The sequence below is a fragment of the Nesoenas mayeri genome (assembly GCF_963082525.1).
Source record: "Nesoenas mayeri genome assembly, chromosome: 16".
In the NCBI taxonomy this organism is placed as follows: domain Eukaryota; kingdom Metazoa; phylum Chordata; class Aves; order Columbiformes; family Columbidae; genus Nesoenas; species Nesoenas mayeri.
The window spans coordinates 13,417,990-13,527,164 of record NC_137562.1 but is presented as its reverse complement, the minus strand read 5'-3'; the positions used below and the strand labels follow the sequence as shown (position 1 = coordinate 13,527,164).

Sequence of the window (109,175 nt, the reverse complement as noted above, 5' to 3'; positions counted from 1 at the left end):
GCCACATGGGGTTTGCAAGAGTGGACAGAGCTGTTTTCCATATAGCTGAATGCAGCACTTACAGGACCTGAGCAACAAGCAAGCCTAAACTCTGTGCTTGCTTTAGGAAGTTTGCAAGGTGTTATCCCCTTGCAGTGACAGCTCACCATCAAAAACTGCGCTGGTGGGTCCTGTTCTGCTCTTGTAAACTCGTTACTGCAGATTGCCATCAGGTTTGAAGCAGAACTTTTCCTGCAACGGGCTTCACTCCATAGGCTTTAAAACTGATGTTGCAATAAGGGGCCCTGGCAATAGAATTTTACTGCAATAAAATACTGACAAAGGTCTACATTGGGATAAGTAATTTAAAAAAACTTATTTGTACTATTTAAACTCTTAATTTGTTAAAACTGAAAAGACTTTTGCTGATCTCATTTTCCTATTGATTCTGTTTGTTTACTCTGTACGCTCAACACAGATTCTAGGGGCAGTATGCTTTTGCATTCCGATTTGTTCTGGATTTCCAGAACCACAGGGCTCCAGAGGGATGAGGAGGAAAGGTTTGCCGAACCAGAAATGCCATGAAAGCTTTTCTGATCTCCCTAGATGTTACAACACTTGTGTTAACCTGCAGTCTCTGGCTGATAAATAACAGTTAAATCATCGCTTTGGTAGGTGAAAGTTGCAGCAGGGCAGGATATTGGTTTTTGTCTCTTTTCCAGCTCTGATGCTGAAGTCGTCAGCAGTGATTAGCAGCTGCCAGAAGACTTCAGTGCCTCTATGTGTAAGGGAGTCCCATAGTGCCATGCAGTACTTAGCAAAGCCTCTCTGCTGAGTGTTGGTGTAGTTTGTGTCAGCTCTGACAATACCTGAGAAACAGCTGCTTGGTGTAACCCAGGGGTTTGGCATTGGCTCCTCAGCAAATTAAGGCTTTGCATACCTGGGGGAGGTGAAAGGAGAGAGCCCCAGAGATGCAGCTCTGAGGAACTGGCCACAGTTGAGTTAACAAGTTGTATCTAGAGAATAACTGTAAATCTTCAACCCTTTTTCTGCACAGAGGGGCTATTGCACACGTAACTGTTTGCCTGCATGAATGCATCTTCTCAGGTGGTTTAAATTCCAAACTCTGTAACCCACCACGGATTAAATCCAGCTCACGTAGTTGTGCTTTTCCAAGCAACAGCAAATGCAGCTTCCACCAGTCTTCCTTTTAGCTGGCAGCTGTCAAACATCAGCATTACGCTTCACTCCTCCTGTGAGAATCCTCCCAGCCTTTCCTTTTTTGTAGGCTATAAAAAGCTGACGTAGGCTGCTGGTGGGTGTTAAGTGCTTCCCTCTGCTCCCCGTCAAATCCAGCCCAGTGCTGGAGCTGGATGTTTTATGGAATGGGGCCCTGGGCTCCTCATTCTCAGCTCCTCGAGGCCACAGCCACGCCAGAAACACTGTTGGACTTGTAAGATCATTACCAGGCTGACAATTTACTCTTTTGAACCCTTTAAGATACTATTCTCTTCCTTGACCAGTTCTAATAACAGGTTAGAAAATGGTAGCAGTTCATCTGACTCTCTTAAAACCTCGGTTCAGTTAAAGGCAGGGGGTTTCTTTGTATGTTTTGAAACACTCAGAGAAATTGGGCTTCCTCCATTATTGAAACACATATGCTAAATATAAGACTAGAAAATACTTTTGTGCTTGATTTAACCTTGAGGGATTTTTAAAAGTAATTCTGTAGTAGGAATAAGATGATTTGGTAACTGGACACACTTTACTGCATCTGTGTGTGGTTAACAGCAAGACTTCTGGTTACCTTGAGAAAATGATTATGAGATAACACTGAGCCTGGATATTCCTGAATGGGGGAGATGATCTCTCAGGTTGTCTCTGTTCCTGTGGTTGTGGGGTTTGTCTCTCCACATCCATCCTATTGAGAATTCTGGATTCAGTGTAACAAATTCCGGTGCCGCTATCCACTAGGTTGTAAGTGGTGCAAAATTTGGTCCATTCCCTGTTCGGGGAAGGAGGAGCTGGGCCCTTTTCCTTCTCAGAGCAATTTTTTTGCTGTTGAGGGTATTGAATCCTACCTAACTGCAAGCAAATGAAAACATCATCATTGAACTGATAGTGGTGAGGAGCTTGAGGCTTGTTTTCACTGAGAGCTGTCCATATGTTAAAACTGTAGGAAGCCCATCCATTTTTAGACAAACAGCTTTTAGTCTGTCGGTATTTCACTCTGTTTATATGTAGAGTTCCAGGAACTCATCACTCTAGCTGTGATCTTGAGCAAAGCAACAATTGATTTACTATCAGGCAAAAAATATTACAGGTTGTAGATTCCGAAACATCCCCCTAATTAGACTTTACATTGTAATTGTAAAATTGGCTGTAATACAGCTCTTCTGGCTTGATCACTGTAAGCTAACATGCTCACTGAAGTCTAGTGGCATCTGATCAAGCGTAATACATTCTTATCAGACAAGACAGTCAGTAATGATAAATCTTCCAGGATATATTTCATAGCCATGCCAAGTATTTATCTACTGCTGGCTTTGGGTTGAAGTTGCATAGAGTGGGACTTGCAAAGGAGTGACCTGGAATGGATTCATCCTTATGTGTTGGTGACATCTGGGATATAATGGTCGCTGCCTGTGGGGCACTGGAAATACGCTCAGGGAAGAAGCCGGCAGTTCATGCTCCATGCAGAGTTGTTTGCTCTAGGATGAGCAATTCTGCAAAGTGGATATTTAACCTGCCTCTGGTAAAGTATTTTGTAGAGACAAACAGGCTTTCGGTGGAATAACAAATACATAGATACTCCTACATGTGCATTGTAGGAGCCTACCTCTAAGAATAGAGCTTTTTATTATAAAAGTTAGCAGTGTTACAACAATAGTGGCGTTTTTATATCTATGTGTTTGAAAGGCCATCCCCGTGGAAAGCTCTGAGGTACATAGCAGAAGGCACTTGGCTGTTTTGTTGTATCTTAATATTGCTAAAAAGCTGTAGAAACCAGAAATCATATTGTGACTGGCATATCAAGCACTTGGTTTATTAGAGGAAGATTTGGAGGGGTTTATGCTATGCTCAGTGTTTTTAGGCTCAGTAAATATCTATGTACAGATTGAAGGTCAGATTTGAGTCCTTCTTCTGTTACCAGTAATCCAGAGGTTGTAGTTGTTCATACAGACTACGTGAAGATTTGAGAATGTGGATGTCTTGACAGGTATTTTGTAGGCAGAGCTGCACATGAGAACAACCCTTCTGCTTGCAATATCTCCTTGTATGCTGAAGGCAGCCACTGGCTGGTTGATGAGAGCAGCTTTACTTTCCATGTTGAAGGAGAAGAGGTGTCTCTGCTTTACTGAGCTCAACCAAGAAAGTCCCAGCACCAAAATGTTAGATAAGGGCTCAAGTACCCCTGCTGGGATTTGACATCAGACCTGCATCTGTATTTCATGTCTCAAGTGATGTGATTTTTGCCCATTTAGTCTCACTTCTGTGGTGCTCCAGAATCCGTAAATCCTCCCAGTTTGGGGAAGAACTGACTCTAGCTGATGTGGATCTGTACCGTCTTGCAGGTGTGGTTGAATGACCACGAAGATGAGGGACTCCTGGTAGGGAAATAAGAGCACATCAAGGCAACAGCAATAACACGTCGGTGCAATACTCCGTGGAGGCTGTAAATTTGCTGGTTTATTGAGCGGGGTCTTACTTCATGGGGTTGAAAACACTTAGAAGCTCCCAAATGGCATTACAACTTCTGCTTAGTGTTCTTTTGCTTTATCCTTGGAGGTCTGTTTACTCAGATCTTCTCTGCTGAAACTAAATCAACAATAGCATGAAACAGGAATAACCCAGAAAGCAATAGCACTGGTCTCCAGGGAGCCACAGCTGAGCTGTTGTCCATCCGCTGGAACGTGTTCTCCCTGCATCTGGATATTTCTGTGCCTTATCGTACTTGCTAAAGGTAACTCGGTAACTAGTCCCTGGGAGGAAGGTTTGTGGCGACTACACGGTGCTGTTCTTTAACTTGGAGGCTATTTTGCAAGGGGATCACAGATCAGAGCATACCGGATTTTTTTTGTTCTTTCATCTTCTCTCGCGATTGCCAGTTCTCTCTTCCTAAATACACAGAAAGGAAACGCACAGTCTTCATTCTAAGTTAACAAACCATGTTAACTTACTTTATTAAAGCAGTTCTCTACAGGCAGAGCCCAGAAACATGCTTGTAGCAGCAAGGTCTAGCCTTTTCCTACAGAACACAGCTAGGATTTACATTTTTATTTTGTTTTGCCTGTGGCTGTACAACAGAATTTGTTGTCCCTGGCTGTTATTCAGCTACTCTGCTGTTTTCACCATGCCCAAACTGGTGATGGACTTCTCAGTGCCCCCGCAATTTGAGCACCACTGGGTTCTTCAGGCAACATCTGCTGTGGCACAATTACCACCCAGAATATTTTGCTATTTTGCAACTGTGGAAGCTGTAGGAGAGGAGACACTGCTCAAGATCCCTGTTCCCAAATCTACACCAATGCAATTATTAATGTCTCCACCCGCAGCTGGAGGGGAGACACGGGTTTTTAATTAGTGAAGATGCAGCCTTAGTATTGCCATCTCTACATATTCAGCCTCTAGACTGCAGTGTAAAATGGGCTATAGGAGCGTTGGTAACCCCGGTGTAGCTCAGTGTGACGGCTACGTGTACAGGATATTAACAAAAGATGGCAAGCCTTCTGCAATAATTCGTAATTCCATCGATCAGTAGTAAACGACGTACAAATAAAACTTGATGAAACGTATTTTATGTGGAAAAAAAAAATAATGTAAGAACTGTATATTGTATTAGCAGCTTTGTGTATAAAATGGCATTTTGGCAATCAGAGTCTAATATATTTAATTTTTTTTTAAAGGATATTTGATATTGTATGGAATTGACTTTATTGCTACTGTAAGTATGAAAAGATAGTTTCTTAACATGTTGAAACAATGCATAAAATCTTAAGTTGTATGTAAAACTCATGCCAAAAGGGTATGTCTGACAGTATTAGCACCTGACTCAATGTCTTTAATAGATTGAATTTTTTAATTTAAAAATTATATTAAATTTCTTTTAATAATACCAAAAATGCCACTGAGTTTGATTTAACTGGTTTACGTTTCGGGACTGCCTCATGTCTGTATCTGCTCCCCTGTAACCATCAGTACAGCTGGGAATTGTCCAGATAGGTGTAGCTTTTTATTTTGCAGCAGACAGCAGTAATTCCTGAGGGGGACAAGCCTTCCCTGGATTTTGTCATGTCTGAGGAGTTAGGCCCAGCCTTTGTGAATATATTTCGTTGAGAGGTTCCTCCTCAGAGGGGGCTGATTTGGGTGAAGGCAACAGCACCCTCACCCTCCCAGCCCTGGCGGGACAGGGTGGGTGACAGAACCGTGCGGGCTGAAGCCTCGGGCAGGGCTGGCCATGGGGCGCAGGTGTGTCGGCCCTTGAAGCCCCATGGAAAGGGTGCAGAGCGGGCGCCATGCAGAGGAGCTTTCCAGGCCGAGCACTGACGGCCCTGCGCGGCCTCCCGGCCCCAAGCAAGGCCGAGTCCCGCGTGTTCCCCGCGGCTGCCGCGGGCACGGCCTGAGGCTCCTGCGGGCGGCGGCGCCTCCTCGGCCGCAGCCAATCGCGAGGCGGGGCGGGACGCGGCTCCTCCAATGGCGGCGGCGCCTCCTCGGCCGCAGCCAATCGCGGGGCGGGGCGGGACGCGGCTCCTCCAGTGGCGGCGGTGCCTCCTCGGCCGCAGCCAATCGCGGGGCGGGGCGGGACGCGGCTCCTCCAGTGGCGGCGGCGGCGCGGGGCTGTTTGGATTCAAAGCGGCTATAAAGGCGCTGCCGAGCGCGGCCGCCCCGCTCCGCCGTGCCATGGCCAACCCGTCGCAGTGCCTGGAGGAGGGCGCCGGGCGCTGGCCGCCGCGCCCGCCCGGGCCCTACAGCGAGGCGCAGCGGCTGGCGCTGGAGGAGCTGGTGGCGGGCGGCCCCGAGGCGCTGCGGGCCTTCCTGCGGCGGGAGCAGCTGCCGCCGTTCCTCTCGGAGCCCGAGGTGCAGGCCATCGCGCGGGGCGCCCTGCCGCCCGCCGCGGGCCCGGAGCCGGCGGGCGAGCCCTCGCTCGGCGCCTCCCTGGACGCCTCGTCGCTCACCTATTTCCCCGAGCGCTCGGACCTGGAGCCGCCGGCGCTGGAGCTGGGCTGGCCGGGCTTCGCCAGCGGCGCGTTCCGCGGGCTGACGCGGGTCGAGGCGCATTTCCAGCCGGGCTGCGGGGACAGCCCGTACGGCTGCAAGGAGGCGGTGCGGCGGCAGATCCGCTCCGCTCGCCAGGTGAGTGCGGCGCGGGGGGGCGGGAGTGCGGGCTCTGCCCGTAGCGCCGCCCGAAAGCGCCCGGCCCGGGGCCCTTCTGCAGCGGGTCAGCGAACCGGAGCAAAAATCAGCAGAGTAATCACAGTATCACAGTATGTTTGGGATTGGAAGGGACCTCAAAAGATCATCTAGTCCAATCCCCCTGCTGGAGCTGGAACGCCCAGGTGAGGTCGCACAGGAACATGTCCAGGTGGGTCTTGAATGTCTCCAGACAAGGAGACTCCACAACCCCCCTGGGCAGCCTGTTCCAGTGTCTGTCACCCTTACTGAGAAGTTGTTTTTTCTCAAATTTAAGTGGAACCTCTTGTGTTCCAGCTTGATCCCATTACCCCTTGTCCTATCATTGTTTGCCACCGAGAAGAGCCTGGCTCCATCCTCGTGGCACTCACCCTTTATATATTTATAAACATTAATAAGGTCACCCCTCAGTCTCCTCTTCTCCAAACTAAAGAGCCCCAGCTCCCTCAGCCTTTCCTCATAAGGCAGGTGCTCCACTCCCTTCAGCATCTTTGTTGCCCTGTGCTGGACCCTCTCCAGCAGTTCCCTGTCCTGCTGGAACTGAGGGGCCCAGAACTGGACAAAATATTCCAGATGTGGTCTCACCAGGGCAGAGTAGAGGGGAAGGAGGACCTCTCTTGATCTTGATCTACTAACCACCCCCTTTCTAATACACGAATCAATGCGCATCTCCTTCAAGTGACTGTAAAACCCCTGTCGAGCAAAGAAAGCCAGGGTAGGAGGACAAGTGCATAAATGCATAGCGGCTGGTGCTCATGGAACAGTGTCTGTGCTGCAGCCAAGAGATCTCACACCCGGGTAACATTGCTCCAGGGGTCGATAGCTCCCTGTCCCCAGAGCCACACGCAGAGCCCCTGCTGCTCTTTGTGGCCAAACCACCCGCTGGTTTCAAGCTGCTCCTGCTCTATTCAAAGCAGGTTTCCTACTCTGGATTTCTTTGCTCTGCAAGCCAGATTCGCTTGCAGAAACCTCCTGCTGGCCTTCAGAGGACTTTCTTTGTGTCATATCTTTTCTTGTAAAATAATGATATCTCTCTGTGATTATATCTCTCTCTTTCACCTCTTTCTCCTTGTTAATCACCCCTAGATAACGTATAGATCTGCTCTCAGCCGGACTTCCCTCCTACAGTAGTGGATACTTTTGATGTGCTGTAGAATATGGTTTAAAAATCACACAGAGTAGTAACTTGTAACTGTTCTCCGTAACTCCTTATGTTACCTGAGTTTATAGCCTCCAACTGTAATCCCCATATGGGAACCACCCTTCTCGTTAGCAGCCACTCAATTGGCTTAGCTAAAATTTAAATGTGTAGCTTCCTCTTGGGATGGCCAGATGAAGCAACCCCTTGCTCTCTGCCTAACATGTTCGCACATGGCACACTCCGAATCAGCAGCTTTGTCCTTGCTCTATTCTGAACACAGAAGCTTGGGGGTGTGTGTGGATGACATGAACGATGGGCTTCTTGCCAGAACCTGTCACAGAGGAAGCTCTGGTTCTCAAAGGATCCTTATCAGGTAGATGAGATCGGTCTGGTGACTCAAGTAAACTCATGAGAACATCTGTTTCTCCAAAAACTTGTGGATGATGTTCTTGCTTGCAGCATCCTGTCAAATGCCATCCCTTGTACCAAGCCAACAGCCTGGCAAACTGTTCCTGCCATTGACCATGTGTGTACCTGATCTGGGATGCGTTTTTGTGGACATGGAGTGCAGAGAAATTTTGACACCCCCCCCATAATTTACTGAGTATTAGATGCTGTGTGATGCTGCTCAGTCATGTCTGAGTTCTTTGGGTTAATGTGAGGAACAGGAAAACAGATGCTGTAGAGCTGCTTCTCAGCTTATTCAAATGGTGTTAGCTTAAGTGACTAAAGGGGATGCTTGCTATCTTGCCTTCACCATCCTGAATGGATGAGGGTAAAGAAAAGGGTTTTCTGTCTCTCCTCTGAACATTACTCAAAATGAACAAAAGTACGGTTAAAATATATTTCTTTTTCAGATGCATATTCTGGGATTAGAACTCAAACGTGCTGCTAATCGAGTAGTCATTTGAAGGCACCAGTATTTCCAAGGGGCTTAGGGTAAATTGTTCTGTTTTCAGGGTTATTTGCTTACTCATCAGGTCTTGTCAAAAGCATCTGCTTTTTCTTTATCTCCCTTTGACACTTAGGGAAGTGATAGGGTGTGGAAAAGCACAAGCATGAACTAACTTTATCTAGAAATACCCAAAAGCCTGTGTGTGTTATACCTGAGAACTCATCCCTATGGCACCAGTCCCTTAAGGAGCGGGGCACAGGTGGGAATGCAGAACTCAGCCTGTTCTTGTGGGAAATGTTTACTCGGAGCACAGGCGATGCCACACACACAGCAGCTGTGTTGCACGCATATACACCTTGGGCATGCTGCAGCAACATATGGATGCCTTATGTGTCTGGTAAAGACACCTGCAGCAGTTGTGTAATCTAATGTTGGTCTAAAATAGAAGTCATGAAGCCAAATCCTTATGCCTTTGTGTCCCATGGGGATGTGTGGTCCTGGTTTTGAAGGGAGAGAGTTCTAGCACCGCAACAGTGTGTGATGTGGCCTGGAATTAGCTGAAGGGATCATTCATAAATGTAAGGCTGTTGTGCCCATTCAGAGAAAATCTTCCTATTTTAGGATTTGCCTTCTGTAAAGAATTGTTGAGCTGGGTGAGTGGAATGATTTCTTGTGAGGGTATGGGCTGGAAAGTCAGAACACAGCTAGTAAGAGTGTGGAAATAGCAAAAGATGTGGTCACAGAACTAATGTATCTCTTAGTAACTTATATAGGGACAGCATTGCCTTCCAATCACACAACCCAGGATTTGTGAGACATTAAGCTGCGACAGTGAGGAGGCCACTTGAGCTGATTCTCGTGCAGGCAGTGCTGATCTCCACTCCTGTGCTCCCAGCGTGCCAGATGGCTTCTCTGGATTCCCAGTTCTGTTGTGATAGCTTCCCTGTTACCAAAAGGCCAGATTATGGGTGATTACATAGGAAAGCGGGCTGTGAAAGTGTACAAAAAGCAGCAGCGGTGGTGAGGGGAAAAAACCTCTTCAGGCTGACACTTTGCACTCCAGGGCCTTGTGTAAAATAAGCCTCTTGAACAAGTGTTGTCAACTTTTTCTTTTTGCAGGTGATTGCCCTTGTGATGGATTCCTTCACAGATATTGATATCTTTGGTGACCTTCAGGAAGCCTATACCACCCGCAAAGTCCCTGTCTACATCCTTCTTGACCAGGACTTTGTACCCGATTTCTTGGAAATGTGTAAGAATTTGGGAGTTTGCCCTGAGCAGGAAAGTGTGAGTACTAACCATTGGCTTGGTGTGGGCTTTGTTTCTATTTTGGTGGTATGGTCTATGCTTATGGATGTCAAATACATCCTTCTATAAAACATCAAGCTCTCAAAAGTCTAAAGCATTCTGTCTGATACAAAAGGATATTTTCCGAAGTATTTCACAGCTCATGAAGCTCAAGGCTTGATATTGTGTGGCTTCAGTACAGCCTCTAATCCAGTGTATGAAACTGCCCACAAACTCAGCTGAAAACATGTAGAAAAGGCACATCTACTTCTGCCCTACGCTACCCACACATAGGAGCTACAGTCATGCCATGCAGCTCCCAGGTGTGCTGGGAGGGGTGCGCATTGTGATCCCTGTCCTGAAGCAGCAATTTTCAAGCATTGAATTTTGCAAGATCTAAGTATCTTTATTCTTTGGCTCAAGGAACTGCTTGCTAAGCTAAACAGAATCATGGGAAGCTTGAGGGTGGTATAGCTTTAGTAACCTCTCTTTTCACTAAGGTGTAGTTGCTTTCTTTTAAAAGGGTTTGGATAACGAGAGCCAGGTGGTTTGCTCAGTTCCTCTGAATATAAGTTGATATGACTGTTATGCTGTGGCTTGGACAGGCTTACGTTCACCACAGAGAGTTTCTCTGGATGGGGAAACACATCTAGCTTTGTGGGCAGTAATTAATTAGAACTGGCTGTTCTCTCCAGAGATTCCTCCTAATCTAACAGAACCTTAGCACTGTGTAACTAATAACATTCACAGGCCAACAAGGTAGGGAAGGGAAGTTCATTTCATTCCTGTCTTCCATAGTGTGCGTAGCAGCTTTTAGGTAGAATGGCTAATCAAAAGTTTTTGGAAGTTAACTTAAACCTGATGGTATTTTTTTTCCTCCTCTTTTCTGAAACAGCTGATGAGAGTTCGAACCCTCACAGGGAACACATATTACCTGAGGTCGGGTGCCAAAATTATCGGGAAGGTCCATGAGAAGTTCATGTTAATCGATGGCATTAGAGTGACAACAGGCTCCTACAGGCAAGTATTGGGGTCTGCTCATGCCTGATGAAGCTATAGAAAGGGGGAGTTTCTGCAAGAAGGTTGTAATAACTTTGCTGTTTGCCTGGTATTAATTAATTGCCAATGAAAGTGAACTAGCTGAGTCTAAGTGGGACTAACACAAAACTGAAAAGAGCTTGGGAGAACCGGTTTACACAACTTGGTGGTACCAAAGCACTTGGCCATGGCTAAATAGAGTTCTTCCTGAAGAAGTGAGGATGAATAGTCTATCGACTTTATACCTTCCTTCTGCGCAGCACTTCTAAGCTGAGTCTTGTTGTCTGTAACTGTATGTGTTGAAATGCACTGGAGATTAATTGTGAGTCTTGGTTTGTTTTCAATAGTTTCACGTGGTCTGACGGGAAGCTGAACAGCAGTAACTTGCTGCTCCTCTCAGGTCAAGTGGTTGAACACTTCGACCTCCAGTTCAGGATTCTTTACGCTCAGTCGATGCCCATCAGCCAGAAGTGTCTGTCCAGCTGCAGGGACAACGGGATATTTGATCACTCGGCGAACAGAACAGAGTCCCCTGAAGAATATTCTGTGGAAGGCAACTTGAGAGCGGAATTTGCCGGATTGTCTAGTACTCCAAAGAAACTCTTGAAAGAACAAGATCAGGCTGAAGATACTCCTGGAAACAAACCTTGTAACCCGTGGCATTCTTACCTCTGGGAAGAGCGGTGGTTCACCGATCAAGTGGCCATCGTGGAACAGAAAAGCGCATCGACTCAAACCGGCCCATGGGAAGAGAAGCCTGTAATGACTGCATGCAACGCTGCCACGCAGACCAGTGTTGCAACGGCAGAAACTGGCACCCAGGCCTCTGTCGCTGCTAGAGTGACAGGCACTCAGACTTCAGTTCTGCTGAAGACTGCAGTGACGCAGACAAAGGAAGGTGAGCATGCAGAAACGCCCCTGCTTCCCAGAAAGTTGTCAAAAGAAGGATCTTACGGCCTTACCAGACAGATATCAAGTTCCAGTCTGCGATCGATGTCTTCGTCATCCTCCCAGTGCTCTCTTGCAAGCTCTACCGGCTCGCTATCTTCTCTCCGGTCATTTGAATATTCTGGCAGTCATAGGGCAGAATATTTCCAAAAACTGCATAAAGAGAGGCAGTTCCACTACTCCACTATCAGGTCAAAGCTTAGCCACATGGTGGGTATCCTGTCCCGGAAGGGACGTGCCCCTGAGAACTACATGACCCAGTACACTGGAAGATGTGATCTAAAGCAGAGAAGGGACATCAGTGCCAGCCTGCGCAGCCTCCGGGATGTTTCGCTCTTTTCTCTGAATAAATGATCACTGCACTGAGCACAGCACACAGAAGCTCCGGTCTCGAATTGTGGTCACTTCACACCTGCTGATTCTTCTACTTTCTTCCAGCACTTTTTTAGTACATGTGAATGTCACTCTCCAGCACTTTCTTTTATACTATGCAAAGAGAGGTTTATTTATACTGTAGCTACTTGCATGTTCCTCTTATACATATCAATGGTGAGGGTTCATTTTGATTACAGATGTTTAGCCTGAAAAGTAAACTTATTACTGCTTTCTGGGATTGCTAATGCTTTGGCTTTAATTTATATAAACTTGGAAAAACCTGAGTCAGTCCCATCAAGCCATCAGAGTGGCTTTGGATATTTAGCTTACAACAAGGCACACTTTTTTCTTTTTAATATTGGCTTTTATTTCTACTTTATATTTGGCATCAGGGGAAACAACTTTCATAAAAGAGCTGTAATGCTAAGTTTATTCGACTTCAGTGATGTGTATATTCCTCTTTGACTCAAGCTGTGAAGGGTCTGTTGGAGCAGTTGTAGGTTCTTATCCTCAACTGTTCCTGTTGTTTAATCCTTCTGAAATGGACTGAGCTAACTAGCTCTTCAGTTTGATTATCTTCTCATACATAGATATATAAAAAAAATGTGCGTGTATATATACGCTTCCTTAGAAGAGCATCTTTTCCAAACCCAGACCAAGAAGTAGCAACTTGGCACTCTAACGTATTAGTACCCATGCTGGGTACAGTCCTGGTGTAAATGTTTCTAGTATTTGGAACTAAAACCTAGATATATTGGACCTGTGATAATATTAATGGGAATGTATTGCTGAGGTGGTCTTTTGCTCTTGTGAGCAGGAGATGAGGTGATATCTGGAGCTCACTCTTGCCGCAGCACACCTGTTGTACTTCTCTTTTGGGATGACTCCCAAGAACTTTGCCCCTTGTGCAATTTGTTAAGCAGAATTAAGATGTTTAGTCTTAGCACTGTAAGATGAGCTTCCAGTTCTGGCTTGGTCTAGGAATGTCCGTCCTTTGTTAAGAGAATTGTGAACAGTTTCCTTCTTTGGAAAGAACTTAGAGGCGAGACAGTCACTGAGGGCACATGACAAAGCGCCTGTTCAAAAGTAAACTGAGAAATGCACTACAAAATATTCTGGGTTCTGTTTGCTAATGCTATTGTACAAATGTAAAAAAGAAACACACATTTTTCTCTTTAAGCTGTCCTCTGAAATGTTCTGTTTCCTGCTCTGTTCTTTATCCACTATTAACTTGGTTTGAGGAGCTGAAGTGCTACTGTAGTTTCTGAAAATAGTCCTTCAATAATAAATAGATCTTGGGTTAATTTGCTTTGCAGAGACAATATCTGAATATCTGCTAGCAGTACTCTGTGTGTGTGTGTATGTGCTTGTTGAATCACTTATTTGAGGGGTGTGTGGATTTCTTCTCTGAGCTCTGACCTGCACTGTTATTCTTTAGACCTGTGTTCCAGTATTTTTGTGACCAACCAGACTCTAAAGTCTGCCAAGTCAAATCAGAGTTGGGGTAATATATTTTCTTCTTATTTATGGGTGTGTCCAGCAGATGGCACATTTTGGCTGTTGTCTTGAATATTCCCATAAACAGCAATGAATGGTAGAATGATCAGAAAAATGTCAAACTCAACAAGGCTGCAACTGAAGTGCAGAAAGCAACATTTTGTTCTACTAACTTGAGCATTTCTGTCTCTGTAAATCTATATGGACAAAGAGGCTCAAACTACTTTATTACTTGGATTTCAAAGCAGCCACTCCTTCCCTGAAGCTGCAAGGCAGATGTACAAAGAGGTGCAGGTGAGGAAAAAAAGCTCTGTCTGCACTTGTTTGAACAGATAAGATACTTTTTTTGTGTGGTCCCTGGAGCTGGAACACTAGGAGCAAAAGAGCCAAGATAAACCTTCAAAGCTAATCCTGAGTTGTATTTTTAGGAGCTCACGTTCAGCAGTGCTTGAATGTATGTAAAAATCAACTTGTTTGTCCTATGTGCTTTTAAACTTTATTACATGGTGCAGCTGTTTTGGTACTCTCACTGGAACAAGAAAGTTTACAAATAGACTCCTTTTGCCGTGGGGCTTTTCACCTCATAATTGTCTGAGTCTTGTTTTCTATTTATTTGACATTTTGAATCCCAGTGACTAAGTCAGTCGGTCCTTTCTTGGTACTCTGGGTAGGCAGAGCACCCTGGAATGAAGCCAATGTCCGCGGGGACCACTTGTCCTCTCCAACCTTAGGAGCAGCTTCTCGCTCAGCGGAGCAGGGCAGAGCGGTACTTACCTCTCCCTGCTTAATTTAAGGATTGCTTTTCCAAGGATTGCTTTTCCTCGCCTCCCTGGGCGAGGGGAGCCCGGCCGGCTCTGCCACTCGCGACTTTCCCGTGGGCGCCGCCGCTCCAGCTCCCCGTTCCTCCCGGCTGCGACGGGACGGGCGGAGCGGACGCTCCTCTCCCGCGGCACCGCCGGCTCCTTCCCGCACCCCGCGGGGGCGTGGCGGGGCCTCCGCGGAGCGGCTATAAAGGCGCTGCCGAGCGCAGCCGCCCCGCTCCGCCGTGCCATGGCCAACCCGTCGCAGTGCCTGGAGGAGGGCGCCGGGCGCTGGCCGCCGCGCCCGCCCGGGCCCTACAGCGAGGCGCAGCGGCTGGCGCTGGAGGAGCTGGTGGCGGGCGGCCCCGAGGCGCTGCGGGCCTTCCTGCGGCGGGAGCAGCTGCCGCCGTTCCTCTCGGAGCCCGAGGTGCAGGCCATCGCGCGGGGCGCCCTGCCGCCCGCCGCGGGCCCGGAGCCGGCGGGCGAGCCCTCGCTCGGCGCCTCCCTGGACGCCTCGTCGCTCACCTATTTCCCCGAGCGCTCGGACCTGGAGCCGCCGGCGCTGGAGCTGGGCTGGCCGGGCTTCGCCAGCGGCGCGTTCCGCGGGCTGACGCGGGTGGAGGCGCATTTCCAGCCGGGCTGCGGGGACAGCCCGTACGGCTGCAAGGAGGCGGTGCGGCGGCAGATCCGCTCCGCTCGCCAGGTGAGTGCGGGCTCTGCCGCCCCGTCCCGTCCCGTCCCGTCCCGTCCCGTCCCGTCCCGTCCCGTCCCGTCCCGTCCGTCCCGTCCCGTCCCGTCCGTCCCGTCCCGTCCCGTTCCGCTCCGCCCGCAGCGCCGGGACAGATTTCTGTAATTTTCTCTTGAGAGTGAAGTTATGTCATAAAAAAGGGAAGCCTTTAGTACAACCTCAATTAAAAACCATGAGCAACATGTTACTGAACAGATGCAGGAGACATCATTGCTGCTGATTAGTGACGAACTCTGATTTTTAAATACAGAGAAGGTGTCTTTCCACAATAAGCTTTCAGGCTAGATTGCTATTGCCTAACAAACCAAAAAAAGATACAGATCCCAGCAAAAGAAGCTTCAATATCTGCTGCTGAAACTAGAGTAGAAAATGAAATTCTACAATCTGATAATAAATATCTTTAATGATATTCTATAAATCAGACAAGTGGTGACAAAATTAGGGAAAATAATCTTTAACAACAGTTTCCATAAATTCAATTTTTTTTTTCTATGTAACTATACAGGTACATGAATAGGTTATCATAGTAAAGGGGTGATGTATATTGGGTCTCCTGTATCTCAGGGGAGTGTACTCAGTAACCACTTTTACCAAAATACCATTCTAATCAGAGTTATTTTTTCCTTTCTCTTCTCTTTCTTATTTGTTTGTTGAATGTTTCAGCAGTCCTGTGAACAGCAGAAGAATATATGGATCACAGAAGACTGTACCATGTTCTATAGCCACCTGGGGGAAAAAAAAATAAAGGCGGGGGGGGAATAAATTCAAAAGTCAAATTCTTTATGTGCCATCTCCCCTGGGATGCTGTGGAAACAACCTGATGATTTCTTCTGAACCTCATTGCAGATGATTGCCCTGGTTATGGATTCCTTCACAGATACTGATATCTTCAGAGACCTCCTGGAAGCTTGTAGCCAGCGGCAAGTTAAAATATATATCCTTCTGGATCAGGCTTCATTTTCCCACTTTCTGAAAATGTGCAAGGATCTGGGAGTCGACCTGAAACAGGAAAAGGTGAGCCTTGCCATATTGATAAGGATAGAGAGTCGATCCTTTATGACTGTAAACTTTGAGCTATCAAGAGAAGAAACTATTAATGCCTGCTGCCACAATTAAAAATGGGGTTTATATAGCTTTAGTTCTTTCTTGGAAGATTTAACCGTTCTTGCAGAAGAAGGCAATTAATAGGAAACCTGAAATCTTAATAAGTGGATGTTATAGTTGCTTTCTGAGCACAAATACTAATTAAATGTTCAAGGAATGCAGGAGAAATGTCCAGTTCCTACAGCATGACTGGAGATGCTCAGGCTCGCTGAGACTTTGAAGGCTGATGGAGAAACAAGTGATCAGGACTCGGTGAAGTTCATGTCCCTCCAAGATTAGCCAACAGCAGCTTGTACGATCACATTGTGCTCAATCAGTTCATGGATCTTCCCCTTAATGCCACCTCTTTGCCTACTAAAACAAGACAAAATTATAATTCGTTACCTATAGGATGAATCTTGTGCTACCGCACAGCAACCTTTGCTAGTTTGTCAGTGGCTGCTACTGTGTGTTGCTACTTTAAATGCAATTGTTTAACTTTGAAATCCACATAATGCTTGTGATATCTTTAACAGCTGATGAGAATTCGAAATATCACTGGGAACACATACTACACAAGGTCAGGTGCCAAAATTGTTGGAAAAGTCCGTGAAAAGTTCATGTTAATTGATGGCATTAGAGTGATAACAGGCTCCTACAGGCAAGTGCCAATTTCTTTCTGTTTCTTTATGTGATTTCTTTACATGGAAAGGAAAAGCGCAGCCATACTGCAAAACTGCTTTCCCTACCACAGTTTACTTGTAACCTTTATCCTACAAATAGCACACTGCTCATCATTTGCATTATAAGAATGATTTAGCTAAGTGTGCTGGAAGAGAATGTTCAGTTAATGCTTTGTTTACTATTTATCTTGAATTAACTCTGAATTTTCTCATTATTCATTTGCTAGTTTTACGTGGACAGATGGGAAGCTTAACAGCAGCAACATTTTGATCCTGTCAGGCCCCGCAGTTGAACGTTTCGACCAGGAGTTTCGGACTCTTTATGCACGGTCAAAGCCGATCAACCTCAAAGAGTCATCCAGCTGCAAGGAGAGGAAGATGTTGGACCAGGTGGTCAGGATAACAGTGGCTTCCAGAGACTTGACCAGGGAAAACTTCCTGCGAATGGAGTTTTTGTATCTTAGAGCATTTGTAGGGAACCTGAAAAGGAAGCGGAGCTGGCTGCACGCCTCGCGGGAGGCCGTCTACGTGCCAAATACCGCGCTGCACGTCTCTCCTCCGCTGACTAAGAGGAACGGCTCTCTCATTATGAGGCCACACTGGATCGTAGAGAGATGAATCTCACATTCACTCGGAGCGAGAAGCAGAACCTCAGGAACCTCCAGTGATCCCTGTCCAGAAGTGTCTCACAGTATGTTTGGGAGAGCAGCTGGGAAACAAACCTTGAACTGGGAGAAAGCGATACTGGGATTGTGGTTTCATTTGAAGACCACTGTAACACAGATCAACAGATACAATTATGGTATTGATTTAGGCGCAGATGAGTTTTTTAAAAAAAAAACAAGACACCTGGAAAGCCATTATTGACTTCTAGTATTCTGCCTGATTTTCAGTTTTCAACCTATTCTTCCATGGTTTAGGCTGATGGGTTAGCAGTGTCCTTGCTCAGTAGCTCAAACCTTTTGTTTTTTAAGGAATCTGGGTATAGAAAATTATATTGCTTGAAGGTCTTTCAAAAATGAATAGCAGGACTGTTGTACAGCTCTGAAGTCAGTCTAAGCTTAGTCGTGTGTTGCATAAACTCTCCATGAACTCTTTCATGACACAGAACTGAAGCAGAGTAACCATAATCTAGAAACTAGTAGATCGGTACCATGCTACTAGTCCTCAAATGTTGAATTTTCTTTACACAAAGCTGTGCTGCTTGGCAGAATGAACTAACATGTCAGGCAAGCAAAGCTTTTTCAATGATTCAATTTTAAATGACCATTTCTTTGTAATTATAAGAATACTTGGATTGTTGGACGTGCAATAAATGCATGCAAAGGATAGTATTCCTAAGAACCTGCTATGTTTGTAGTAGAGCCAAATGAGACCATTTTCTTGGCATTACTGTATTTAGTGTTTGGTTTCTTTATGGCTGCTACTGCTGTCTGATCTTGTGGGAAAAGCTGAGCGGATCTGAAATCTGTGAAGCTGCTGCTACTTCTCAAAAGCCTTGTTTTCACCAGACGTGATACCGTGAAAGTCTGAAATACAACTATTTATTATTAAAGTTTCATGCAAGCTCATTGTTTTAAAAAATCCGTTAGTTTCTGGAGAAAAACAAAACAAGGGCAAATGAATAAACTACCCTCCCAAAAGGTTGTACATTGAGGCACTGATTTTCCAGCAGCCAGCCAGTGCAGCAGCTCTGCAGCTGTGGCAAAAGCAAAGCTGCACCCATTCTCAAGTTGTTCTTGAGGCTGTTGCACTGCAAATAACTCAAGGAGATGTTTGTGTAAGGGTCTCGTGGGTTCTGGGCTTCAAATGGGAAGGTTAAAACTCAGCTTGGGAATTTCATATGAGTCTGTGCTAAACATCAGCAGGACAACATTAAACTGGACATGTGGAACTTACAAAAGTGGTCTTTACCGACAGTGCAATAATGTGCTGATCAGGGTACAACTAATCTGCGCCCTTTTTCTTCTGCCTTTACAATCATCGACTTGTAAAAGTTCTGGCTCCTCTAATCTGTAAATGTTCAATAGTTCAATAGTCTTATCCAGATGTAAATAAGTTTGAAATATGAATTTTTATTCTTAACGATATTTTCCATAAACATGCAAAAAATAGAGTGTTGTACTCTGTGCAAAGTGTTGTTTGTGCAATTTTATTTTCTCAATTCCTTTCTGTATATATTTTTTCAAATACAACTTCTAAACTTTTTTATTCATCTCATTACTTTAATAGGCAACTCTCTCCATGTGCCATTAGTTGGAGTTTTTCTCAACAGTTGCTAATATATTGACGACACAAAATACTTATGTTTATTTTTGATAGAGTGGACATAGTCTGAAAAGCGCATTGAAATAAATAGCTAGAATTTTAAGAATGTCTTTAATCATAACTGAATAACCTTTTTTTGAAGTGGTTACATAGACACTTAGCACAAGAAGTGACCATGGAGGTGCGGCGTGTGACGTGCAGGCCGGCTGAATCACTGCACTGCCTGTGTCAGGTTGTCAATGAAGAGTGAGAATGATTAAGAAGAATTAAAAATGAGATTAGATTCTTTTTTTCATTAAGCATGGATCACTGACAGCATTACTAGACTTATTAGAAACTGGTGGGTTTGTTTTGGTTTGGTTTTTTTTAACTCCAGCCTTCATTAACTCGGAGTCTCTATTACATTTGATTCAATAAGCGCTGTAACACTTGTGCACCGCTGGATCTATTAACCGTCGCTGTAACTTTTCTTTTTAGTCCTTCAGCTTTCTGGTGTGAAGTCCAATAGCTGTGGTGCACACAGTGTGGAGGCATCCTTCATCCTCAGGAGGGCAGCGATTAGCTTAATTAATGAGACAAGCAATTTTTTGGAGATGATCTTTCAACCTTCTTAAATCCTGGGTTCTCCCCCAGGTTCTGTGCTGCTACTTTTCTCCTGAGTAGCAAGTGACAGGACGGGAGGAAACAGCCTCAAGTTTTTCCAGGGGAGGTTTAGGTTGGATACTGGGAAAAATTTCTTCACAGAAAGGTTGTGGGGCACTGGAACAGGCTGCCCAGGGACGTGGTGGAGTCACCATCCCTGGAGGGGTTTAAAAGGTGTTTAAATGAGGTTCTTGGGGACATGGGTTAGTTCCAGGGTTGGGTGACGGTTGGACTCAATGATCTTAAGGGTCTCTTCCAGCCAAAATCTATGATTCATTTTAGTCACAGGGGTTGTATCTGGCTTGGCTCAGGTTTATTGTGTGTCAGTGTTTTATGTATTCCCCTCTTTTGCCTCAGAGGGAAAGGGTGGGTTTCAGTCACAGCTGAGGCCGATTTGATCAGCCTGGTTTCTGTGTGTGACTAACAGCACTCATCTCACACGGTGTTACGAACTGGCCGCCATTCTTGCCATTTAGATACTAAAATGTCCAACGCTTCAACACTTCACGGTTCGCCTCAACCGCTACAGTGTCCGTAACAGATAAAAGGTCCTGCAGGACGCGGCTCCCGCCGGCAGCAGCACCGGGGGGCGGGAACCCGGCACCACCCGCGGGCCCGCTCCGGTCACCATGGCAACCCCGCGTCACGTGGGCCCCGCCACCGCTTCCGCTTGCCCTCTCACCCCAAGATGGCGGCGCCCGTGGGACCGGTGAAGTTTTGGAAGCCGGGTGAGGGGGCGCGGGGGTCGCGGTCCCGGGGCGGCGGGTGTGAGAGCGAGAGCGCCTTCCCGGGCTGTCTGCGGCGGGCCCGGCCTGGCCCCGGCCGCTGTCGGGTGTCACACGGATTTGAGACCCCGGGTGGAGCGGAGAAACGTGCCGCGGTACCGGGGGGTGGAGACCGGATCCGCCCTCGGGTGGGGGTGCTGCCCCCCGGGGGAACCCCAGTAAGTTTGACAAAGGGGCGAAGTGCTGCCCCGAGGGAGAGAAACGCCGGGTATCCCTGTTCACCCTGGAGAAAAGGAGGCTGAGGGGAGACCTTCTTGCTGCTCCCGGGCAGCCAGTGGCAGGAGGTTTAGGTTGGATATTGGGAAAGATTTCTTCTTGGAAATTGATGTCAGGTATCAGAACAGGCTGCCCAGGGACGTGCTGGAGTCACCATCCCGGGAGGGGTTTAAAAGACGTGGAGGTGAGGTTCTCAAGGACATGCGTTAGTGCTAGAGTCAGGTTGTGGTTGAACTCGGTGATCTTGAAGGTCTTTTCCAACCAAAATGATTCTGTGACCACATTAATGTTTATGAATATGTAAAGGATGAGTGTCATGAGGATGGAGCCGGTCTCTTCTCGGTGACAATCAATGGTAGGATAAGGGGCAGTGGATGCAAACCGGAACACAAAAGGTTCCACTTAAATATGAGAAGAAACTTCTTCATGGTGAGGGTGGCAGAGCCTGGCCCAGGCTGCCCAGGGGGGTTGTGGAGTCTCCTTCTGTGCAGACATTCCAACCCGCCTGGACACCTTCCTGTGTAACCTCATCTGGGTGTTCCTGCTCCATGGGGGGATTGGACTAGAAGATCTTTTGAGGTCCATTCCAATCCCGACATTCTGTGATTCTGTGTTTCTGCTGCTCATCCAGGGGAGCAGAGAAGGTCACCGGCATCCCAGGCTATGTGAGGAGCATTGCGGTGAGGCTGAGGGACATGATCCCCCCTTGGCACTGGGGAGGCTGTATCGGGAGCTCCCCAGCACCGGGAAGACATGGACTCCCTGAAGCAGGAGCACAAAGTGAAGGGGCACAAGGATAAGGGAGAGATTGGATTATGTGGTGTGCAAGGGGAGGCTGAGAGAGCTGGGACTGTGCAGTCTGGAGGAGTCTCAGGGGGATCTTTTCAATGTATATAAATACCTGGTAGGAGAGTTTAAAGAATATGGAGCCAGATGCTTCTTGTTGGTGCCTCCTGACAGTGCAAGAGGCAACAGGCACAAGCTGAAATATGAGAAAACCAGCTGAAATATGAGAAGAACCTTTCCCACCGTGGGAGTGATCAGATTCTGGAACAAGCAGTCAGGCTTGTTTTGGGGTCTCAGACTTGAGCAGCCGGGTGTAGGTGACCCTGTGGTAATCCAGAGCAGGGACTAGAAGGTCTCCAGAGGCTCCTTCCAGCCTCTGCTGGGCTGTGAGGCTGTGACTATGTGATTGTTCCCTCAGGCTTTGGGTTGTTACCTTCCCATTTGATTGTTCCAAAGGGAAGCTTGGTGGGTCTGAGTTTAGTATTTTTATTTATTTATTTTTTAGCTGATCACCATGTTGTGGTATGCTGCGGTTTGCAAAGCTGTTCCGGAGTCAAGATTAGTTTAGCAAACAGGTTCTTAATCATTTGAATATTACAATAATATGTGTGCACATACAATATGTATATATATGTGGGGTAATATGTTGACAGTAGAGTATTAAAAAAAATAAATAAAAACACCTAGAAAATGAAGGAAAATCAGTGGGTCATGAGAAGCAATATCTGTTAACTCTGTTGATTTGTTAAGATCCAGATATTCAAGTCCCTGATTCTTAACTTCCACATCTGTCCTGGGGAGTGAGTAGTTATTGGAATCATTGCTAATCGTTCTTAAAATTGGATCAATTTGCTATAAAACTTGCTTGGCAGCTTTGAATAGGGACTAACTGGTTTTAAACAGTGGAAAAAGTTAAAAGCCTAAACGAGCCAATCCTACAAAACAGGTGAATCCTCCTCTTGCTCTCAGAGTTTCCCAGTTGAATCTGCAGCTGGAGATGTTACATTCTGTTATTGAGATGAGTTTTTGTTTCTAGTTCACTTGCATGATTCAGCACTTTTGGTTGTTGGGAGTTTTATGGTAACGTGCAGCAGGAATAAATCAAGTTTCTGTTACTGAGGTAAATTCAGATCTGAAGTGAGTGACATATCTCGTAAATGGGTACGGTTGGACATTTATACAGTTGATACTAGTCAAGGGAAGTTCTGTTACATCTGACTGGCTGCCTTAAAACCCATGGACGTACTTCTGAGAAGGATATTGGACATATATCTGAACAATTGCAAAGAAGAAGAAAGTTCCTGAGATCTTGCTGTATATTTTTCCTATATGCTTTTTGTGTCCTTTGCTATCTTTTAAAAATTCAAATACTTACATTAGATATTTATTTTTCCTTGACCAGCAGCAGACACATATTTTGTTTGAAATAATTTCTGCATGTTTACTCTTAGTCTTTTGATATAAGCTGCTACTCGTGATTCCTCCTTATAAGGAACATATTTATTTTGCCTGTATTGTGATACACTATGCAGAAATGTGTTCTTCCAATTAAAATTAATTATGTCATATAGGCACGGAAGGTCCTGGTGCCAGTGTCTCAGAGGAGAGACAGAGTCCTGCTGAGAGTAGTGGCGTAACCGTCATCTATAATCCTTATGCCTCCCTTTCTATTGAACAACAAAGACAAAAGCTGCCTGTTTTTAAGGTACAGAAGTTCTTTTTGATATCTTAAATCTGTTGCGTGATGTCTGGCTCTTATGTCTGTCTTTGAAGGAGTAGTATAGAATCACTTTACAGCAAAACCCAATAATTTTTATGACCTTGCTCTCTGTATTTGTTGGAATTGATTGTCCTGTTTGACAACTGCTACTGACAGTTTTACAGGCTTTGTAGGTTTATGTTAATTATTATATCTTGTACATGTCATTTATAGATTTTAAAGAACTGTTTAGCTTTTGGCAGTAAACTCCATGTGAAAGGAATTTACTGTGTCTGTTAGATATGTAAATATTGTAATTTAAATTATTTTCTTATTTTTGTACACATCTGGTTTTGATACTTATATGTTCTCTTTCAGCTAAGAAATCACATACTTTATCTAGTGGAGAACTATCAAACTCTGGTGATTGTTGGGGAAACAGGTTGTGGGAAATCAACACAGATTCCACAAGTAAGTGTCTGTTTAACTTAGTGAAATCAGGGGATTCTCCATGAAACATTAAACTAGCAACCCAGAAGCGGGAGGATGGAATTCGCTTGTGCTCATGTGTGTGACCAAAAGGAGAGAAATACAAGGCTTCATATTGGATAGGAGGAGCTGCTAGATCTGTAATATAAAACCTTATTCGACTACAGGAAAGGACCACACAAGTTTATGCTGCTACAAATAGTAGTCATTGTGCTACAGTAGGTGTTTGTTACTCCATCAGAATACTGTTTAAAATCTTGTTGAGAATATGTTTTTAAGAAGGAAAAAAGGTTCAAGGTTAGTTCTTAATTTTAGTTTAAAAAGTCACAGACTAATGATGAATGTCATCTGCTTCAGTGCAAGCATGCAGGACTGCTGCTGTTCAGCTTTTTTTCTTAAAGGTGTTATAAAATAAAGGAAAAAAGAGGAAAAAATGTAGTAGTTCGAAATACTTGAGACCCAAAGAACTGCTCTTAGATGCTTTCGGAAAGCTTATGTGCTCAGGAAGTAGGTATTGTACTGCGGTAGTTTTAATGGTGGAATTAACAATGCACAAAACCTCTAAGAAACTGATTTGCCCAAGGTCTTGCATCAGTTAGTGCAGAACCAGGAAAAAGCCCGTGGTGCGGAGAACTGACACCTTGCTGTAATCACCGCATGACCAATTAATTTCTTACCCACACTATTTGTTCGCAGTACCTGGCGGAAGCTGGCTGGACAGCCGAGGGAAGAGTTGTCGGAGTGACACAGCCTCGTCGGGTTGCTGCTGTTTCAGTGAGTTTCTCCATGTCCAAATTTCCCCGGTTTGTCCTCGTTAAAACCTCCAGTTTATTAGCAGGTTTTGCTGAATAGCAGGAATCACAACTGCACGAGCTCCTGAATGAATAGACATTTCCGCTTATCTTCCTCACAGAATTGCTGGTACTATATGCTGAATTCAACCTGATTAGTAGGTCTTGCCAAATATTCCAAGTCCAGAATTGCAGATGAAGAGGCTTTGAAATAGAATTGGGTGTTGTCAGCAGAACTATGTGCAGGAGCGAGGGCTGCACGACGTTGAGCTGTGATTGACTGTGGACTGGAACTATGCATGCGTGACCCTTAACTTCTTCCACAAAGTAGTGATGGAAACCGTGTACAGCAACAGAGCCAGTGGAAGAAAATTGCTCTTTTTAGCAATTCATGCATAGTTTTTTTTGAATAGTTTTTCTGTATTTTTGTTGTTGTTGTGAGATGATGGGTTTTTTTGTTTGTTTCCCCTTGTAAGAGTGTTGGGGGAAAGAAGGAACAATTTTATCATGAGAAATCTTTTCAGATATGTGCAGGAGAACGTAACATCAGCTGGATGTATTGTGAGAGGAAGGAGAGGAGATGCCAAGGGTAACAACTGGTACTCTTTGGTTATAGTCTGCACAGAAAGCTCCTTGTCTTCATAACTGCTGCCAAACACTGACTCTGGGCTGAAGTTTCTGCTGCAGATTCTTTTTGTACAGAAAGCTGAGGTGCCTCTTTGTAACCCTCATTTTACTTGTTCTTTATAATGTATTAAACTGTATCTGCAATGAATCAGCTTATGCCTCTGGTAAAAATGTAGTAGACAAGCAGCCGCACAACGTGCTGTTTCATCTCATCCCGTGTTCTTTGAGCGGATCCAACGCGCTGAAGGAAACCGTCACTAGCGGTGATCTGCATCCTGTGCCTGCAGTGTCCTCCCTCTTCTCCTTCACAGGACATCCAGCTGACATTGCACGGTTCTACACATGTTGTGTACGCTGCAGTGATTTTTTCTCTTTTCTCTTTCATGTCTTAACACATTATTTTTAAGCCTAAAATAAAAAGATTACTAAACTAGGGCTTAGGATTTTTACCGGAGGATTTTTCTTCGAGGATGTTGTTGCGCACTGCCTGCACTGTATGGCTGTTGCGGAGAAATGAGAGAGACAGTTGATGATTTATTGCTTTGTCTTGAACTGAAAGTGATATTTTATTTTAACCGACGTGCTTATCTGCTTTCTCATCTGGACGATGCGAGTTGTCAGAAGTGCGGAGAGGTAGTTGCAGAGGCATAAGGCATAGTTTAGAAATTCCTGAACTTCTGCTCGCATTACCCAGACTGACAATTATCCTGAATGCTTGTGCTGAAAGTGATGGAGTGATGAGATTCCAAGTGAAATCATGAGTTCACTGCCTGTCAGTGTGGTTTAGTGTCACTCAAATGACTGAAAGTCGCTTCCTTTTGGAATTCTGCATGGACTAATGTATGTATTTTGGAGTTGTGTCTTTAGCTGTTACATGTCTTTGTAGTTCACTGAAACCATGGCCTGATAATGCCTAATGTTCTGTAGAATAAGTCTGAATAACTCAAGGCTTTAGCTAAGGGAGCTATTGGCTTCAAGCTGGTGCAGGGTAATACTGTCCAAAAATTGTTGCTGCTTTTGCTTATTCTGCCAGTTCTCTGTCTGTTTTCTGCATAGAAGATTCTGTATTATGAAAAGTACAGTAACAATTTAAAAAAAAGTCTGAGTGATTTGAGGGACAGATCAGCTTAACTAATAACATCTTCCTGCATGCTGTATACTGCACTCATTCCCCTTTTGGGAATGAGTTGTGGCTGGTTCAGTGGCTGTCTCTGTAGGTTTGCCAGAGTACTTGTCACAGAAAGGTACCTCGGTAGCTTTCCTGAGGGGAAACAGTGTGAAACATTCAGTAAGTTAGGCTAAAACATTTTAAAAGTATTTACCACTTGTATGTTCCGTCCATGTTGTTATGTCAAACAGAATTTTGTGTTTGAACAGGAACAAATAATTCTTTGGAAGCACTAGATCTGTTCCTCATTTGATGCTGGTTTACTACAGACAGAATGAGGATACAATGCAGAAGTGTGCCGTGAGCTGTCTCTTGTTTATCGAATCTCTCTTCTCAGGTTGCAGGCCGAGTTGCTGATGAAAGAGGTGCAGTGTTGGGTCATGAAGTTGGATATTGTATTCGCTTTGATGACTGCACGGATCCACAGGCTACAAGAATTAAGGTGAAGCTTGAACAGCATGTGATTATTCTGAAAGGCTTAACTGAAACTCCTCAAGTACTTTTGCAAAATTAATGAAAGCTTGTGATGCTCGCTAATGAGAATAGATAGCATTTCAGTCTTCCAGCTGGGTACCCCAAAAATGTGCTTGAAATGGCTGTGGCTACTCAGCCCTTATTAAAAGAAGTACATTCTGCTCTGCTAGTCTGGCAGCCACGATTTTAAAACTAAAGGAGATTTTCAAGGCAGTTATGGCCACATATTGGTGCAGTGGTACTGTGACCTGATATTTCACTCAAAGTCAGAGTGGAAGGCTGCAGTGAATCACAGCTGAAGTATCCTCACCACCCTAAAAATAGATTTGGATTAAAAGTGCAGATAAAACACAAAATGAGTAGGCTAGTTGAGAGTCATTTGATGTGGATTAAATAACAAGCTGTGCAGCTGTGAGCAATATTAGTGTTGCCTGTGTTGTGTACTGACGAGTTTGCTTTAGTCTAGAAGAGCAATGATGATGAATGAGAAGATGTACTTTTTTATTTTTCTTCTGAGGCTAGTAGCCCTTTTAAAGTGAAAGAAATTGAGATATTTGTTGATTAAATGCAGCTGAATTTTTTTTTGGGGGGTAGGGGAGTGGAAATTAGGAGATTTTGACCTTGCATACCAGTTCTTGCACAGTTGGAGGCTACAGCCAAAATCCAGTGTCAAGCTCCTGGTGGCTTTCCCCTGGCCTGTAGGAAGAAAGCACTCAAACTGTTGCATTTTGTTGAAATGTTAAGGTTTGTGTTCTGATCTAAAGTGTGTGATAGATATCAAGTAGCCTCTTTGAGAGGGTCAAGACTGGATTGACACGCAGGACGTTATTGGCAGAGCAGATTTAGCTGTTTGACAGGCAAGAGTGAAGAAGCTTCTATTGCCATGTTCCAGTGCTCCTAATCTGTGATCTTTTAAAATACAAAAATAAGTAATTTTTAAAAACTCAATACTAATTACAAAGTAGTCGCTCTGCTTATCCCTGGGCTAGCGCTCAGAAATACATATTTGGCTTCCATAGCTGAAAACAGATCAATTTAATGGTCATTAGAAAATTAAAGGCAAGGAAGAATTTAGACAAAAGCCTAGAAAATCATCTGAAAAACACATGGGTAATGAAGGCTACCTGCTAGGGGTGTTTTTACATTTTCCTTTGCATTCACTTTTAGTTTCTAACTGATGGTATGCTGGTGAGGGAGATGATGGCTGATCCTTTATTGACAAGATACAGGTAAGGAAACATGGAGTGAATGCTTGCTGAAGTGTAATTTGGTAAGCAACTGAGGTGTGTGTTATAAATTGAATACCAAAAGAGATAAAAATCGTTTTAGGCCTTTGACTTGTGTATGTGGTAAAGACTGTTAGGAAATCGATTGATTGTTGCAACAACAAACCCAGCAGAATAGGGTGCTGCTGCTGTGGAACAAAAAGTAAATGGGCCTCATGGAGTCTGAATCGTTTCATTTGCTAGTTTTAAATTCACTTTTTCTTTCTGATGCTGATCAAATCAAAACAAAAATCAACAACAAACAGGGGCTATTCTGGCATTCAGAAAAGCTGTGCAGTACAGTAACTATAGTGCTTTTCTCTTCCACCCCTTTCCAAAAGCTAACCTGAATCATGAACAGTGGGATTTTATCACACGTGATGTTATCTACGTTTTCCTCCCTGCTTCGTCGCTGTGCTGTTTTTAGGTTTTACGGTGTTCTAAGTGGATGTAAATGGTAATGGCCCAGCGGCAGATTTCAAATAATTATATTTCTAGAAGATGGGAAGACACTGATTCTAGTGGCAGTCAAAGCATTTCTGAAATCTTATCTTTCTGCTTTATTTGCAGTGTCCTGATGCTGGATGAAGCCCATGAACGGACTCTGTATACAGATATTGCCATTGGCTTACTAAAAAAGGTGATTTTTTTTTAATGTTCTCTTTAACTGTTTTCATCTTCATCTCTTCCATTAAACTTCTGATCCTGGTGGTTGATTAGTGAACTCATTTAAGAGACGGTTTTCTCTAGTTCCTCGTTTATCCTGTAGCCTATTGTACATACCCAACTATTCACTTTAGATATCTGACACTCAGGATCCTCTGTTTCCTCTCCCTGATGCTGAAGTTTCTGCTTAGGTGATATTAGCAAAAGGGTATTTTTCATTCTGCTGCTGATGGTTGAAGTGATCTGCTAGGGGATTGTTGACTTTCAACCTACAAAAGATCTCACTCCCACCAGTAATTAAGAGTAAGATGTAATAATTACAGACTAAATGCCCTTAAAATGAGTATGTAAAACTCCAATCATCAGGTTGTTAGATCTGTGGAGCGATGTGGGTCCTTCAGTTCATCAGCTGTCTTGCAGTTTCAGAGGATTTTTTAAAGAGAAGTGACTGGTAACCTGGATGCTCTAAAATCTTGTTCTAGTCTTTTTACTCTGGATGTTCTTGGTCTCTCTCCTAGGTCCAAAAGAAGCGTGGAGATCTTCGACTGATCGTGGCTTCAGCCACCTTGGATGCAGAGGTACGGCTTACAGATTTGGTTTTCACTTTGTATTGGCAAACTTTTTTGGAAGTGAATTTAAATGTTAATCTGCTTTTTTAATATTTATGCCTTTTTTCCTCTTATTGGCATTGTGTAAAAACATATTCCCTTGGCTTAATCTGTTCCAGCAAGAGACATTGCTTGAGCTCTGCTTTTCTGATAGCAATAACCTGAGACAACCATAGACCAGTAAATAAATGTGAAATGAGTGGATTTAATTTCAGTGAGATCTTACTAATTCCCCAATTGACTTGTGGCTGGTGGAAACTTATATAACTCACTAAAAACGTCATTAATTTAATTTTGAGTAGGAGCAGAAGAGATGCTCTCCTAGATCAGCACAGTGGTTCATCCAGCCCCATGTTCTGTCCGTAGCCGCAGCAATAGGAGATGCTGTTTAGGGGGAGGATATGAGCCCGTCCACCTGCTGTGGGCTCGTTTTCTTGGAGCTGCTTCAGCATCTGCAGTGGTTGTAATGGAGCTATTAGACAGCACATTCCTGCTGTGTCCTTCTAGTGTGCGTTTATGGACCTGCTGTTTGTTCATTTATCTTTGAATCTGCTTGATGGAGCTCAAAGTCTCCAGGACATCATGGGAGAGAAAATTTTAGAAGTTTGCCACCTGCCGTATAATGAAGTACTTTATATAATCTCTTTTAAACACGCCGGTTTCATTAAGGACCTCCTAGTTCTAGTAGTGTGGGATTTAAAAAAAACAAACAAAATGACAAAGCAAAAAATACAAAATCAAAACAAAAAACCCCAAATAGCAGAAAACAAAACCAGTTTTACCTTTACTTTGTGTGTCTTCTCAACCTTCTGCTCCGCAAGCAATCACACGTTTCAAATAGTTTACAGATGTTATAAATCCAATAAAATGTTTATATATCTGCTTTTGGCAACTGTATCAGCTGATCTAACTGATTTTGTTACCTCTTTACAATCTTTGCTTCTCAAAGTAATAAACATGCAAGGCTGTATTTGTGCTAAATACCTGAAACCACACAGAAGAGAAGGTAATGAAATCAAACTTCAACATTTTTAGGTTGGAACTGTCAAATATAGGAAGAAAACGTCTAAGTAGTAGTAATTTAACTTCTTCATGTCTCTAGGTTTCTCCTACAAGTCTTTCAAGTATCAAACTTAAAGTGTTTTTTATTTTAATGTAGAAATTCAGGGATTACTTTAATCAAAACGATACCGGTGACCCCAGCAAGGATACCAGTGTGATCCTCACAGTCGAGGGGAGAACGTTTCCAGTGGACATCTTCTACATACAGAGGTGTGTTTGATCCCATTAGCGGTGACCATGCAACTGTGGTATCACTTTGTCTAGGTTGGAACTCAAAAATTCCCCAGCCAATGGTACAGAAATGTGACATTCAATTCGGGAAACATTTGGATATTGCTTATAGCAGCGGACATGTTTTTAAGCTCACTGTAGCGTAAAGCAAACCAATTCATTGCTGAAGACTGATTCCCAAGGATGCATGATGAACTAAATGTGGCATGGCTGACATATAGTGTCCGAAAGCTGGTTCTCTCTTTGCTTTGTGGAAGCGAGGAGTCTGTACCTATTTCTCTCCTGATGTCTGTGGTATTTTCTCTCCCCGTAGTCCTGTTCCAGACTATATAAAATCGACTGTGGAAACTGCAATGAAAATTCACCAGATGGAGAACGACGGTGATATACTGGCATTTTTAACTGGCCAGGTACAGACATAAGCAATTGTTGGGCTCGTTTTGTGGGATTTTTTGCTTTAAAGTGCTGTATTGTGGAATTTGTGAAGCCGCCTCAGACTCCTGCCTTCCTTAGCTGTACTTACTTAAATGTCTTTAAACATGACAAATATTTCTGCATTGATGGGAGCAGAATTAGACTAGTATGAAGGACTTTTAGAAAAATGTAATTACAGTCTTGATTTGTCCAAGCTAGTAATATATGACAGCTTTTCTCATTTCATGCTGTATGCTGTTGGCCTTGTTAATAAGTGGAACAGTGTGTGATTTATTTTTTCATGCTAGTCACACCTCCAAAGTTGACAGTGAATCATCATTAATCGTTAAGGTAAATGGAATTTACATTTGTTAGGCTTAATATCGAAAGTCTTTGACAGAAAAACAAATTACTGTGAGATAAAAATTTACTATTGATGCCTGTGAGCATACTTTGCAGCCACGAAGAGTGGCTCCAGTGAGGAGCTACCTTGAACAGCATCAATAACATCTGGCAGAGTTTCAGAATAAATTCTTCATCCCTATTCTTAGTTCGACTTTGAAAGAGTGAATTTGTTATCTGACAAGGTGACGTCTGAACGTTGTTGTCTGTGTTTTTTGAGAGTGAGGTGCCATAGTTGATCAGAGATCAAATGTGGAGTGGAGCAATAGCTTTTAATACTGTTACTGTGTCATTCCTGATCAAGACTCGCTGCATTCTACACAGTCAAAATAGATTTGCTTCCCGTTTTGCTCTCACAAGTTGATACACATGGGAAAACACTCCTGCTTCATCCCGAATTTTGCTCAGTCCTTCCTTTGTGACTTTTCTCACCTATTTGTGACATTGTCTCAAATAGCGATGAACATACATCTGTATTTAGTATGAAGAGCAAATTATATAAGAATATGACCAAATTGGGAGATCTAGTCAAAACATCCTGGAGTTTGAACAACTAAAATTATATTGGGATTATATTTATGCTTTTTTTTTGTATGTAGGTGACATCTATGTGATAGTAAAGTGAAACCCCGCTCATTCTATCCCCCGTCTTGCTCTGGCTCTAGGAGGAAGTGGAGACTGTTGTTTCAATGCTCATAGAACAGGCTCGGGCCCTTTCCCGCACCGGAATGAAAAAGCATCTCCGTGTTCTCCCCATGTATGCGGGGCTGCCTTCTCCTGACCAAATGAAAGTGTTTGAGAGGGTTTCTCACAGTGTCCGGAAGGTAAGGCTGTTGCAAATATCTCAATTTCTACCACCCAGAAGGGTGACTGCGTTATACAGGTTGAATGTATCAGGTTCACATCATGAAACTCTTGCAGACACTTCTAAGGGAGACTTTCTGCATCTCCTAACGCTGCCCATCAGTTTTCAGACTGTGAACCAAGAACACATTCCCTGGGTTCTGTTTTCATCTTTGATCAGTCCTAGACCTGTCATTCAAACTCCTGTCCACCTCATCAGCTTCTCAATTTTTAAGAGTACAGCCTTATATTTGGCTACATCCACTTGCAGCTTCTTGTACTCTGAAGTCTTCTACTTTTATCTGTCTATTTTTTTGTGACTTGTCAGTGGCTGTTTTCCACCAGTAATGGAAAAAATAGTGACTGAGTGCATTAAGTGCCGTAATTTCACCTAAGAAACAAGTTAAAGCTTGCTTGATTTTATTAGAAAAAAGTTTTGGTTTAACTTCTGCGAGTCTTGTTCGCATAGTTAATGTCACAGATCTGTATAATTGGTTATGATTAGTGCTTTCTACTTAGGCAGAGCCTGTTTGGGGGCTGAGATAAGCAGACAGAAGTACACAGGGGTGACTTGTTATGATTCTTGTGCCTGCTGGAGTCTCAAAAGTAAAAATGTTCATCCAGTGTTGGAGAATGTTGAGTATAAATAGTTCTCTCCAGGATATGACATTAGTCAATGGGTTGGACTAGATGATCTCCAGAGGTCCCTTCCAACCCCAACCGTTCTGTGACTCTGTAATGAACTTCCAAGATGTACTTTTTTAATTTCAGGTGAAATAAGGATTAATTTTCCCTCTGTCATCTGGGAACAATTATTTTCCAATATTTTAGGATATGTATATATCTCTGCAGGAATACTGAACATGGAACGCATAATAAACTCTGTTCCTCTTCTCTCTCCGCCCCATTCCAGTGTTACAAGTAGCAGTTTGATATAACTGAGAAGCAGAAAAAACATCTTTTTAGTTCACTACATAAGAACATTTGATTTACAGTCAGTGTTTTTCTTTGCGAACACTGCCAGTGGTTTTCTCTGCAAACATTCCCAAGTTCTGCTATGAAGAGAGAATAAATTTGAACAACAAAGTGACTGTGAAGCTGTAAATCTGGACTTATTTCAAGCTGACGAGCTCTTTCTGCTGCAGGTTCTGTATCCTTTTGAATTCCAGAGCGTGTCTGCTGGAACTGTCACACCTGAGATCTTTCCCGTGGCTTGTACAGAGTCCTGGTGCACTAATGCTGGGGCCCCATCATGTAATTAAGATTGAGGAGTTCACAGTGTCCTCGTTGTGTCTGTATCCATAGGTGATAGTAGCCACCAACATTGCTGAGACCTCCATCACAATCCACGGAATTGCATACGTTATTGATTGTGGTTTTGTGAAGCTTCGGGCCTATAACCCCAAAACAGCCATCGAATGCCTTGTGGTGGTCCCGGTATCTAAAGCCTCGGCTAATCAGAGAGCAGGGCGCGCAGGACGGAACCGCTCTGGCAAATGTTACAGGCTTTATACAGGTCAGTAATTTGATGTGTAGGGAAGGTGAACTTGCTGGTGTGAATTGTGTTTTGTTTTACAGTGGTTTTAGCATTAGATGAAGAAGAGCAAAGGTGTCTTTTTTTTCTCTCGGTGAGAGATAGAAATTTCCCTTCATTATTCCTCTGACTTATTTAGAAATATATTGTTCATATATGCCAAGCATTGGCCACTGAATCCTTCAAAGAAGCATACACACTTTGAGCTGAATAGGTGCTACGAGGTTGTCGGCAATTGCAAACCTGTAATGTTAATGCAGCTCTGTCGAGTCTCCTAATAAGTTTATCTTGTTATGCTCTTGATTTCTTGATTTCTCAATAACTTAAACTTGCAATGGGTGTGACTATCGTGTTGAGTGCCCAGAGTGGGAGTTGAAGCTCAGCCCCAAATCGCTTTGTTTTTCCCCCTGCAGAGGAGGACTTTGAGAAGCTGCCCAAGTCCACTGTCCCCGAGATGCAGCGCAGTAACCTCGCTCCCGTCATCCTGCAGCTCAAGGCTCTGGGAATCGACAACGTGCTCAGGTTCCCCTTCCTTTCGGTGAGTCCTGGGCTGTAAAGTCTTTCGTCTTTCTTTACCATGAATAAAGATCACTTGTTGATAACCCACAGAACCACTAACCAGTCGCCATCACCCTGTTAATTGGGAAAGCGTAACTCGTGGCCCGCTGTCAGGCAGCAAACTATGTTTTGGGGATTCAGCTGGTGCAAGTGGTATGTGTGACAACTTAAAAACAGTGATTTTGTTCTAGAGTTTGCTGTTAGAAGTGTTGAGAAGCTGAGCAAGGCCTAGAAAGGCAAACTCTGAGATTCAGCAAAACTGTAACTGTAGTCCCTTTGCACTGAATTTATGAAGAAAAAGGGGAAAAAATGTTACCTACAGAACTAAAGCTCTGCTTGTCCATCTTGTTAAAAAGAGCAGTACCAATTTGTAGATTTGCTTACTGTCAAGTTTCTAGCTACTCTTGTATTGATGTGAAAAACAAGCGTGGCAGCATTAGAAGAGGTAGTTAAGTAGTTGTTCTGGTCACAGCTGGCATCACCGTTGGACAAAGCAAGTGCAGCCTTTTGGGCTTGGGTCTTGAGAGTGTCATCAGTGCAAGGGTAACAGGGAGAGCCCGAGAGCTCTTCTTTTCGTTTAGGGTAAGTCAAAAGGTAGGTAGGTAGTTGTGAAAAAGGAAGATCTAAGGATTTTTATGAAAACTTGCGTGTTCTATAATGATAACGTTAAACAAGGCATGTCTTTAATTCACAGCCACCTCCTGCACAGTCCATGGTGCAAGCTCTAGAACTGCTGTATGCTTTAGGAGGTAAGAACATCATGCTTTGCTTTATTTAGAGTTATGTTACAGGAGTTATGAAAAAAATATCATGGACAGATGAACAGGTACGCACAAATTTCTAATGAAAGAAGAAACAGCTAGCCTAAAAGACCCTGAGAGCATAATTCAAAGTACTTTTCGATTGTTTAGCTACTTAATAGAATATTTTTTATTGTGCTGTCTGAATGGCTAATCACAGCTTGTTCTTATATTCAGTAGAGTCTGAACAACGTTCTTAGTCATATGGTTTAGTTTTAGGTAGTTCTACGAGGAGCAGCGAGTTGGACTTGATTGTCCTTATGGGTGTCTTCCAGCTTGAGATATTCTATGATTCTAAATGTGCTCATTTTGGTTTTATCCATTATGCTGCTGTCACTTACCTCTAACACTCCAAGCACACTGTAGTAATATTTTTATACACAATTTTCAATCCCTTTTTGTTGTGGTGAGTGAGTTACATTATTGTTGTTTCGGGGTTTATATTGACAGCTGTTTAATCTCTTTGAATGCAACACACTTAAAACAGAAACTTGACACAAGAACAAGTAATCAAAATGAAACTCTGACTTGAACTCAGTGTTTCTAGTTAATTCAAAGTTAACAATAATCTGCTCCATAAGGTAAACATGAGGAAGAGGGTAGCGTAAAGGAGATTGTGTAAGTTTTGGAAGCTTCCAGAGGTTTTTGGCTGTTTTTACAGCGCTTACAAGTGCCATGTTGTAACCTGGGTCAGTCTGCGCTCCCCTGACTCCTGTGGAGCTGTAACTCTGCTTGGCCAGGATTTCGCTCTGTGCTGATTCTGTTCCATCTTGCAAAGGAGGGTTTCACTTCACATACTTAGTTCTTGGCAGCCGATTCCAGCTTGGAACGAGGACCTTCACACTGGCTCAGAAGCGTGTTGCAAGGATGAATTCACAGCCAAAACCGCCTTAGGGAAGTGGAGAGGAAAGGTCAATAAACTCGCTGATTAGCTGTTTGCTGTCTTGGCAAAAGCGTTCTGCTCGTGGTAGCCTCACAGCAAAGTCCAGAGCTGTTCCTCTCTTGGCTGCCCAGCTTTTGTAGGAAAGCAGAGAAATGCTGATGTCGGGGTTTAAGAAATGTGTGCGATACACGGATTCGCTCTTCAATTTTTGCTGAAGTTTAAGGTTTCAGGTGGTTTATTATGGAGATTTTATATAAGTTGCAGAGACGAAGCTGCCCAAGCGTTTGCAGGTGCAGTAAGGTTTTCATTTCTCTTATGCAAGTATGAACATGTATTTCATAATTTGCACTGCAATAAAATGCAAATGTGCAGTTTAGGGTCAGGACCCTGTTGTGCCAATGCAGTGCCAACACAGAACTCGTGCGGAGCAGACGCGCTTAAGGTTGAGATAGTTCTGTTGAGTAAACACACGGCTGTTTTTAGACTGATTATTTTTACAGTGGTGCAAGCTGATTACATCAGGAGCATCTCTTCTCAGCCTTCTCCTTTGATGCCCCTTTGAAAGTCTGAGCTGGAGTTTATTGTTTCTAAGCATGGCTTGTGAGGTAAATAAGCAAGTCGCAAGTGGCTTTATTTTTAGCTTTATTTCACATCCAAGATTTTGTTGAAGGTTTGTTTGTAAATTGGCATCTTTCAGAAACAACCACTCCACCTAAGTTTGAAGTAGTGTTTTAATCTCTCAGCCTGTCACATACTAGTGGTTGTTACTTCAAACTTCAGTGCCACGGCACTTGAATAATCTCTCCTGAGCACGTTCAATGAGAATCTTTGCAGTACCTTCGTCTAAGATCTCCAGTTTCCTGGGTGTATATGGATACAGTCTTGCTTCCAAGATTATTTCAAGGAAGCTTTTACCTAATATCCATTGCAGGCTTTTTGCGTATATTCAGGCTTACTGCTACAAAGACATCTGTGCACAAGCTACATATGTATATCTCTCTCCATGCGAAATTGCATTGAGATTTGTAGGATTCAGCAGAAGCTGAAAGATTTTGGCTTGATGAGCCTGCAGAAAGTTAAAAAGATGGTAATTTCTCCCTTTTGCTACTTAGGAACACAGTTATCTTTCTGTAGATGAAAGACAGCATATTCTAAGCTATTAATTGTGGTAATGCTTAAATGTCTCATATTGCACTATTCCACTGAAAGCTATAGTACCTTATTTTTTTGCAGTTTCTGTGACTTTGTGTTTAAATATATTACTTCATCATTTCACATAAGCTGCCATTTGTACCTATTTCTGAGGGAAATATTGTGACATTTTATGAGATGTGTTGAGCAGAGCAGGGGTGTGGTGAGTGAGTTACTGCGTTGCCATAACAAGGGAGATGATAGCATATCAAATAATGGAGGAAAGTCAACACTTGACGGAGGGACCTGTGGTTTCCAATGTGCTGCCATGAGTTACAGATCTCCTTCCTTCACTTGATTTGCGGTTTTGCTTTTCTCTGTGGAAATGAAGCACCACTGTGGTTTTTTGCTGCCACGCTGTTTGGCAAATGATATGTTTATATGATGCGTGGGCCAGTTATGTTTCCTCAGTCCACTCTGCTCTGGTTATTTATGCAACACTCGATGCCCCAAAGTCCTGGTATTGGGCCCTTGTTAGTCCCTTTGTGCAGCTTTTCTCCTCGTTGTACCTCATACAACTTGGCTAACTTGCAGTTTTCTTGTTCAGTTCTCACTCTTTCCTGACATTCTTAGCAAGCTCTTCTTATTGTTTCTTGTGTCTGATTTGTTTGTTTGTTTTTTATTTCTATTTCCTGTATTTTCTTATAAATGAGATGCTTTTCCATTTAAATTGTTCCCTAAAATTTCAGCGTAGCGCTCTGCATTGGAACATGACCCGCTGGTTCGCATGGGGAAACCTTCCTGCAGGTGTTTGACCGAAGCCATACAACTAAAATGGGAAACACGCAGGGTTGCTTAGTGGTAACTGGGCATTGCAAAGCGAGCGCTCGAACCATCTCCAGTGGAAAGATTATGGCTAGAACGCTGCTGACAGTTTAGTTATTGACGCACAAGGCAGAATAAACTGGAATCTCCATCAGCTGTACATCTTTAGTTTAGATTGCATTGACGTTAAGTCATTTTTGTCCATGAACTAAGCAGATGTGACTCAGAAAAATGCCACCGTACCCCAGCAGCAGTGCCGCCTGTTGCTACAGTTCAGCCTGTCCCATGATTATGCCCTTTTTTATTCTGATCAGGACTCCTTCTGCTTCCCATCCCCAGGAATAAAGATGTTTCTAAATGCTTAAAAAGGAGATGCAGAAGTCTAACAACTAATAGGCACTCTGACCATTGCATTGACTTCGATGGCAGGTTTTCTAAATCCTTGGGAGTAGCGATGGAGATTGGTCAAAATGAAGAAACTTTTGTTCAAATATGTTTGAAAAATACCAACCAAAAAACAAACCCCCCAAAACCAGTTATCCATGAGAGATTAAACAGATCTTAAGGAGTACCTTTAAGCTAAGTTAATATACATTCAACAGCTCTCAGGTGCCTTTGTTATCTTTTAGCTCGTACTTCTGCTCTTTAGTACACATGGTGTTCTTAAAGAAGACTTTCTGTGCTGTTTTGCCTGTATCACAGCTACATTTATTAATATGCTGCAGGTTTGGACATGCACTGCCGATTAACAGAGCCTCTTGGGATGAGAATAGCGGAGTTTCCTTTGAATCCCATGTTTGCAAAGATGCTGCTGGAATCAGGTAGGAGAAAAACAAATCAGGTTTTCTTCATAGTCTTGTGATGAGTAGAGGACATTGCCTCTTGTCCTTCTAGTGTAGTATTGGACACTTGCTATGCTTGAAACAAACTCTGTGCTTCATCTTGATATGGTGTTTAGTGAAAATAATTGGTTAAATTCATGGACCTCTCTAATAAATAATAACACTAACACATTTAACACTCCAGTAAGTTCAACCCATTTGTCTGTTAAGTTTTCCATTAAAAACATCCACTGTTGTTCCAAAAAAATCCAGGAGTTTGTATATACTATAAAAATATATTCTGCTTCTTTTGCTTTTATTGTATATGGGGTAAGTTGAATGAAAGTTTTCCTTTATTGAATTTCTCTACTTATTCCTCAGGCAATTTTGGCTGCTCCCAGGAGATTTTGACAATTGCTGCCATGATGCAGATTCAAAACATTTTTCTGATCCCTCCAAATCAAAAAGCTCAGGCTGTAAGTCCAGTCCGGTCTTGTTTCCTTTGTTTGTTCCACATTTCTGGGTTTACACCAAGTATTTTATCGATACCTGTTACAGACTGCAAGTTTGTATGAAAATGAAGCAAGGTCTTGAATTGTACCTATTGATTACAGATAAAAGAAGAAACTAAGTAACAGTGGGAACCTTGGAGTCCTTTACTGGTGTTAAAAGACACCTTCTGAGGACCAGAAACATGAAAGGTTTTAAACCCATATTGGTCAGTGTAAGGGTTTGTCCAAATAAAATACCCTCCCCAAACACCACTTCCTTTTAAGAGGAACCAAAAAGAAAGTATTAGGATGTAGCAAATTCTTAATAGGTAGCGGAAGCCTTGTTTAATGCATCCCCCTCCTGAATTTTAGGGGTTCATTTTCAGTTCACTTTTCTAATCTCAGTTTTGGAAGTGGTCGTGAATATAGGTGGGCTAGTAAAATATTGCCGCTGCCTACAGGAACTACTATATATGGGAACGGAGTGTATTGAACATCATTTGTGCAAAAATCAGTCTGCTTATAAAAATCTACTTCTTCTGCAGGCCAGGCAACACAGAAAGTTTGCTGTGGAGGAAGGTGACCATCTCACCATGCTTAACGTTTATGAAGCCTTTGTCAAAGTAAGTCAGTTCAAGGGTGTGTGGATTTGCTGGCGTCACAAACACTTGGGGTCCTCACTTCAGATCCTGGAAGTTCTGGGTGTAGCATCCTCAAAGCTGAGGACTTACCCAGTCTATTAAGTGATAATTCTGCTTTTAGAGATATTCTGGTCATGTTTTGCCACAGACCTTCTGTAGTTCTTTTGAACAGGGAATAGAAAGAATGTGGTTTGGGTACAGCACAGAAATCTTCTGGGTAGAGACCTGTAATTTTAGGGACAGTGGGATTTTTGAAAGGAAAAAAAAGCACCTGAATTCCAACTAAAATTCATATTCTCTCATCTTTTCTATAGATGTATCCGAGTTTCGCTGCTTATAAACTGCATCTAAATCTAGCAGTCTGTTTTTATTTTAAATTGCCTCATTGATCATCATATCCTCCTTTTCAGTGACCTTATGTAGTTACCCTAAGGTTTAACACCCATCTCAACGCTTTTCTTTTCTATAAGCTGAGGTTTTATTGAATAGTTTTGAAGTGCTATACCTGTTCAGGAGATCAATATTTTGCTGGTATAAGGCACTTCGGAAATCATATATTTGCAACAGCGTTGAGTTGAAGCAGTATAACCACTCAGGTGTTTGAAAGATTACTTCCCCCTACCCAACCCCAAAGCAATCGCTCAGGCATCAACTGGAATTTACCCATTTTATATCTGCCTAATTCTCTTAGCAACAGCGAAACACAGACGCTGTTGGAATAAGTGCTGGCTTCTGGAGAAATAGATCTTTGCGCAGAGAAGACCAGTGAAAACAGCGTAGAGAAAAGGTTGTTTGCAGTTTGAGATTGAAAACAGGCTAGTTTATGATATGATACTTTTGTGCGTGAGAATGGAACGGCTGATGTTCTTTCACCACAGGAAATGAAGCACATCTGTATGAGAATAACCCATGGCATCTGTTCTGCTGCTATTTAGATGTTTGAAACGTGTTTTGGAGTTACTGGTGTTATGTACCCTTGTTAGTTGCTCTGTATATAGGTGATTTTCAGGGAAAACCACAATGAATACAGAAGAAAACCAAGAAATTTGGGTTTGTTTTACTGATGGTGTTTAATTGTAATTTGTTCTGTTCTTCTCGCTGTACAGCACAGCAAGAGCTCTCAATGGTGTCAGGAGCACTTCCTCAACTACAAAGGGCTTGTTAGAGCTTCTGTTGTAAGAGAGCAGCTGAAAAAGCTTCTTGTCCGCTTTAAAGTGCCAAAGAAGTCCAGTGAAGGTGAATATTTGTTTTAACCTGTTGTTCAATGCAGGTATTGAAGGTATTCTCCAGATTGTCAGTCTGCTTCCTGCTTTGCCTGTAACACTTGGAGTATTTTCTCCCTGGCCTAAAAATAGTGTTAATTAAAACCAGGGTTTTTTTTTTCCTAAAAATGACTGCAGAAGAGCAATTTAGCCTGTTTTTACAATTAACATTTAGTCCGGTTTTCAGTACCAAGTTTTCCAGTAAGATATTATCACCACTGATTATATATGTAATAGACAGACTTACCAAAAGAGTCATAAATAGGTCACCTTGTTCACTCTTTCGACTTGTCATAAAGATATTTTTCTAGTGTGTTCAAAATGATGTGGTCAGTCGGTCTGATTTCCAGCTGTCTTCATGGAGACACCAAGTGGCAACAGTAGTTTTTTATGTATATAATTTTGCTTTGCTGTCAACGCCTGATGCGCTGCGGAAAGTTGTCGGAGATGAATAAGTGTTATTTTAGGGATTTTTGCTGTTCCGTTGACTCGTTTTACATAAAAATTCTTTTCTTCAGGTGATCCAGATCCTGTTTTGAGATGCATAGTTTCTGGATTCTTCGCTAATGCAGCCAAATTCCACTCAACTGGAGCCTACAGGTAAATACATGTATCTTCATTACAACTGTTGCTTAGTTTAAAAGCTTCTTTGACTGGTTACATCTATGTATAATCAACAAACATGCTTCTCTAGACACCTACAATAAGAAACATAGCATTTGGTTTACTAAATATTTGAAGTGTTGTATCCTCAGACTGCTTCACTATTTCTCTCTTCTCTTTGGCAAATATAAATAATTAGAGTTATCAATAGTGGGAAGCTGTTACTGACAGTAATGAGCTTGCGTTAATACAAGCAAGTACAGTGTCTCTGTTGTAGCACTCCTGGTATACCCAATAAAAGCCTGAAACACTACTTTTCCATTTAATGTAGGCTTTTAGGCTATTAAATTAGAATTTCTTCCTTTGGCCAAGGCTTGAGCCTGGTTTCCTCTGAAATTAAGTGCAGATGTTCTTAAGTTGCTCCAGCTCTTTCATTGTTTCCTTTTTTAAAACGTGCTTACTGGGGATGGAAGGAACCAAATGTTAAGCGATAAACAGAGTCTGAAATAGTGTCTTGCTTTCAAGGACTATCCGTGACGACCATGAACTTCATATCCACCCCACTTCAGTGTTGTACGCAGAGAAACCTCCGCGCTGGTGAGTTAAAGCTGCTTTCGCTTGCTCTGTGATCTTCACAAGACATTCTCAGCATCCAGACATTTTCATGAATGGATGAAGAGGAATGGATGTAGAAGGTTATGGTTCCCACAGAGAGAATTCAGTTGGTGGTTGTTTTGCATCTTTTTGTAAGCAGTATCCAAATAAATCAGGGAAATAGTGATGTTAACTGTGAAAAAAACATGCAAAAGTTGGAAAGCAGAGTCAGGTGGCCCTTTTTAAATGGGCACCACATTTTGCACTGCAGGTTGTTCTGAGTGCTCTCTACCTAGATAGAACTAGCATTAACTGACTTATTAAGCTTATAAACTAATTGTCCTGTCGAACAGGTGCTGCAGTAATTGCAAATGGCTTGCTGGGAGGGGAAATACATGTCAAATATATGATGTAAAAAGTCCAAGAGAAGCGATGGCTGTCTAGCAAAAAGTAAAGAAGTGGTTGTACTTTTACACTAGCTGGGATATTACAATTCCACTTGTGTGTCAGAGGTGCCAGGTAACAATTATAAATCTGTTTCTAACTCCTGGGTCAGCACAAGCAACCTGAAGTATTTGGACTCTTGTCCTTTGCCTGTTGCTGAGACTTTGAAGGATAAATTTGGCCCATGTCATCTCTTATCTTTGAAACTGGGCTCCTACACCTGTCAGGTAGAGTTTGCTGGAGTGTAACTGATTGGAACTGAGCCATCAATTACATCAGTTACCCCAGTCTCAGTGCTGCTGCTGCCTGGGCACGCGTCCTATACTGAAGGCTTCAATTCTGTATCTGTTACGGCTGTATATAAAATGTGTTCTCATTCTTGTTTGTTTTCCTCAGATTTCTCTTTAGTTATATAGCTCATATGTCTCAGTCTGCATTCAAGCAGTAAAGAACATTTCAGACTCTTCTCTCTTTGCTTTTGAGAACAAAATACCAATTAATGAGAGACCACAAACCTTGTGGGTGTGCAGCTCTGATGTCTAGAGAAGGCAGATACTGATTTACGGTTTTGGTGACTAACCCTTCCGTGCGTGGGCTTGCGCTTCCGTGGTAAAAATGACTTTCCCTACCGTCCGGTGACTCCAGCAATAGGTTGCACATGCTGGGAACTCGTTCATGCTGGCGTCAGGGACTGAGTCCACATGGCTGTTTGTTTCTGAATCTCTTTCTAAGATACGTTCTGGTGGTAGTTAAAGCCGCTTTCTTCCTCTAGTCCTTACCTTGCTTGTCTGCAGACAGGCACCAGCGATAGTCGTGCTGTGATTTGTGCCCTACTTGTTATGGATCCACTGTTGCAGTGCTTTAAACATCTTTCCTCGTGGTATCACAGACCAACTCTCTTCCAAAGTATCTGTTTTGCGTCCCCCTTGGTCTCATTATAAGAAATATTCTTTCTTTTTTACCTTGCATCCATATGTCCTGGTAGCATGCGAAGGTGTTTTTAATGGCAGTCTAACGGTTGTCTTAACGTAGAGTACTCCAAACAACCAGAGGTCACTCCATAAGTACTGCCTCTGACAGAATGTATATAAAACCACCTAAATATGCTGTTAATCTCTCTCCCGCGTTGCTTTGTAGCAAACACCTTTTATTTCTTGTCTTTCTCCTAGGGTAGTCTACAATGAAGTCATACAGACTGCTAAATATTACATGAGAGATGTGACTGCCGTTGAATCCGCGTGGCTCTTGGAACTGGCACCTCATTTTTACCAACAAGGAACGGTACGGAATCGGCATAAAGTCCAAACGGTACCATTGCTGTATTAGCAGCTCTTGCATCTGTACTTTTTAAGTGTTTGTTTTGTCGCCTACTTAATGGTACAAAAATGAATTTGATTTTGTTCATTGTAGTGGTTTTATTACAAAGAAAGAGGATAATAAGTTGATGCATGAAAGCTTTTTGCCCTATTATCCAGCCAACAGACATGATCTCAAAGTTACCAAATAGTGTATCTTGGTAAATGAAGCCTTAAACCATTTTGCACTTGAATATAGATGCTTACAAGGACGTAGCACTATAGCTAGGCAGTGGTCATACGTTGCACAATAGTTTTACAGGATTTTTTGCATGCTTTGCAAATGTTTGTGCAAATCTTGAGCCCTTTTTTGAGCATTAATTGTGCTTACTGCAAAAAAATCCCCTCTGATCTGCTCAGACTTGAAATGGCAAAGAACAGCTGCTATTTGTGCAGCAAATTTTGTTGTGTGTGATACACACACACACTTTTCTTCACAAGTGTTTTTTAGTGCTTGCCACCATCCTTTATCAACTCTGTCCCATGTGAGTCCCTCAATCTAGACTTACTCACTGACCATTCTGAGAACTGGCTTGGTATTAAATATTATCTACATGTTAGTTATGCTGGAGGTGTTGTTACCGTGTTGTATATAAATACTGTACAGACAAGATTACCAAATTGATCTTGCATGCGAATTTCCCATGGGAGATTAATAACTATTGAGCTTTATATTCAGTGAAGTATTTCCAAAATACCGAGTGAAAAAATGCGCTCGCGTATCAGACCTATGCAAAACAAGAGATCTGTCCGTGCGTGTGAGCAGCCCTGTTGCAAAAACGGCTTCTTCCGATTTATCCATCTGCTTTTCGGAGAATCTACTGTTAGTTTTCTTTCATTTCCTGGGGTTTTTGGAAAAGGAAAAACACTGGGGTGCACGAAGCACCTTAGGACATAGCTCTGAAGTGACAGTGCACAGCAGCGTTGGCGTTTGTCCATGTAGTTGACTGGAGAGGGTTGGTTTTTATGTTGAGCTTGGATAATTCATCTCTGTTATCCGGATGCTTAACGTATATAAATGCACTTACTAAGCAGCTGAATATTTCAGGCCTTTTTATGTATAACGTGTTTGACAAAAGGCAGTAACAACCCCAACGGGTAGACCCTGGAGTCTTTAGCTGCTGTTAGACATCCTGCAAGTACGGTGTAAAAAGGAGGTGAGCCAATATTCCAGCTGTATCCAACCTGCTCCTGCAGTAATTAGTCCTTTTGACTCACATCTTTACATGTTGTAACATTATGATCTGGGCCTCTCCACGGGCTCAAGTTTGGGCTGAGGTTTTCCCCAACACCACCTACGTAAAGGAATGTGACTCAGTGACTTGTTCAGGCAAAACTTGAGTTGCTTTTTCTAGCTGAAGGCGACTTGTCTCAAATAGTCCTACCTACCTGACTGAGAGAACACGTTTTTCATGCTAGTGCTACTACTGTTGTAGATAGGCTGTTAAATTACATCACAACCTGATTTTTACCATTGCCATTGTTTTGATTTTGTGTCTCTTCATACTTTGTATGGCCTGAGTGTTGCTTTCATCCTGAAATCAATAGAAGCTCTGGAGGATAGTGCTGGTTTTGAGGAAGATTATTCTTTCCAGTTTGGTCAGTTATCCTTAACAAGCAAAAGGTTTAGATGTCTTTATAAAATGTTTAAAAATTAGAAATATTCTTATTTGAATTATACATGTAAATTTTGAACAAGCAAACCATTGCAAGACACACATATGCCGTGTATAGACATTCAGACCCTTTTTCTACTGAAGGACACTTCTTTGTGCTAATAAGAGATTATGATGATTTTTATTCCTGTATCATGTGAAAAACAAATTGCAATTGAACAGGATTATGTGTTAAAAGACTTTCTTCTACGGCTCAATTGTGGTCTCAGTCAGTTATGTCTCATTCCAAATTTTGTAGGACTTCATGTTTTCATTCCACATTTCCATAGGCCTTTTTCTTTAAGATCGTGGAGGTTCGAAGGTCCAATGCAGCTACAGCTGCAGGGTTAATATATTAGTTATAATATTGTGTTTCATGTACATACACCTTTGTCTGTGCAGATGTATAGTTGGGAGCACATGTACCTTTCTGTGCATTTTTACACACTGGCAAACTGCTTCCAGTGGGAAGTTGTTCCTCTGCTTGCAGTTGGTACAGAAGTGCTAGATGATGATATTTTACACCAAGCCAGAACATCACTCTGGGATGCACATGGTTTTTTTATTTCATAGGTTTATTTTAGCTATATCAGTAACCAGCAGAGCTTGGGAAGGGTGGTCTTCGATATTTGGATAAGAATGTGTTTAATTTGGAATTAAAGACTGAAAGCATTCTAGTTGAACGTTTTTCTAATGGCGTTATGTGCTAAGCCATTTTTCTCTTCTTTTCTTGCAGCATCTTTCCTTGAAAGCAAAAAGAGCTAAAGTAGATGACCAGTGATTTGACATGACCTAAGTCCTGTGACGCCAGATGCAGAACCTAGCAGTGATCTCAAGCTGGCTACAGTCCATTCAGCAGTCAGTTCATTAGCAATTTGATCTTATATCAACGTAAATGTTTAAATGCCTGCCAGGATCTGTAGGGGCTTATGCATGACCAGTACACTGTAAACCTAGGTAGAGCTTGCATTGTGGCCAATTTTATTCTTTGCCTACTTGACCACTGTTGTTAATCTGGGCATGATGCTCCTTTTAAATAGGTAGAAAAATAATTTAAAAAGGAAGAGGACATACAGGACTACAAAACAACTGAAACCTTCAAGAAGGAATGTGGTTTCCTGGAGTGATTTGGCTGCCTTATGAGAGTGGGGAGCGGAGTACCCTGCGTCCCATCACCCAGAGCACTGTGACCATTGCCACCCAAACCGGGACTGAGTCCTGGCGAGGGGCTCAGGGCGGTGAACCAGCCCTTGGAATGCAAGGGGCTGCCATGGAAACGTTGAGTTGATGTTGGACCATCCCGAACTGGTGCAGCTTGTGCTCTCAAGCAGTAAAGTCTCCCTGTGCTCTAACGCTCCTTCTGTAGGAAGCGTTGCATTAAAATGTCTTGTTCCCATAGGTGAGAGCTGCTGTTTGGGGAGGGGGAGGAAGAGGAGCTCAGTGTTTGAAAGAAGGATGAATTTTTTGTTCAGCCGGGGAACTGTAGACATATGTTCACAATCAATTAAACTCACAAATGGGGCCTTTTTATTTCCTAACAAAAAAAAGGATGTTAGCCTCTCACTACTTGGAAATACCAGAAAATTTCAGCAGGGGTATATCACAGAACATTGGTTTTTAGCCTCTGTCATTCAGCAAAGATGAAAATGTTCTGTACTTCCCTATGAGGAACACATTCCTATAGATTTCTTTAATTAAGAATCTATTCTTTGCTGCTTGGGACTCTTGTTCATGTGTAACTGTAAGAGAAGGACTTTCTGAACAGTTGCTGCTTTAATCAGGTCTCCATGGCTACTTTTCAATAAGAACTGTACCTTTTTGTGTTTTAACAAGATAGCTTGGATACATGTATTTATTTTTTCCAATGCTGTTGATATTTATTTTAGAAATACATTGTTTGTTTGCAAATTTTACTTTTATAAGGCAACTGATTTGATGAATGTGTTTTTGGCATAACTGATTTTATTTTGTTTAAGAAAACGTATGTAAATAGGCAAACATTTCTCCATAGCAGAAGTGGTTTCCTCCTCGCAGGACTGCCTTGAAAACTCCTTCACCTTCTCCCTTCCAAACACCCGCAGAGAGAACATGTTGTGTCGTGTGCGATGTGTGGGCTGTTTGGTGTCTGCGCACTGACTGCCAGCGCTAAACCACGCACCAGTCTCCACGTGTGGCCCCAGGGACGTGACAAACCCTGTCACCTTCCTCGTTGTCACCACGCACCTTTGTGTCACTGTCTTGTAGAGCGGAAGCTCCTTGGGGCAGGGAGCAGCTCTGAGCCGTTGCTGAGCGCAGCGGTGGCACTTACTAAAAACATTCAATTTGCATTTTCTTGTTTTCTCTTAAAGGATCAGAGAAAGAGCTGAATATGGAGACCTGTAAAATGTCTGTCTCTCTGTCCTCTGGAAGTATTCGTAAGAAAAATAAAACCGCTGAATCAAGCAAGCTCGAGAGTGCATCACTCCAGCCTGAGCAGTGGGTGGTTTCCCAGTGTACCTGGGTGGTTGGAGGGGATCGTGCGAGACCTGGACAGGCTGAAGAGTTGGGCGGGGAATAACCTAATGAAATTTAACAAGGGCAAGTGTAGAGTTCTGCATCTGGGCAGGAACAGCCCCAGGTTCCAGTATAGGTTGGGAAATTACATATTAGAGAGCAGTGTAGGGGAAAGGGACCTGGGGGTCCTGGTGGACAACAGGATGACCATGAGCCAGCACTGGGCCCTTGTGGCCAGGAAGCCAATGGTATCCTGGGGTGTATTAGAAGCGGGGTGGTTAGTAGATCAAGAGAGGTTCTCCTTCCCCTCCACTCCGCCCTGGTGAGACCACATCTGGAATATTGTGTCCAGTTGTGGCCCCTCAGTTCCAGCAGGACAGGGAACTGCTGGAGAGGGTCCAGCGCAGGGCAACAAAGATGATTAAGGGAGCGGAGCATCTCCCTTATGAGGAAAGGCTGGGGGAGCTGGGGCTCTTTAGTTTGGAGGAGACTGAGGGGTGACCTTATTAATGTTTATAAATATATAAAGGGTGAGTGCCACGAGGATGGAGCCAGGCTCTTCTCGGTGGCAAACAATGATAGGACAAGGGGTAATGGGATCAAGCTGGAACACAAGAGGTTCCACTTAAATTTGAGAAAAAACTTCTTCTCAGTAAGGGTGACAGACACTGGAACAGGCTGCCCAGGGGGGTTGTGGAGTCTCCTTCTCTGGAGACACTCAAAACCCACCAGGACATGTTCCTGTGCAATCTCCCCTGAGCGTTCCTGCTCCAGCAGGGGGATTGGACTAGATGATCTTTTGAGGTCCCTTCCAATCCCAAACATACTGTGATACTGTGGCTGTCAGTGCATGGCCGCTTTGTTTGCCACGGTGGAGAACTTGGGGTGGTTCTGGAGAACCTTCTTCTCCATGTGTATTTCTACCTGGCTGTACAGCTGCACGATTTTCCCTTGGAATGATTGTGGCACCTGCTGTGTTAAGAATACGGGGCCGTGAAAGGTTCGTAACGCGCTGCAAGCAATTGTACTTTTGTAAGAATGAGCGCGATGTGTCTTTGTAAGCAAACCAGAAATTGCGATTTGTCTCTCAGCAGAGCTGCAGAGTATTGAGGTGTTGCTGGAGGTGCAGGACAGGCAGACTTTATACTAGAAATGCAGGCTAAGAAGGGTTTAGTTTTAGATTCAGTTTACCTGTAGAGGGAAAGTGTCAGAAAAGGGGACTCTTTGAAGGTGCTTGAAGACAGAGACTTAAAACATTAAAGACCTGAAAAGCTCTTTACTCTATAAAATTGTGGCCTCCAGCTCTCTGCTGGGTCTGTACAGAGCGTTATGCTTTAAATAACTTTGATTAAGGAGATGGCAGCGGTGCCTTGTTGTTGGCTCTTTGCTGCATAAACAGCCTGTGTGCGGTTGTGGGGGAGGCCGGAGTCATTTGAAGGTGTTTGTAGAGGAGTTTATGAAATAGTTTAGGGATTTTAAACCTGGGGTTTAGAGAATGAGGTTAAAATAGGAGGCTTTTGAATTTAAAAGGTGCTTTAAATAGAAGGAGATGGGTATTTTTTTTAAAAGTGAATTTATTATCCATTAATGCCAAATTACTGTGGAGGGAAAAAAAAGCAGCTGTACCCTGAAGTCCATCAGAAAGTGCTCTCAGGATTTCTGCTCACGATATAAATATCATCAGTTTTAGAATAAGATGAAGCTAAATTGGAATAAAAATTCAGCCAAAAAAAAGTGAATTAAAATATATTTCTCATCTTGTAGATTAAAAATAATTTTGATGAATCGATGGGAAAATACTCACAACTCTTCCTGGTTAATCTGAAGAAAGAGGCCGATAAGTAAAAGACTAAAATGAAAGAAGGGACATAAATAAGGGAGATGTTAGTGCCTTTTCTTCTCAGTGCTTTGTGATAAAATACTGATATGATAGGATATATAATTGGGCCATGCACATGGCAATATTGCGTAAACCTCAGGGTAATGTGATGTGACTTATTAAGCTGAGTTACTTTTATATGTGTTACAATAAGCACATTGCAGACAGGTGCCAGGAAAAGGTGGGAGCTCCGGTTAAAGTGTCCGCACTGTCAATAATGGACAAAGAAACTCAACAATAAAACTCAGCATTTTGTTTAAATTCTGGTTCTGGGACCCAGAACAAACAAGTTGCAAGATGAACATCGGTGGCATATGGAAAAAACTGTCCTTATATCCAGTTTCTGGCCTGTTCTCAGGCTTGTGGAGCTTTTGTCCTGGAGAGCTTGTGTGGGGTTTCTTTCCTGCCAATTAATAACTTTGTCTTTCTCCATAAGCTTTTTCCAATATGTGTGATTTTGGCTTAAAACTGACTGCATTTTGCGAAAGGGGCCGCTAGATGGCAGGCGTCAGTTCTGAGCAGCGCTGTCTTGGAGAACAAATAATTGGCCAATTCTTACAAGTTTTTCTTATTCTTCAGTTTTAGCATTAAATTAGTTCAGTGATAAGTGAGATTGCCTGGAAAAACTCTGCTTTTGCTCCTTTCTAGAATCACCATAATAATTTAAAACATGTGAGGAGACCCATGGGTGCTGTTTACGATGTAGGTGCAGGAGATGGTTTCAGCTGCAGGTTTCCTGGTGCTCCCAGGTTCCAGGGGTTGCTCCCTGTGCTCTCCTGCTCCAAATTTGGGTGCTGTGGGGAGAGACCAGTGGGAAGAACGCTTAGATGGAAGAGTTTTGTGCATGGAAGAAGCAGGAGGAGGATGTTTCCGATCCTTGGATGGCACCGAGTTTCCTGCCGCCTCTCGCAGGTGCCCTGGACGCAGCAGGTTCCCCAGCAGGGCAGTGACTGGGGCATCACCCACCAGCTCCCTGTGGACTGTACTTTGCTGGGCAAAGTCAAAACTTAAGGACAGAAACAAACCGATGACAACAAAAAAATCATAACGGTTTCTTGGCTCCCTTCAGGCCAAGAAACAGGTTGTTTATTGCAGATTCCTGTTGGTAGAAAGAAAATCCTCTTGGGCAGGGTACCTGGGGAGATACCAGGGATTTGTAAGCAACCCCCGAGCCATGCGGGAGCCCAAAGTGAGAGCAGGGAAGGAACATTTTCAGGTGAGTTCAGACCTGAAAGGACTGAGCAGTATCTGCTTTAAGGCAGAGTTAATCTTCCTTCCATTTCTTCCCCTTGCCCCGTAACGCTTCAGGAGGCCAAAGGCTGTTTGCAGGTGTGTGGGGATGCACATGGGTCCTCGGTACCTGGGACAACAGGGCACAGACCTGAGCAGATGCCTTCATGCTCTGCAGGGGTGGGAATGTGTTGGGAGCTTGGGGAGCAGCGAAGCGAGAGATGCGCTTTATCTAGGTAAATAAAATATCATAAAAACTGTACCCCAGAAGGTGCGTGTCACCGAAGGGAAAGACTTTGGTGATGCCCAGGCATGCGATGTCGTTCCAGAGCTGGCTGTTAGCAGGGAGGTGCGTCCCACAGGGACATCCCGTCTGGCTCCGCTGCTGGGTGAGCATCCATCACTGCAGCCGCTCTGACGTGGGAATACCGCCCAGACGGTATGAAATACTAATGGCCATTAGGAGCTGTCAGGCTCTTTGTGGCTCCCTGGGGAGTGCTGGGCAGCCCAGCACATTGTGGGGGGGGGGTTCAGAGCTGCATCAGAGCTGAGCAAGGTGCCCTGTCCTGCTCAACATCTCTTTGGTTTATTGGAAATTGCAGCTGATGCTGATTTAATCCTTTGCACGGCACAAGAGGCACTGCTGAGAAGGATGTGTGTCACAGTGGGGAGGGATTGGCTGGAGAAGCCTCAGAGCCTCAAGTTTTAGATGGAGAAGCGGAAAGCGATTCCTCCTGCAGCTGCGCGTGTGGGACCCGCTGCACTGGAGCGTGGCCAGAGGGGCTTGTTCCTGGCTCTGTTACAAAATCTGCCTTCACAACTGGCTTGTTACCCTGAGCACCGAATTGGTAGGGAGTCGCCCTGGGGTTTGGACTCATGATCTGGTAACGGGGCTCACTGGGTTCTGTACAGCAACGGAGCCAGTTGTTAGAGCTTGTGTGCGTGCTCCTTGTCTGCAGCTCTGCACGGCTCTCTTGCTGTGGGGAAGGCAAACAGGCTGCAGTTCCCACTTGGTTTGGCTAAGGGTGCCCACGTGGCCACGGTGAAGTTGTAAGATGTTCATGTCCATGAGCCCCGAGAGCACAGGTGAGCCGGGTGATTTTCTGTGGAGCTCTACGGACTCACATTATATTCTGATTCTCATCCTGTCAACTCCACATCTATGGAAAAAGCTACTTTTTAGTAAATTCTTTAAATGACAAATTGCAGCACTCCAGCTTCCTGGGAACCCCTCGGATATCACTGTTCAAAGTGTCCTACTTCCGTAGCAGGATTTGTGGCATGTGAGCATGTAACGCACTGTTCAGGTGACCGTGTGGGTAGATGTGTGTCATCCGTGTTATTCATCCTGGCACCTTTCAATTTAAGCACCATTTGGAGGCCTCCTGAGGACGTGCTGTACCACAAGGAAGACTTGCGCAGGTGAGGGAGGAGATCTGAGTGGAAAACGCTCATTAAATGAAGGATGAAGGCAGCAATGGTCAGAGAAGGGCTGCAGACACATGGCTGGTAAGAACAGCTGCTGCTCCGGACCTGCTCTGTGGCCTCCTGCTGTTCCTCATCCTAAAGCTTTTTATAGATGTCTCTAAATTCCTGCCTGTTTGTCACCAAGTCCTTTTTAGACTATTTAAGGATCATCTTGTCAGTGTGGGGAGTGGAATACAGAGGAAAGATGTATTGTAGGAGGAGATCCCCGGGACTGGGAAAGCTGAAATATATGGGAACCCATTCCTCAGTTCTTAGTCATTTGAGTGAAGTTTCCATTAGGGTTTGGAAGCTTTCCAGGAGCCCTTGTACCTAAGCAAGCAATAATTTCTGGCAAGACAGGTATTTTAGGCTTTACCAGAATTCCCGTGTCAGATGCAGAGAGAGTTGAGCTGAGCCTAACAAACCTTGGACCAGAGCAAAGCCACATTGCCAGCACCCAGCAGAGCCATGGGAGCAGGTACAGCGCCCATCACCATCACGGGTCTTCCCGAGGCAGGTTCTCAGGGGAGAAATGACCTTCAAGAGGCTGGGGCTACAACGGGCTGCTTTGGAGTGGGCTAGTTTGCGTATTTTTACAAAAGCTAGAGGATAAATATTGTGTATCAGCCTCCTCCCCCCAGAATTTTATTCTGGAAGGAGTTTTTGGTTGGAGGCAGAAAGAACTGGAACATCTGAATTTTGCTGTTGACTTTGTCTCTCGCTGGGTAAACGCATTGCTGGTTCATTTTACTGGAGTGTAAATAGGGGTGAAATTTTATCTCCCATGGCAGCATGAGTCTGTAACATCTGTCAAATATATTGACGCCCACAAACAAGAAACTTTCTGGAAGGCACAAATGTTTTTGGCAAGGGGGGCTGCGTGTTTGGAGTTTTCTCGCCAAAGCGAGCTGAAACATTTTGAGAGAAAACATCTCCTTCTAAAACTGGAATTAGCAGATTGCTGACATCTGATATTTCTCAGTGCTGACTGATCTTTAAATGCTATGCTTGATTTGAGTTGCACTTTTTTCCTTGCTTCAATTTCTCTTTTAAATTTGGTTTTTTTTTTTTTATGTCGCTTGTTTCTTTTTAATCCCCCCTTTGCAGTCACTAGAGAAAAAGTAGCAGAGAACGTGAGTATTCCAGCTCTCCCTTCTCCTAATATTATCAAGTGGCAGAAAATAGTTTGCCGCGTACATCTCCTCCCTGTGCTTTCCCATTGCAGAAGGATGCAGGATACAAGCCGTGCTCTGCGCACACGCGTGTGCACTCACAACCACCCAGCTCGCTGAGCCTTTATATGAAATGAAAGTGCCACTCTTTAGGCTGCTGATATTTCTCGTTGCTTCATGCCTGTCTTGTTTTGGCTGAAGTTGGTGCGACGCAATGGATGTGGGAAGTATTGCGAAAGCTCCTGCTCTCAGCAGGTCGCTGTTTCAGTCTCGGTGCTTACGTGCTGCTGAATGGGTGATGGCGAGAAACACGTGGCAAATACGTGATGAAAAATGGCAAGTGGATCAAAACTAATGATTAGAAGGAGCAGCTTTTCTAGGCAGCTCATTGTCTGAGTAGCAAGTATGGTTCAGTGGCTTGGAAGCTCTTTTAACATCTTTAAAGATTAAATCCCTCCATCGCTGTAGTGTAAACTTGCACGAGTTATTTACAGCTACATGCATGAAAGGGCTCTGGGTGTGAGTCAGGTCTAACTCTGGACGTCTGGCTCCGGCAGTGGACACCGCAGCCTTGTGTAGGTGTCTCATCTGCTGTGCAATGCAAAGGGGCTGGTGATGCCGAAGGATAAGGTCCATGGCATTCAGCTTGCTTAGTGGGAAACCCACCTGGGATAGATAGCCAGGGAAAAGGAGTTTGAGGTGGTAGTCCCAGTGGGATCTCAGCTCTTTCAGGTACTGTGAATACTTTCCTGGAACTGACTGTCTAAAAGCCTCCCATAAGGGACATACGTGAACCAGTTCAAAACTGGAAACCCAGAACTCAGACGCCAGCGGGATGCTGATGGCCAACTGTGATACAACTGTGCATGAGTTGCAAGAGAGATGGACATGGTTACACCATCTCGTTGACCTTAGCTGACAAATACGCAAAGAGCTGTAAGGATGTTGAGTCCCTGGCTTTACCTCTTGGGACTTCAGCACCACACTCTGCTGCAAAAGGGCCAAAATCATAACTGTAGGATTGAGATGTGCAAGTGGTAAATCCCTACTATGCGTGATGGCTTGGTGTTTGATGCATTCACTTAGGAGACTACGGTGGGGTTTCTAAGCCCTCTTCAGTCAAGGTGGTAAAACTCACCAAGGTCAGGGGAGACTCTGAGGGTGAAAAGTCTGGGGACAGACTTTGGAGCAGGGCCTGTTGAGATAGGACAAGGAGTGATGGTTTTAAACTAAAAGAGGGGGAATTCAGGCTGGACATGAGGAAGAAATTGTTTACACTGAGGGTGGTGAGAGCCTGGCCCAGGTTGGCCAGAGAGGTGGTGGATGAACCATCCCTGGAGACACCCCAGGCCAGGCTGGACGGGGCTCTGAGCACCCTGAGCTGGTGAAGATGTCCCTGTCATGGCAGGGGGGACTGGGGGAGCTGGGAAGGTCCCAAACCATTCTATGAAAAGAGGCACAGGCTATACCCTATGAGCGCAGAACAGCCACCTCTTCTTGTAGAAGGTCACCAGTGTCAAATTGGTTTGGGGGAAGGAATGGGGCTGCAGCTCTGTGGCCTTCTCCCCAGGGAGCACAGAAACCCAAACCCTTGCACAAGTACTGTTCGTGTATTTGATGTGAGAGGGACATTTAGGCAAAATGCTTTGCAGGGCTTTGGGACATGGCAGTAGATGGGACCGAAGAGTTGGTGCAAGCAGAGAGACAATGACACCGCGCTGGTACAGACCCTGGGGTCAGGGGAGTCCGGCGCAGGTGCTGGGGTTCACGGTGAAGGCTGGAGAGTCTGCGGTGCTGACAGCAGGGACAGCTGGGCTTGGAGGCACTCAAGTAACAAATTGAACAGTGAATATCTTAAGATGACTCTGGTTTATTGTCCAGATCAGGTCAGCGGAAAAAATATTGGGAGACTGAACAAAGAGACAGGCTGCTTTAGCAGATAAATGGACTGATCATTTCGTATTGAGGAACAATCTCTAAAACATAGTTTACTGCGCAGCTGAGGGCTGAAGCATTTGCTGATGCCAAGAGCTCCTTCTTTGACCCTAGGCACGCGTGGAATTAAATGGCGCGGTGTTTTTTGATGGTTAAACTCCCCGAAGAAGACACTCCATTTGTTACCAGGGCTCTGATGAAGTAAAGTGTGGTTTATATGTACAAGGCCGGCCTTCAACTCATCTCAGAATGAATGGAGAGGTAAAATTGAATTTTACACTCCTGCTGCTATGATTAATGTGCGGGCTCTGGGATCCAGCGGCCGGCCGCAGGAGGGCAATGCAGGCTCGCGCTGCGGGCTGCCTGCCTGCTCGTATGCACAGCGATGCCAAATAGAGGGGAGGCTGCATAAATGAATAGCTGTTGTAAGAATAAACCTGTTATAGCAATAAATTCCCTTGCGTATCCGTCTCAGCGCAGCCCTCTGATATGAGGCCGCACCTGACAAAGGAATAAACTTGTTAGATGAATAAAAGAACACATATACATTAAATCAGGGTGTTTAATGCCAGGAGACTGGGAGAGGGTTACGCAGCGCTGGCTGTGGAACGTTCACGCTGCACCGCACTGAGGGATGGGAAAAGGGGTAAAGCTGCTTGAGGACAATGCTCAGTGGTCAGCAGGGATGTGGGGCTGGAGAGGTTCTGGTGGCACCTCAGCCCTGCTGCCCCATCCTGCGCGGTGCCTTGGAGGAAGCCGCAGTGAGACTTAGAGGGTTTCAAAGCTTCCCACAGGCAGGGAATGGACATTTTAAAGAGAGACATTTGGAAGCTGTTGGCAGCGCTGTTCGCTTTCTCATGGCACATGAAAATAATTTTGGTTTGCTTTCTGAGCTGCTGAGATGGGAGGAAAATTGGGCTCTTGGTGAGGAAGATGGACTTTCTGCTTATGAGCTCTTTGCTCAGCTAGTGGGAAGGTGCGTGACTCTAGAGGACAGACTTTGCATAGGAGGATCTTTTGAAAAGCTTTTAATGTCAGGAAAAATCCACAAAGAAACTGTGTCTTGTGACTAGTGCCAAACCTGCAGCACTCAGCTCTCTGCTCTTCTACCCAGTGCAATGCAAACCCAGGGGTGAGATATCTGCTCCACTTGTGGCCCTTTCCACCAGCAAAGGCACCTGTATCGGGTATGACTGAGTTACAGCTGGCAGTGTTGAACCTATTGCTCCATTATACATGGAGTTTTTGGTGGCTGTTGGTCACTTCTCTAGTATCAAGAGGTGCGAAGTGTGAGAAGCTGCTTTCTGGAGCCTCCAACCGACCTTTGCTTGCTCCAAATCCAGGCTGGGCTGAGGGTCCCTTTTGCCTGGTCACGTTGTCCCCAAATCCATAGTAAATCGCCTCCAACCGACCTTTGCTTGCTCCAAATCCAGGCTGGGCTGAGGGTCCCTTTTACCTGGTCACATCATCCCCAAATCCATAGTAGATCAGAGCGCTCCATCCTGGGTGGGGTGGTAAGGCTGGGAGACATCTGAACATCCTCTGCTCTCATCCCAGCGCGGAGCCGCCCGGCTGACAAACAATAAACGGCTGAAGGATAACAATGAGTCAGGTGAAAAAAGGAAATTGTTTTTTTGACAATCTGCTGTTGGGGGGGTGGAGGGGGGGCGTGCAAAAGACCCTGTAAGAATGAGGAGCTTGAGAGAAAGGGGATAAGTTAACATTAAATGGGCATGTGGTGACAGAGGGGGAAATGGTGGGACAGCTGGAAATGCAGCAGGAGGCTGGAGAAAATCGATACGAGATAAGCGTTCCAGGGGTAGCGCTGTTCATCAGGTGACAAAGTTAAAGGCGGCGAGACACTAAAAGTGAGAAAATATCACTGACCCCCTGCAGTATTGATCAAACAGCTGAGACATTCAAGGCCAAAGCCACTAATAAAGTGAGACGTATCAGCAAGAAGCCCGGGAGAGCAGATGGGTTGGCTTCCGAAGGTCTTAAAAATAAAACGTATCTGCAAAAGTTCTTGTTAACCATCTTTTTTTTTTTGTCTCGTTCAGTGCAAATGGGACTAGTTCCACAAGTAGAGGGAAATAGATGGAGGGAAGTATTTTGCTTCAACTTGCAACAGCAACAGTGTTGGGGGGCAAAGCGAAGTGCAAGGGAAGTGTTTGAAATGCGGTTAGACACAGGTCCAGCTACTTTTCCTTGCGGGTATGTGGATTTTAAGTGACTAATTCATGGGCCTGTTCATCTGTACTGTGAAAAAGTAGCAGATTGCAATAACTGCTTCTGTTTAATATTTGTATCTTCTAGCGAAAATCTTTGTTGTTTCACACAATGTAGATGTTCACGCGAGGCAGGAACTAAATGATCTGCTTGACCTCTTTGTTGTTAAAATGCCCTTTAATTCCAGTTCTTAACACGTCTAGGAACAGGAATGTCCCACAAATAGCAGAGAGGGGCTGCTTTGTTGAGCTGGTTTTTAATTCTCCGAGCATTTGCGTCATTATCTGTTCACACAAACTGTTGTCTTTGTGCACTTTATTTTACCTGCCATGACTGTGCTTGTTAAAATCCTGAATACTGGGAAAGCAGAGTTACATGGGACTTGTTCCCCTGGATCAGAGTGAAGAAAAAATAAGGAAAAGCCTGCCCTTTTGTTAGTTTTTATGAAAGATAGCTTCCACTGGCTCCTGCCTTTCCTCTGGGTTTTGCTCACCTCCTTTGTGGAGTAAAGGAGGAAAGGAAATAAATACTAACTCGCTAACTGAAGGGCTGCATGAGGTCCCTGTTGTAATGATGATGAAGTGCCCTAAAAGCACGTGTGCCGTGAATAATTTTAGCACAGGAACTGACAGGTCCTCCCAAGGAGGATTTTTGGGGGGGGGAAGAGAAGAGACCACAAGGGAAGCTGACAGAAGAGAAGGGAATTTATGTAGCTCAGATGTAGGGAGGAGAGGTTAAAATAATTTCTGGCTTTGTCAGGTTTCTATATGACGGTAGAAACAGCTGCACCTTAAATTTGTGTCTGAAAACCTTAAACCCAGAAGGCAGTGTTTGTTGTGATGGGTAGGGTTACCACTGGAAATGTATTGCAAATTTCAACCGGGACATTGGTTATTTTATATGCAACAAGGACAGATCAGCGAGCAAAGACAAAATAATCTAATTAAATGAATATGTGATCACTAAGGCTCATAATAAAACCTTACACAAAAACTTTGGGGAGAAAAATTGATTTCCTTTGCAGAGTGTGAGATGGAACAACTGTTAGTTCATGAAATACTTTTGCAACTGTTTAAAAAGATGTTTGATGACTTCCTTTCCCCATTTCCCCATCCTGCTGCACAATAGAAAAACTGGCAACCGGTACTTTAGAGTTTTGGCTTTTTCTCTTTTGCTATTAGCTCTTTCAACCTTGACAGTCTGAACACATAGTGGTAAAAGGAGGAAACCCCGCTGCAACCCTTTGCACCTCTGTCCCTTCAGAAAGGTACAATCGTGCCTTTTGGTGGCGTTTCCAGATTTTTCTCTTTCAACCAGATATCACAAGATAAATCAGAAGCAATGATTGAGATTTTGAAAAGGTCAGTGATTTGGACATGCAGCCGCTGGCTGCACAGGCATTTCTTGCAGATCCTGTTGGGTTTTTAGTCTCTTTGACCTGTTGGGGTTTGTACTCTTAGTTCCTAGGAACCCACCAGCTGAGATGATCGGGTGGGCAGGAAGAAGTGCTGAAGGACATTGAACATCTTCCAGGATTGCCCTGCAGCAGCACCCGTGTGGGAAGGCACATGCTACTGACCTTCAAAGGGCTCCTCTGCAACAGGCTTTGTCCAAAAATGCTGGGACCTGGTGTGTTGTTAAACTTTGCTAGCAGAATCACAGAAACTGTTTATCTACTCTTAAAGACACTTTCCCTTCCTTTAAAGCATCCACATCTTTGTGCAGCTGGATTGTTGCTGGTAGCATGTTATGATAGAAGACTGTTTATGGTTATAAAAGGACTCAGAGCTGCACCACTCAACTTTAACTGATCTCTTTTACCTGTGTCCTGGGGAGTAACTCAGCATTTTAGGCTTTCAGCAAGATCATCTTGCTAGACCTGTGTTTATGGACACATGAGTAATCCAGCAGCTTTCTTGCTGTCACAAGGACCGAAGCCTTTGATCCCTTCCCAGCTTTACCCCTTCTGGTCCATCAGTGTTCACATAACTTCTGGCTTTTTATAGAAGACAACCCAATTAGCTGGTTTGCATAGGGGTATAGAGAAGTGTTGATGTTGCATGTACCCTTCTGGACCTGAAGGCTCAGAACTCCTCACTCCATCCCTGTCCTCCCTCCTAGAGCAAAGCTGAGCCATCGCCTAATTTGCTGCTAACGTGCCATCTTTCCCAGTGCTCCCTCACCAGAAACGCTGCTTCCCCCCGACTTAAACTGATGGGGCGTGAGGACCTGTGCAGCGCCTCGTGCCTCGGCGAGCCCGGCCCGAGCAGCGGGATAACGGATGATGTGCCAGCGCCGGAGCGCCTGTGAGCACCATCAGCCCAGCGCTCATCTCTCCCGTTGGTATGGTAACGGCCCGTTATTTAGTGGAAGACGCCATCCATAGCACCGTCCGGCTATTTGTACTTGTCTAATTATTATTACTCTTTGCATTTTCTTCCAGCGGGTGAGTAATGGAAGAGGGTTAGAGGGAAGGGAAGGTGCAGGGGGAAGAGAGCGGTGGTTTGTGGAATAGGTATCTCATTTCGGAGGGGAGGACATTTATCTTGCTGAGCATCCACGGGCAGCCCCGGCTGTCAGCATGCCAGTGCCTGCATGGGTGTCAGCCCATGGTGACTGACAGGTCTTGGGTGGGGGACTGTGCTGCTATTTAAGGTTGTTTTGAGCTGCGAGCACCAGTTGTTCACATTTTGATTTCTAAATATTCACCAACAAGCCAGTTGTTCTGAAAGCGCGCCACCTCCCAATGAGACCTGAACAGATGTAAAAAATGGCTTCTCAGATCTTGGTCCAAGCTGTTGTGCTCATCCTTGACAACTAAAAGCTCCCACTTTGCCTAAGAGTTAGTATACTGAATTAAACTGGGTTAAACAGTCATTTTATTTTCCTAGAGCCAAAGGTAATTCTAGATTTTTCAGGACAAAAGTCTTCATTCAAGTTGCGACAGAAGACATAGCTTTATAACAAGCCTTCTTTCAGCTGAGCATGTTGGTGACTACAGTAAAGAACAGTTGGCCCTCAGGGCACAGCGGTTTTGTTAGGACATTTCATGGTCTTACCTAGGCTGGGTATAATGATGGATGGGAAATAGACCCCTGGTGCATCTTGTGTGTGTGCATTTACCTGCCTCTCAATAGTCTTATTTGATTTTTCTCTTGGCCTTGAAGTTCCCAGAATAGCGTTGCTGACCTCCCAGAGGGATCCTCTCTGTGTTAATTCCTATGTCCCTGAGGGATGCATAAATGAGGAATTTGGATGTGTCAAAATAGAAGATATAGCCCAGTATCAACTTGACGAAGCTTTTGTTAATTAAGCATTTTTATTTGTCTTTGTCTTTAAACACCACACACTTGCAACAAGTAATCTGAGTCACAATGTCGATAAGTGGGTTGGATTTCTCCTGCCACAGCCACAAAGCAAAGGGCAGATTGTACCTTTGATAGCAGAGCTTGTGTTTGATGTGACAAATCTTCCCCGTTTGAGTGATACCTAAACATCTAGAACCGAGAAAGCCCAACGATGTATTGTCTGGCCCTTATTGTTTCACAGGTGTGAGATACACATGAAATATTTGTAGATGCAATGAAAGGAATTCTAGTTCATCATTTATGAACGCAGTGCAGGAGATTCATCAAGGATCACTTTTATTCCATGGAGCATATGCTTTTATGCAGCTATGCAGAGAGCTCTATGCTGTTAGTTTTTTTTATATTCTTCTATTTTTTTTTCCCAACTGATTCCTCTGAGAAGGTTTCTTGAAGCCTGGACAAGCTCATGTCATGCCCTAAACTGTGATTATAGATAATTTCATGCTTATATTGCTCTCTATGGCCACGGGGGACTGAAAATAGAGGGGTTTCTACCCAGAAGTAACATGAGTTTTCTATTTGTACTCATGGTATCTCATGCAGGCACTTTGGAGGCTGTTTGGAAACCAATACAGTCAAAACCCAATGTGACCAACTACAGGCTTTCCACAGGGAAAACAAAAGCCCTCAAAGACCTTATTCTGCTTCCTCTCTTTTCTGGAGGTGTGCTCCATATTCCTGTAACACCCTGATCCCTCAGGACCCTAAATCCCCTCCGGGGAAGTCCACTGAGACACTGTGCTGGGAATTTGCTGGGATAGGGATGAGAAGCAGTTTTGTTCTTTGTCCTTTGATGGAATAGTCCAAAACTATTAGAATTCCTGCTAGTTAGGCACCAAATCAGAATTTATTTTCCCTGAGCATTCTGTTCTGTTAATTGGTGATAGTCTTTTAAACCAAAGCCATCCTTTCTTTTGGGGACAGGGAGGTCTTGAAGCTCCAGAACAGTGAAGGTATATTGTCTCTCGCAATCAAAAATCAATATGCTTGACTGTAAGATCTGCTTGTGCTTGAACATTTCTTGGTAAATGAATTATAAGATGCTTGTTGGCCGAATTTCCCAGCAGCTTCAGCTCATGGCTGAGCATCCCTTGCCCTGGTGCACAGGGAGAGTCTGATTTGGAGAACACTGGGGCTGTGTTTGACCTGCCCCTTCAGTTATGTGATCTGGGAAGGGAAGAAACAAAAGACCTCGGCTATAAACGGCTCCAGCACAAGCCAATCCGAGCGCACGCAGTGGTAACGGCCAATTATGATGGTATTATAAAAGATGGCATTACAGCACTGAAAGTATTGATTGAACCTTTAGCCATTGCAGACATTGAAGGAGAGAGAGAATGAGTGTGAGATCAATATATGCATCTTTAGATCTATTTATCTCTGGGTGATTTTTCCATTCCCCTTCCTGTTCGATATGGCATAATTTACCTTCATAAAGTGTTCAGCGTCAGGGGTCCATTATCAGAGTAATCAGTTTTGATTAGTAGAGAAAGGGTACAAAATTGTTTAGCCTCTAGATAGAACTGTGAAGAGTGAGTAAACTATGCTTGACAGCACCTAATGCAGTTAGAATGTAGACTTAATTTGATTCCAATTCTTTATGGCTTTCCGTGATTTCAAGCATCTATTGGTTTGTTAGAAAAATATAATAGGAAATGGGCCATGGCAGGTGGGAGGGGAGAGGGAGGAGAGAGATAATTTAAGTTTGCAGGATGCAATTTTCCTCAATATAAACATTCTAATGCAATTTGATGCCCGTTGTGTTTTGGTGCACCAGGCGGGAGCTTTTATTTTGCAGATTTATTTTTAGCACTTTGAGTATACACAGGGGGTAACCCAAGCCGGGTGGTTGGCTGTTTATTCCCAATGCCACGAGCTGAGCTTCATAAATTCTGACATGCAGTATGGATGAGAGTCCGGGCTCTTATCTTTCCTTCCCAGCTCTTTCCCTTGTACCGCAGCACTGGCATCTCCTTGACTTGATTTTGCTCTTTTAAAATAGAGCGGAGAATCATGTAAAATCCATTAATGGTGGCAGAGCTCTTGGAGATCCTCTAGTGAAGTAAACATCCTCCTTTGCAGTCAATTATTATTCAAATGCAACAGGAAAGGGTCCCAAGGCGGTGGAACGGGGCTGGTCCCTGTGTGTGGCAGTCAGGGCTGCCACCCCGCATCCTTGACTGTGGCGGGATGTGACATTGGTCACATCGGGGTTCACAGATTAGCCCTATAGCACATGCCAAACAGGGAAATCCACACTTTACTAGATGTGTTCCAGTCCTTGCTGCCCCCTGCTCTCCTCTTACAGTAAGCAAGGATTTAATTTCAGCCTCGCATTAGATACACAATCGATTAGGGAGGGAGGCAGGAGCAGAAGGGGCAGAGCAGGGACAGCTGCAGGTTGCCACCATGTGCCTGTGGCCAGAGGCCCATGGCAGCATGCTGGGTCATCTCAGGCTGTAAAAGTTTATGTGAATGTAAAATAGACGATAAAACCTGAGTGTGCCAACTTCAACCCTGTTTAACTGAAGCTTTTAAACCCTTCTCAGATACTCGTGTTGCTATAAACCCTTTCCTCCCATTCCCCCCTGCCACTTTCTTTTTGTCTTCCAAGAGAAGACGAGTAGTTCCAAGAAAACCAGACAGATTTCTTGAAGCTGGCTATTAAAGTACGTCAAGGGATCTGCCCAAGCCTTGCAAAGCCAAGCCTAGCTGCTGGAGCTCACGCTGAATTGGCACAGTTTTGGGGATTAATACTTCCACCTCTGCCCATTGATGTGAAGATTACCTGCCTTGGGTGAACTGATCAATAACCTTTTACATGGCATACTTATAGTTTTTGACCTTTTTCTATAAAATTAGAGCTGGGCAAATCAATTTGTGTAATAGTATCTCTAGTCAGAGATCCTTTAGTATTTAGTTTATAACCTCTAGTGACCAGAGCTTTTAATACTCTTTAATGCTTTGAAATGGAGACAGTGGTGCCTGCTCCTGTGCTTTTACTGAGTCTTGAGATATTTGGCCTTGTGTTTATAGTCCCAGCTCCTGGAGGCAAATAACTGCAGGAGAATCTTGGCTTTTGTTTTAAAGGGTTTCTAGTAACCGTGATTTTAGAGAATGGCTTTAAAATGTGATCTGGCTCCACTGTAAAGACTCAGGAACTAGCAGGCAAATAAAATCTTAAGTTAAAAAAACCACAACCCCTATTATTTTTTCGGCTACTTGTGCTTTTTTTTGGTGGGGGGCGGGTGGATAACTTAAGATACACATCTATATATCTGAATCTATCTCTCTGGAGAAGTTCGCTTGTATCTTTATCATTTGAAAACTCAGGTCTAAGTAAGGAACTGGCAAGCAGCTGCCATGAGCTACAGTGAAAATATTGGCAACTGCTCTCCTCCTCCTGTGTTGCTTCACTCGCTGCAAATCCAATGCAAGCCAAAGCAGCAGAACGCTGGGCTGTGGAAATGGCTTTTCATGGTGAATTTACTTCCACTTTGAAAAGCTGGAAGTTGCTGCAGGAACTTCTGCAACTGGAATCAAGGCAACGCTCTTCAGGCTCTGAAGGGATGGGCAAGTGGTGATGTTACACTGAGCGGTTTGGATGATGGTGGGGAGTTTGTTGGCCAAAAAAAGGGGAAGAAATGACTGTCATTATCTGAAATGTGCTAACTGTCTCTGGGGTGTATTTTGTTGTTGTTGAGGTATAAGTTTATTTATAAATTTATTTTTGTTTCTGTATTTTATGGGTCAAGCCAACATGTTACACTTTATACAGACAATCAGAGCTGGCTGAAGATCTACCGTGTGTCAGAGTGTATATACCCATGAAGAAAACTGAATTAGTGCAATTAACTGTTCACAGTCCTTTCTGAGCTGCTTCTGTTGGCAGAAATGCCTTTGTCCTGTTCCACTCAATGGGAAAACTGCAGCGTTTGTCCCCCACTCCGCGCACCCACGAGCGTCACCGCTGCTCTCGGGCAATGTCAGGAGCCCAAGCTGTCTGTGCATTGGGGTTCTCTCTTCAGGACAGTACACCGAAAGCAGGTTTTGGTCTCTAAAGTGTAGGTTTTGCTTTCTGAAGAGAAACAGGCTGAATTTGTGAGGTGTCGATGAAATGGGACGTTTTGCACCACCTTTGAGGTGTCTGTTTGGCAGCATCTGGTCTTGTCTGAGCGTGCAAATGGACGGGAGAGTTTGGCGATGGACGTTAGTTCCGTTGCTGCAGATCTCTGTTAGAAACTTCAGCCCGTGTGTGGATGGGCCAGAAGTACTAAAATAAAATTTCAGAGTGAATAAGAAGGATTTCTGTGACTGTTTTTTTGGTTCGTGGCCCAGCAGAACTCTTAAACACATGTGCAAGCTTAAGGAAGTTTGTATCATCGTAAGTGAATTTGTTTCAGCTGTGTTCACGCCTTTTTGTCAAGTCCTTCCCATGAAAATTTGAACTATAAAATCCTGCTGGTATGAAAGCCTTTTTTTTTCCTATAAATTTTAAAGTTGTGTGCAGCAGTATTCCATACCCCAAACTAATAGTTTGCATGTGTGAATCGAAGTATTAAGTTCACAGTTTTTGACCAAAGACAATGTTTACTACGTGACACAATCAGTGTGCCCTTTAGCTGTTTAATCACAAACTTGCTGCGTATGTTGTGGAATTATGACCTGTAGCATGGTGAGACTTGTTGATGGAAAGAGGTTATATTATTGAAGTGCTTTGTCTGTGAGAAGTGATTAGCTGATCAAAATATGCAAAATTAAGTGATGGCAGGAGGGATAGTTTGTTTATCCTGATGTCTACATGTATGTGTACTTGGCCTCTTAGGAAATTAATCTCCAATGTAAAAATTCCCAGATTTCTATAGGCTGGGATAACTTGGAATTCTGGACACAAAAGCAATTTCAGTTGAAGTCTAAGAAAATGGATCCTGTTTAATATTTGAAGGTCATCGGCTGGGTTGCGGAAGGGTCACCACATTTCTGTTGCAGAGTTACCAGTTTTTAAGCAGATGCATATATCTGGGGCTACATGATTTAAAGAGGTAACATTTTTCAGTAGTGAAAAGATGCCAGCCAAGTAAATAAACCTAGACTATCATGTGCAAGTTCTCCTGCTTCCCAAAGTTCATTAGTGATAACGAGACTCTTGGCATTTGAATAATAAATCTGTGATCCAAGGGCTGTTGTAAGCAGGTTGAGGAACTTGGATGGTGACATTAATGGTACAAATACAATAACATTTGAAAAGAAACTTCTTGGAGGGGAGAAGCGGGAGGAAGAAAGGGCAGTCAAGTGTGAGAGCATGGGGAGAGCTTCATCATCGCAACCCTCCGTGCAGATGGCATCCACCATCTACTCATCACATGCTGCTTGTAGTTTCTGTGCCACTTCTTTGAAACAGCACTGCAAAGAGCGTATATGAGATAGCAGGAGATAAGAAATGGGGACCTTCCCTGCCTGAACTGGTTTGTCTGGTTACATGGGTCACATTAGTTGAAACAACCAAGTTACATGGGCTTAGTGACTCCTCGCTGCCAGACGAGCCTCTCGGTAGCTGCGTGTGGATGGATGCACTCGCTTCTTCCACCTTCACGTGTCTCATTGCAGTGTTTGCTCTGCACTGAGCTGCCTGTGTGCACGTTGGAACTGTGTGAACGCGTCCCAAATCCCATCGCAGTGGAAAGACACTTCTCGGAAATCTGTGCAGGGAAATGCTAAAGCCCCCAGAAGAACACTTGTAGACCTTGAGAACTGTGAAAATGACTTCAGACTTAATTTTTGTTGTTCTGGAGAGCAAGTTACACGCTAGCACAGACTGACTCATTTTCAGCAATTAGAAACAGTGAATCCACCTCTAAAACGTTCCAGATTCCAGATGCTTATCTCAGGAAAACTAATTATTTGAATGCTTCATGCTCTTGTACAAGTAGCTTTATCAGGATTCAGCTGTAATTTAGCAACTGTATTAAAATAAAAATCCTCAATCCAAAACTAAAACCATCTTAACGTCTTTGCGGGAAAAAGCAAAGCAGTGTATGACTAAATCTCTTGTTTGCTTAGACATAGTCATAGAATAGCGGCCATAGTTCTGCTAGGTGGATGAGTATTTTGCCTTAGTAGGACTGAAAATTCAGAAATATCAGAACCTTACTTTACTGGACACAAAGTAGATGCTTTTAGATGCTTTTATTAATTGCTGTGGAGTGCTTGCAGGGTACCTGGCAGGATATCAGCTTCATCCGGACATATTTTCTATGGATAATATTCCACTTTTTAACTCTCATTTTCTGTGTATTACAGCTGCATTAATTTAAAAATCTGGGTCTTTTCCTCCCCAAATTTGAGGCCAGTGTAAATTAGCAATGTGGGTGGCAGTTAATATGCAAACTTTGTATAGTTCTGGCAATATCACTGGCCTTCCCCTCCACTTATAAGTTACTTCTGGCAATAACAATCCATGTCAAATGTGAACTGCTCTCTGAGCAGGTTACAGACTAGGAAGGAGCCTGAATTGAGTTTTTCTCTCATAGGACTATGGTGGAAAATAGAATCAAAATTAGCAGATAAGTGAATAAAATCTCAAGGACAATAACAGAATAAACGTGTCTGCTAAGCAGTTTTCCGAGAGGAAAATCTGGCATCTCTCGCTTAAGGAGAAACACTGAGGAGGAAAAAGCATGTGTGGAGTCCTTAACTGCTGGGACTGAATGAGCAGAGATGTAGAAGCTGGTTTGCGATGTCAGATGCCAAGTTCTTGGTGTAAGTAACCCAAAGCTTTGTGCACTGTAATGTATTTTCTTGGGCTGGTGTATGACTGATCCATCCCTCTCTGCCCTGCAGCCCCGCTGGCTTAAGAGGAGTTTGCTGTAATACTCTGCTGCCTGTGGGCCCATTGAAATTACCCACCCAAGCCAAAACCATGTCACTTAGGAGATGGGGTGAGCGGGTGCAGCGCACTGGTGTTGGTTGGTGACGTCCCAGAAGACGCGCTTCTTCCCCTGTCCTTGGTGGTTTAAAATGCAAGTTGTAATAACATTCTAAAGCGTGCAATACCACTTGAGGTTTAAGAACAATGTGCATGCAGTTATTGTGTTTCCTTAGGTTACGATCCTATATTCAGAGTTATCCCCAGTCCCTCATTCTGCACATCAGCCCACGCAGAGCTGGTCAAGTGCCTCTGAGGTTACACAGGAGCTCTCAGCAGGATTCGGGTGGCCCTGGGAGGACTTATGGTATTATGGGCCAGGAGCAAATGGCAGGACGTGTCCTACATTTTTGGGGACTGGGGAGAGAAAGGGGGCACATAAAAATAAATATATTTAATAGCGCAGATGAAACAACAAATTGAAATTGCGCTGAAATCCATTTCTGAGGTTTTATAATCCATGGAAACTTATTAACTTTGGAGACCTGTGCAAGTCGGGGGGAAAAAGTAAGCTTTTCATTCCATCCCCAAAACACAGAGAATTTAGAGCATTTTTATGGTGTATTTTAGGACAGTGACCTGGGCAATGTGTTTAGCTGCTTTGCTTGCCTCATAAAACCCAGTTTATACAGTCCTGGAATCAATCCTGTTCTGTTTTGGGCTCTCCAGAGCAGGGGCTGCCAGTGGAAGCGCTTTATGGTATAGAGCTAATGTGTCAAAGGGACATAGACCAGAACTATTGCATTCACCTCCATGATCAATAGGAAGCAAATACTTAGACATAATTAACTCTTGCTGTGTGACGGGAGAACCTCTCTCTGCAGTCCAAGGTTTGAGGGCACTTGCCTGTTCTGCAGCACCTGATCTTTGGAGTTTGTTTACTCTACAACTTGAGCAATAGAGGCGCCTCAAAATACCCCAAAAAAGGATTTTGAAGTTGACGTGCCCTGTACAGTTGGTTTGATTGTGTCAGGCACCACCACCTTCTGGTGCTGAATTTTCTGTAGTAGTGTTTGAATGTTTTGTGTATCTATTTTCCCCCCAAAAAATTCATTTGGAAATGCCAAATGCATATTTTCATTGCTTTAGAACTGCAAGCGTTTCAGTCTCATAACTTTGTTTGTCAGGGAATAAAACCCTCCCTGTTTCCCGACCTAATGCTGAATACACAACTGGAACAAAAAGGGCTGGACGGTGTGAGGCTGCAGTGTGGGGACACGCTGATCATCGCATCCTTGGAGGTGAGTGAAAGCCACATCTCCCCAAGCCAGATCCCTCTCACTGCTTGTGTCTTTACTCTAGACCTTTGGGTTGGTTTTCTCATGAGGTTCTGGAAAGGGCAAAGGAGGAGAAAACACCTGGGACATGGAAGTGAAGGGTTTGACTTCCAGAAGAGAAGAAAGTGCGTTTGGGACAGTTAACTCTTTTTCATCCACCCAAACAGACTCATTTCTGGATTAACATTTGAATGCCTGCTTACTATGGCCAAAGCTGCTTGCTTGTGGTTAATATCTCTGCAGCTTTTGCAAGTATTTATCTCTATGGAGTGCAGCTATTATTGCTATTTCTTCTTGCATGGATATGATGGCTTGCACTGTGGCCGCAGCTGTCCCTCCAGCAAAGTGCTCATTGCCACCCTGCCACAGCGGAGGCGAAGGAGGGAAATCGGAATTCAAGCCTTGTCTGAAAAGTAAAAGGGACAAATTAGTTTCTTGTCACTGCACTGCAATAAATACATTGTCATTTTTATACCCCAGTGAATCATATTCTCCATTTCCCCCGTAACTATTATACAGTCTGCTAGCAGTACATCATTTTTTGGTAATTTTATTTTCACCAATTGTTTTATGAAATTTTTGAGTTTTATGGACACTAAAACAAATCTAGCCTGCGAGTATTATAGCCCTTTAAATCACCGGCAGGAAATCTCAAGGTTCCTCCAGACTGTGAGAGAAGGAAGCTTTAGGAAAGAAAGATTGCTCCTGGCTTATAAACTGAGCAAAAACCCAGAGATAAGTTTGTAAAAGGGACATACATCATCACCGGCAAAAACCGGGACGTAAAACAACATCTCTCCGCTCAGCTCCCCTAAGAATAAAAATGGATTTTTATTTAGCAGAAACACTCAAGCAGTTGGGGAAAAGAACACACAAGCTTTTCCATGCTTTCTTAACCATAACAATCCTTATTTCCTACAGCCCCGCTGTGTGAGGCTAAATTGCAGTTAGTTGTGGTCCCAAAACAGTGGGGACCTGGCAGAAACCCCTAATTGTGACCCAAACGCCTGCAGCGTTTGGCTGGGTTTGGTCCTCATGATGCTGAGCAAGTTGTGGCACAGGGCAAAGGGATTGGCCAAGTTCTCTCCTCTAACCTTTGCTAATGCTTTTCATCACCGATCCTTCTGGGCTGTTTTTTGAGGAAGTTTTGCCTGTTGCACAGAATTTCAGACAGCGAATGGGAGGCAGGGACCTGCAGAGCCCCCTTGATTGCAGTCAGCTTGGTGTGAACCCCCAGCCCTGGGAAGGCAGATGGAGACTGATGGAAGCTGCTGTGATGACCTCCCCAGCTTCCACCCGATATCAGCAGGTATCTCTGTCCTTATAGAACAAGCTACTTGGCTTTGGATTTCTGAGGAGCAGACAGTTATGGTTTCCAAAACTTAAATCAAAACTGAGTCATGGCAAGATAAAAGCTGATGGTTTTGTGCCAGAGTCAGGTTAATGGTTGGACTCGATGATCTTGAGGGTCTCTTCGAACCAAAATGATTCTATGATTATATTTTTGTAAATAAAATCTTTATTCTAGATGGACTGCTTGATCCATTTTGCCTGTTTCTGAACATAAGAAAGTAAAAGGGGATGAGATGGTCTTGCTTAAGTGGAAACAGTGAACAAGAACTCTCTCAACTGTAGATCTGAGGTGCAGACAGACAGGCTTTCAGACGGGTCTGATGTGGAGTTTGTAGTCCCAAATGAAGTTCTCCTTACCTTTCCCTTTTTTAATAGCATCTTAATATTTTCAAAGACTCTGAAGGTATTTAGATTAAATATTGGTTTCGTCAATTGGATGAAACACTGTTCTTAGACCAAATTGAGTTGCTTTTGTTCCTAAGATTATTTTTTTTAAAATATAATGGAAATAAGAGATTTGAAAAACCATATAAAAATGGCTGCTCTGTCTCAGCCCCGTGGTCCACTGTGGAAGAGTATAACTGTATGTGCATATATTATTTCTCTTGATGTATCCTTCCAGCAATCTATTATGTAGGAACTTATGAGCCAAAGGGAACACATTTGTTAATGGCCCTTGATGGATTTTTCCTCTGTGAATTTATGGAGTTGAACATATGTACGCTCATGACTTCCACAGTACAATGTGGGAATGACTTCCACTCTCTAACATGTGTGATGGAAAAAAATGCCTACATTTTTCTACTTTTATACTCTTTCCTCGGCTCTCTTTTCATCTGATGTCCTGCTTTTTGCTTTGCAAGGAGCTGTCAAGTATCAGCACCCATTTACCTGGCTGGTGATGCTCGTGAACTTAAAGATTCCTACCCTTGCCTTACCTGCCATCCCAGTCCGAGAAGTCCAGGTTAGGTTCTGATTTTTGGGCAAAAAAACCTTCCTGATGGAATGTGGGTGCCGCTCCCAGGGTGGATTTGGGTTTACACGCTGCAGATTTGGGAGGCTGTTACAGCAACTATTGTGTCTTGGCTAAAATCAAAGAGTGGGTTGTAGCCTGCTTCAACCTTCCCTGTTGAGTCCTAAAGAAGTGAAACTGGTCAAGATATGTCCATGAGTACATAGTGGTTTGGTGGCAAAACAAAACTTTCTGAAAAGTACAAACTAAAAATTTAAGTTAATATGTCCAGACTATGACCTTCAGACTGTATATTCTTAATAAATCAGTACAAAATAAATGTGGGGCTAGTTTTTCAACTCTATTTTTACATAACCTGGAAAGAAAGGTCTACAGGTTTGAAGGCAGACTGGCTTTGACTATTTGCAGTCCTGGTTTTAGCAGGTCCAAGGAGCGCTTTGTTAGGAACGCGGCAGCGCTGCTCCGTGTCCCCGACGCGCTGCTCCGTGTCCCCGACGCGCTGCTCCGTGTCCCCGACACGCTGCTCCGTGTCCCCGATGTGCTGCCGTTTGTGTTTTTCAGGGGGAAGGTGTCATTAACAACCTGAGGATCGTCTGCCCTCACATGGATGGTGACTTTTCTCCTGACTCCAAAATGAGAGCATCTTCCATCCTGAGGATTTATAACTGGTTTATACACTAATAGCAGCCAAACAGGTGATAGATGTGGAGCACTCCTTAATTTGGATGGCTGTAAAGAAAAGCAGGGAGGAGAACAAGGTCCGATCAAGTGAGGAGAGAGTGACTAAATGTGTTCAGCACATCTTGTCCCCTTCGGAAGTGCTAGTTTAAAAATAGGGCATGGCTGGATAATAGTGATGAAATCTGGGCTGTAGATGTATTGGGCTAAAGGGCCAGATAACAAATGCACATTGCAGTTTTTCTCTGTTGTATCAGTTGTCTAACACCTTCTTTTCGAGAACAAACCCTGGGCTTTCTGCTTTCTCTTCTCTCCCCTCTTCTCCTTGCACAAAGTGCTGTTCTGAGTTTTTTGTGTTTACCCTCTATAGCTAAATCTATCTATTTTTTTCCCCTCTTATTTTTTTCTTCCGTGCTGTTTAATCTCAACTCAGAGCCCCAGAGCCGGTGTGGCGCTACAACAGTTTTGTCATGTTGGCTGTCACCGTGCTGACAGCCCCGTGACAGCTGGCAGATGTACAGATGATGGATGTTTTCTCCCTTGTGCAAGGACGATGGGATAAAAGTGCAAACAAACCGGGTAATAGATGGGAAAAGCAGAGCAACGTTGATAAGGCCTGGTCCTCACTCTGTGATGTATGGGAAAGCAAGCTGTGGGCAATTTGTTTCAGAGAAATGAGGGACTCTTTGTAGAGAGGGACACAAGGAAAAGAAGAAAAAGAGAAGAAAAAATAAAGAAATAATAGTAATAGGAGGGGGGAAATAGCAGAAGCTTGTCTTTGTTGCGGCAACACTAGCCTGTTGTTATGGTAATAGGCAAATCTCATTTCTAGGACAGGCTTTGGGGTCCTTGGCTCATGTCTGTGCCTGAAATACAATGAGGGACCCCAAGAGGAGGTGTCTGGGCTGGGGACACTGCGTGCGTCGTGGCTTGTTTCTGCTGCTTCACTCATCTTTCCACTGGCTTGCCCATAGCACCTCCGTTATTGATGGTATCTGGGCGTCTTCTGAGCGAGCTGACAAATGGCTGTGCTGGGTACAGATGGGCAGATGAACTTTTCACTTAAACAAGATAGTCGAGAAGTTCGTGCATGTGCCTGGATTCATGTGACGAGGCTGCTGATGTCTAAAATCCTGTGGGGTTCAGGTGTGATGCTCACACAGCCCTCCTCACCAGCACTCTGCCCCCAGCTCCTGCCTCCCCAGCTGGAAGGAGGAAGATGCTGCAAACAGGGCCATGCAGGGAGGAGGACACTCATGTTACAGCTTCTGCCGTGTCCCTCTTTGGAAGACGCTGAGCACTGAAAGGCCCTTTAAAATTCAAGGAATGTCTTCCAGGGCTCCCGTATGGATCCTGAATACCTGGGTGCCGTTATTGCTAACGCGGGTGTACGTGTCCTCAAGCACCCTCTTATTGCTATGTACATTTTCAGGATGCCACGTCTCCCCTCACTTCCCTTCCACCTTTGGTTCTGTCACTGGTAAGGACGTATTTAGGCCCATAATAGTGATAATTTATTACAGCACACTTCCTACTGTGAGTAAATAAGTCTGTCTCCCTTAAACTCCCTGGGCAATTAGAAGAATGAAAGACTGTGCCACGTATTAGCATTTATTTTCTCCCAGCATTTGTACAAGGCCATTTTCTTGCTGACAAATTATGGGGCAAATTGTTCTCGAGGAAGTCTGTCAGATGAAAAGGTGTTATGATTAAACTGTTGGTGTAAATTTGGGTGACAATAAATCCTTTTATTGCATTAACTGGATTTATTTGCTTGCAACTACCATTAAGGATTCGAAGAAACAATAATAAACAGGTTGATTTTGTACCTGCTTAAGGATAATTAATATGCACTCTGAAAATAGAAAGTCTGCTTTGAAAAAAACAAAACAACGTGTAGTGATCTCAAAGCTGCTGATCAGGAAATGGATGTAGCGTTAGCTGGATGTGTATGTTAGTATTGCTAATAAAAATCCTAAAATGCACTGGTGATGCAGTGAACGTGGGAAGGGCCTGATTCTGCAAACCCTGCATGGGCAAAGACTGTCTTCATGAGCAGCCCAGCAGACTTTAGGCTGTATGAGGGTACAGCAGTTATACATCCCTGGAGAGGATGCACAGAGGCAGCAGCGTCAGGTCTGCTCCATGGATGTGTTCTACACCCAGCTAGGATGGGGAGGGGGGAGTAAATGTATAGAAAATTGTCTAGGAAGGTTAAAAGAATATAAAGTCTTGTGTGTCAAAAAGATTTAAAAAATTTTGTGTTGCTTTGGGAAGGGAAAAACGATGAGCATTATAAACATGCAAGCACAGTTAAAGCTAAAATAGAACTATCAAGATCAAAAATATCTAAGTTGGTCATATATTCAGGTGGCCAGTTAGATGAAGGTAAAACTTTGGGATGTCTTTTCCAGAAAGGGTTTTGGGGATGAGATTGTATTAATTCACAGGAGGCTCTTGATAACCTACAGAACGGACCGTTGGACAGGACCAGTGACATCAACTTCTGGCTGTCCACCTTCTTCCCATCCCCATAAGCGAAGAATCATCAATGAATAAGTGTCTTCTGTTGTCCTGGGTTCATCTCATCATTTTGATCTCCCACTTTTAGTGCTCAATGAGACTCTCCATCCCTGCCCTCAGCCTCCTCTACAGAGAGATGTAGAAAATTAGCCATGGCTAGTTGACATAGCTAATAGCACTATCTCTAGATACTAGGATAGTATTGAAAACCTCTGAGGTGCTTCCTTGATAGGTCTTGCTTTGTCCTCCAAGTTAATCTGCTTGCTGGGTGGGGAATGGGGAAGGGGTCACGTTGGGATGCAGCTGTGGTGGCACGGGGCAGGCGTTTGGTGCTGTTGGGGTATTTTTGCCTGTGATTTATGATGCCGCCGTGTTCTCCTTCTTCCCTCTGCAGCACTCAACTGCTTGTGGCTTTTTTGGCTTTGTGTGGGAGCTCTTCAAGCTTGTTAAAGGTGTGGGTGAGTGTTTTGTGGCCTGCGGAGAGCGTGACAGCTGCTCTGTGGACCCTTCTGGAGGGGACTCACATCGAGCGGTTGTGTTCCTTTGCAGTTTATCCAAGTTGAAACCACCACCCTTTTAATTTTTTTCCCCTTTTTATTTTCCAGCTGTTGTGGCTCCGAGGAAAATCTTCAAAATGATGGCGGATTCCTTAGCTGAAGAAAATGGAATTCAGCTCATGCTTCTGCTATTGCATCCTAGTGTCTACATGGAGTCATTTCTTTCCTGGTTGGTTCACTTGCACATAAAGCTGGTGTAAGTTTTTACCAATGTTATTATTACCCGGGTTCGTTCTACTGTTCCCTGCTTTGCTGGCTCTAAGCTGGTGAGTCAATGTAAATAATTTTGTATGTGCTAAGCCAGCCGTTTTGGTGGAGAGTTGTGGGTGTGTTTTATTCTTGCAATAGAAGTATTTCTAGTAGAGGGACGCAAGGGGTGTTAGTGAATTCCAGACACCCCGGCTTGCAAGTGAGTTGCTGTTCTACAACCAGCCACGTTTTATTATCGTGTTTTTCCAGCTTGTAGGACTGTAGTGAGTTATGAGTGGAATTGTTTTTCTTCGATGTTTTTAATATTTTCCACATCTTCAATGTTCTTCCACGCTTGCTAAATAAGAAGGGCAGTATGTATGCTGCCACTAATGACTTATGAATACGTGCCATTGATTTTAAATTATATGTTTTGGGCAGCGATTTGCTGGAGCAGCTAGTATGCGGAGAAGGGTTGAGGTGATTTCACAGACACTTTCCAAAGCAGAGAAGCTGCTTTTCATCTGCATTTGGCTTAGACATTTTGTTTAAGGTGCCCCCATCTCTATAGAGCAGAACAACCAGGTTTGTACTAGCACTAATGCACCTCGGTCCTGGCCCTGCTGCTGTGACCTATGGAGGTGTCAGGGTGGGAGAAGATGACCTTGGTCACTAATTTCCAGGTTGCCTACAGATCTCCTTATGTTATTCATCCCAGCAGCTGGATTGCTCAGTGCCACCTCTGACAATTGAAATGCAATTCTATGAGGAAGATTTAGTAGAAAGGTTCTTTGCAGATATGCTTTCTGGGTGGATTCAGAGGTGGAAATTTCGTCTTAATAGAAGAGAGAATTTTCTGTATTTGATCATTAAAAGCAAAACAAGGCAAAGATTTCAAGAGAGAGAGCAAGGCTCAAGTGTTGTGAATGGCTTGTTAAAGTTGAGTTATGGAATATATGAAGGAGGGGCAGAGATGAGAAGTAGGGAGAAGCAGATTTACTGGAAGGTAAAGAGAAGCCAAAGTAGCTCTGTGGTATGAAGTACAGTGAGCTAAAATAACAGAGGAAAGAAAAGAAGCACACAGAGGTGAGGGAAATAAACAGGGAAAACATGTTGACCCAGGGAAAACAGTACCCATCAGCCTCTCCCATAGCCAGAGCTAGTCAGAAATGTTTTAGTCAAAACTGTTTTGGGGAAAACGCTTATAATTTGTGACAAGGATTTTTTCCAGGAATGTATTAATCTGAGTAATGCCTTCAGTCCAAAGGTTTCTTAGGTACAGAATTGCACTGAATTAGGTTTCTGCCTTAACCCACAGAGGCACTTCGTAACCCCCGGGGGCAGGAGGTGCGGCTGTTTCGGGTGCTCAGGTGGGGTGAGGGCAGGCTGGGTTCAGCATCCTGCTGGCAAGGGCTGTTGACCATTTTGGGGCAATGGCACCATTTTCCGCTTCTTTCTGGATTTTATGCTAAGGAGTTCATGATTTAAAATCCAGGGTTTATTTATTACAGCAGTGAGTAGAGCTGAAAGTTTCAGGATCCTTGTTTCTCTTCTCCTTCCACCCCCTTGCTCCCCCACCGCTCTGCAGACGGATGCGCTCCCTCTAATTCTCGCCTCCCCTTTCAAACAGTTGTGATCTATGGATGCTCAGAGCCGCAGCCACATTAATGGCGAAGACCCTGCAGCAATAAGGCTCAAGTTTGGTGGAACTTCTGTCCATTTAATTAAGAAGTGCTGCTCATACAGAACTGAATACACTCTCCTAATTTACTGCCGTGTCTGTCTGTCTCTCTGTCCAGCCTTTTGTCTCTCTCGGCATCCCATACAATGCTGTTGTATCTTATTACTCGAGCTAGGTGGATTCTTGCTTGGCTGAGCCGAGATCAAAAAGTAATTTTTCTTTTTGCAACAGCCGATTAGAAATTCATTTATTTTCACATTAGACGTTTGACCAATATCTCCCTCCCCCCACCAAACCGATCCCCACCAACTTCAGCAATTTAGCTCCATTTGTATAGTCTGCATAATGGAAGACAGTGAGCCCGTTAGAAAAATGTGGCCCAGGGCAAAAATTAAATGCAGAATCATGTATCAGAAATGAGATGTATTTACCATTGTTTTTGAAAATTAATGGTGCATTTTTAGTTTTTATAATGTAATTTAATGATGCAATTCATCTAATAAAAAAACACATTTTAACTCAGTCGTACAGACCTACTGGGGCAGGACAAAATGTACCTTTCAGATGTAAGATTTTTAAAAAACGCTTTGGGCTCTTTTTAATGCAGAAAAGAGAAACTCTTTGCGTGCTTTGGCTGACAGCTGGGCTATCAGCAGGAGTCCAATAAAAAGGACATTTTTCTTTCTAAATATTGGTGTTTGTGCAGCATACAATAATATTATAAATGCAGCAGTGGGTTTGAAGTGCAGCGCTGCAGCTGATTATAGAATGCCATATGGTGCTGGCATGTTAAACTGATACAGATTGAACACGGACTGTAGCTTTAAATGCTGTGGACCAGCAATTGCGCTCAACTAGAATAAATATGCCATACAGTGTCAATACACGGAGCTGTTGTGTTCAGCAGCACAAAGCAAACTATTATATGAACTAATTGGAGAAAAACCCACAAAAAGTCAGCACTGAGCACACGGTCCTTCCCGAGAGCAGGTCTCAGCTGGTCATGGGATGGGGGAAAGTCCTTCCCTGCATTTCTTGGAGCATTATTTGACTTCGGTAGCTCAGGAGCAAGGGCTGGAGGAGCCCTGGGTGCTCCAGGAGGGTGTTTACTGGGTGCTGACAGGTTACAAAGAGCAGGTTCTGCTCCGTCTCGGTCATAGGGAAATGCCCGTGCCTCCGTTTTCTTTTTCGTGTGTGTGTTTAGAACATTAAATCCCTCTTTATTGGTTTTGTATCATGATTTGCTTTGCGAAGTTCTCATATTACACACGCTCTTGTAAAGTGAACACGGGTAGGTTTGCCTCAGATTTTAAAAACCTACTAAAAGGGCATTTCTGTAACAGGGACAAGACAGGTTAAAGGGGTCCCTGCTTCCCCACCACTGGTGCTACTGGCTCTGCTGGGATTGGGGTGATGTTGAAAACGGACCTGACCAGGACACAGAAAGGTGAGGGAGCAGGAGGTGAGGGGAGTGCAGGGGTGAGAGGATGGGGCTGCCTGTTTCAGTAGAAAGAAGAGCTTATGGTTGACTTCAACTGACCAGGACAATTCCCACTTGATTTTTTAAAGACTTTTCCTGGGAAATTCAGCTTTGGTTTCCAGCTTGAAAATATGCTCTTGTCTGCTTTTGCAAAATCTTCTTGAAGTCATAGTTAATCATATAATATCTCTTACTGTTTTAAGATATTCTCCTCCCTATAAGTATTAAAAATGTACACTTACCAGGAACAGTTGAACTTAACTATTAATATATCAAAATTGCCATTTTGATACTGAAGTAGATTTGGGTACAAAGCCACAGAAAGAGGAGAGTCTGTTCATTTGTGGGTGACTTAAACATCCATTTCTCTTTGTTTCCTGACTCTGGTGCCTGATTTCCCACAGGGAAAGGAGATGGCTCCTCCGACAAGAACAAGCGGAGCTCCCTTGTGAGCTCTGGCACGGTGCCCCTCGATGCCCTTTGCTGTTTACGTGAGGTTTAGTAAAAGGAAATATGAACCAGTTTGGGTCTAACAAGGACCCCAGTGTTGAAGTTCCTGGTCATTTTGTAGGCACACAGATAAAATACTCAGGTTGGGTCACTGTTTGGGCAGGTTTCACTGAATCTCAGGATTAGCTGCCTTTCTCTTTGCCTTCTGGCCCATCTCTGTTCCCACATGTTATTTAGCCCGGGCTTTGGACACACTGGATGGATTTTGAGCCGTCCCAGCCAACACATCCTCACTCCTGCTCTTCTGTTTAGAGCAGACGATCTGTGTTGTTTTATCCTTTCCAGTGCACACACATACGATGCAACCTTGGAGAGAGGACCTGGTCAGGAACAAGCCATCAAGCCAAAGATCAAAGCATCCACAATGTTTCTGGTGCCTTATTCCGTGCTGAAACTCAACGTGTGGTCCAGGCAAGTGAGCAAACCTGAGGGTTATGGTGCCTTTTCAATATTAAGACTGTGTCTGAGCAGTGGCAGAGGCAAAAAGACTTGACCTTGTGTGCTGTTTTCCTGTGCCCTGTATCTAAACAGCACAGAGAAATGTGCCGAGGTTACACGTGTAACATATTATTTATATTTTATTTTTTAAACAGGGCTGGTTAAATAACATTATTACCATCATCAGGTTTATAGCTTGATGCACAGGAGCTGGGTTGATCCCAGCACTGGATTTACAGCTGGACAAGGAGGTCCCTGGTTCCAGCAGCACCAGAGCCCTGTGCTGTGGGGTGGCTTTATAGCACTTGGGCTTTGCTCTGCCCCTTGGTGGCAGGTACAGGTGCAACTGGGACCAGTCCAGTCCTGGCTAATGGTGGCACAGCCCATGTTTTGAGGGCTGTATGTGTATTGCAGACTATTATTTTTTTGTCACCTGTATTGGATTTAAAATCTGACGAGACAAAAGTCGGATTTGATGTGGCAAATCCTATATAGGGCTTGATATCGGGAAAGCAGTGGTGTTTATGAACTTAAGCCAGGAATAGGGCTTGTGTTTTGCAAATGAATGGTCCCTGACTCTGAGAGATTGCAGGCTAGGTAAAATAAAATATTTGATGTAAAGAAGTAGATCGTTGCCAGTCTCTGACCTGTAGATGCATTTTATATTGTGAAAGAAGCTACAAAGAGTTTATTGAGTGTTAGGAATTTTTTTTGCTATGGTGTAGGGTTTAGCAAATAAAACTGCTCAGGACAGAAATGTGAAAGGGAGCAGGCTGGAGCTGGAGGAATGTTATACAGAGAGTTACTTCCATGGGGAGACAGAGGCAGATAATAAAATAAACACATTTCTTATAGCTGAGGAATTCACTGACTTTTAACACCATGAGAGAAAGAGTTGAGACAGCCCTTACTTGATTAAAAAAAGAGAGGGGAGAAACAAAAATTAAACTAGCTTATTTTGAGGAATCATTATTTGGCACAGGCTGAATATCAATAAATTGGCACTGGATTTCCAAAAAAGCATCGCATATTTTTTCAATGAGAAATCCAAGCGCCTGGGAGATGATGTTATGGTGTGAATTACATTGCAGAGCGGTTGTCAGCTGTCCCTGTCAGCACTTTTGCAGATACTGTAATGCGCCGTAAATGCTGCGGCTGCAGCTATTTCGGATTACTGTGGTGGTGGTTTTAGGGGAAGCACCACAAATTAACAGCTAAAGAAATATGTCCCTTTTTCTTGAGCAGCCCTGTCCCTAAACACTTCACATGCTGCAAGCTACTGCTGCTCTACCTGTGGCTATTCCTTCTTAACTTCAGAAATCATGCATGTGTGTCCTTTTCCACTATTGTGGGTTTAACAGAAGAGTTGTGTTTGGGCTGACTCTCCTGTTAGGGTGATAATACTAACACAAAGGATGGTGAAAATATAACCCTTCTTGACATCATAATTACAGGCTCTAATGGCCATCTAACTTCAGGCAGCCTGTTCCACAGACCCTGCCTGAGATCAGGACTCAGCAGGGCAAAATTAAACAAGTGTTTATTTTCTTCTTCAGATCAGGAACCGAGATGCACAGAGACTGAAGGACTTGATGTGCGGACCTGTTGTGAAGCTGCTTCCCAGTGGAGATGTTTCTTGGTGTACAAATAGCACCAATAGCAAAACTCCCTGGTGGGATCCAGGATGAATAACCTGGGGTCCCTGGACACGTGGCAATCTTTAATTCAGTAAGTGAACTTGTTATTAAAATATTAATTAGAGATAGTGTCTTTTGCTAAGATATGGAAAAGCTGACAAAGCACAGGTTTCCTCCTCCCATTCCCAATCACTTGTAGATGTACAGATGAGGTAGGATGTCTATGGCCTTAAAAAGGGGATTGTCCCCAAACCTGCCCATGCCCATGTGTGCACCATCAGTGGGGTGTCAGGGCTGCATCTGGTCTTCTGAGGTTACTGGCAAAACTGATGAGGTCCCTCCTGCCCCTTTAGGACACTCAGTAGGTGGGTGAGTTGATTCTAGTGCCAACAGATTTAACTTTCTGCTTCCCCTTTATGTATTATTCCATGAGAGAAAATAAACCAGATGAACAACTGTTTCATCTTTTGGGGGACCTTAGGTTACCCTGCCACAAGCTGAGCTGTTGAGAGTGCGATGTCTTAAACTGTGCAGTTTACAAATGTCTTTAATTCACAGTTCTGAGACGGTTTATTAATGGGATAAATCTCACAGTTTGCAATAAGTTAGCTTGCTATGGCAGTTTAAATAATACAGAGAAATTCTCTATCCAGTAGACGTCTTTTACCAGGAAATACATAAATAGGTAGCAAACAAATCTAGGAGTCTTTTGCAACCAGCTGGCAACCCAGACAAACTGGTTACAGTGGACACCTGAGTGTTTCCTGTGCGTTGGTTTCTGAAAACTTCCCTGCTGTAAGCCAGGGAACCAGACTCTTGGTCCTGTGCTCATGTTCAGTTAGTCCTGGCCCTGAGCTCCTTCTGCTGAATCCCTGCACAGCTTTGCTCTCGCCTGTGTTTCCTGAGAGTGCTCTGGGTACCCTGTGAGGTTTGCAGTGCGAGCTGTCAGCTGGCAATAAGCTGCTCTGCACGGCTGGCCTTCCTATCCTCGGGATATTTGGGCAAGTTTTAAAGATCGCTAATATTGTTGGTTTTTTATGATTTTTTATGATTATTTTCTTTTCAATAATGTCACCCTCATTAACCTGTTTTCCAGTGCACAAAGGCAGCTGGTAACTCAGCTGGATGAGTTGAGCCCACCTGAACTCAGTCTGGCTGGAATAAGAGTGTTCCTGGCCACCTATTGCAGCCTCTCCTCTTCCCTGCAGATGGTACTGTTGGACCATTTTGCAGCCTTTCCCCTTAGATCCCAGCACAGATATTGGGGTGACTGTCACAGGCGTGTAGGGCACATTTGCAGGGCCAGCAGCAGCACCCTGGCTGGTCAGCAGTCTGTCCTCACCGGCTCTTGGGTGGGTGTGAGGGCAAAAGTCCTGCTTTACCTGAGGGATACCCAGTTTCTGTGTGGGTTTGGGAAGGTCAGGCACCTGCGTGAGGAGCAGGAGCCCAGCACCCTCCTGAGACAGTGCCAATGTGTCGTGCAAGAGGGAGTTTGTAGGTACAACCCTGAAGCTGCAATGCTGCTGTGCTGGAGTGCTCTGGGCACTCTGCGTGGTGGTGCTGGTTTCTTTTGAGAAGCTGGTGTGCAGGACGTGAGACTGACAGGGGGAAGTGGGCTTATAGATGTGCTTCATGCTTCTGGTTAGGCTTTTGTGACATGTAACTTGACGTTTTGCTTGTTCACAGGTCTGCATTAGAGGCACTGCGCTAGCCCTGGAGTCACTGCTGCCTTACAAAGATGTGGGAAGAACATCTTGACTTTCCTGGGCTCAAATACTTGTACATCCGTAGCAGTGGTCTGCTGCGTCCTCTGAAGTTTTCCTCTGCTCTGGGGATGGTGCTGAACAGAGTCAGTGGTGCTCAGCTCACGGCTGGGAGACACTTGGGTTTTGTTTTCCCTTTTCTCTGCACATGTCAGCATTTCAGTCCTGAAATCAGAGTGCTCTCTTAAAACCAACAGTGTGGGAAATCGCCTGCCCTTCACCTTTTCCCTTCAGACTTTGTGGTGTTACTTCAGCCCCAAGGAGAGAACAGTTACTCAAGGCTGAATTTGACTGTAACATAGGTAAGGAGATATTTGTCTTTTCCAACCACGCTGCAGAGACCCTGGGGTGATGGACATTTGTGCATCTCCAGGTAGCCCTGCACGACCCTGCTGACATTCACTGCTCAGGGTGAGACAAAAGCAGCTGCAAACAGCAGCACAGCACCGCATCCAGCTGTTTTGCCCCGTGTTTAAACACCACGGCACGTGTAGTACACACGTACCACATGTGCACGTTCACATGGAGATGTCTTCGTAAAAAGCACCAGAACTAGGCAGCCCCTGTTTATGGCTGAAATTCATTTGGCTTTTGATTCCTTTGCAGACTTGCCTTGTGGATGAGGTGTCAGGAGCTTTGAACTTCTCCAGGCTGGAGGTTTTGGGTCTTCGTTCAGGGCTCATCTCACTTGGTGCAGAGGCTGTGCCACACATCCTGCTCCGACCGTGCCGGTGCGAATAGCTCCCATATGGCTGCACGGAGCGAAGCAGCAACTTCTGGCTGGATTCAACTATGCAAAGTCAAAATGATCTCCTGGTAGACCTATTGCTATTTCTGTCTTGTTGCCAGGCGCTTCATGCTTAAGCTTTCATCAGATCAATTTTCTTTCTTTGAAAGAAAAGTAGCGGGTTAAGCTGTGTGTGAAGGAAATGGGAAACACTCCTCTGCCTCTCCCCAATGTGCTGTGCAGGTGTAGAGGGCTTAGAAAAAGTGATAAAAGCCATTAGTCATCTGTGGAGTTAAAGGAGAGATAGCAAAGGTTGGTCTGGGTTTGCTGTAAGCCTGTTAAGATTGGTTGAGTCATTGGATGGAGGCTTGTAAAGGGTGGACAGGAAAGGGAATGTTTGTACTGGGTGGATTTTACACATTTGTGCTGTTTTCTAGAGCCTTGTGTCTCCTATATGGACTTTTCCTCCCCAGATTCCCTGCTTCAAGGAGGTGAAGGAGGAGCAGAGAAATAGGGACTGATCTTTTTGCCTGTGGGGCTTTGCTCTTGGCTCTGGAGAGGAAAGAAGTCCAGCATGGGCTCTGGAAACAGGATCAAACCCAGAAGGTGGGGCTCCCCCAGCAATGCTCCTGCAGGGTTTGGCCAGTTTGTGTCCATAGCTCTGCTTCCCCAGCCCAAAGTTCTCCCTGCCCATAGGTCTGCACTTCTCTCTCCTGACTGCTTACTGCTCTGAAACTCTCCATGGAATAGAGCAGCTCAAAGACAACAGAGGCACCAGATAAATCATTCCTCCCCCGCTTCTCCCCCCTTTCTCGCCACCCAAATGGCTAAAGTGTCTTTATTATTTTTAAAAAAATAAATAAATAAATACAAACCGCCAAAAAAAGCCTCAGTGAGGGAGACAGACGCAAAGCAAAGGAAAAGGAGAGGTTTAGGCAGCAAGCCACAAATAAGCACCATCAATCATAGCGCAGTCAAAAATGTACATGTGTTGGTACCTGCTAGTTATTGGCAGTACTCAAGAAGTCTCCCGAGTACGATCTTCAGGGCTCCTTAGATAAATAAATAAATAAAAACCCGTGTTCCTCTGAAAAACTGCTTGTCAGCACTGGAATGGCAGGTGCGTTAACTCCCTAAGAACCAGATTATGCCCTGCACGGTGAAAAAATGCGAACGTAGAGAAATAAGATGTCATTCAGCTCCCATATCCTTTCAAGTTATTTTGATGCAAACTATTTTTAAATATAAATACAGCCTGTTGTACAAATGAGTCTAAGAAAAAAGGGAGATATGAATGTATATATGGCGTAGTTATCCAGTTGCACATCTGCCCTAAATTTGTATCTGAGATACGTTTTTTGTCTTGTTTTCAGACACCACAAGGACAGCTGAAAAGTTCAGATTTATTTAGTATCACACCTCTAGCTGTAGTCCTGCCCTACCTGCACTGAGGGATTTTGACTTAAAGTCTGCCCAGTGTTACCAAACCTCCCATTAGCCGCCCATGTTGTTGTCACCTGTGACACATCCACCCATGGCACCTCCTCCTGCTGCTCCCACCTCAAGCCCCTTCGTGGGCCTCCTCTCTCTCCCATGACCCAACCAAGCCTTGGCAAATGCCAAAGCTGCCTGCTCACCCCTTCCTTGGAGCTCTGAAGAGCTATCATCTGTTTCTCTTAGATCTATGCTGCGCTCTCCTTGCTCTTGGCTTTGCTTTTGTTCTCTTTAATCGTGGACTTCAAGTTGCTGGCAATGTGGCTTTGGCTATTCTGCAGGGGTCCTCTGACATCTCCAGACCTGCACCACATCCTTCTGCTCCTCCCTGCTCCTTTTCATACATTATTTTCTTTTTAATCCAGTGGAAGTCCCAAAGGAGCAAAGTCCTGTCCCAGGATGAGTAAAGGTTGCACGACCCAGTGCCAGAAGACAAATGGATTTGGGGAAATGACCATTAGCCCTTCCCTGAACTTGACAATGTGTTTCCTAAGATTCCTATCACATATAGGAAGACGTGGATTATTTTTAGCTGTGGGTGAGCCAGCTCTTTCTAGGCGGACCTCCAGCTCAGCCAAGGACAGCAGACATTGCAGGAGGGCTGCTTGCTCTCCAGCACCTTGACCTTATTCAGGAGACCCGTGTATGAGATCTGGCCAACCTTCAGGGTCTTCAGATAACAAGTGCAGGTAATAGAGTGTTAGGGGAGAGGTTTCGCTGCTGAGTGACTCCTGGCAGTTCACTACTGCCCTTCCTTCCTCAGTTTTACTGCGGTCACTCCTCTGTTTAGCTCAATTCAGATCATCTGGGCTACGTCCACATCTTCTGCAGCCCTGTCCTGGAGCAGGAATCAGCCCTGGGTGGTGCAGGGCTGGTTTTGAAGGGTTTGCCCGGTGACAAAGATCCTGGGTGGCAACCGGGCCAGTTTCAAATGTGCCACCTGGATGCAACAGACACTTTGTTTTGTTGTAAATCCATAGAGCGATTTGCTTCTCCGTGGGATGTATTTTGATAAGATGCAGAATGCATTCTAAGTCTGGTGCTTCCCATTTATTTCTCAAATAACTTTTTTTTTCCTGGCTTGATTTTAAATTAATGAGGCTCAAAGATGTATGAGCCTCCCAAAAATATATGTCAAGTGATGCCCCTTGATTGAACTGAACACAGAGTCGAGAGCTGAATTTTGAGCATGATTTGTGTGGGAAACAGATCAATAGCCTTGCAAGGAGGATCCCATTTCAGAGCAGGGAAACAACTATTAGGTTGGGATTTATCTGTTACCAATTCAGGATTAAAAAGAAAGAAAATCATGTTACAACAGTCCACAGGAGCAGACTTGCCTGCTTTATGTGTGACTGAGTAAAGTTTATGCAAACCTTGCATCTCCACATGCAGCAAAACCACACATTGCAGTATCCAAACAGCCTCATTTATGACAGATCTATAAGCTTTTCTCCATCAGTGAGAGTTGTGCCTTCTTAATTTTAACTTATTTTCTGTCATCTCGCTCTGTTTCCCCATAGCACCCCCAGATTCACCCTTGAGCTTCTCTTGGCCAGCCGAACAGGACTGTCTGTGCAGGAGAACCTGCAGGTGGGTGGCACACGAGTCATCCCCCTTCTCCTACAAGGTGAGAACATTGGGTTCTGAAACTCCCCAGCGTCCCACCGGGAAGGCTGTAAAATACCAAATAACAGCAGCAGAAAATAACTGCAGGGCCCAGGATGCAGGAGTTCTGGCCCAAATATCCCTTTTCTTTCTGGATTAAGGAGGGTGCTTGTGGGGAGAGAATTACTTGTGCCGAACAAATGCGAACTGGTTTGAACTGGGAGCTGTGTGGCCTCTGTGCTGTGCCCTTCTCCAGCCCAGCAACTTGCTCTTCTAGACCACAGATCTATTTAATTTAGGCCCAAGTTCTGGCAATGGTTTTGCAATGGGCTGTGGGTTAGGAAAGAGAAGAGAATTTTTCCTTAAGTAAAAAAGGAGATGACATCGTACAGCAAAATAGAGCAAAAAAAATAGTTTGTTGGCTGTTTGTCTTCTCTGTCTTGCTTCTAAGTGTGATGCCAGCAAAAGAAATTGCATTTTAGAGTGATTTAATAACAAAGTTAGTTTAATTTTTAGTTCTTTTTTCCTTCCTTGGCACGGAACAGCCACAAGATGGAGCTCTGGGGCTTTCCACTGGAGCCGAGCTTGAGTCACGGGTAAAAAAAGCTGTTTGGAGACCTTGAAATTATGTCTTTTATTAATTTTTCACTCAGTTTAATTTTTACATTCATTTAAAAATGGTAAATGTTATAGATGTCATAATTGTAAAATGTAATTTATCGTTGCTATTCGAAGGTATTTACTTTTCCTTTTTAAGCTCAGAACTTGTATTTTTACGATGGTAACGGTAAAATTCTTCGATCCTCTGGGAGGCTGGAATCCCAGAGACAGTGTCAGACCATCACATTCCTCTAAATCAGCCCTGACCCTGCTACGGGAGCCCTCAGACCTGCCCAGGCCTATACGCAAATATTGAGCACCGACCTTCCCGCGTGTGTATGGGAATAAATAACGTTTTGAAGTGTTCCTCTTTCCTTGTAATCATTGAACACTTCGCTGGTGAAATTTGAACCAGTACAGTGAACAGAAGAAGTGGATTATTCGATTAAAATGAAAGCATGTTGGATCCTAAACTACGTAGAAACTATATCTTTCTCTATAGTAGAATAATATAGTAATATAGTAGAAACTATATTCTTTCTCTTGGTTTTTCTCTCTCCTGCAATGTGTTTCTTTTCCAAGTGCACCGGTGCTAAGGACGTCAGATCTTTTCAGCTCTGACTGTTGTTATGACAGGGCTTGAGTGTTTAATTGCGGTTGTATTGCATAGACAGGGTGACTCCTTCGACTTGCTGGGGTTTGGTTGTAATAGCTGTGCACACATGCAGCTTCAAGTGACAAGAAATCCTTTCTTTAAAATGTATTTAGACACTCCAGCTCACACGGAGAGAGCACGATGAGATTCTGGTAGCTGATGGTATCCTGGAATACTGTTAATTACTCAACCAACACAAGCAAACATTTCATAAAAGGTTTATGAAACACTTCTGGGCTGGCACATGCACTATCAGTCGCCAAAAATGTACTTTCCTCCTTTATGGAAGTTAACTGTTTCATTAGAAGTTTGAACCACTTGACAGAGGCTTCCAGAGGAATTAGTCTCCCGTGTAAGACTTGGAGAACGTCGCAGTAAAACCTCCTGTTAAAAGAGCCGTGAACTTTACAGGGAGTTGCTTTTGCTCATGTGGAAGATAAATTTGGCCCAAGGTAAGGCTGACCATGTCCTGAATAATTCATTAAGAGAATTTATTCCCCTTCTATTTGCAAACTGTCCGAGCAGTCCCTTTTTTGTGTATGTTCCTCTATTCATTCCGTGCCGGATACTTCATGACTAATCCTTTTTGTGTGAATTTCCGACCCGTTCTCGCAGGCTGACTGAGGGCTGCATCACCCGATGGTGCTTCCCTGCCTTGACAACATATGCAACGTTAATTTTGTTGTTCAAAATTCAGATTCCCCGAACTGGTGAGTCCTATAAACATTTGTGCCAGGAGGCTCCTGCGCTAAAAGTCTTCGCAAACAGCAAAAAAGCAAGAGCATTGCTTGTTTCAGTTTGATTTTTCTAACTCAAGGAAACAGTGGATTTATTTTATTACTGGTCACTTAGTTGTGGGCATTATTTCTTTTTGTGACTCCAATAGGTGTCTGAAAGGACTCAGAAACACACCATTTTTTTTCTTTTTTTTTTTTTTCCAAATATTAGGAATAAAAATTTGAAGGCCTGACTGTGCGTAGTTAATAGAGATAATTGTCAGAAGGTGATAAGGCTAGAGATTCCTGAGTGGTGACCAAAAGAAAAATGAGGTGTCACTTTATTCAAACCTTTTCAGTTCCTTTGTAAAACATCACTGCTCCTTATATAGAACCGAACGACTCTCACACCTTCCTCTTTGCAACAGATATATATATAAACCATCCATGCGGCGAAATGCACCGGGTGACACAGGGACAGCCCCTGCATTGCCCAGAGCATCTTCGGTGGTACCCGCGTTCCTCTCTTCAATAATTTCACTCTAAGGCCATCAATGTATTTCTGGCTTGCAAGCATCTATTATTTGACTTTTCCTCATAGGGTTAGAGCCTCTTTCTGTGTCTCGTGGGTCACCGTGGAGCCTCAGGAGCCCGTTCCGCAGCTGCTGCTCGCAGGGAGCTGCACCTCGTGCTTCTCCCGCATCTGCTGGTGACGTTTCCCGGTGGGTGCGAGGCTGACACCCCCCAAACAAATAACTCTGCAGTCCTTGAAAAGCAGCGGAAAGCCCGGCACGGTTCAGCCCAGCCCTTAGGATGGGAATAACAGACGCTTTCCAACTCCTGTTTAAAAAAGACGACAGCGGGGACGTGGAACTGATAGATGTCTTAGTAGATTTATTTCTGGCGTTTTGATCAAGCGCGGTGCTGATGGGAAGGGAGATGTTTGTAATTAAAGTCGATGAGTTAACCGTAATATTATTTTTTTCCCCCCATCTTTTAAAGGAAAATGTGCGTTTAAAAGGAATCGAAAGGAAAAAGAACTTTGGAATTTTCAATAGTACGGAATTGCTTTTGGAAAGGAAAATATGTCGAACCTAAAGCAGCTATTTTACAAGTAGCTGTAGAGAAATAAGGAAATTAAGATAACCCTCCTCTCTTTTTCTTTTCCCAGTCATCAAACAATTTGACTGGGGGTCGGGGGGGGAAAGACAGACCTTAGAATTAGCAAAACCCAGTCAAAGAAAATCCTACTAGATGTAATAATTATAATGTAGAATTTTTAATCTGCTCTTATGAACAGTTATCCCTTCTTTGTATTTCACAATTCAAAGTTCCCATTTAAGGGGTTTCACAACATACATTACAATATTTTGAAAATTAATTTGTTACTCTTTTTCAAGAAATAAGAGAAGTGTTAATTATACCCTTAGTAAAGCTTTAAGGGAATGTTTCCTAATAGGCATTTAATCCTGATTTAGTAAGACAATTATTCCATTATAAACAAATACCAATTGATTATTAAACGCATTTATTTTAGATTAACAGCAAGTCCATAGATATGACAGCCATTAAACATCAATGAAAAGACTTTCATTAATAAACTGATTTATTTACCATGGCATAAGTGTCCTGTTCAATCTAAATTAAATATCTATTTGGGATCCTCAGCCTGTAGTGTTACCAAAGGCATCTTCACATTCGAACACTGCAAGAAAAGCATTTCTAGTTCAGATTTGCAAGATGCAATCTGATAAATAATCAATCCATATAAAAAAAGATGTTGGTTACTGCTAGATAACTAATTATACAGGCACAGCCTTTGTGCATGTCTATAGGAGATATTCTTTGTTATTCTCTTTCTTCTGAACTTTGATGCTCTTTAAAAATAAATCTAATTACCTAGTGGTTATTTACACTGCATTTATTTCTTCCAGCCAGAATTCTTTTCAAATTTAAAACCTGAAGGTCACTCTCATTTCAGAGCAGTTTATTATTCATGGATATTGCAAAATTTCCAGGGAGAAAAACTGCTTTATTTTAAAATTGGAATGCAAGAAAAGAATTGTCAAATTGCCTGCACCGGGACTGATCCTGCAAAACCTTATAGCAGCTCTTTTGCTAAAGAAAAACTGCAGGATTAGGCCCAATATTTTTCTGTATTAATAACAGCAATGTAAAAACTAGTATTTAAAAATACACGTGTGTGTGTGTGACATGCATATTCATGAAAAGATGACAGGATATCTATCTTTTTTTTCCTAAGGGTTTTCCCCCATGATTTTTATGTGCCTTATCTGGTGAATTTGCACAAGTAAAATTCCCCCCATGGACAAGACTTAGTGATGCACTTTGTGTCCCCGTGTTTCATTTCTAGAGGCCAGATGTTACACACAGCTGCAGACCTCTTTCACCTAACGAAACAATCTAGAGTAGCTTATGTTTGTTATGTTGCTGACTTTTTTCTTTCCAGGAGGTATTTTTTACAGCAGGTTTAAGAGGTTTTTTCTTCTATTGTAATAACCCAGTTAGATGCACAGATGACTTTAGAAAGAACAACCAGGTTTTGCTACTCGGGTGTCCGCAAACAAGTTGTTTGAGGCCAGGACCTCGCTGCCACGTTTAGTTTCAGGTGTTTTGAAGAAAGATGAGATAATCTGGGGATTTTCCTTCTGTAGGAGGTACTTAATTTGGCTCTTGTGAGTTAGAGGTCTCCGCGGTGAACTGCAGCTGTCGAGGGACAGGCAGAACTTAAGGTTTCGGAGGGCAGCAGAGGAGTGGGTTCATCCTGCTGTTTGGTGGGGTTTGTTTGTGTGTTTTTGTGTGGTTTATTGATTTATTTTGGGTTTGTGTGTGTTGTTTTGTAGGTTTTTCTTTCCCCCCTTGCTGATGGCGGAGGAGCGAACAGCATCGCTGAAGAGTAAAGTGAGAGATGGGAAGGAAACGCGCTGGCGACCGAGCGCAGCTGCCTCGTAAAACCCACTGCTGCCGGGGCTCGACAAAGCACAGCCGAGGGGATGGTGGCCAACAACGCGCCGTCAATTAAAGGGTAATTTTACTCCCGCCTTTCCAAGGGACAGATTTGTCCCGCTGTGGGTCAGGAAGCAACGCTCTGCGAATGCAGAATGGCTGGTTTGTGGTCCTGTCCTCGGACCCCAGCAGAACAGACAGGTTTTTGGGGACGAGCAGGCATCACAAACAGTGTGTTTCAGCTGTCCCTGCTGTCACCTTGTCTGTGGGTCTGCACAGCTCCATGTGCAGTGGTGTCACTTCCATGCAACATGTAGGATGGGATATTTTTCCACTAAAGCAGCAAAGGTGGCGGAGACTGGGAAAGCAGCAGAGATTAAGTGAGCTGTGTTAGGATTTTTGTACTGTAGATTTTCGTTTCTGGAGGTCACGTATAAACGTGGTGATTCCTATCTGTGGTCTCCTTCCCCTACTGTTCTTAAATACTCTGTGTTCAAAGGATGCTCATATGGTGATTCTTCCAGCCTGTACTGGGGCTGGGGGGCAGCAGGTGATGAAAAATACGGGACGTTTTCTCTCAGACAGGTTGTCTGGCATTTAACAAAAATGCCATGAAGCATGTGAGTGAGAGAGGGAAGGATTGCTCCTCTGTTCCTCACTCCTGCAAAGGACTCGGCGAAGCTGGTGACAGTTTTGCCCAAGAGCAGAAAGTGGAGCTGAGATCCTGATTTAACTGTTTTCTCCCCCTTTCCCTGGACATTTGTGTTTTCGTGCCTTTGAATCAAACTGCAGTACTTGTAGTGGTGTTTTACATGTGACTTCCTAGGGTAGCGACTCGAGACCTCAAGACTTCTTGCCTTTATGACCTCTGTAAGATCTGACCTACAGCCACAGGCCAGACAGACTGCCACACTCACAAGGTGAAATGTCTCCTCCTATAGCTGACAGGTCTCCTCTGCCCTCTGAAATAAAAGATCTTGTTAAGATCTAAGACTCCGACAGAGGTGATGGATTAAAGTGAGAATGAGTTAGGTGGAAATCTCCCTTTCTCATTCTCCAAAGATGCTGAAGTTGCAGCGTATGTAGAGCCCATTGTTTGATTTGTCTCCGCTTTCACTTAAGACTTAATTAAGTCAAATGATCAACTTACAGACGAGGAACTGGCCAAAAAGTAGACAAAATTAAATTGCGCCGGGAAACACCTATTTGAATAAGTTGCTGTGGATGGTGTAATCAGGTCTGGAGCCAAAGGCAGAAATTTAAACTTGTGTGGAAAAGCTGGAATTAGCCAGAAATACCTTCATTGTTTGAGCGTTATGGCTCGGCAGTGTCATTGCTACACAGCCATGTAGAGACATTACTGACAGGGATCTGCCGAAAGCACTGTCCGGCACCTCTGCTTTCTGTGGGACATCTATGTTTCTTTCCAACATTTCCTGTATCTTCTGTATTCTTGCTTTTAAATCCCTCATCCTCTAATTGGCTCAGGAGAAAAGGTTCATTCCTTTGCTTCTAACTATATTTTTTTTCCCAATAAAGTATTTAGGAAAAAAATTGCCGAGTATGTAAACTAGAGATCATTAGAGGTTGTGGTGGTTTTTAGTTGCTGTTGTTTCCCTTTTTTTTTAATACTAGATTCAGCAAAATACTGTTTTCTCCCAGGCTCTGCGTCTCTATTTAGATGATTTTAAGCTCTGTTATTTATTTATATTTTTATTCATTAGATCGGCCCACAGTCAAGGAGAAGTGGAACGCGGGGTTATTAATCTTTCCTGTCATCCATTCACAGATGTGAAGTTCACACCACAGCAAATGTGAAGTCAGCAAGTACGCACCCACAAGGTGGAAACTTCAAGCAAAACAGCGAGGAATGGAGGTGGGAGAAGGAGAACAGGAGGGGAAAAAGGCGGAAAGTGGGGGGAAAAAAGGACAAGGGAATGATGAATGACAAAAGGGAGGGGAGAAAGATGGATGAACAGGGGAAATGGGAAGAGAAATGAGACGGATGGAAAAGAGTAAAGAGGAAAGGCAGATAAGAGAGAAGAAAGTCTGAAGAAAGAGTAGGGGAGAAATGAGAGATACCAAGCCAGGATATTTGAGATAGAGTGTTAATGTAGCTGGGCCTGTCTGGGTGCTTGGATATCCTGAAGATGTAAAGGGTAATCACTGTCTCAGCATGTATATGCTATTGATATGTTAATATAATTTTCTTTTTCATCTGAAAGCAATGAAGTTTTCAAACTGGCTGATTAACTGGAGCTGGCTGGTCTTGTGTATGTACATGTATTCACAAACACACGTCATATATAAATATTTATACTCTATACACAATCGCGTCTGAAAATTCCCATAAAGCAGCCACCAGCATTAAAAGTCCTGTTAGTATTGATGTGACATTGGATGGACACGTTTGTGCTGATATAACCAACCACAATATCAATCCTAATATAGCTTTTTGGGACCACAAAATGTAAACAGGCAACATTAGCAGAAACATTAAGTACGTTATATGAAAAGTAAGCCCCGATAATGCATTATGAGGAGTCTCAGACCACATTTGCCTGCAGGTCATATAATATGGACAGTCTTCTTTACAATTATATAGTTTATCTTACAGGATTTAAAAATAATAATAATTTCTCTGTGTTGTGAGGCTTAGCTCCTAATCTATACTTATATATTCACACATTCTGCAAATCACTTGTTAAATCATTGTTTTAGTTAATTTACAGAGACGGCCACATAGAGAAATACCTCATTAAACCAGTTAGATGATGATTCTGGTCGGCTCACAAGAGGGAGGGACACGGTCACGCCAGCCGCGGTCCCACATTGTAGCCTCCTCATTCTCCTCCGGTTGTTTCAGGAATTCTGCAAGTTCGTCAGTAATTTTAAACCACAAATTGCACAATTTGGGCAGGAGGGGGGTGTTCCAGAGCCAACCACGGGGTCAGTGGCTCTGTGGGGCTGGGGAAAACATGAACAGAGGCAGGTTGAAAAGTCTCAATGTCTCTGTACAAGTCAGCAGAAGTAGCCTGGTGCATTTGGCGTGGTTTTTCCCTTTGAAAAGATTTAAGAGCTCCTCTTGCTTATGCTGGCCAGAGAGCTCACATCTGTCTGGAGTCTAAAGCCCAAATCTCACCCTAAAAGTACGTTCAGAATATTTACCCCTTGTTTGCAGGGTAGGCAAAAACATTTGTTATAGTTTGTATAATAGAAACCTTGCTATCTTCACCTGGGGTACTTCTGTGAAACATCTCTGAAAGGGTTATTATTTTCGGAGTTAAATGGCCCTTATCCTGCATTCAGATACTCACAGAATAACTTGTGTACAAGCCTTGCATTTTGGTTAGTTTATGTGATAAGCTCTTAGATACACCTCTTTACTGGACTTCTGGTGTTCAGAAGATTTCAGCTGGTTTCTGTGAGCTGTATATCTGCTATAGTCTTTTTGCATAATGCATCTGGGATCAGTAGCTTCAGGACTTGTATCTGCTTTGTTCTGGTATCAGTCCATAATGTTAGCATGCTGGGGGGAGTCAAGGAAATAGCTGTGTAATTTGTACCGTATGTTAATGTTTACTGTACTACTGGATCCGTGCTACGAGGTGACTGAATCGTTCTGTTGCTGATCTCACATGGATGATCAGAACTGTGCGATTTGACTTTTCCTTTGCTTTATGCACAATGAGCCAGTGTGGAAGTTGTACCTGTGGGACTGTATGGGAGAGACTCTGGTTTAATGGCTATTAAAATCTCCTATGCAATATTCACACTGCTCATTAGGAGCTGAGGAATACCAGCTCTCTGCTATCGGGATTCTTACAAAATGGGAATTTGTTATTCTCGCGTAAAGGTGTGCGCTTAGAGGGGATGTATCAGTAACGCTGGTGGTGAATGGTCCAGAAATAAGCCAGGGGATTTAGGGGTAAACCAGTGGAATTAATTTGACTTCAGTTATTTTGTTTTCATTTACACAAGTTGGGAAGTTGGCCCTTTTATCTTGAATACAGAGTTTGAGCAAATGAATTCAGAAGCTCCCACAACCCAGAACACTTTGTCCCCCACTCTTCCCAGCCCCATTCTCAAATTCCAGATCGGATGCCACTTTTGTGTGGATTTCTGGCTTTGATCTCTTGTATGTGTATACGATGAAATTACTTTTCTCTTTTCTAAGCAGGGAAAAAGTAGAAACGAGATGAACTTCCCCTCCCTTCTGTAAAGGTTTGAGATAGAAAAGGATATAAAAAAAAAAGAAGAAGAATAAAATAAAAATATAGCTGTATTTTCCCCCTCTTTGGAAGGACCTCCCACTGACTATATCATTATCCGTCTCATGTAGGATATTGGATTCAGGATCTATAGCAGTGAGCTATGTTAGTATTGAATCTCATTTGATTTAATAAACCTCCCATCTCCCTTGCCTGCTCAGCTTTTCCAGGCTTTTTCAAACATTAGTAGCTCCCCCATAGTTTTGGCTGTAAAGGGATACATAAGATATTTCCCTCTTTATACAGCAATGTGGGGATCTTCATCCTCCATCAGAAATGCAGATTCTTGTTTTGAAAATATAGCCCCTTCTTCTTGCCCTTCATGCATATACGATGTGTAGCCCACTGTATACATATGCTGTTTGCTTGTTTTTATTCTCTGTAGTTGGACCCATTTACAGTGAACTTGGTCATAATGAAATATTTATATTAAGCAGACTGCAGATCCGGGATTATTTTATGTTTCTTCAGTGTATGAAGTCTGGTTTTGGAGATAATCTGAAGATTTTGGGGGAGGGAAGAGAAGAGGGAATAAGATTCAATTGAAAGTGAAAAGGAGTATCAAATATGTTGTCAATGAACATTTTCAGTGTATTAGAAAAAGGAGAATACGTACAGGAAAATTTCAAATCTTGCAAAATCTGTACTTCAGGAACAGAGAGCTTTTGGAACCTGTATTTAATTTTCAGATGGGAGTTCTTTTGCTGGATATGATGAGGCTTGGCATGTCTCTTGGCATGTGTATGGGTATGCAAGCTCTGTGTCTATAGGCTCTAATTTCCCTAGAAGAATTTAAGTAAACCTTTCCCAAGCCAGTCGGAGTTAACTGCATAGTGAGAAACTGTGCTCTGTGTCTACGTTAAACTTGGAAAAAATTAAGTCCTTTTCTGTGCTCTAATGTGTCAGGCAAAGCTGGTTCCAAAGAATTTGCAGAGGCAAGATTTCATTTTGAGAACTGGAAAAGGCTGACGCTTGGTTACAGGCTGGCAAACTGGCAATCTTCTTTAGCTTGTTTTAAGCACATACTGTGCGTAGGTCTGAAAGAGATTAAGCTTCTATGAGTTTCATTAAAATAGGGTGGCCGGTGTTCAAGGATTCTAGCTACAGAAAAAAACATATTAATGAGTACAACACATTATTCTCCAGAGAATCCACAAGAGCAAGTCAGTAGTAACAATCTTACCAAAACCTAATTAGAGTCTCTTCTAACAGGGGGAATACTAAGATTTGGTGTGAATCTTTAAGATGTGATAACTGGTGGAACAAGTTGCTTTGAAGGTAGGATGCTATGGCCTTAGAGGTCAAAGTCCTCACTGGGTATTTATACCACACAGGTTTCTAAAATTTGTCTGTTTCTCTTGTAGGTCATTCAAAATTAGCAGGGAAAACACGAATCCAAGCGATTTCCAACATGCTTTTTCGGACTACTGAAATACTAGAAGCGACTTATGGACAAGAGGGCCAAGTCCTTGCCCTAAATACCAGGGATAGGATCTAGGATGCTCAAGCACACTGTCATCAGTCCTTTTGCCTTCATCAAGAGTGTTTGTTTGTCTTGAAAGCTGCTGCATCTCCTACAGCATCATCTGATGATGCCAGGCGATGGGAAAGGTGAGCACTGCTGCTTTGAATTGTAAAATCACCATATCCATAATGCATGAAAGGACCTATGGCAGAGCGCAGGGTTTCAGTCCTCCTGCAGCTCTGGAAAATTGGACAACTTCACAGTCTTTTATGGAAATATAATGTATCTTTGCTGCCTTTTGAGTACTAAATAATGAATCTGAAAGTGACAAATATTAGCAACCTGCCTTTATTGCTAACAAAACTGAGCAGGAGAGAAAAAGAGTTTGCAGAGCCTTTGACAGAATGTTTAATAACTTCTGTGATTACTGTTTCCCAGAGGTGATGTGTATAATATATATTTTCCCTCTTTCATTTTATCATAACACTTACGCTGGAGACTGTTGTTGTGTCTCTGCATTTCTGAACTTCTTCCTTGGTCAAAGTTAGAGTGATCTGAGCAACCACAATCAAAGCAAAGTTGTGAAGCCTTCTGCTTCCTTTAATGGTAAAACTGCACAGCTTTAGCTTGGCCCAACACTATGAAAATGGGCCTTAGTAATCTGATAAATAAACAGTGAGGTATTAAAAATAGGCAGTACTGGGGCAGCTGAGACTGAAACTGTGACAATCATTTTGTGGATGGATGGATGGATGGATAGATGGATGGATGGATGGATGGATGGAGACTAATCACAAAAGACCCCACAAAAATAGACACCATTCCAGGTGTATTCTGCTAGAAGAAAATACGTTTTCATTGTGGGTCCCTTCCTGTTCCAGAACCTTACAATTTTGGATGGCTTTGGTACCTCGGCATAGGAACATTCACAACTTTGTATACAAAAATCCATCACTAGGTAAAGTGTCAAGAGGTAACATTCTGAACTTTGATTAAAAATCAGTATTTTGGACTTGGCAGCTAAAGCACACTTTCTGTTGGTGTGAAGGAAGAACAGAGGATGTGGAGAGGTGTGTGTGCCCCTCCAGAGAGGTACAGCCTGGGAGGGGCAGAGCCAGGGAGCTTTTCAAGGGTGAGGTTCAAGAATTAGGCACTGACAGGCTGAGGTAGCAAGATATGTTTAGGAAGGTTTATGAGCAATGAGGAGTAGTTCTCTTTCTGACTGAAAATATCAGATATGGGGTGAACTATGAGAAACAGTCCCACAGCTTCTAGACTGGGAGGGAGGATCACATCTGTTCCTATGCAACTGTTTTAGTAAGTGCAGAGAGCACTACACAGGCTGGTTTGATTTCAGTGAGCAATACTCGGATGAAAGCTGGGTACCAGCAACAGGGATGTCATTCAAATCATCAGGAACCATCTCTCCTGTAAGGCCAAAAGCACTGAAGAGCCAACTGCAAACACTAGCTACATTATGGAGAAATGATGGAGAAGTCTTCATCCTTTCACAACCTATCAGAGCAAAAAGGCAATTTAATTATTAAAAGAGTAAGCCTAGCTCTTTGCATCAGGGAATACCTTCATTAAGGTAGTGCACATGTGCTGCTCTTGCTTGAGTCTTTCCCTGGGTGGCTTCCAGATAGAACCTGATCCAAAGTTGAACTCTCCCTCTCAAATCATGGTCTGTTTCCTGTAACAGAGCTCAAGCTACAGCCAAACATGCTGAAACTTAGTACAAGCTTTTTCTGCCTGGAGTCCAGGATGGGCTGTCCTTGGTTTTATTTCAGTTTTCTTGAATATAGAAAACTATTCAATCCCTGGCTGTTGCCTCAAGTGTAATATTTAACTTCTGTAAAGCCATCTCAAGGAAACTGATGTGTTCACTCTTCTTGCTCTTCAACTTGCTCTCTCTCTACTTTCATCTTTCTTTCCTTCCAGACATGGCTTTGCAGCGCACTTCATGGCACCTTTAGGCAAGGAAACATATTGTAGTTTCCATCAACAAGTGTTTATTTTATCTTCCTTCAAACCAGATCTTAGTGCCTTTTTTTACTCATCTTTTGTATCTTGTCCTTTGATTTTTTTTTTGGTTCCCTTAAACGGTCAACATGATATGGGGAACATGATTTTATTCTCAGCGTTTTCTGTTTCCACATAGAATAGAATGGTACTATTTTGCTTCTTGGCATCTTGTTGATAGCCTCATATTCAATGTTATTGGAAAGCAGACTATTAGTTTCACTGTCTCAAAAATGAGAACACGTCACAGAAAACGTGATAGAAAATAACTTGGACTGTATTTGTTGCTGGCTGTAGAAAGCCCAAGAAGTGTCCAAGTTTGGAGATGCCCTAAATATGGGAAGTGACGCCAAGTGATGATAGTTTAATTTGGCTGCTGTCCTGAGAAAGGAGCAACCAATGGAATGATACCCAAAAGCCGCTCTTTTTTTTTGTACAAATGTGCTTACATCATTAAAAGCCACTGGAACCCAGGATACTCAGTTCTTAAATCAACTTGGAAAAAGGCTTAGGGACTCAAACCACACAGGCTCTTCTGAAAAGTTCACTTTGAGGGAACTTCTTCCTGGGATTTGCTCCCAGGGAGCAGCCCCCAAAACTTCTCCTAAATTAAGACTGAGGAATCTCCAGTCATCACAGAAGTTCATCGGCAGCACAGTTTGGAGCTAGTTAGAAAATATAAATAGCTTTTTCACTGTGAAATATTTGATATTTTAAAAATGAAGACAGTGTTATTTACTCCCATCCCCTGCCCACCCCCCCGTGGCTGGTGTTGCTTATGTGCTGTTGGCAGATGGGATGTGGATCATTTTAATTAGATTTTATTGGACTGTTATATGGCCCATAATTGTGATCATTACTCATTTTCACTGTGGTTCAGACAGATCCTCTATTTAGACATGATGCTGTTTTGATAAGACAAGTCCCATGTAACGTGTTATGGTAGGGGCCAGTAGCCAAAGCAGTGGAATTAGGTGTTTTCACAGCATAAAAATTGGAGTAAATTAATAAAGGACGTAATGGTCAACTTGTGTTCCTAAATGTGCCCAGATTGTGGATGCTATGGGCAGAATGTCTCTTCGGGCTACTGGGTCCTGCTAAAAGCTGCAGGAGACAAAGAGCCCTCGCAGCTGATGCCCAGGTAGCACAACATGGGATAGAGAGGGAGCAATCCTGTTTCACCCTCAGGGAGAGGGACAAACCAGTCGGTGGTGTCAACAAGTGACTTTTTGCCAAATCAAAGCTGTTGTGCTTCTATTAGCACCAGCTCTGTGTTTAGTCCCATAGGCTTTTTCTCCTTTTGTGGTTTTTCAAATGGCTTTTCTTCTAAATCGCTGCAAGGAGGCCAGGACTGGAGGTGAGGTCAGAACTGGGAATATATCTGTTGTAACTTCTCTATAACCGGTGGGATCTGTTCTTCTGCTGATGGTTCTCTGAGCACCTGTGCTCAGGCACCAAGGTGTTCCCTTTACTTCTTATACATCACTTCTTGCCTTTCACAGGACCTGTGTCCTATTGTCAGATAGAACCATCTTCTCACTCTACAACACGGTCTCATTTTTTAGGCACCGCTATTAGCTTTTTCCTCTTGACTTTCCAGAACCGTGACTGGTATTTGGACATAATACTGTAGAGTACATATCTAGCTCTCCATGTCCCGAGGAACGTGGTCAGCAGGAAAGTCAAACACTACTGCCAGGAGTCATGGTTCAAGGAAACTGTCAAAAATCTTTGGAAGAAAGATTTAGATTTTGAGCTTTTCCCCCTATTTGTGACTAAAGCTGCCTTTGGCTAACTCTTTAAAAAATACATTTCTTTCTTAACAAAATAACTTCTGACCCCAGCTACGTGAAGCCAGGTGCTAATGTGCATTATACACCTATTTCTGGCTGCCCCCTTTCCTCTGAATGGTAGAAGGGAGGAAAAGATTATGTGGGCACCAGTTGAATTAACTAGCACACCCAGGGCTTTATAGTCTTCCTTGATACTACCCAGGTTCCAGCTTGCGGTGCCATTTGTGCCCACATGGAAGAGTGGCTGTGCTGTACAGGGGCAGAGCAAGACCTGCTCAAGGCAGCATGGAATTATAATTGGTTGGGATTATGAAGCTGGTGGAGGGAGCAGATTAGTACACCTATAACCACCATTGAGAGGGGGTCATCCCCATCCCTGCTGTGCAGCCGACACCAGAGTGCCCATGCACCCGAGGTGTGATGTCACGGCCCGTGTTCCATCTGCAGCGCTGGTGCCCGGCAACGACCACAACACAGCGACCCTCCAGCTCTCAGCACTGCCCACCTTGTCTTCTCCTCGCGCTTTGTTCCCACTTACCCTGCTCCCGGTCCAGCTCTTCCCCTCCGTTCCCAGTGCCTCAACCATATAACCCAACCTTTCTCAACTGTACCCAACACCTCTGTCCCTTTTTTCTGCTCACCCCGTCTTTTCTTGTGAAGCTCCGGAGGAAGAGGAGACCTGTGTTGCTGGAGGTAGGTCCCGCTCTATGGGTTTGGGCACCTTCACTGCCCAGCCAGGCTGGAGCAGGCACTGCGGGGATAGTGTGGGGTGGGGACCCCACTCTGGTGAGCGTGGGGACCAGGAGCTCTGCTCGTCCTCTCCACTCACCTCTGCAAGGCCACGGGCTGGGAGAAGCTCTTGTGGGCTGCTCATCCCCTGCTGAAATCGAGCATCCCTGCCTGGGGGACACGTCCCCATGGGAGCACAGGTCACCCCGGGCTTGTGCCGGAGGGATGCTCAGCGGGAGCAGCTGGTGCTGCTTGGAGCCTGAGCCCGTGCCTCCTCTGCCCCTTTCCAGGCTGGAGACAGGGCAGCCCAGCCCTGCCCGGGGAGCAGCGCGGAGCCAAAAAAACACCTGCGCAAGGTAAGGAGCTTCTGGACTCTGAGGGAGGTGTGGGGCTGGAGTCTGTGCCTGTGAAGCCCCACAGGGCAGGGACATGGCTGCTCACACCTGCCCTCTCTGTGCCCACAGACCTGAAAGAACACAGAGCTCCACAAGATGCCGAAGCGCACAAAGCATGGGATACTCCGGATGCAGGTGATGGCCCGTGGGTGCTGGTGGCCCAGGAGCTGCCCAAACTCCAGGCAGCTCCTGCTGGGGATGTGCCCAGGGGACCCATCACCCCACAGCTCTCCCTGGGCAGCGAGGGGGGTCAGGGGTGCTGAGACCCCTGTCCCATAGCTCTGATGGGCTGCCCAGGGCGGGACCAATGCAATTTTCTGCTTGGCTTTTGCCTTAGGTTACACCACAATGTGCTGGGGGCTGGAGAGCCAGTTGCTGTGTTGGGGATGAGAAGGTAGAGGAGATGGAGGTGGACGGGAACATCGATGAAGACATGGAGGTGGATCAGCAAGTGGAGATTGACGAAGAGATGGAAGTGGATGAGGAAGTAGATGAAGAAATGGAAGTGGATGGCGAGGTGTTAGAGGAAATGGAGGTGGACGGATAGATTACATGTTGATGATAGGCTCGGTGTGGTAGGATAGGGTAGACTTTAGAAGAAGGAGTTTTGTAGTTTGTTGTGTGTTTTTATGTAGTGTATTTATTTATAGTGTGTATTTATTAATATTGTAGTGTGTATTCATGTTGTATGTGTTAAGTACTGTGTTGATTGTATATAGTCTGTTGAATTTCGTGTTTTTTCTCTAAATAGGTTTATTTTTGTATTTTTTTTCTGTAAATATATTTATTCGTGTTTTTTCAGACCTGTGTTCTCTGTCTTTTTCTGGTATTTGCCGAGTTGTGTTTTCCGCTCGCTCTGGGTTCCTGGGGCTGGAGGTGGCTGGGGAAGCTGGGACGGCTGCCCCGGGGACAGGGGGTCCCTGTGCACAGAGGGGTCCCACTTGCAGAGCTCAGGGTACTGGGCACCAGTGGGGTTGGTTCATGGGCTGCTGGAAAGCGGTGTCCCCAACAGCAAAGCTGTCACCAGCAACGAGTGAGCTCTGATGTGACCAAGCTCTGCATTGATACCATCAAAGGAAATACAGAAGGACTCGTGGGCAACGTGGAGGTTGTCTTGGGCCTAGTGATGATAAAATGATTGAGTTTTCTATTCTTTGGGAAGTTAGAAGCATGCTCAGCAGAACTGTTGCTTTGGATTTCCAATGGGCAGACTTGGACCTGTTTAGGAGGCTGGTTGGCAGAGTCCCTTGGGAGGCAGTCTCTTTTGGTTGGACTCCAAATCTGTGTTGCTCCATGGGATGAGAGAACCCTTCCTAACAAGGGAATAATGATTACTAAATTCTGGTATGAATTTTTCACAGAAAGAATGTGTACTAAAACAGATGAAACACCATGCTTAATTTTCTCATGCTGATTTTTCAAGTGAGTAATTGTTAGCCATGATTAATTTCACCTCAGAAATCCGGCATGCTTATTTGTGACCATACTAATAAGTCTAGTTTTATTACTGTTCAACCAACTCTAATACCTTAGAGTACGCGTTTTCTTTGCTGGCTTCTCCATTCTATAGAATACACTTTATTTTTTTCATTGTCTTTACAATCCAAATTTTTATTTGGCTTTTCAAAATGTTAAGAGTCCCATGTGCTGATGGCACTATAGACTTCATAGATGCTGCTTTCCTGTGCCATTTAAACTTGTATCCTCCTTGCTAAGCCCTGCTGTAATGGATGCAGTGGACACATGGGACAGGTAAAACTATTATACCACAAGTATTGGATGTGTTTTTTTCATTTAGCTCCTGATTGTTGACTAAATGGTTCAGATAAAGATTGTTACCTATCAAAACTAAAACCACTGGATGGATAATTCATGCAGATTTTCACTGCAAGCAAACTAGGAAGCCTTTCCAAGTCGCATGCTCTAAGGGGAGGAAAGTGGATCGGTTTTATCCGGAATTCAAGTGATTTAAGGTTAAAATTCACACTGCCACAATTCAGTATGCTCTACAGCAGAACAAACACAAGACCAACACCTCTTAGTTTTGGATCATTAAAAGAGAGGTTTAAGGTAAAATGTGACCTTCTGTTTCTGGGCAGAAGGGTTTTGTTTAGTGAAAGCTGTTTTGTCAGAGGTTAGTCCTGATGTCCCCCAGTGAAACGGCTAAAATGGAAAGAACTGAGATTAACTATTGCATTGGATAAAGATTTAGGAAATCTCTTGATATTGAGTAGGTGATGAAGTGGATAAAAATTCATGTTGTTAAATGTGAAGGGGAAGAAATGGGGAAAATCAGTCCTAACTTTGTACGCTTAGCAAAGGGCTTTGAGCAAGATATTACTGCTCCAAAAAGAGATCTGGGAGTGATTTTACACAACTGTCTCTCTTATCAACTCACTGTAGGTATCTTTGGTGTGCCCACAGTTGGGGTAGCCTGTGAAGTGTTTCTCCTCCTGTCTCAAGTGCATGTTTAGAATAGCAAAGGTGCAACAAGGGTGTATACAGATGTTAACTTTGGATTCTTCTGCTTGGAAAAGGAAACCCCTCTGTGTTAGAGGTGCATAAAAGCCTGAGATGTGAGGAGAAAGTAAAGAGGGAACAGCTGATCACTGTGTTTCTTACAAGACAAAATAAAGAATGTCAAAACAATTTATTAGGTTGCAGATTTAATATGAACAAAAGAAGTTACTTTTTTTCATATGATACATACTTATACTATGGAGCTACTTGCTATGGGATAATGGGATATGTGAAGTTTACTTAGGTTCAAATGACCCAATTCATGCAAAAAAATATAATCACTAGATACTGAATATATTGTTATATATTTTGCATTGCTAAGCCTGCTTGACTTGTTCCTACGTTTTGTTTTTCCCAAGCAGGCTACTGTTGGAGGCGGGTTACAGCAGCAGCAAGACTTTTAACCTGCCCCTGTTCTGTTATCATGTTGTAATGATTTCAAGAGGGATGTGAAAAGGATCCCAAAGGCCTGACATCTAAATTAATTCCCCGTCAGGGCACCAAAAAGGGGTCAAAGAAGAAGTTAACTTGGAGGCTAACACTTTCAGGCCTGTCCTGGCTGTTACCTGGATGAATTTGTTTCAGCAAAGCCCTGCTGAAGTCCCTAAGAAGTAATTGCGTGCAAGTTGCTGCAAAATCTGAGTTTATTTCTGTGTTGCCCTTGACAGGAATGAGATGAGGACTGTAACATTAGGATGGCAGAAAGGGGAGGAAGAACAAGGGGAAAGTCAGCAAAAAGGGAAGTCCAGCTTTACATACCGAGGGTGAATCAGATAAGGAAAGGTCTGGAGATGTTCACAATAATTCAGACATTGTCCCAGACCTTAATTACTGGTACAGGTAACTGTGGACCTGGTAGGAGGGAGGTGGATCGTGTCTGTGTGCTCCATCTGCTGCCTGCAGCGACGGGAACCTTCCAGGCCAGGTGTTGCTGAGCATTGCTCTTGTCTAGCAGCAAGAGAAGTTTAATTAAAAGGCTAATTATTCCCACTCTGGAATGGACCTATCATTGTACTTGCAATCACATTCCAACTGTTTTCCTCTGGTGTTCATGCATTATACATTTATCTTCCATTGTCACTTTACTGACTTGTTTTGCTTCAATGAGGCTAAGTTGCTGGTGTGTGTGAAAACTGGAAAGAAAGGGAATTGCATGGACTTGAGTCTAGGGGAGACTTCATTGTAGTGGTGTTTGTCAGTATAAAAAAGCAATTCATACTGGCTTTCTAAGTTACTTGTGAAATGAGTATTTTACAGTTGTGGCAACTAAGAGCTCAGATCAGTGGGGAACTGGCCCTGTATGTTTGTGTTCTGCAACTATTAAGAGTATCAGGCAAAACAACTCTTTCAGTTAAACCAGGAGGAACCCACTCCTGATTTCCCAGGAGTTGCTGGATTTGCTTCAGAATAACAGACCATGGGATTATGTCTATTGAAGTTTTACCCTTTTTTACCTTCAGTTTGGCAGCTGTGGTGTAACCCACACTTGCTTTCTCTGGCTTTGTGGACTATGGAGAGGCTCACCACTAATGGCAGATAGTCTTCTGTTTCTAACTATTAGAAGCTTGCACTTCAAGATATGATCTTACCTTTATTTTGACACTTTTTTGCCTTACTTAAAGATGTCCTCTTTAGGTAAAACCTTAGTTTTGAGCCAGGTCTTTTTCCTCAAGCTCCTGATATTCACTGTCCTTTCTGAGACCCAAGGGCTGATGTCCTGTTTTCGCAGGGTCCATAGAATGGAGGGATGTGGATCACCCCATTGTCAGGCAATAGAGAGCTGTTTGCTGGGAACAAGAGTACTTCAAGGAATATCTGTCTTTAAAAGCAAGCAGCTTAATAGGATTTTCACTCAACTGTTTTTCATAATACAGAGAGGACCTTGGGGCCTGCATATGCCCTGATAGCCTGGAAAAGGAGAGGGAATGCTCCTCTGCATAGTTTCATGCCTGTGAGATCTTAAATACAAGTGACCATTTTCTCCAGGCTAGGACCTTTATTTTATATCATTTTGGACCTTTTGGTGGATAAAGCTTTGAGTCAGGTCAAACGGATATGTAAGATTTCCACCTCCCTCTTGTGGCCCAACTTCAAAAGACATATTACTCATACTGCTTTAGCATTCGAGGCTTGCATTAATTACCCACTAATGGCTTCATTTTTTTTTTTTGCAGAAAGCACTTTGTATTTTACTCAGGGGGCCACGAGAACTATCACTGGGATGGATAAGGACATACACATAGTGTTTGTTACCTTAATATAATCCCTGAATATTCCATGATTCTGTAATGTCTGTCATGCTGGGCCTGAGCCCTGTTGCTGATGAACTGCCTGAGGCACTGTGTAGCAAATGCATTCTTTCACAGGCTACAACAAAGCAGAGAAAACCATATAATGAATTCCAGTTGTGTAACGTTATGGGGTGAGTAGAAGTGCCACTCCTTTACTAGGATAGTTGTAAGAAGACATTTTTGAAACCATACAGCTGAAGTGATAGCAGCCACCAACCAAAACCCAAACATGTGTCTGTGGATGGAACAGGCACATCTGGAATATATGCAAAAGCTTTGGAGTGCTTTGTAAAGCACATTCATAGAAAGACCATGAAAGCTGAGAGACAGCAGTGCAAAATATGTTGTGAAAATAATTTCAAGAAAACCTAGAGAGATATTCCTGGGCTGAGTGCTGGTCAGACAGGCTCTGAACAGTGATGTGGAACAACCCTTTCTTACAATTTATGCCATGGAAGGAAGAATGAGACTTTTTATGTCAGTCATAAACAAACAGGATCTGCTCATAGACTCCACCTTCAGTTATTTTCCCTTTATACTGGAAAAAAACATGCAAGTACCATATTTTTTTGGCTAACTGTCAAGGTCAAAAAGAGATGATGATAATCTACAATGTCTTGAAGCCTATGCAAGCTATATAGGATTTATTATACTTTGATAGGGAATAATTAGGCTCTGGAAACTCCTATCAAAGCTTTCAACATAAATAAGTCTAACTTGCATCCCACAAATAAGATTGAAGGACACGGAGGAGGAACCCCTCAAAACCACAGGGACATCCGAAAATGTAAAACAGTGGCAGTGGGACTCCGACTTGGCAACGTTTATGTAAGGGGACGCTCATTTGTTTTAACTTAGATTTTGAAAATACAGTGTTTCAGCAGGAGTATGTATTACAGCAGTGTTTTGTTGTGAAACCAAAGAAAAGGTACATGATGTTCTTGTCAAAATCAACATGGGAAGGAAAGGGGCAGGCAGGAGTGGAGGAACAACTACTCTGGGACTTCTTAGCGAAGTCAGATGTGTTTGAATTGATGGAGTTAGATGGAATTCACCTGGTGGTGATGACAAAGTCTGCCAGTGTGATTGTGAAGCTGCTGTCTGTCATTTGTGAAACAACATGTGATCTGGGAGGGGAGGCTTCTGGTGACTATAAAAAGGCTGATGTTACATCAGTTTGTTAGAAAAAGCAATGAGGACCTAGGCAACAGTTTTCCTGGTCAGTTTAGGCATAGTGGAGCACGTCT

General features: G+C 43.7%; 3 protein-coding genes across 4 annotated transcripts; all 3 read left to right on the top strand.

Moving 5' to 3' along the window:
• Positions 1–5,863: 5,863 nt before the first annotated feature.
• On the top strand, positions 5,864–12,053 carry LOC308046515 (protein FAM83D-like; the record flags this gene model as incomplete). The annotated part of the gene is made up of 4 exons (XM_080354396.1): positions 5,864–6,333; positions 9,546–9,713; positions 10,609–10,733; positions 11,099–12,053. The coding sequence occupies exons 1-4, from the start codon at positions 5,881–5,883 to the stop codon at positions 12,051–12,053; spliced, it is 1,701 nt and encodes a 566-aa protein (XP_080210522.1). The 5' UTR covers positions 5,864–5,880.
• Positions 12,054–14,621: 2,568 nt separating this feature from the next.
• LOC308046713 (protein FAM83D-B-like) lies at positions 14,622–17,503 on the top strand (the record flags this gene model as incomplete). Its single annotated transcript, XM_080354713.1, has 4 exons — positions 14,622–15,074; positions 15,966–16,133; positions 16,739–16,863; positions 17,113–17,503. The coding sequence occupies 4 exons, from the start codon at positions 14,622–14,624 to the stop codon at positions 17,501–17,503; spliced, it is 1,137 nt and encodes a 378-aa protein (XP_080210839.1).
• Positions 17,504–20,438: 2,935 nt separating this feature from the next.
• DHX35 (DEAH-box helicase 35) lies at positions 20,439–48,342 on the top strand. Of its 2 annotated transcripts, none has more exons than XM_080354878.1 (22): positions 20,439–20,523; positions 23,154–23,287; positions 23,660–23,752; positions 24,467–24,544; positions 26,694–26,798; positions 27,998–28,059; positions 28,666–28,735; positions 29,280–29,339; positions 30,529–30,641; positions 30,976–31,072; positions 32,144–32,302; positions 33,627–33,837; positions 34,269–34,393; positions 35,108–35,162; positions 38,778–38,873; positions 39,255–39,349; positions 39,910–39,987; positions 41,112–41,241; positions 41,786–41,867; positions 42,396–42,467; positions 44,078–44,189; positions 46,655–48,342. In XM_080354878.1, the coding sequence occupies exons 1-22, from the start codon at positions 20,484–20,486 to the stop codon at positions 46,697–46,699; spliced, it is 2,112 nt and encodes a 703-aa protein (XP_080211004.1). In that variant the 5' UTR covers positions 20,439–20,483; the 3' UTR covers positions 46,700–48,342. The 2 variants fall into 2 exon arrangements, with proteins under 2 accessions (XP_080211004.1, XP_080211003.1); XM_080354877.1 differs by having other exon boundaries at positions 44,078–44,216.
• The last annotated feature ends 60,833 nt before the right edge of the window (positions 48,343–109,175 follow it).

Coding starts and splice junctions, on each gene's coding strand:
- DHX35 (XM_080354877.1), top strand. CDS start 20,484: ATGGCGGCGCCCGTGGGACCGGTGAAGTTTTGGAAGCCGG. Junction 24,545..26,693: donor GTCGGGTTGCTGCTGTTTCA/GTGAGTTTCTCC, acceptor CTCTCTTCTCAG/GTTGCAGGCCGAGTTGCTGA. Junction 35,163..38,777: donor ACTGCTGTATGCTTTAGGAG/GTAAGAACATCA, acceptor AATATGCTGCAG/GTTTGGACATGCACTGCCGA.